The sequence below is a fragment of the Pituophis catenifer genome, unplaced genomic scaffold, assembly GCF_029215685.1.
Source record: "Pituophis catenifer annectens isolate HBS135680 unplaced genomic scaffold, rPitCat1.0.hap2 SCAF_3, whole genome shotgun sequence".
NCBI lineage: Eukaryota > Metazoa > Chordata > Lepidosauria > Squamata > Colubridae > Pituophis > Pituophis catenifer.
In genome coordinates, this window is record NW_027256883.1 from 180505877 (window position 1) to 180645337 (window position 139461).

Genomic DNA, 139461 nt, shown 5'->3' on the forward strand with positions numbered 1-139461 from the left:
CAAGTGGGGGGAGGATTCCCCTTAGATTGTCTCTTTATTTCCTCCTTAGATCTTAGATCTTTTCAATGTCCAGACAGCTGCCATTCCTTTAGTTTCTACTGACTGCAATATAGCACTGACGCTCCTGCATTTCCCTGTCTCAGATCAAGCCACCTGTCTCCTCACCCATCACCTAGCCAAAGCATCCACATCCATTATTAACAACTGATATCCTCACTACTTTTTTTCATGTGAGTGCATTGAGCAAGAACTAAATTGTTTTCTGTGGTGCAGTAGGAAGTGTCAGAGTAATGAAACCCATGCAAGAGTGAAATCCAGCAGGTTCTAATAGGTTCTGGAGAACCAGTAGCGGAAATTTTGAGTAGTTCGGAGAACTGCCAAATACCACCTCTGGCTGGCCCCAGAGTGGGTGGGAATGGAGATTTTGCAATATCCTTCCCCTGTCACGCCCACCAAGCCACGCCCACAGAACCCGTAGGGAAAATTTTTGAATTTCACCCCTGCCCTGAACCCATGGTATATGAAAAATAGTTGAACACAAGTGCATAATATTTAAGCACAAGCGTGTCATTCAAAGGTCTTTGAATGGGGCAATAATGTATTGAGTCATGGGGCAATAATGTATTGTAAGTGAATTTTTTTTCTAATTAAGATGTATTGTGAAGAACAGTTTTTAGCTACCATAATGAACTTTTGAATAGATCATTCAGGTTCTAATACGCTTAGAAAACTGGGCATTATTAATGCATTCAGAATTTTGAATACATTATTTCATGAACCTATTATACCACAATAAATTTGGAGCAATGTTTTTGGACTTTGATTCAGGTAGGTCTCAATAGTTTGCAATTGAGCTTTGACAGCAACCCTCTGTGATTTCTCATGTAAATCACTCTGCCATAGGCTGAGTCAGGTGGGCTGCTTACATGCATGTAAGATCAGTTTTGGGCAATGGATTGCAAAAAGATGAGAAATGGTAGCTCTCCAATCTAGAGTAAGATCTATTTGCCAGTAGGATTCTGGTGGCCATGAATCTTCCCAACTATAGTCTGTTTTCTTTTCCCCTACTTGGGAAAAATAAAGTATATAGCCTAGCCACAGACTGAATACTTGACAAACATGCCTATTCAGAACTTGATGGGAGAAGGAAGGTTTCTGCAATCTCACTACTCTCTTCTGCATAATTATTGTACTTTGATATGCTGGAAATGCTTGAAATATAAAATTTATATAATGTAACTCAGCTTTCCACACCTTGGAATGAATTGATGAATTGGGACTTGCTGCTTCATCCACACTGGCTGGGAATTTTAGGAATTGAAATTTCAACACATCTGAAGGGCATCCTGTTGGGAAAGCCTGCAATATGTTCCACCCCAAACAAATATTGGAGCAACTTCTAAGGGAGGATATTAACTCCTCATCACCCCACAATGGCAGTTTTGCCATGACAATCATGTGAATCATCCCTTGGTCACCAGCCATGGTGTATACATTTCACACTTTCATGTCCACAAGAACTCATAAGCCATAATCCAACACAAAGGTAAGCCTGCTTAAGACCATTGAAATCAATAAGCTTACACATGTTCATCTCTGCACTGAATTCTAGTACCAGTCTCAAACACCAACTAACATTCCATCTCTAAGCAGGCTCTTGACAGCAGGGAGGACAATTCATCACTTTAACCTGACTTTAACCTTTCTGTTCCTAAGACTACAGAAAGATTGTTAGCACCTGCCGTACTGCAAAGAAGAAATGGACGGGTGCCAGATACAAACTAAAATTGTTTGTATACTTTCATTTCTATTGAATTAAGTTAATAGAATTATTCTTCACTGGCATATTTAATTATTTGGGTCATCTATCCCATCAAGAACTGCAGCTAGGTAACAGATGTTAGACATTCTTGTAGAGTGTACCCAAAACTTGGGAGTGGGCAGGGGAGTACATGTAGACTCAGGCCTCCATTTGGACATTTCTATTGTTAAGGGAATAGAATAGAAATTAGAATAGAGTAGAGTAGAGTAGAGTAGAGTAGAGTAGAGTAGAGTAGAGTAGAGTAGAATAGAATAGAATAGAATAGAATAGAATAGAATAGAATAGAATAGAATAGAATAGAATAGAATAGAATAGAATAGAATAGAATAGTTGGAAGGGACTTTAGATGTCTTCTAGTCCAACCCCCTGCTTAGGCAGGAAACCCTACACCACTTCAGACAAATGGTTATGCAATATCTTATTAAAAACTTCCAGTGTTAGAGCATTTACAAGTTCTGGAGGCAAGTTGTTCCACTGATTAATTGTTCTGTCAGGAAATTTCTCTTTGGTTCTAGGTTGCTTCTCTCCTTGATTAGTTTCCATCCATTGCTTCTTGACCTACCCTCAGGTGCTTTGGAGAATAGCTTGACTCCTTCTTTGTGGCAACCCCTGAGATATTCGAACACTGCTATCATGTCACCCCTAGTCCTTCTTTTCATCAGACTAAACATACCCAATTCCTGCAACCGTTCTTTATAACTTTTAGCCTCCAGTCCCCTAATCATCTTTGTTGCTCTTCTCTGCACTCTTTCTAGAATCTCAACATCTTTTTTACATCATGGCGACCAAAACTGAATGCAATATTCCAAGTGTGGCCTTACCAAGGCATTATAAAGTGGTATTAACACTTCACGTGATCTTGATTCTATCCTTCTGTTTATGCAGCCCAGAACTGTGTGGCTTTTTTGGCAGCTGCAGCACACTGCTGGCTCATATTTAAGTGATTGTCCATTAGGATTTCAAGATCCCTGTCACAGTTCTACATTTCTATTGTTAAGGCTCCTTAAAAAGGAACTATTTGCCCTAGATATTTCAATTGCTCAAATCCAGAAAAACCCTGGTGTCTTCTGGGTGCTGCTGTGCAACTTGCCATTACAGTTAAAAGTTTTCCAACCAGGACCACTGGTGTCCAGGGAGAGGTTGCACAACAACGCATATCAGCACAGCATCTGTTCCCTTCAATTCAGGCTGCACTGACTCTCCCCGGAAGGAGGCTGCTTGGAAACTTTGTGTGTCACCAGCGCAGGGAAAAAGACTGTTTCACATTCCACAAGAAGGGATAAGAGAGCGGGTGGAGTCAACCTAGCATCTTAGGGCAGGGTTAGAACAGCTGTTCCAAAATATGTTGCAACTTGTCATTGTCAAAGCAGCAGGGATATATGCTACGTGAATGGAAAGAAGCAGGGATTTGAGTGTTGGTAAGAAAGACAGTAGAGGAAAACCTGGAAAGAAAGTATAGAATTATCCTTTAAGCATCCAAGAAGCAGGAGGAGATACAATTGGGCATCAGTTTGATAGTCAGGAAACAATAGGCCTAGCAGTAAGGAAGAGTGACCTGAAATATTTTGAAAGAATCTCACTGTATTCATTCTAAATGTATCTTTCAATCCTTTGTTTAGTCAGGTCCCTACAAGCTAATAATAGCCACGTTATACATGAGGGAGAAAATGTAAAATGAATTCACTTTAACAGCAAGAATTAATATTTCCCAAACTGCAGATTTTACCAATATTTGTTTTCTGTTATCTTCCCAGCAAACATCATGAGAGGTGTCCTTAAATGAAAATTAGTATCACTTCACATCTGGCAAGAACCCGCTTACATGTCTAAAGGTTGCAATCATTCCATCTAACAATGTAAGTGGTGTAGGCATCATTCCAAAAACAATAAAGATAAGTTTTCCCCACCACCTTTATATTTTTTCTAACCAGCTTATCTGATAAAGTGCTCTTGAAACTCAACGGTTGCAGCAATGTTGTAAAGCCTGAGTTCAGTTGCAACTTTGAATTGTTTAGGCAGGAAAAAGTTAAGTTCAGTTTAATGCTGTAAAAAATACAATATACTACAATACTATTTTGTCTTCGCTGGATATGAGAAGCTGGAGAACAGAAACAGCCATTCCAAGTATGCAATATAGGTTTTCTGCTGTTCAAACTGGGGATGAAGCCTTTGAGGTTAAAAAAGAGGTTAATTTAACATAACTAACTAAAAGCATACAGAGGAAGAGCCAAATGAAAAATCTGCAAAAATCTGTTCCTGGCATGGATTCAGTGCTTCTATTTAAAAGTATCAGGTTGTCATACAAGTATAACAAATGGAAGATGTAATCAGGGTACAAAAACAATGTCAAGATGAAAGGTGACTATTGCCTTCAGTCAGTTCATCATCCTTCCAAAAACCCTTGATTATGCTGTAGTTCCAACCACATTGGATCCCTTTAATTCTCTTTATTTGCTACTTTTGAAGACAATAGTACAGAAGCAGTTGTTACAAAGTTTGTTACTAAGGCTAGGATATGGATGGAGGGTTGATGATGTTGCAAAACTATAGTTCCTGGCATCCTTGCTATATTGATCGTGTTGGCTGAGGCCAATGGAAATGAAATGCAGCAATATCTGTAGGGCTGCAACCTTGGGCTAAGAATGGAACTTATTCTGTCAGCTTTCTCTAATTTATGGCGCTGCCATCTTGGGGCTCATGTTCTTGGCTTTAAGCCTTACATAATCAGGGACTAAACATTTAGGGATCATCCTAAAAAGTCCTTCAGATTCCCTCTACATAGCCAGCATCTCAATTAACAGGTGTGTGGGAAAGCTTCCATCATTTTATCCAGATGGGAAAATGTCCTGGCAATACTTTGTCTGACTCAGAATATGTATTGTTGTTCTTTAATCAAAATATAGGTAACCCTTGCTTAACAACTACAATTGGGACTGGCAACTCTGTCTCTAAGCAATGTGGTTAAACGAGACTTATACCTTCACTTGTGATGTGGTTATAAACCAAATACTCTTTATTAAGTTATTGAACAAGACATCCTGTGACTGCAATTTGCAATTTCAATGCTTTTCAGTGGACTCTGCTTGTTGAAAGCTGGTTGTGAAACATGGAAATAGCAATCACATTATTGTGGGACACTGAATATCATAAATGCCCACAGTGGTGAAGCACCTGAATCTCAATCAGTGATAGTCATAAAGGCCAGCAACAGGTCAGCAAAATTATTTTCTCATCATGCTGTAGTTTTGAACAGCCTATAAACAAGGCAGTTGTTAAGTAAGGACTACCTTTAACACTGTTTTTCATTATTACTTTGCATCTGATGTCTTAGCTTGTTTTGTTATTTAGAGTAGATCTCTGGCAATGTATGGTCAAATGTCTGCCATCTTGACCTATTCCCAGTGATACTGTAGCTAAATCTAGATAATCTATTCATCTTATTTGATGTTCTCTTCCTGCCCTTCCTTCAGTCTTGCCAAGCACATAGTTTTCTGTCCATCATCTGCTCACCTCACATGCTTAAAATGTATGTTTCTGCATGCTAATTATCACCTTAAATGAGCAGTCAATTTTTATTTGGTGGATTTTCTTTGCAATCCATGGAACTTCAGTAACCCCCTCCAATTCCAGAATTTGAAGGTGGTTCTCCTTTTTTCTCTCTCTTTCTTAATGTTCAATTTTCATAGCTTGTCATTGCCCCTGGGAAACAACTGCTTTAACTATTTTGTTTGTGGTTATCATAGGAATATCTTTGAATTTCATGATCTTAACTAAGTTTGTCCTTTAACCTAGGATTAACCTGTCTATTATTAAATCTAAGAAAAGATAACTGATCTGCCATTAGCTGTGATTTATGAGGCATGCTTAGGTATTACCTAAGCCTTTTCCATATTTGCTTTCATAAGCAAATTATTTATTTAAAAATTTATTCTTCATTTTCAGCTAACAAGGTGGTGTCATCTAAATATGTCAGATTGCCAGCAATCTGGTTTTGATCCCAGCTGCTATCTTTTTCAATCTTGCCATTCTTATAATACATTTGCAACCAATATATGGAGTCAATATGCACTCTTATCTCACTCCTTCACTATTCTGCACCAGTCTGTCTTTCCAGACTTGGTTCTTACAATAATATATTGTTCATTGTATAGATTCCTCAAAAGAATCAAGTCTTTTGCCAATGAAATGAGTCTTTATATATTGTACATTCTGGCATATGCAGACTATCAAAGACTACTGTGTAGTCAGTAATGCCCAGATAAACCTCTTCCTTAGATTCTCTGTCTTACTCTGCTCTCATGGCTAATTTTTGAAGTCTCCCTATTTGGCATTATTTTCTCTATGTATACTTCTGTTCTATTCTTTGCTTGCATAAGAAATTAATGCAATGGTTTGATAATTTATGTATTTTTTGCATCTGTTTTGTATTTCCAGTCCCTAGGCTACATACTCATGTTCCAAATTTGTTGATCTAAAGCTGTTGGCAATTTAACATCTTTTCTCCTGCAGCTTGAAACACAGTTCAATGAATTTTCATCTGTGCCTAATGTTTTCTTCTTTAACAGCTGGTCTTTTGCTTCTCTTACCTTCAGGTAAAGTCAAAATCTGAATATATTTCTTCTGTACAAGAATTACTATCATTTTGTACTTCAGTCTTTCCCTAAGTATTTTAACATAATTGGCCTCTATTAGGTATGTTCCATGATTATTCTTGCATATTCTTATCTGACTTTTTAATTTTCTTGTGATTTCTCTGATCTTAAAAACACACTTTGTTTTTAAAAGCATTTCATTTTTTGTTTTTTTATTTGGTTACAGTTTTGATTAAGATGTTTTTCTGTGTCCTTTCTTGCTTCTTACTGAAAATATGCATTTATCTGTTATATTATGTATGCCCTTGAGATTTTTGGATTTCTTTTCCATTGTGATTTAATTCCTCAGGTTTTGTTTTGGATGCATTAAATGTACATATACAATTAAATACAGAAGGTGTATGGACACATCAAACATCATTGGCATACTTACTGTGTTTGATTTGTATGCTATACTTATCCCGTAGATCTGACACCAGTAATTCATGATTTGTTTCACAATCTGAATCTGGAATTGTTTTGGCTTGAATGAATGGTGCTGCTCTCTCTTGTGTTTCCTATTATATAGTCCAATGTTATTCTATTTGGTGTAGAATTTGCATTTATATTACTTGAATATAAGCAGGTGTCAGCAATGAACAGAAAAGATCTTTGCAAAGCTCCATTAATCTGTCTCCTGTATTATTGTGTTTACTCAGTTCAAGTATTCCTCTAATCCCAGATCTCTATATTTCTCTGATTTTTGTCTCCCAGTCACTCAATATAGTATTTATCCAGCATATGGCATATCATACATGGACTAGCAATATATATTAACATTACCCAATATAATACTATGTCTTTTCTTGCATTTAGCATCTCTTGAAATTTACCATAAAATTGCTCAATGTTTTCCACCACTGCTTCTGAACAGACAAGAACAGAAAAACTACTGATTGGCTAGTAGTCTTAAGATATGTGAATTGGCTATTTATTGAGTTAAAGTCAATCATATGCTTTAATGCTTTAATATTGAAAAATCCAAAGAGAAAAAAATTCAGAATGTATTTTTGTGATGTAAACAAGGTTTGGAGCACATATTTAGTAATGTACTTTTTAAGTATCATTCATTCCATCATAAGCCTTATGCCCTAAATCATGCTGGCCACGCCCACACCCAGATGACACGAGTTTGACACCCCTGCCCTAAATAGTTTATCATGTCATGTGATCATCTTATTTAAAGGAGTGTATTCCAGTCCACATATCTTCACTTAGTTCTAAAACTTTCAATTTAATGCACTTCACTTACATTTTGACAATTTCCAGTTTACCTTGGTTCAAGCCTCTCACATTCCATATTCAAACAGTGTGTTTCTGTGTAAAATTATGAATGTTTCTTTCCATATTGGCACTATCAGGGACCTGCCTTTTTTGTGGTATAGAAGCATCACCAGCACCAAATCTACTTGTAAAAGTTTTATGTTCTTCTCCAGTAAATAGAAAATCATCTTCTTTTCTGAAGTTCTCATCATTTGTCAGCCAGTTTATTTAAATGATACAGCCAAGTCCAAACAGTTAGGTGGGAGGGCAATGATACATTAATGGTTTGCCATTATCTTCCTCCACATTTAATTTTGGAGTTTCTTACCTAGGTTGAAGCTTCCTTGTGTTTTCAGAACCTTATTTTTATTTGTCCCATTGTAGCCTTAAGAAGGTGGATCTATACCAGGAATTCTTGCTCCCACTGGCAGGGCTACAAAACATACCAAATCTTTGCACTGGTTGTCAGCGAGGAAGAAAGAGTTATGAGAAAATTTTGTGGAAGTAAGGTGGATGGAATAGTTTTGCTGTGAAATTTCTCTGAGAATTTGATGTCTGACAAGCCTCTCTTGAAGTAAGTCAAATCCTGGTTACATTTCTATACATCTGAATGTCAAGTTTCTTCGGAGATTCTACAGGCATGTATTTTGGATATTTCTTTCCTGAATTCTCCCATAATATACACAAAAGTTGAAAAAAAATCTGAAGCAAATATCTATCTACAGTTGGAGACCCTTGAGGCTTTTAGCAATAGCCATCTTCCCCACCACCACCACTACCACCAAAACTCACAAACTAAAATTGGAAGTTGCAACTCTTGTGAATCATACCATTAATTTTCCCAAGACAACTATTGTGCTAATGCACTACTACAGGGGTGTCAAACTCAATTTCATTGAGGGCCGCATCAGGGTTGTGTTTGACATTGGGGGCTGGGGTGGGTGTGGCCCGGATAGGCGTGGCCAGCTTGATGTCATTTGTGTCAGGGGCGCCTGTGGTGGCCCAAGCGTTCTGCCAGAAAAAATAGGCTCCTGTTTTTGGCTGTGACAGCCTTCTACAACTCTCTGCCAGTGAAAATGGAGCTCGGGAAGGCTGCGTGTGGCCCTCCCAAGCTCCGTTTTCCCTGGCAGAGGCACCATGGGCTGGTCCTTCACTGTTTCCAAGGCAGCCCCACAGGCCAGATCTAAGCACCCCATGGGCCGGATTCAGCCCGCAGACCTTCAGTTTGACACCCCTGCACTACTACATCTTTTAAATTTTACAAATCACTAAAAAAAATAGGCAGGCTATTGTTAGCATTTCACTCTTCCCAGGAGAAAATCCTCTCTAAAATATTTCCTTGAAACCCAACACCAAAATGTTTCTGCTTCACAAACTCAAAAAAAGATCTAATATTTGAAACAGAGAAGTGCAACATCTGCTTGAGAGGCTAATTTCAAAGGTATTCTTAATGTGCTGCCTCCTTTGGAATGCATATTATAGTTTCAAAAGTATAATCTTATACTTTTCAGTTTGGATAAAATATTGACAGAATGACTTGCTATTTCAAGTATTAACAGCAACCCTTTAGAGTTCATGAAGAAAATAGTTCAGCTTGTTAGCATTAGATATCGTGGGGTGGGGGAAATAGATCCTCTTTATGCATTAGGTGGTAAATTTGCATGATAGATTATCTAAAGTTCTTTATCCAAATAAGGCAACCTGGGGGCCTTCACACATTTTCACCTTCACTTTTTATCATTAGTGGCAAAGAATACAGGAGCTGTAGTTCAAAAGATGAACTACAGTACATTTTCTTGCTTTGTTCTTTAGAGATTCTTTTTGCTACTCCAATTTAAATCAGAACATATGCCACTGAAAGACAGGGCGATGAAGTCTAGATCCTACTGGCCACATGCTTGAAATTTCCAGGGGGGCGGGGAAACCTGCAGCATGCAACTTAGGGTCTAAATTTGGTTTTGCTATAATTTATTATAAAAACAACAATATTTCAGTAAAAGTTATGTATTTTCATGTATTTGTGTGTGTGTTAACAACCATCTTTTGAAATTGAGCTTGAAATGAATTATGCTAGATGATACATATTTTAAAACAGATGAGTGAAAAGTTCCTTCTGTCTCATCCACCATAGCTCATAAACCTCTAATTCCATTGCAGTTATAGAATGTTATGTATTCCTACACAATGCAATTCCTCTAATATTTATATATTCCTTGCATATGTATGTGTTTTATATCGGTTTGTTCATTTAATTCACCATGAATTGAAGGTCACATTTTAACTGCATATCCTGATATATACAAATCAAATGTAAACAACACAACTCCATGTGCAAATACTCCCAGCAGTTTAATTTTTCCTGAAAATTTCTCCATGCTACTCAACTTTAACAATGAAACTGATTAAAGTTTGCATCATTGAAAGGAAAGGTACACTTTGGGCTCAGTGGAATGTGTTAAAACTATGGCATGTGATTCCTAGAAGGCTGTGCCAGAAAGGTATTAAGAGCAAAGAGTGAAAGAGCTGGAAGCAAGATCTTCATCAAAAGGAGCAGGTTTAAATTCAGCATCTAGGAAAGAAACATAATGAATACTGCAGATATGTATAACTGATAGGAAACATATGAATCAAGGTAGGTCGAAGGTTTATTTGTGCAGGATGGGCATTTTGGGAGGCACTGTGGCAGCTATTCTCAGAGAACATCCTGAGCACCAGTCAGAATCCAAAGTTTGAAATGAAGGCTCTGCTTCCTCAAAAGTAGCTTTTTTCTTCTTCTTCTTTTGAAACAGGACTCATCTCTGCAACGTAGCTACTTTTTGTCCTCCAGCGTGAGCTGCCCCCACTCTTGGCCCACCAACTATTCTCCTCCTTTTAACACAAAAATGTCAACCCATGACGGATTGGAACACGTTCGCCTCTTATGCGCACAGTATTGCCTTTGTGTTCTTACCATCAGTGGACATCCATCATGTTCTAACCTGACAGCTGGCAGCAGAGCTTTAATCCCTCCAGCCAGTTTGGAATTACGGACCCACAAAAGGACTGTCCCCAGTAGTCTTGTCCTGGCCATATCCAGGAATGGATTGGTTAATTAAACCCTTGCCAAGCACATCAGAAATCCTTCCACACAGACTTTCCCCTATACCAGTGTAACCAAATTTAAGAAAATGTGTCACCCAGCTTCACTAGGCAGTAGTCCATTTTACTCTGGGTTCACCCGTCCCCTGAGTCAGAGGGGAATTGTGGGACTCTTGAAGAAATGTAAAAAGGAACAATTTGAAAACTTTTCCAGCTTTTCATCAACAAATATGGTTTGTTCTATTCCGATGGGATAAGACAGAACCAGCTGTGGAGCAACCAAGTTGCAAATTGATCTCTATTTCTACTTAGTCTGCTGCTGGACAGTTATCCTAGATGGGCAGCTTCAAGGTCCATGTTTGTTCCTCTTATTGCTCTTGATCTTTACATTGAAATTGAACATTAAAGTCCTTCAGACAGACAATTTCCAAAAGAGAATGTCCTCTGTAAAGTAGGCTACATGGTAATAAGTTGCCAGAGATGCATCTTTTAATAAATGACAAATCCAATCTTATAAAGCCTATGAAAAACCCAGTGGGGCTCTAGATTGCCATACATTTATAGCACATTTATCCAGAGTTAATTAAATCTCAGTATATAAAATTATTCCAATTTTATTAGGATTTTAGGATTGCGGAACACAGGGAAACTGTTATTTATAATTTGATTTATATCTCACCTTTCCTTCAGGAGGCCAAGATAAGAAACATAGCGTTCACTTTTCCAAATTTTTCTTATGATGACTCTTCCAGATAAAGTAGGCTGAGGGATGGCTGGCTGAACCATGTTCTCTGAGTTGGTATAATATGAGTCACAAACTAACCAACCAAGTTTGCCTTTAGTCATTTTAGTCTAGTGTCTTGTGCTAACCCAACCTGAATGGACTCTGTATAATACTAGTCCAAACTACCATGTTTCCATGAAAATAAGACCCTGTCTTATATTTTTTTGAACCCTGAAATAAGCGCTTGGCCTTATTGCCATGCGCTCAAAAGCACGATTGGGCTTTTTATCAGGGGATGTCTTATTTTGGGGGAAACAGGGTATGGTTCCCACAACTAGAAAGGACTTAAAACATTCTATATGTCCAATATTAGAATGACATTTGGAGCCAAATGATAGTTGTAACGATTGACATAGGATTCATATATTTGGACTTCAATGAACCATCTTCGTTGAATATCCCATCTCCCTTATTTCAGGAAGGGAGAATTAGATACAGACCTACACAGAAGCTACAGGCTCTGAAATTGAAGATCTACTGTGCCTCAATGACTGGTATTTTGTTGGGACAACTTTGATGGGCTGTTCTTTATGACCAAGTTAAAATGCTATACATCATTTCTTGAACTGTCCAAAAATATACCAAAATAAAATTTTCCACTTCCATTGGCAATCACTACAGGTAGTCCTTGACTTAGTGACCATTCCAAGTTACAATGGCACTGAAAAAAGTGACTTATAACTGGTCCTCACTCTTATAACCATCCCCATGGTCATGTGATTAACATTTCACCCCATGGCAACTGTATTTGGCAGCTGTATTTATGATGGTTGTAGCATCCTGGGGTCATGTGATGGCCATTTGTGACCTTCCCAGTAGCTTCTGACAAGCGAAGTCAATAGGGAAAGCTGGATTTGCTTAATGACTATATAATTCACTTAACAACCACAGCGATTCTCTTAACAATCATGGCAAAAAGGTTTTAAAATTGAGCACAATTCACTTAACCAACTTATTTAATAATGGAAATTATGGTCTCAACTTTAGTCATAAGTCAATGACTACCTGTGTCATTCTCGCCACCAACATGATACCAGCAAATGATACTGTCCTTCCTTATAACATACAGAGCATGCTAGATTGGTGGATTTTGTAGGCTTCATTTCCTCCACTCCCAGCAGATGTTACAGCCTAGGAAACTATTTAGGATGGGGAAAGTGGACATCTTGGATAATTAAATACTATTAAAGTTAATGATTGTTCTCTATCTCAGGAGTAGATTGATCATCATATGAAGGCAATGGATCATGAGGACAGAAGAAAAAAGTGGTTGCCATGGACATGTTTGCTTTACAATTTGATGCAAGTGAGGAAAAAACTCTTCATCAGCAGTGGCTATTATTGTTCTTTATAGGTTCCATTCCTCCTATATACTTTATTTTCCATCCTGATTTGCCTTACCATTGAGATAGGCATGCACACAAGTAGCTGCTATATCAGTGCATTTTTTTCCAATTGCTTTTTCTTGTTCTAGCATCCCAAATCAGTTTTTTTTGTTTATTTTTACCATTCATTGGGAGTTCAAGAGATAAACTGTTGTGCTGTATAGATATGAGTGTGTTTCTACATGTGAAATAGTGTGGGCTTTAAACTTGGTTGGGTATGGTCTTTAAGCTTCTTTTTTAACCCAAGTAGACTTGCTTTTCCATGTTTCAAACACAAGCACGTTCTCTCTTTTTATCCTTATGCAAAAGGGAATTGGGTGAAGGTGTAAAATTTCAGGCCCCTATACACCTGTTATATGATTATCCAATTTATAGTATATGGAAATTTGTGACAGACCTTCTACCAGTTTACAGGTGCTAAAAGGAAAAATAAACAGGACTTAAGTGCTGGATATACTTAGTTTCAGGTACAATAATAATAATAAAAAGGATGAACTTAATACAAATATCAGAAGTATTGCCAGTTTGGGGGAAAGAATGGAGAAAGAATTGAAGGAAAAGATAAGTCAAGCAAGAAATGGAAATGGCCAGGGTTAACTGGGGATGGCAAACAGTATATAGCAGGTTCTATAATGGTAAAATACAGAATAATTAAAGTGCAAACACATCCCATGGATCTGAGAGCAAGAAGTAGACACATAAAAATATATGAACTTTCAGTTGGACTATTGCTGCCACCATCTTGAACTTTTTAGCACAACCTGCATACAGCCCAGTAATTGCAACAACATTTATGTTTTATACAAAAAAAAAAAAAAGGAGAGCAGAAGTACCCAAATGGCCTACATCCAATTTTGGGAAATGTCTGCTTATTCTAATCAAAGGTAATTAAAACAAGCCAGGTTTAAATCATTTAAAAAAAAAAACAATTGGGGTTACAAAAAAAACCCACCACACTGCCAAGAGTTGAGCTGCCTTGAATCACAAAAGTTATGAAGATGTCACTCTTCTTTGTGAGCACATTAATGAAGGAGAATGTGTAAGTACAAGATTCCTCTCGGTTTATTTCTCTCCGCCATTTAATGTTTAGGTGGCTAGCTAGATTTTGAACCATCATTTAGATTATTGTTCAGCCTAGCCCTGCAGTTGTGGTAGTAAAGCAACTCCAAAATTCCAGGTATTGCATGCAATTAGGGCAGACAGGGATGCCCTACTTTTCTTATACTTTAAAGAAAATGTGGCAAGAGAGGATCTTTTTCCAGACGGCTGCTTTTCTCGCCCAACAGCATTGTGACATACTCGATTAGATGAAATTCTCTGCTCTGCATAATAATTAAAATGTACTGATTCTTGAAACTGTATAAACATGCAATATAGAGCAGGCTAAAATAAGGCACATACTTGCAAATAAATGCAAAAGCAAATTTCTTCCGAGTGTGCATGTATGTATTTGCATACATTTTAGGTATGCTACACAGATGCCAAAAATTTGAATATAGCCAAAAATGTGGGTAAGGGAGGAACATTCTCAAAGCAATTATATTTGTGCTCTGTTTAAAATTAAACATCATATTCTGGTCATAAATGAGGCAGCTCAGTTATGAGCATCCCAAAAGTCCTACCCTTCCCTAATGAATCATAGGCTGGTGTGGCTGCTAACTGTGTAGGGCAAATTCAAAACATGCTAGAAATTTGCCTAAAGTCCCTCCCCATTGAGCCTGTGGGCTGAGAAATGTGAATAAAATAGAAAGTCTTTCTGACTGGGTGGGGGGATTTTGAAAGGAAAAATATCACCACTTTTTTTTTCTTTTTTTGCTTACATTCTTTCCATTGACCAGACCCTCAACTGGTATTTGGTCTGGAAGCCATGCTTAGATGAACTGGATGGATGGTCAACTCTCATATCCTAGCATTATGCATGCCAGTCAAATTTAAGCTCTATTGAATGTAGCGTGAATTATTTCTCCAAAAACAATGAAAGAAGAATGTGGATCAAATGAAAAATAAAACTTTACTTAATAAGTAGCTAGAATACAAGATGCCTGGGTGGTGCTAAATAAGGGAATCATTGCAAGGTTTTAAATTTCTCTGTGTTGAATTGAAATAGCCATAGCTGTGCACTTAAATCTAAGAGAGCTACATTCCTGTCAAAGATGATACAAAGTTGATGCTAGATGTGATGGACATTTTAAATGGATTTCTTTTTCGGTGCCTATCCCATACATAGAAAAAAAATCTATTATACAGAGAGAACAATATTTTTGCTATCAATTATCCTAGTTCAAAACACAGCAATACCTCACAATGAAGCATATCTACAAAATGGGTTCTTTATAACTATTTTTTTTTCTTTTTAATCTCACCCAGACCTTTTGAAATCCTCTCCAAAATACTTTCTGTTATTTGCTAGAACAGAGATGGGACATTAGTGGCACCTCAGATATAGATGATATCTTATCATGACTGTGCTAGCTGAGAATCCAACAGCTCCTGGAAGGTCACAGATTCCCAAGACTACAGTAAAACAATTTTAGGAAAAGACTGACTGATCAACTCAACTTTTAAACCAAAGAATCCTTTGGATTATAAAATGGCAATTTTATTAGGACCAATATTTCATGGACTGGAGTCATTTAGTAAGATGCATAAAGTGCTATCTTCAGTTGAAGAAGGGATTGTATGTGCAGCACTTAAGTTTATCCAAGAACAGAACAGAGTAATCCATTTATATTCGGCAAAGAATATACATCCTTCCATTCACCACCATTCAATCAGAACTGAAGAAGGTTCTTGGATGAGAAGCAAAATGTTTTCAAGGAAAAAAAACCAGGCAAGTCCAGTTGTCTTTTGAAAAGCACCTTTGGGATAACCATGATCTGGATGGTTGAGAATCTCCATAGAAAACCATTTATAATAGCAATCCTTCGTGATTATAGGATTATTTACTGGATCCATGACTAGCTGGATGATTTTTCTACTCTCATAATTGTTGGAAGATTGTCATTTAATTGGGGGAGGGGAGCAGACAAAGGGCCTCCAGAGAAGTACCGTGTTTCCCCGAAAATAAGACCCTGTCTTATATATTTTTTTGAACCCTGAAATAAGGGTTCATTTTCGAGGAGGTCTTATTATTTTGGGGCGTGTGGAGTAAGAGAGGGCTCCTCTTGCTATCTTATCTGATTTCCAGCTCTGTCTCCCTAACCCTAACCAGAGGAAATGGAGGGGACCAGCTGCACATGCATTTAAATATTTTTGGGGAGGGCTTATTTTTGGGGAGGGCTTATTTTCAGGAGGGCTTATTTTAGCACATGCACTCAAAAGCCTGATTGGGCTTATTATCCAGGGAGGTCCTATTTTTGGGGAAACAGAGTAGGTACTCCATTACACTGGAGGTACCAGTGTGGACTAGTGTATAATCCAGTGAATCGGTGTGAATATAGCAAGGATATTAAATAACTATCTTCAGCAAATTTGACTCCTAAGCAGCTGCAGTATGTTCCAGTGGACACACCTGGTAACTATTTGGAAACAGAAGTTATGCTTTATTCAATAGTATTGGAAGCAGCCAAAAGTCTAGATTTTTGATTAATTCTAATTTAAAATGAGTCCAACCTAAGGTTCAAATTCCACCAAATGTTATGCCACAGAACATTTATCCATTTAATTAATTTATTAAATAAATCAGAATTGCCTGACCAAACCCATAAACTAAGTAATTCATATAATTTATAAAATATATAGCAAGATACTTACAACTCGCTTTGACAAAACCAAATAGAATACAGTACAATTAAGTATATGTGAGGGCCGTCTAAAAGAAAGTGTTTTGTATAGCCACCCATTAATCTGGCATGGGACCAAACATTTGATACTGTGGCAAGAGGATTGGACAATGGCCGCACAGTGTCATTGCAACTTATAGCCCCCCAAATGCAGTCATCCCCCCTTCCCACCTGCTGCTTGCTGAGATTCTTGCAAAGCATGTTAAATACCCCGGAGTCTGATCTAGCAGCATGCTGCTCTTGGTCTTAAGCAAGGGCCCATTCTCAGAATCACTTAATGGGGATTAGTTATACATTAAGCACTAAGAGATCCTGACTATGAACTTTATGTTCTTCTGGTTGAGTTGGTTCACTTCCAGCACCTTGGGTGAATGACAGAATATGTAAGATGAAGTGTGGAAAGAGATGTAACAGAAGATGGTGCAATGAAGCACACATAATAGGTTTTCTGTTTGTATTTGTTTATTACAGCAGTTTTAATACACCTCCTTTCTCCGAAAAGGTTACAAGGCATCCCTAAAATAAATAAAAGGAGTCCCTGGGATTTCACTCCGCTAGTCGTTGCCAAATATAGGGGGCAGTGCTCATAAATAGGTACCACTTCACTGGGAAGGTAACGCGCTCTGTGACATCATGCTGGCCACATGACCATTGAAAATCTTCAGTGATCGAGTGCTTGTTGAATAGGCTCAAAATGGAGATAAGCAAATAAATAAATATATATATAAAATAAATAAAGCAAAATAAAAAACATCAAAAGTTATTTCCTGCATTCTGGAACAGCAGCTACTTTCCTCTCTGCTCAAAGTGGGCAAGGATTGCCCCCCTCCAAGCCTTAGCTAGAGGTACAGCCTATCTTATCCAGATGCTTTTTATGCCACCAATGCAGCTTAGGCCATGCAAGATACTCCTTTTTTTAGATATGTTAGATGGTAACTTTTAAACTGTTAGCCAGCTTTGCTGATTTGGTGTAAAAGGTGGTTAGTTCAATATATTTGGTGGGTGAAAGGCTAGAGAAGTTCAGTACTATTGAAAGCTGACCATTTAGTGGTCATCTGGATTTTTGCAGCTCAGATTTGGTTGCCCTCATGGTTCCAGATTAGTGATCTTTGAAAATCAAAGCCAGGAAAATTAAGTAAACCAATCTGAGAATAAAGACAGCTGATAAAGGAATAAAATGCCCTGAACTCCTGGCCCTGAAGAAATACAACCATCACTTCTATCCAGGCCCATGGTTTAGCTCATTGTGTGAACTCAACTAGCTCTAAGTTACACAGTAGGTTTCATGGCTAGTGGAGAGTTGGAAGCAAGTCTCCCCAGTGTTAGTCTATGAATGAAGAGCTCCTTACAGTAATCCCATCTCAAGATGGCTAAGGAAAGGATGACAGTTCCTCCATTTTATGGGTAAAGTATGTTTGCACTATTGATTGCATGGGAGTCAATAAATCAACAGTCAAACATCTCCAGCATGGAGCTGCAGTGCTTGTGCAGTTCAGAAGAGTCCAGCCAAATCGTGTCACCTGCTCCAAGAAAGAGGTTGAGGTGAATCTTCCTTTCAGGATATGTTCTGGACTCACCTTTGTGCCTGTCCTGGCACTCTTCTTCCCCCAGACTCTAGGAAGCTTTAGGACTGGCAGGAAGCAATAACTGAAAGGAGCAGATGAGAAAGGAATGTTGCACAGAGCGGCCAGCTCAGCAACTGATCATCAATATCATTGTAGGAGTGCAAGTGAAAATAAATCCACCGGACTGCTGTTGGAGAGGCGGCTGGGCTTCTCTGGAGCACATGCCAGTTCCTTCATCCATTCACCCCCCCAGCCCCCCTTTCAGCCACAACACTGCCCCAAGCAGCCAACTAATCCCCATAGGGAGAGTACATGAAATCAGATGGACAAGTTTTGATGTGAAGCAGCAGCTTAGGGCAAGCTCAGGTTTCCTAGAGATTTGCTATATTTATCTCTGTGATTTAATGCCCACACGGGGTTTAAATGCCACCAAGCAGTTGGTGTGAGGAGCCAGAGTTTCATTCCCCAACACAGACTCTACTTTGCCAGACGCTTGCTATGGAACTCCTAGAGACCAACCCATATATTTTTACAGACCGGTTCTATGATGGGGAAAACTACCTGAGCCCACATTTACACAACTACGAACAGGCCGCCTATCAAGACCGAACGGCCATGACACTTTGTCCTGATGGCCGGGCAGGTATAGAAGAAAAAGTCTCAGTTGTGGCAGACCATAGTCCCGGCCAGTGTCTGCCTTGGGCATGCAAAGTCTGCAAGAGGAAAAGTGTGTCTATCGATAGGCGTCGTGCAGCCACCCTCAGAGAGAAGCGCCGGCTGAAGAAAGTCAATGAAGCCTTTGAAGCTCTGAAACGGAGCACTTTATTAAACCCAAACCAGCGGCTTCCCAAGGTGGAGATCTTGCGCAGTGCCATCCAATACATTGAACGCTTACAAGCTCTGCTCACTACCCTCAATCAACAGGAACGGGACCAATCGGAACTACGCTTCTGTAATGCCATCACCCAGCCAGTGGTAAGTGCCAGGGGTGGGTTCAAACAATTATCTACAGGGACACAGAACTCACAGCAATAAGAGCCCTTCCAGCTATGTGGGCAGGCCACAGTACTGTAGGCAAGTTACAGTATGTTCAAAATTCACACTGATCACAATACTTTAGCACATACCAGTTGATGAGATGATGACTGTCACTTATGTAGCTCTAAAAGTGGAGGAGACAAAGTGATGGAGGCTAGTGATGTAAGTACTCTTGAATGACAGGCAATGTTTCTTTATTGGCAGTTTCTGCTAGTGGCAATGTTTGGCCATCGTATTGAGCAGACTCTGGCACCAGAAGGGCCTTTGGGCTAATCCAAGAGGGCTCTTGTGTTCTTAGCAATGCCAGCTTTAAAATATTAGCATTACCAATACCCAATACTCACTACTGAGTAACTTTACTGAGGTTAAAATGATTCCTGCCTAAATCTATGGAGAACTATACAACATCAACCGTTCTGGGTTAGAAAGATTAATAATCCCTTTTTTTTAAAAAAAAAATATGTGTTTGACTACTTTATTGTTTTTATTTTTTGATTTTTACCACACAAACTCATTTCTTGTGAGATGGGCTGCCATTTAAATGATAAATAATAAATAATCTGATCCAGCATTATTACCTTTCTATGAGCCTATGAACAGAATAGCCTGACTCAAAGCAAAACCAAGCAAGTCCACAGTCTCATTTATTACTTAGTCCTATTCTAAAGGAGTTATTTTCCAAAGGAGCCCACAGCAGTTCACAAGAGAACGCACATTATCTTAAATGATACCATTGTAATAAACCAACATTCCTTAAAACAGACAAGCATATAAATTATAACAAAAATTTTGTTATACATTGTAGGTAATAAGATAACCATGTTCATTAACATATCTGATCCATTAACAAGCATACAGGCAACTCAATGCTGGTTCAGAAAAGTCTGTATAAACTGGAAGATTATATATCCAGAAGAAGAATGAATTTTATTTTAATATAGCTTTGTTAAATGTATGTGTTGTTAAACATACATTATTAGTTACTGTTGGCCAATCATGTGTATTTCTTCACTGTATCCCTGTAAATTAATTTGTAACTTTTCAGGACTTCTCATTTAAATTGCCTGAACCCATAAATTACTGACTCCACTGTAAAAGTGTGGAAGAACTATAGTAAATAAAGCAACCCCACAATGATCAAATACATTTTACAATGATACTTCAGTTGTTTAGAGACAGCATGCTACCACACCTAGTATTTTTCAAGATAAGCACAAAAAAGGGGGCAATGATTAAAACAGAAGATACTGATGGGTAATGTTATATTCAATGGATGACACTTCAGAATCAAGCTCTAGTAGATGTGCCAAAGTAGAGTGATAGGATGAGTGGTGGGAGCTGACATTTGCTAAATTCAAGTGGATTCTTAGACATTTCCATTTAAAAACACCCACGGACATTTGGATACCGACCTGGAGTATCAATCGAAAAGGAAGAAAAATGAAAGAGGAGCAGATGCCTGAATGTCTGGCTCAGTAGCAGAATTTATGATGTGATTTCAGCTTTCCATATTTTTCTAGTGCCCTTTCAATATATGAGCTTGCCAGAAACATAGTTTTTCTAATAATTAGATTAAGAAAATCAGGAATGTTTGTTTGTATATTTGGGAGAATGAGAGAAATGTGTGTTTGAGAGAGATAAAATCTCACAGAGTAGAGTTGTTATCAAAGCTATTGAAATTACATTGGCAGCTGCTTGAAATTACAATAAAATATTCAGAATTTGTAACTTTTTATTTCTATTCACTCTTATCTGTCATCTTCATTTTTTCAAGGATAGAATTAATGGAACTTTAACATCATACATATTTTTTTTCATCCCCTCTTCTCAATATATCCATATCTTTGGAAGAAAAACTACTTTTTTGCAGAAAGAATATTCAGCCGTTAATTGCAGATAATCATGAGGGCAATTCTATTTATTAGCACTAGATGGAGATAATTTGTTTTTTTACTTAGGAAATTCTTCATACAAATAACACATCCACATTTGTTCTAAATAAAAAGACGAATGTGTTAGCAGAAATTTCATAAGCGATGATCACTGCTATATGTCACTTTTGCACCAATAGATCCAATTTTCCTCTTGCATATCTCCATATTTACAAACTACTTGCTGATTCAATTGGCACAGGTTAAGCAGGTTGTCTTGGACAAGTCATCCAACTTTAATAATTGGGTGTATTTATTTAAGTTCAAAATCCAGAATAACTGTGTCTCTTGTCTTTTTCTAAAATATTTTACTTCAGGAAACTTGCTTTTCACTGCATCTTCCCATACTACACGAACCGAAATCTGGGATGTGTGTGTGTGTGTGTGCGTGTGTGTGTACACATATGTATGCATATATACATACATACATTTCCAAAAAAAAACAAGAGGACAGCTGCATGCCAAAACACAGAGACGTAAGAAAAAGCTGTTGTACCACTAACACTTAATACTTTGTCATAACATGTATTTCAAACAATGTAAAGGTTAACAAGTACAATACAAATCATATCCAGAAAATCTCATTGTTCTCTCAGTTGCTGGAATATTGGGTTCATGAAGTAATAATATCTTTGATGAGCTAAAGTATTATCAAATTCATACTTTAAAACAGTTAATTCAATCTGCCCTTTAGCGAACCAATTGCATTTATATACATGTTCAGAATAAATTTAATACTCAGCTCCCTCATTATGTAATCATTTGAATATTGTGCAAATGATACATATGAAAATCATATATAGTTATGTATAATATATAATTATATAATATGTGAATATAATCCTGTAAGTCTCATGTCTTGCTATCAATTTTGAACAATAGCCAGGTTCATCTCTGAAGCTACCAAAAAACAAGAAGTGGGAGGAAATAACTCCAAGATAAAGAAAAAACGATAAGCTATGTTGAAAATTTTTGAGCCCCATTACATTTTAATTTGGGTTCTTCTTTAAGGCCTTTCTACCTTTCATGTTCAACACAGGGGAAAATAGCATGATTATACTGTAACCATTTTTCATTTCTGAAACCTTTGGTCTAGGTGTTCATGAAACTATTGTTGCTGTATTTCTCCTCTATCTTATATTTTGTTATGATAACTGTTTTACTCTGTTTCAATAATATCATCAAGGTAGACTCATCAACTATTTCATTGTGGATTGATATTTTGAACAGGTGCATATATTAAATGTGCATATTTCCTCACAAAATATATTTTGGAAGAACAAAAAGCAATGGTAGAAAAAGCAAGCAATAAAAATAACCTGTTTGATCTAGTACAAAAGAGAATGCAAAGAGGGTACAATCAGTGAAGAACTTTGATTCAATTCCAAACATCTTCATCTTTTTATTGCAGGTGCCAAGTGACCATGGATCTAGTAGCACCTCATGCAGTCCAGAATGGAGCACTCATTTAGAGTTCAGCACTCATCCTACAGGTAGGCTGGGTACAGGTATCCAAATTCAAATCCCAAAATCCTGACCATTCTTATTTGAAAGTAAAGTTCTACCCCATTGTACTGTAACTCTCTGCCAACTTCCGTTCCTGTACATTTTAATATATGCATATTTTTATACTATGTCCATGGAACTACAGACTGGGGGAAATCATGCAATGATAAAACGTTTGTGTTTCTTAAGAAATAGCAATAAATTCTGAATTGTGAAGGAGATTGTAGGCAACTGTGCCTTTTTAGAAGCAAGCATTGTGTGAGACCTGGAGATTCTTCTGAAGATTAGAATTATGTAGAGTTCTCTGAAAAGCAATAGAAATTCCTCAATTTAGATTTTAAAATAAGCTCCTTAAAATAAGGAACTGCTTTATCTGTGATATTTATCCCCAAGGAGTCCTGGTGGCGCAGTGGTTAGAATGCAGTATTGCAGGCTAAATCTGCCAACAGTCTGGAATTCAATCCTGACGGGCTCAAGGTTGACTTAGCCTTCCATCCTTCCAAGGTTGGTAAAATGAGGACCCAGATTATTGGGACAAATATGCTGACATTGTAAACTGCTCAGAGAGTGCTGTAAAGCACTATGGAGTGGCATATAAGCCTAAGTGCTAATGTTATTGCTAAGGAAGTTTATTTAAACTGATCTTTTTGATACAACCTAAATGTTAAGAAATAAGTGAATAAATTGAACCTCTTCAAGTCACGCCAACAAAAAACACAAAACTCCAATAAGCAATATTGTATTTGAAAATTGTTAACGACCAGGCCAGATCTCATCACACTGCCAGTAAAATCTGCAATGTTTATGTTTTATCAGTGGCCCAACATTGTAGCTGTCCTATTTGTTCCTCCAACTGAAACTAAGGAGGAGAAATGATAACTTTTCCATATTTCACTGACAAGGGTGACTGTTTGCCCTACTTTATTAAGCACAGTCCTCCACCTGATTCTGAATGGCTAACAAGATCTAGTTTAAAGTTAAATAATTTTATCACTTATTCTGAAGTTACTATCTGGAAAGCAGAGTGATACTTTTCAATACAGTTCTCCTCCAAGTGGCCATTAATATGTGAATGCATTAGGACCCACTGAACGTGATAATTTTATATACCCACCTATCCATCTTTTAATGATTCTTGGATTCTTCACTTTTTAGATGCAATAAAATACCTTGTAAAAATACATTGAATGACTTTAATAATCAAAATGATAGAAAGTATCTTAGAGACAGACAGATCAAAATTATGACTGAATCCCACCACAAGGTGTCTTCAGATTTTGATTCTCCCATAGCACAGGTGTCAAACTCACAATGTCACGTTGATGTCATGTGACATATCATAGTTTTTTCCTTCATGGAGCTGGGGTGGGCACGGCCTGCATGTGACGCATCTGGCCCGTGGGCTGCCAGTTTGATACCCCCTATAGAGCCATAGGATCTCCCCTCCTTCCTATCTTGTCTAGTAGCAATTGGGTTTTCAGAGAAGGCTCTCTACTTAAAATTACTCCTTTGTTCTCCACAGATCACTTGCTGAGTGATGATTCCTCTGAAGACCGCAATCTTCATTCTCTGTCTTCAATTGTGGATAGTATTGTGGTAGAGGATGTAGCTGTTGCGTTCCAGGAAGAGAGATCTCAGAACTGAAGCAGCAGCCAACAGTAGCCATCTCTTCATTTTAGTCATTACCAGTGCATTGTAAAATAGAAGAAATAGGATACTAGGACTTTATAATTAGGAGATATTTTTATTCTCACTAATACTGAATGATATTCCAAATAGGGAAGAGTTCCCAGCTAACACTGGATGGCATTTCGTTTCCCAATTCTGATTGTTCTAGATAACAAATGAAGCCACTTATCCAATTCCATATGCCTGAAAGTGGTTTTGTTTTTGTTTTGTAACCCCTCAAATCTAGGCAAGCTAGTGAGAGATGCCTAATTGTACTCATTTAAGCTTCTGCCTGGTTTTCAAAAAGAATATTGTGACTTCAATGAAAAATATGGATCTGAATAGCATGTCCAATGTCATTTGATGTGTTACTGCAAACACTAATTAAAGTTGAAAAAAATAGCAGAACAGCATGCTAACGAAGAATGTGTTTCCTTCCCGGTTTTTAGAAATGTTGTTCCTTTGGGGGCCAATTATTTTTTTTATTGTGGGTGTGTGCAAATGTTGTGTGTGTTTTTAAAAAGATGCTATTCGACCAACTTCTTTTGGCAGTTAGTTTGCAATTTCCAGGTGCAAAAGCTATAGAAAATGCTGCCACTAAAGTTTTCTCTCTCTCTCTCTTCTTTTTTTTATTTTTACTGTGTGCAGTTATCATTTTTGTATTTTGCTAATTTATTGTGAGATTTTTAAAAAAATAAAAAATAAAGGTTTTCTTTGGTTAAATTTATTTTGAGACGGCATGGAATGCTCTCTTGGTTTCTTTTTGAAAGTACTAAAATACTCCCTGAAAAAGAAATGTAATTTCATACAAATTATATTCTCTGTACTGTATATCTTTTGAGTCCACCCCTTCCCCTTTCAGTGCTACATTTGATACATCCACTTTTCTTTGCCAATACAAAACTTAGCAGATGGTATGAATCTCCAGGTATACAAGAGACATACTCTAACTAGTAGACCCCCCCCGGCTAATTTGTTCTAATTATTAACATACATATGCGAAAAGAAAACATGGAGGGAGGACAGTTCTATGGAGATGCCATCCTAGCAATAGCACTGAATTTCTTGTTGATTACCTTACAAAATTAATGACAAAATATCTGTCCATTTTTCTCATGAAAATTCACTCTGTGACTTTGGGCCAGGCACTCTTTCCAGTCTCCAACCTACATCACTGGGTTCTTGTGGGGGGGGGGGGGTGGAAATGGAGGAAGACCATATATGCCACCTTGAATTCCTGAAGAGAAAAGTGGGATATAAAACTAACAAATAAATAAATATAGGTGTATAATGACCAGTATAGTCGACTTTAGATTCTTATTTTGAAACCTCTACATTCTGAGGCTATTTGAAAAACATGAGGTCATTTTGTTTTCAGTGCAATCCTCTAAGCCCATATTTCTCTTAAAGAATACTGTATAGAAACAGCCATGGAAATACTATGAATAGCAATTCATTTTTTAATAATGTAATATCGCAGCAACTACCAAAGAGCCTTGGTAGTACAGGGGTTTAAGGCACCCTGTTATTAAGCTGGTTATTAAGACCAGCTGCCTGCAATTACTGCAGGGTTCGAATCTCGCCAAGGCTCAAGGTTGACTCAGCCTTCCATCCTTTCTAAGGTAGGTAAATTGAGGACCCAGTTGTGGGGGCAATAAGCTGACTTTGTATAAATATACAAAAGGATGAAGGCTATTGCTGAGCATATTGCTGAGCACATTGTAAGCCGCCCTGAGTCTTCGGAGAAGGGCGGCATATAAATCAAATTAAAAAAAAAAATGTTGTAGACATATGCTGTTATTTCCCTTATTTCCTTCCCTGAAGCTAAAATTGAGAAATGCTATAGCCAGCATAATTATTAGCCATTAAATCATAAGAAAAAAAGGCAGGACATTGAATATTCTTACTCAACAAACTCAATCAAAAAAGGCAAGCTAGACACTGCAAAATAATGTTGCAAAATGTGCTTTCAACATTAATTCAGAAACATGTGTCAACTATTAGCAGCTAGGATACAATTCCCCTTGTCTGCAGTGTATACTGGTAGAAAAACAACTAAAATAGCACATAGTTGTGAAGTTGACAAAAGAAGTCAGCACATCCACAGAGACAAAATGTTCTGTGCAGGTCACCCAACAAGAGGTGTTTTGCATTTACAGCACTGAGCTCATCTTGCCTGAATAACTCATTGCTAAAGGAAAATGCTCATGTATTAACATGACCAATTTAAAACAGCATAATGAACGGTATCCAGTCATGACACCCAAGTTTATTTTCTCTCTTAGCCAGAGAAATTACAGGAAGCCCCATGTAGCACTTAAGGGACTGTCTGTCCTCAGTCACAATACCCATCCCACCAGGTGCAGCAGAGGGGACATGTTACAGGTATTGTCTGCTAAATCTATCCATCTAACAGGACCCAAAGATTAGCCTTTTCTGCTGTGGAATCCATTCTTTGGAACATGATTCCCCGAGGTGAGATTAACCCTAACTTTATTGTCCTTCCAGAAATCTCTTAACATGTGTGGCAGATTTTTTCCCAACAAGTTTGGGGATCCCATGGTAATAAAGAGCCCGTGACATAGTTATATTATATGTGGGATTTTTGTTTGTGATCTTATTTATATTTTATGTTGTTTTAACAATTAAGATGGTTTTGTTGATTTTATTGTACCCTTACTTGGATTCGAACTTGGGCTGCCTGCATGTTAGGCAGTTGTATTAACCTCTGAGCCACAAGTTCTCCTCCCTTCATCAGCTTGAGCCAAGTCTGAATCCAAGTAAGGGTATGGCTAGCTGATGAGGGCTAAATAGCTTGAAATAGATCTATACTAGTCTCCCTTTATTTCTTTATCAGTGAAATATAAATTTGGTATAAAATGGTTTGTCGTGAATGCAATTGCTTGAGGGCTCCTGGATTGGAGCTGAAAGGCGAAAGGGATGCAGTATGCTCCCTCCCACATTACATGCTGGGGTAGATCAGATGTCTCAATAGAAAAACACTTAATATATAGAGAGAGAGGGAGGAAGGGAAATAATAAATTTTCCAATGAGATAAACCTTCCAGTTCAATTACATTCATGATATGATTCTGAGGAGAGACACTGCATTCATGTAGAAGACAAGTATGAATCAATCAGCCTTGTTTTAAAATCAGATTTATTGGAACACACATACACCCATTCCTGACCTATTTGCAGGGTTTGGAATCCATGCAGTACCAATATAACAAAAGAAAGAGATTATTCATATAAAGGGATCACTTACTCTGTAAATTAAAAAAATATTTAATACTGTATTAGGCAAGTTGTACACCAAAAAAGACATTGCAACTGTACAGTCTCTTGGATATTGCACTTTCAAACAGCACTGTATGAATATATGGCATTCCAGCCACCAAGAAATACCACATCAGTAATAGGGGGGCACACAAGGCAAAAGGCATCATGAAGAGACAAACAGATCCTACCCTAGGAGAGAGAAATAGTAACAGCTAAAATTTTGTGGGGATCACAGGCTACCTGTAGATGCAGAGAGAAGGAAAGGGGATTTTCTGTCTGTCTATGTGGAAAAGATAGAGTATTCCTGGTATAACCAACAGAGATGTCCAAGAACATCTTCTTCTTTCCCAGCATCAGGTTTAATTTTCTTCCATACATGAACATGGGATCTAAGAAAAGCCCATACAAAACTTGCTTGGTAATCAACCTCTCCCTTCTCTCCATCAAGCACCAGTCCATTTTGTTTCTAGCCTGGGTATTTCTTAACTGAGGACCTATGTTGTCCACAGTCTTGTGGTGCGATGAGAAGCTCCAGCAGAAGCCCAATGCACCTGAGGAAGAGTTCAGAGCTGGGCTTTCCCATCTTCATTTGCCTTGTTTCTTGGTGATTGTCTTATTAGGTCCAAACTGTACAGTAGGAACAAGCAGCTTCTGCTGCTCTCAGGCATAATGGCAGAGTGTAGCACAGGCAGACAACGGTGCAGGAACTGCTGCAGAGCAGCATTAAGGTGCACCCACTTCTTACCAAACCTATGTCAAAATCATTGTGTCATACATAGTGCAGACTTAGAGACAGAGAAGCCTGTTCTCTTTCTCAATGAGGGTATCTTTAAAGCCAAGGGAAAAGATTTGATTGGGATTTAAGGATACCAAACAGGAGATCAGAGGGTTGTATACAAGCAGGAGGAAGAAAGTTCTGCTGGCCAAGAGGCCTAAAATGATTGACCAGTAGCTTCAGTTCTTTGGAGCTAAAGGAGCAGGCATAATCTCCTACTCCCGGAAAGCAGCCAGCATATAACCATAAAGATAGTGGGAATGTGCTGCAAAAGATCAGAAAAAAGGAGATAATTAAACTTCAATAAGAACAGACACTGTACTGTGAGAAGTTTGTTCTGCATTTCTTTTCATTCTGAACTGGCAATCTAATTTTGCTTTACAACAGCAATTAAGGTTGTCCTGAAATATGTACTGTTTGTTGACAAAAAAAATGCACTTTCCAGTAGAATTAGGATCAAGATTTTTAAAACTGTGTGCTTTCAGGTTCAGTCCTAATATATTTCAAGGGCACCTGCCTGGAAAGAGCTCACCTATAGTATTTTAAAGGAATATCGAGAAAAACTAATTTAGCTTTATGTTCTCACATGGCACCTCCAATAACTATTCAGTAGGGCCAGCTCTAAAGGGTGACAGGCTAGGCATCCCCAAAGGACTGAATTCAAGTGAATGACCCACACTACTGAGAACATATGGGAGAATCTCCTGGTTGATGCCTCTTTCCTCTGCTAGGTTACATGATTCCATTAAGGTTGCCTCACCTGGAATTGTCAAAACAGTGGAGCTGGCATATTACATCACTAGGCCTTTATTGAAGAGGCAGAATGTATTCTCTACTGATAAACATAGAACTTCCAGAACAAATGGCAGACACAAACAAAGAAATGGGTGATGCATCTAGAATCCCCAATAAACAAGGACAAGTCTGTTTTTGTCTCTGTTATCAATATCAATGTTGATGTTGCCTTGGGGAGGAAGGGATAAAGTTTGCTATCTTTATCCAACAGCTGTCATCTTCACTTCCACAGAGACCTTCCCTGCCTCTATTCAGCACATTCCTAATGCTCCCTCCTCTTTGTTATTATAACCCACTAAGATTTTGTGGACATTTCAGTCATTTGCATCTTGCAAGCTGATCAGTATCCTGCTGTGTGGAGAAAACATCCCTAATAATCTGGAATAGAAGAAGGTGCCTAAAAGCTCTACTGTGGTAATTGATATGTCATAAAATAGATCTTCAGTGCCAATGTTATAATTATTAACATGGTTTTGAATACAGTTTCCTTTTAATAAGTGTTTTGAAAAAATTGCATTTCATTCTAGGATACTGTCACTGTTACTGACATTGTTATAGCCACTTGATAGCTATTCTTTCCTGTATAATTTGAGTTATAATATATAATATATATAAATATAATATTCTCTCATATACTATTAGCATTTTTCTTTATTTTATTTCTTTGTTCTTTATTTATTTTAATTTCTTTATTTTATTTTTCTTTCAAAAAACTCAGGAGAGCATTTGAGGAGACATTCAGAAAGCTTCACAGCCAAGCAGGAATCCATATAAAAACTAATAAATCTCATTTTAAACCATACTTTCTACTGTCCAACATTATTTTATCCATTTAAGGGATAAAGCTGGAATTAAAAAGGTCAATTATTTTTATCATTTCTTTGCTGGCTCATGTCATATAACAAGATTTCTTGGTTGGAGGTGAAGTGCTTTCTTTTTCTTAATATTGTCTCTTGAAAATTAAATGTAGAGAGAACTGGTTTTGTGCCCTGCTTAAACATGAAGACATGGACTAAACAGATTATTAACAGATAAAAGTCGATTAAGCCACGCCCAGTAATAGGTAAAAAAATCTGAGTTTAGCAACATGAAGGTAAAGAACTGCATTTGGTAGAGATAGTCCTCGGCTTACAATCACAATTGAGCCCAAAATTTTTGTTTCTAAGAGGGACAGTTGTTAAGTGAATTTTGTCCCAATTACAACTTTTCTTGCCAATTGTTAAGTGAATCATTGCAATTGTTAAGTTAAGGTTAGTTAAGTGAATCTGGCTTCTCCATTGACTTTGTTTGTCAGAAGGTTGCAAAGACCCAGGACACTGCAACTATCATCAATATGAATCAGTTGCCAAGCATTTGAATTTTGATCATGTCACCAGGAGATGCTGTAACAGTAATAAGTGTGAAAAACAGTCATAAGTCATTTTTTTAGTGCTGTTGTAACTGAATGGTCGCTAAACGAACAGTTGAGGTCGAGGACTACCCGTACATCAAGTAACTTCTAGTTTCATCCATTATTTTCTAGGTCCTTTATGGAATATGAAAACTGTGTTTGTTCTGTCCTAGTTTCTAAACTTACCTGGAGCCTTGGCCAATTCCCACTGGAAATTGCATTTCAGCAGGAATATGTCCGAACTGTGGATGTTTCCAGCCTTTGGGACCCAGGTGCACCAACTGCAAACCATTTAGCACAGCACATAAAAGCATGCAATTAGTGGGGTCAATACGCTCTCATGCAAAGCTAATTAAATTTTGGTTGCCTGCCTACTGACTGCCTATTTTATCTTATTATGGATTTCAGAATTTCTTAGTGGATATATTTTAATAAATTATATCCAACAAGCTTAAAAGCCATGAAACACATAATCCTAGTCCAGTTGTGGGTTTCAAATTTTTTTACTGCCGGTTCTGTGGGTGTGGCTTGGTGGGCATGGCATGGCTTGGTGGGCATGGCTTGGTGGGTGTGGCTTGGTGGGCGTGGCAAGGGAAGGATACTGTAAAATCTCCATTCCCACCCCACTCCAGAGGAAGGATACTGTAAAATCTCCATTCCCTCCCCAATCCAGGGGAAGGTTCCTGCAAAATTCCCATTTCTTCCTGATCAGCTGGGATTTGGGAGGCAGAGAATCGATGGGGGCGGGGCCAGTCAGAATTTTTACTACCAGTTCTCCGAACTATTCAAAATTTCCGCTACCGGTTCTCCAGAACTGGTCAGAGGTGCTGAAACCCACCTCTGTCCTGGTCTCACCAATAAATGGTTTAGGATATGGTAGCAGAACTTTTAAAACCTGAAAAGTAGTGAAGTGAATTTCATAGTTTATGATCCTTGACCATGGAAATTGTTAATTCTAAATTATTTTAGAATTCAAATATTTTTATACTATATTTTAATTATATTTTATTTATATTTTATTTTATATGGGTGGTTTCTATTTTAGCTCTTTCGGCCAAATTATTTAATATTTTTAAATTGTCTTTTAACTTTCATATAGTTGCGGCTTTTATTTTTGGCTGTACACCGCCCTGAGTCCTTCGGGAGAAGGGCGGTATAAAAATTTAATTAATTAATTAATTAATTAAATAAATAAATAAATAACTAAATAAATAAATAAATAAATATTTTGTTTGTTTGTTTGTATCCCGCCTTTATTATTTTTACAAACAACCCAAGGCAGCGAACATATTAGCAACTAATCAGTAATTTATTTATTTTTTGGGTATTAGAAACTTCTCATAAAATAATTTGCTCTTTCCTTAACCCCAACTAAGGCAACTAAGGAAATGCTCTGAATGGAATTCAGATATACCCTGTTTCCCCCCAAATAAGACATCCCCTGATAATACACCCAATCAGGCTTTTGAACGGTTTGGCAATAAGTCCAAGCGCTTATTTCAGTTCAAAAAAATATAAGACAAGGTTTTATTTTCGGGGAAACATGGTATGTTTTTCAGCAAACATTAATTATTCTTCTAATTTTTTGTCTATGTCAAACCTATGTCCAGGAACTCAAAGGCTTGAATGTGTTGGAGGTAAAAATTCAATGCACAATATTCATTTAGTAGTTAGGCTGATGCTTAAAAGAACTTTGCATATCAGCAGAGAATATACCATACACACCATGCAGGATCCAGAGAATCATCTAAGTTTTTAGAATGGTGTAATTCATGTCTCATGAATAACAGTAGAGTTTCACCCTACCTTCTGGTGGCATTTTTTTCGGTGGTGCTGAAGGAGGTGGCAGAGGCACCAAAGAGGTCACTCGAAAACCTGCTGGAAGTGTTTCTGCTGACCCACTAACCATGGTGATACTGTGAAAGTCTCGAGGGCGGAAACGTTTTCGCCAAGAAGGAGTTCGCCGAAAAGTCTTATCTTCACCCTATAAAGAAAAGAATACTCATATATTGCACAGAGTAACCACAGGAGAATACATAAACTCCAGAGGGAGATCAAAGATTAGGACAGCCTGTAAAAACTGGGTTAATTATACATGGGTTTCAAGTAGAACTGGGTTTCTCAGAAGACATTTTTTTTCTTTTTGAGAAAACCTTTGAACTTTTTCTCTCATCATATTAGAAAAAAGGAAGCAGAAATTTCTCCAAATATTATTCACGGTATACAAGTATGTATTAATGGATTAAAGACTATAGTCACATCTAACAACACTATGCTTTGAAATTAGTCCATAATTTTGGAATCATGATGTTGGATGAAAAATTGGAAACAGGCTGTCCCACAGTTTGTCACTACTATCTCCTGCAATGGCAATACAGGCAATCCTAAAGTTATGCCTGCAGTTGGGGTTAGGATTGCCATTGCTAAGTGATGTGGTTGTTACATGACAGCATTGTTTACTGTATGTAAGCAAAGGGAGGAAGGAGGGAGGGATGCAAACAAAGAAAGGATGTGTGTGGGGCGAGAAAATTACTCAAGCAACTTGCAATCTTCCCTGCTGATGTACCACTAACTTTCTATGTGGGAAGCCAGCAGGGGAAGTCACAAATGGCTATTATGTAATGTGGGACACTACAACTGGTCACTAAGTGCCCAAATTTTGTTCATGTGTCCATGGGGGCACTGCAATGGCTGGAACTTTGAGAACCAGCCATAAATTCCTTTGTTCAGTGCCCTCATTAACTTTGAATGCTAGCTGAACAAATGATAGTAACTTGAGGAATACCTGTAATGGAAATAGAAAATGACAAAGAGGTATTCTACTTGCAGCTGAAGATAGTAGTATTTCCAAAGATCTTCAGATCTTTGCCCAGAGGAATTTAGGAACATATATCATTCTTACTACTTTTTAGGAGTTGATTCTATGATACAGAAAATGAAATTTTGTTTACAGAATTTGTTACAATGCTGGCTGGGGAATTCAAGGAACTGAAGTCCACACAGGTTAAAATCGGCAAGGTTGAGAAACACTGTCTTAGATTAGCTCTGTTCATCTGAAAGTGTTTAAATTAATCTAAATTAGATTATCGACACAGGGTTGTTATGTATGCATTTCTTTAAAAACAAGGTTGCTGAAATTGGTTTTGACAAGCAACTGTCGCTCGCAGATCTAAAAGAAGAGAAAATAGCATATGCTCTGCCAATCCTTAGGCTTTCTCTCTCAAGAAATAAGGTGGCTTCCATCTCAATTCTTGCCCTGCCACCTAATTTTATAATATCTCTCTCACCCCATGCATGTTTGCAATGTGGAAATGCTCACTTCTACTTTTCCTCCACATAATTGAACATTATAGTGAAACCTCCCAGAAGATAACTACAATATCAGTTCTATTTCCAGATCTATAGTTGCTTCCTAACTGACAGTATAAGCACAATATTTCTTAAATTCCCATCCTGTTTTAGTAAGTACTTTATGCTCACATCATCAAGTCGTCTGTCAGTACCCAAGGCAAGAAGATTGTTGAATTCTCTCTCCATCACCTGTCGTGCCTGTAAACAATATTGAATAATTAAATAGAAGCAATCTAGGCAAATAAAACTACTAATGCAAATTGTTTATTATCAGAACGAAAGAAGAAGATAAATTGATATTTATACTAGTATATCTCTTCATAGTTTTTGGTAGACCAGCAAGATTTCCCTAGTAACACAGGGGTAGGTTTCTATATATCTATTTGCATAACTCTAGTATTTGGCATAGCAGTTGTGGGAAACTACCAGCTCCAACTAGAGTGTTTTTACTGCATTTGGTTTCACTCATTCATTTTTAGCTTAATTCCTCCTGTTGGTAAACTTACTGCAAATAAATTAGATCTTCCAAACTAGAAGCTTATCACTCCTGGTCAAGGTAAATCAATTGCCTCCATCTAGTTCAGCATTCTGCCTTTCAAAATAACAATACAAAATGATTTTTTGAATGTTAAAAAAAAGATGCATTCATCCATATCCTAAAATTCTGAAAATCGGGACTCTGGTTGGTTCAGTTCTTATAACGGTATAGAGCAGGGGTGAAATCCAGCAGGTTCTGACATGTTCTGGAGAACCGGTAGCAGAAATTTTGAGTAGTTCAAAGAACTGGCAAATGCCACCTCTGGCTGGCCCCAGAGTGGGGTAGGAATGGAGGTTTTGCAATATCCTTCCCCCAGGAGTGGGGAGGGAATGGGGATTTTGCAGTATCCTTCCCCTGAGTGGGGTGGGAATGGAGATTTTGCAGTATCCTTCCCCTGCCACGCCCACCAAGCCACGCCCACAGAACCAGTAGTAAAAAAAAATTGAATTTCACCACTAGAGATACAGAAAAGGGATTTCATAAACAGATTTGCAATGAACAGTAAGATAAACTTTCAGTCTCATAGACTTTGCTTACCCTTAAGAGGAAGAAATATGTAACTGAAATAACTTATAGCACAACAAAGTAACTTTTATTGTATCATTTTTGTTTTAATTTAATAGTGTTAGATTAAAAATTCAAGGAAGATGTTCTTCATAAAGAACAGAAGGTTTATTAATTATGAGAAATAACCATTAACTCTGTTGGTGTAAAACATTTCTTCCTACCTGAGTATTCTGAGTGGGAATTTGTAAAATAAGTGCCAGACTATTATAATCAAAATTTTCATCCAGAGCAATAAGTGCACCATGGACTCCACTTTCAATGATGTTGTTGGCATATTCTCTAAGCCCAATGGATTGAATCCAGTGTATTACTTGATCATTTGTCCAGACCAACACATCTAGAAGACATTGAAATTATATACATAAATGAAATTACCCAGAAGAATGCTCACTTTTTCTGAGCTGTTAATGACATAAAAAGAACAAAATACTGATGTAGTATCTAAAAATAGTCCAACTTGTGTATTCAAGTCATATTCTTCTAGTATTGTTTCAGGGGAAATAAGTCCCACTGTAAAATGTCAAACAAGTATGTGCTAATTTATTTATACACCAAAAATCTATATTTACACCTTTAGCTTGAAGACAATCCAGAAAGAAGATGTAGCAGGCAGAACAGAAGTGTTCCTGACATATGGCTGAGATTAACTACACAGTGAATATAAATGAACACGATGAAAACAAATACAGTAACATGAACAGTTCAAAATGACATAAGCAGCAGCTATAAAATCAGCAAAGCCATGAAAAACAGAAATCAACAAAGCAAAATAAAGAATATTTACAATATGCCATAATATTGCTTAATGCATTGTAAGACGCCCCGAGTCTCCGGAAAAGGGCGGCATATAAATTGAACCAATAAATAAATAAATAAATAATATCTTAAGGATTTTTTTTTTAAAAAAACTTTGCTTAGATGATATTAACTTTGCAAAGATAATATTAAAGTTAGTACCAGACAAGCCTCTCTGGTGAGGCATTCCAGATGTAGAACAGCATGACTGAATTAATCCTTGCCAGGATGATCATCTGGCACCATAAAAAAGCTTTGGAGGACATCTTCTGATGAAGTATGAAGAATTGGAGTGTGTTCTTTTGTATGTATTCCCAGAACAAAGCCTGGCCCGGCCCAGCAGCAAAGCGCAAAAGAATCTCTTGCTCTCCCAAGAAACCCCAGCCGCCTAAGCCCAGTCTCAGCCACCCTGCACCCCTGGCAGTTACTTATACTCCAAGACTACAATCTCCCATCATCCAGAATCCCCTACAAGGACATGTGAGCATGATGTATAAAATAACAGGAAATGTATTGAAATATAATAATATAAGAAACATTAAAGTGATAAATCTGAGACAGATTTCACAGACAACAAATCCTGCTGAAAAGTCAGTAATTGGAAAACCTCTGGAGTATTTCTACTCTCTATAACTTGGAAATTTGATTTTGTAAACAGCATTGACTAAAAAAAGGTCTATATTTCATAAAGAGATTTGACTTTTTTGAAAAATAGAAAGGAAAAAGCAGCTTTAAAAACTATACTTCAAAATCTGAACTACAGTCATGTCCAGAGAACCAGGAACCTTAATTGGACTACTTCTGAATAGTTCTTTTATTGTTGCTCACCTACAAAAAGTATATTACCAAACTAAAGCAATTAACTGAAATAATTATAGGTAAACCTCCAGAAGTTTGCCTCCAGAAGTTGTAGGTGCTCCAACACTGGAGTTTTGAAAGAAAAGATTGGACAACCATTTTGTCTGAAATAGTATAGAGTTAGAAAGACCTCCAACGTCCCTTCCAACTCGGTTATTCTGTTATACTCTGAGAATTGCTAGGAACTGTCTTTCTGCCTCCAGACATTCCAAATTCTACTTCACTTTGTTTTCTGGGAAAGAGCCCCTCCTTCTTGCGACTCCTGACTATATTCCACTACAACTGTATTTTTGCAGCTTGCTTGAATTCATTTCTAAATTGCTACTTGCCTTTGATTTCATGCTGGCTTTCTTCCCGCCTCTTCTCCAGCTCCTTTCTATCGTAGTTCAATCTTTTGAGGCACATAATCCCGTACTGGAGACTTGTTCTGCAACAATGCAATACTTAGAACATACTTAGAATACTTTTACTTTCAAGAGGTGTGCATGTGAATATGTATTTTTTGCCTATGGCATAAATACATAGCTACTTTTGACACTATTTCAAAAATACTGAACTGTCTACACTATTCATCCAATTTTCTGATTTTTGGCTTTAATGTAGTATAACCTTTAATATTTATGGGATAAGCTACTACTCAGCCTATAAAAATCTTACCATGCCTGTTATTATTGCTCTTCATTCAGAGGAAGGACTGATAAAAGCCAGAGTGTACAAGTTGAACTTCTAGGATCACATGCAACTCTCAAAAGCATTGGATGCAGTTTCCAGAGCCTCTCCACAAGCTGTCACTAAACTGTAGCTTTTTTAATGTAACAGAAGCAGAAAGTTATGAAATACATGGGGGATAACTGTATCAAAGTTATTATTTATCCATTAAATTTCAACTTTAAATTAAATCAAGTTTAGGATATTTATTTATTTATTTATTAGTCATATTTCTATGCCGCCCACTCTCCAAGGACTCTGGGCAGCTTACACCAAAGACAATATACTAAATAGCATATTGCCCCAAACAATCTGGGTCCTCATTTTACCCACCTTGGAAGGATGGAAGGCTGAGTCAACCTTGAGCTGGTGAGATTTGATCTGCTGATTTGCTGAACTAGCAGTCAGCTGAAGTAGCTGCAGTATTGCACTCTAACCACTGCGGCACCTCGGCTCACATATGGTCTCAGAGATGTTTAATATTTGTTTTCAAATATTTAATTATATTAATTTTAATATGATCAATTATAACTGTTAAACATATAACTGCAGAGTATTATATTAACTTTGTTTAAATAATTTAAATGTAAAGATACAGTCACTCAGTGCTTCGGATTTAAAGGCAAAAAAGTGCTTGGAGCACATACTCGTGAAGCACTTTTACTCAAGTACTTGAAGCAGCTTCATTTCTTTACCCCATGGTTGCCTTTTGGAGCAGAAGTAGGATCCTGAAAAAGATGTGTTTGATTTAAAGAGTTTCAGACAACTGCTGTATTTGTATCCTGGCATGTTCCCAAACCCTTTCTTGCCTTTGAATCCAAAGCACTGCACAACCCTATTGAATAAAATGAAATCAGATTTGAGGTCTGTCCAGGCTTCACCTCTTTTTGGAGTATAGCCCTATTCTCCAAAGCAAAATACGGACCTCAGCCTGAAAAAAAATTACACACCCTTTGACTATAGGAATTTAAGGCGGCTGCAAGAGTGCTTCAAACATTATCCCAAGAAAACTTGCTCACCGATGGAAACTGTCTACCATCTTCAAGTGTACTCGAAGGTCTTTCTTAGTCAGATGATCCAACATTCGTGCATCCACAAGACATTCCATGAAGTAACTGCGATACTGTGGTAGACCTAGACTAGGAAGCCATTCATTGCCTATCCATTCATGGTTCATGTCCCCATAAGCCAGAGTCTGTGGAAATTTTAAAAAGAAAAAGCAAATAACATACACAGGATATTTAATTGGGTTGTTCCTCTTATTAAACGGTGTCCAACTCTCAAAGACTGGCCAGAAAAGTTCCTACAGTTTTCCTGGAAAGGTTTTTCAGAAGTGGTTTGCCATTTCCTCCTTCCTGGGGCTGTGAGAAAAAGACTGCTGCAACATCACCCAGCTGGCTTTGTGTGTAAGGTGGGACTAGAACTGACAGTCTCTCAGTTTCTAGCTTATTCTCTTAATTACCACACCAAACTGGCTTTCACATATAAATATACCTACTAGCAATACTGAAATAATCCAGAGTGGGAGGCCTACAGATTGGAGTTAGAACATTTTAGTAGAGAAAAACTACCATAGATAACTGAAATCTTTTATCTTAGATCTAAAATTCCTAATGAAATATACTAGTGAGTTGTGTCACAAAAATAAGTGATATAACAGCTTTAAAATGCTTCAGGACCACGTTCAGTAGATCTGAAATAATTCTATTACCTCAACAATTTTTGTTGAGTAACAATTTTCAAACAAAAATTGTAACTTCTAAATAATATACATATATTGAAATACATTTTTCAATATATGACAGTATGACATACTGACGGTTGTAACAAAATCTCAAATCAATTGCCTGAGTATTATTAACCATGCATATTATATGTCATAATGTAAGTATGCCATACTTCAAAAATCTTAAACACAAATAAAGCATTTATATTCTGTTTTCAATACCTTAGGAATAAATACACTACATAGCTTTTTTTAATAGTGCAACTTATCTGAAGGATATTTTTATGTGAATGTTAATTTTATTTGAGTCTGAAGACACAGTTAAATAGAATTTGTTACATGCTAAGCACAGAATTAATAGATAAAGTAAGCAACGGAGTTGCTGGAAAATTTGGCTCAGAAGATCTTATCTTCAAAGGAAGGTCTGTCCTCTTAGCTGTCAAAATTTTCAATGGTAAAGAAGCAAAATCTGAAAATAAAAGATAACTATTCCCTATTAATTCCTGACAGGATTCTTTACTTTCTGCTTGTCAAACAAGAAATATCTGATTTTTTAAAAAGAAAGTTAAAGAACATACTAGAGATATATTAATGGTTTGTATGGGGAAACAGGAAGAATAAAGGAAGTATAGAAAGATTTTCAAATATTCTGCATTTGTTTCCATTATTCTCTAAGAGGATCTTAAATGAATCTAGAGAAACTGCTCAAAAAGACAATTTGATATAATTGTTGATTTTGATACATAACTCCATTTCACTGAAAATTACTGAGTTTTGTATTTCCAGTACAGAGGGGGGAAAACCCACAAAATAATGCAGGAGTCTCACCTGTGCCCAACTGCCTTCCTCAGTATCCTAAATGTGACAGCGCAGCATGTCAATAAAATAAGTAAAATCAGATACCACAGAAAACCGCATTTGTTTCTCCCCTTCCCCAATAAAGCAGAGGCATTGTCTATCATGAACATGATCAAAAAACTGTCACATAAACACGGTTACAAGTTAAGAGGCTCCCATTATTCACCATTTCTAATTTAAAGGATCTCACTGTGGTTGGCATTTGATCTCTCAAGAATGTGCTGAAGTTTTGAAAACAAACAACAAACAAAACTCTCAGTTAATTATTCTTGTTCTTAAGGAGCTATCAAAATGAGGTGCCAAACTGGTAATCTTACAATTGGCTTTGCCCAAATGGTGATTTGGATGTTTGTTGCCACTAAGCACAACTAATGTATTTCTGTTCCCAGAGCTGCAACAGATTTAAGCAAAATGCCACACATTCATCAAAAAGCATGTACTAGATATTTAAAGATATGCTATCCACACAAAGAGTTAAATAGACAAAAAGATCAGATAGGTCAACATGTTTCTCTTGTTCCTATCTAAACACGAAAGTTTTTATTTTATTTTATTTATAACATATTCATTTTTTAATATAATGCACTCATATAATGCACGCCTTGGTGGCACAGCAGACTAAAGTGCTGTTAAATAGCACCAGCTGCCTGCAATTACTGCAAGTTCAAATCTCACCAGGCTCAAGGTTGACTCAGCCTTCCATCCTTTCGAGGTAGGTAAAATGAGGACCTGGATTGTGGGGGCAATAAGCTGACTTTGTATAAAAAAAAACACCGCTGGGGGGGGCGAAAGCCCTACTAAGTAGGTATATACAAAAGTATGAAGGCTATTGCTTAATGCATTGTAAGCTGCCCTGAGTCTCCGGAGAAGGGCGGCATATTAATCGAACCAATAAATAAATAAATAAATTTCCACTTGAATAAGAACAAGTGATCTATCCACTGACTCGCTCTGGCACTAATATACAAATATTAGTGCAGTAAGTAAAATAGCTGTTATAGCCAGCCTAGTGCCAGAATACATCACAAAAGAGCCCCTTACTAGAACAAATCAGTTACTATGCATTTGCATTCAGGTTGGCTTTCTGAACATGAAGTAGATCATTTGTATCCCATAAGAAAAGGCATATTTGGAGTTTTGGCCATTTAGGCCCTGTCTTTCCAACTATTTTCAGAATTCCCAACATGGCTTGGAACAATTGATATTACTCCAATGTTATCTCAATTATTCTTATTATCTAAACCAAAGAATTCAATTGCTTGGTGAAAATTGAGTTTTTTTCTTTTTTTTTTTTTTTAATCAGAAGCAAAATTATTTTCCTGTCGCTTACAATGAGGACAAGATGGCAGAATTCTCTTACACACAAAAAAAAAATTACCATTTTGGTTGAAGGAGCCATGGTTTCCATTTCTTCATGAGTAACCCAGACATTTCCAGATGACTAGGGTGAAAATATGACACACATGAATCAGAAAGCAAGGAATATTCAATAAAACTTTTCAACTCAAAACCACTGCTGTGTCCATAGCTTAGGCCATAGAATCAATAGTTGTGACAATGTCAAAAACAGTTAAAAGCTCCCTTGAGTTGAACTCCTGGAAACAACTTATTTTCTTTTACAAGATGTAGCTAGTATTATTGCACAATATCAATAGCTTATAGCCTTAGAATTTCCTGAAGGTTTTCTATCCAAATATCAGGGGTATCTGCCATCTTGACTTCTTTTGTAACATCCTGCTGACACCCCTGTCAAATATTAATTATGGTTTTGTAACAGATATTTTCTCCCAGCTTGTAAACATGGACTGTTGTAGTATCAAACTGTTATAGACTGAAGGAAGTACCTTTCAGAAATTCCACATTAAAAGACCTACAACTATAGCCTGTTTCTTCAATTTTCAGCATATTACCCGCTCTTCCTATTGGGTGGGCACAGGAAAGAATCTCAATACATATTGTTCCATATATTTCTGCCTATAGTATTAATATTTTTCAGACAGCAAGCAGGGAATACAAAGCAAGTACATCATTACATTTCAGGAAGAAATAGGCATTGTTCACCAAACCCCCAACCCATCTTTCAATAGCCGTCATAGCTGCTAATAATGCACATTTAAATTGGCCAGAAAGTCAACTTACAAATGGGAATAATAACAATAACTCAGCACTTCATATAAAGCTATTGTGAAATTATTTCTGGCAAGTATATAGAGATGAAAAAGGCACAATATCCTTTACTGATCTTACAAACATATATTACAATGGGACAGAAAGGGTACGATACAATTGACTTTCTCTGAGGAATATGGGGATTTCAATTTTCATCAGAATGCTAGTGAGGACCTGCAGTCTTGAGTCTGACTAAAGTGTTTGTTTTACATCTATTCAAATGCAGGTTCTTAGTGTTAAATATGGAAAGAAAGCCCAGATTATACATCCCAAGAAGCCAAGATAGAGTGCTTACTGTTCTGGAGGTGGGTGGAGCAGAAGGGCTTGTGAGAGACACCATTTCCTGGATTGCCAAGCGCAGTTTTAACCTGTGAAGGGCATTACTAATTCCAATTTCCCTCTGGATCTCTGTATCTGACAAGGCAGACATAATAGCACCGCTTTTCACATTAGCTCTGCAAGCTGCAACATACCAGGCAGGCATGCCCACCCAAAGCTACAACATAAAAGGCCAGAGATGAGTCTTCATTTTGAACTGCACAAATTTCACATACTAGGAATTTACAATGAACAAAAGCATTGAAAGATGAGATTTTGACTGACTATTAAATTCTGCTGATTCTTATGACATGCATTCTTATGACAATGCTGTATATTTCTTCTATCATCTCCACATTTCATGGTATAAGATACATTATGCTGAATTATTAACATCTGGGAAGGGTAGTCAAAACAACAATACTCAAAAAAATATCTATGTTCTATATTTACATAATATTTTCAATATTTTTACTTAAATTTGATAGGATCCAAAGAGAAAAGTATTTCTTTTATTAATACAGTTTAAATCAAAGTTTGTGACATTATATATATTTGCATATATTTCAAACTTGAGAAAGGTTGTCAGTTTACCCTTAGGGCAGTGAGTAGCCAAAACCTTCCCTATGTTACCTGCTCACTTTTACTGCTATTACGAACATAGTCACATGCCTCTACTTAAAAAAACGATCCTAGGAAATTAAAAATCAGACTTTGCAACACAGCGCAGAAAGAAGAACTGTGCATGTGATTATATTGCGAAGTCAATTCAAAATGATGATAAAACTCCAGATCCTCACACTATGAATGTGTAAAATGGAAATTCTATGTGCAGATACTTCCCCCAAATGTCTTCATTTGCCTTAAATCTAGATATGCAACACCGGTTTCCAAATATATCAGTCCATTATGAACTCGGGTTACCTGGCCAAACATGATTATTTAAACTGAATAGGTAAAAGAAGCTTACCTCCAGCCAGGAGACCACAGTTGGCCCATCCCACTGAGCAAAGGGAATACCCTTTCTTCTAGCATCTTCCAAAAGTTCATGTCTGGAAAGGGAAGCAGTAATATAACAATTCTTACTAGCTGTGCATTCCTCCAGAAAACAAACAAAGCCCCAAAACTGAAAATTTATCTAAACAGTTGATAACAAATTTAGCAAGCTGTCCCACAGAATGTGGCAACAGGAAAGCATGCAATATACAGTTAATATCATTTGGTATTATTCTACCCTGATCATATATTTTGAGTTCACTGAGCAAAACTGGAAAGCCAGCAACAGCTTTCCCATATGAATACTGATAGACATTTTGGCAGCATGCTTCCTTCACACATCTCAGCTGTTCAACACCACATGTGCTCTGGCATAAGACACAAGAATGAGCAGCTGGCACCATTAAAGAAAAATTGGTTCTATTCCTTGGCGAAAGAGAGTTAACAAGCCTCTTGACTAAGTTTTAGTTGGAAGGTAGCAGCTATAGAGTTACATATGAGTGTGGAAGGGTGGTCTTTAGCATCAGGACCAGAGTCAACTTTCTGTAGGTAAAGAATTATCATATTCTAGGAAGTGAGTGGGTGCCAGATGGGATACCTGGACCATTGGTTATAAAAAATCTGGGGAAAGATTTTTTTTTAGGTTTTTTTTTTAATTAAACCAGGTTTTGTTTTAACTGAATAGGCTCTTAGGAAGTTTCTGAAAGAGATATGTCTTGATCGCTTGCCCAGATAGTGACAGGCAAGTCTATTCTGATAAACTGTGATAATCCTTTTATAACAGTTTCACAATGTAGAGACGAAAGCCTTTGAAAGAAGAGAATCATGAAGTTTCAGATCTCCCTCTTTCTTGTTAAGCTGTCATCCATTAATATCTCCATCTTTCTGTTTATTTAAATTGTTTCTTAAGAAACTTGAAAATGTTATAAAGTATTTCTTTCAGGAGAAGGAAACAGAATAGTTCTCACAAAGCAGTTAATTAAACTTTTTTAACAATTTATTTCAGGAAAAAATGAGCTTATTCTAGGATGATAATTCAGTCCAATCAATGTGAAAACTTGTGCTAAAATATTTCCCAAATATTCTACAGTGACCTGCAATTCATCAAGAGTCTACCCAAATCAAGACATAAATTTTCACTAATTGATACAATATTTATCAAGACAGTAAATATAACTTTCCTCACTTTTTTTTGAGTCGTCGATCTTTTTCTGCTTGTGCTCCTAGCTTGCCAAGACCAAGAGAGTCCTGTATATTCATTTCTGAATCTGTTAGCAAAACTATGAAACACAATAGATGAAGAATTAGATACTTCTTGTGATATATAATAGGTGTGATATATAATATTATAAAAATATAATAACCTTTTTTAAAAAATCAAAAGCAAACTAATTTATGCCTACTCAGGAAATTCAATTTGCTATCAAGAAATTTAAACTCAGTAATTCAATCTGACAAGAGTAGCAAGCTTTACTTAGCTTAATTTAAGCTTGAAGATTTAATCTTTGACAGTATCCATGAGAATCCAACAGTATAGACAAAGAGATTCTTTTTATACTACCACAACAATACACTAGCCTTAAATATATACAATTATAAAATTATCTCTCATCCTCACCCAATGTTTCAATTTTTTCATGTATATTAGCAATCACTGTTTTATTGTGGTGTGATAGACAGGCTTATGAAAAAATTAAGGAAGAAAGGACTTAAGATGGGATGAAACCTATTATTTATTTATTTATTTATTTATTTATTTATTTATTTATTTATTTATTTATTTATTTATTTTCATTTCATTTCATTTCATTTCATTTCATTTCATTTCATTTCATTTGTATACCGCCCTTCTTCCAAAGAACTCAGGGCGGTGAACAGCCAAGATTAAAATACATACAATATAAAAATTAAGATGAATTAAAACAGAATTAAATCAAATTGGCTTCCCAAAATTTAAAACCCTTTGTCCATAAAATAACCCATTAAAATTTTAAGCCAGCCCGGCTTGCTGAAATAGGAAGGTCTTCAAAGCTCAACGGAAAGTACGCCCTGGAGCCAGCCTCGTGTAACCTCCTGGGAAGCCAGTACCAACCAGGAGGGACACGGGTCCAGTAAACATGTGGCCGCACTAAGTCTCCCCAAAATCCTGTCCACATCATCGGGAGTCACAGCATCAAACTCTTCCCAGATAACATTCTCAAGACTGTTCCTCGTCACCCTGCCCTGATCTACCCAGTCAGAGTCCAGATCCCCCCGGATCTGAGCGATTTTGTCATACAGGTTGTATCATATTTTATTGTATTAAAATATTCAACAATTCAAGCAAATGAAAATATAATCCTGGAATTTGTAAAAGACAAATGGTCAGCTTCCACAAAATTTGTGGAATTCCTTTATTTAGAAAAGGTGAACAGAATCAATTACCTTGCCCAGTAGTGCCTTCTCTGCTCAGTTGGATTAAGCGCCCTTTCTCTTTCTTTCCAAACAAGCGTCCAATTGAAGATTTGATGCCTTTCCTCTTGGAGCCTTTATGCAGTGAATCCTGGCTGCTATTACTGCTGCTGGGGTTACTTGCTTGATCCTCTAGAGAACTAAAGGATGGGAAAGAAAGTTATTAAAAATAGTGTCATTAAAAATAGTGAAGTTAAGGTCCTCCTCTTGGGATCAGCCACATTCTCCCCACACCTGTTTTCAAAATGCCCTAATTCTTCTCAGAGACCATATTCAGCTAATCTCTAAAGGATAGCAGTGCAAAACATCTAGAGAAAACACAACTGAGACGTGTATCTGAAATTCTGCGGAATAGTATCAGCTGCATAAATCTTTCATATATGAATAATTATTTCGTTAGAATAGTTAGAACCCAGAAAAGAACCCCAAGATTTTTTGTTACAGACTATCATGCACTGAATGTTATACACTATAATAAGACTTCCATTAACAGATTTTCTATCCATCATCGTTCTATCATCATTAAAGTATCAAAGAAAGGAAACCTCAGTGACTGTAACAACTGGAGGGGCATAACATTGCTATCAGTCCTTGGAAATGGAAAAGTTCTATGCCTTGTGTTGCTCAGGAGATTGGAGCATCAAGTGGATGCACATCTAGGTCAAGAACAAGCAGCATTCAGGAAAAGACGCTCCTGTAACAACCAGTTCCTGACCTTAAGACAGTGTTTCTCAACCTTGGTAGCTTGAAGATGGGTGGACTTCAACTCCCAGAATCCCCCAGCCAGCAATTCTGGGAGTTGAAGTCCACCCATCTTCAAGCTTCCAAGGTTGAGAAACACTGCCTTAAGATATATCACTGAACAGAGTTTAGAATTCCAGAAGCCAATGGTAATTAATTTTATTGACTTCAAAAAAGGCATTTGACTCAATTCATTGAGAATCACAATGGAATATTGTAAAGTCCTATGGTATTCCTCAACATTTTATCAACAGCTTTAAGAACCTGTATTATAACTCTAGCTGCTGTGTACAAATAGAATCTGGCAACACAACCTTCTTTAACATCAATACAGGAGTAAGACAGGGATGTATACTACCACCAATCTTGTTTTTCCTCTCCATGTACTTCGTTATGAATAAAGCGATGGATAACCCTAGCTTTGGAATCCTATGGGCCAGTGGTCCCCAACCTTTTTATCGCCGCGGACCAATCAGCCTTTGATAATTTTACCGTGGCCCGCTGAGCGCGCGCAGGGGTGGGGGCTTTGGGCCACACGTGCGTACCTGCGCGGGGCTCTCTTCCCTGGAGCCTTTGCACACGGCCCAGGAGCTTTTGCGCATGGCCCAGGAGCTTTTGCGCACGGCCCAGGAGCCTTTGCGCTGCAGCGTTCATGTCCCCCGGCCGCTGCGTGGCCCGGTGCCAGGTACTCCACGGCCCGGCACCGGTCCGCGGACCGGGGGTTGGGGACCACTGCTATGGGCAACAGCCCATCTAATAAATTTAGATTTTGCAGATGACAATGCACTGCTTGGTGAAGCAAAGGGGTGTTTGCAAGAAATGACCAGCAGTTTAGCTAATGAGACCAACTAGATCAGCTAATATATAAATTATGAGAAGACTAAGTCATGCAAATCAGAAGTGCTCAGGATAATATGCCTATAATAGTCTGTGGCCAGACTATAGAACAAGTCCAACAATTTACTTATCTCTATCGATGAAGGTAGATAAGGATATTAACTCTCAAATTCGAATGGCAACAGCTGTGTTTCAATGCATGCATCCAATTTGGTCTATGGCAGCCATACATATTATCACAAAGTATTATCAGACTTCTAGGATGTTGTTATACCAACTGCAATATATGTTTGTGAAACATGGAAGTATACAACCAAGATGATTAAACAGTTAGATATTTTCCAATAACCCTGCTTGAGAAGACTCCTCCGTGTCTGATATTCTTCTTCTATTCCTCCATATAGAAGGAAAAAATAGTATTAGGCACGTTCTTCAAGAAGTTTTTATAGATGTAGTATACTGAATAAATAACTTATCTGTCTATCCTAATTCAATACAGCAAAAGTTTGAAAACACTTTTTTATAATTTGCCTTTTCACCTCATATAGTTGAACATAACTGACAGCCTATAAAATGATAGATTGCATCTGTTCTCTTCCCAGACATGTACCTCTTGCCTTCATCTTGACTAAAAGCAGGATGTCCAAGTTTCTCCAGCCTGAGGCTCCTGGGTGAAGAAGGAGGAGAAGTCTCACATTTGATGGTCGTTTTATCTTCTCGACTCTCATCTCGACCAGCTGGTGACTGAACAGATAAGGTAAACTCAGACTTAGATGGGAGATTCCTGTCTAAAAACTTTCCTCCAATCTCTACCACGCTTATCAGAAACTTGCTAATTAATTAAAGGAGAAGACAGAACAGAATCAAATAAATCAAGTATATCATGGGAATTACTGCTCACTGTATGCCCAACAAAAGGACTGAATGGTCAAGTTATAATGATATAGTCATAATATGAGGCAATAGAGCCAACAGCAACAGGAAGGAGGTGGCAGATTGTGACACATTAGCAATATGGAGTCTGTAATATGTAGCAATCAGGGAAGAAGCCTTTGACTTGCCATCATTTAAATAGCAATTCATATATTTCTATTTTAGATTTGTATGAATCATATACAAAGTAGTACTCTATGGGCATAAGGATTATTTTTGAAATAACAATTGCTAATATATTTTGTCAGATGGGAGTAGGCAATTTGCTACCTAAGCCAAGGACCTGGGACCTTCTCATCAGGATTGGAAGAAGTACCCTGCAGAAACTGCCTATTCAAAATCATCGGAAGTACAGTTTAAGGAGCACTGCCTACGTAACTGAAAATAATAGAAAAGTAACCCCAAAAAATGGAAGATATATCAATACACACACTGTTTTCCAAGAATTTGGTCTTGAACAAAGCCACTGTTACTGCCTCATAAAAATACGTTCACAATTCTCACTCATAGAAATTTCTGAACTCTCACTGGCAAATCAGCAAAGAAACCGATTCAGCATATCTTAGAACACAAACCATTCTTCTTAAAATAAACAGAATTTGACACTACAAATAAAGTTATTTAAGCATCCAGAAATAAAGAGCAGTGACCTTTCTAAAAGAGAAATAAATTATAAACCCCTAGCAGAGAAAAACTACTTCTAAAATAGGAATTGGGCACAAATCGATTTATTCTGAACACAGAATGATCAGGCATTCTAGTTTAATGCAAAGATGTATAAAAGGGAGACGCAGGTGAAAGCATGCGAGAAATAGCAGGAATATGGCACGAATAGCACTGTCCTAAAGGAAAATCTGGATTAAATATCAAACCCCAAGTCCCAATTTAAATAAGCAGAAATACAATGAAGAGAAACCTACTTTTCAACTTCTCCACCTCTCACGAAAGATATTCTCTATTTACAACCTAAGACTTGCAATATTCTCTAATCTGTTGTAGTTTATGGGGTGGGATATAGTTATGGGAAATTAGCACCATGTGCCTTTATCTTACAAAATCTTATCCTTTAATTATTTTAATATCTCAAAATACTCGCTTTAAAGCTTCCTGTCTAATTTACTTTTTTAACACACTTCCTACTGTATTACATAGTTAGGTGCATATTGAATGTCTGCATTTGGGACTTTTGGATTTCAATGTTTACCTACTAACTTGTTTAATATATACCCTGCCTTTCTATGCTAGCAAATACTCAAGATAACTTTACTTGAAGCATACATGAACAAATCAAATACATATATCTATTCACTCTTGGAAAAAGTGTGATATTGTAAACATTCTAACAATTTACAAATAAGCACAGCAACATGGATTCTATGTAAGTTGATATAAGTACTAATTATATGAATCCATTATATATAAATAATTACTACTTACAACCTCCCAGCAGCAATCTGTTATGATCGGAATGGCTTGAAACGAACGCATGAGCTCTCAGCAACAAAACTTAATTTGGAAAAGAATACTGCAATACTTATAGCTCTGTATTTATGGTAGACCATTTATATCTATATGTAGGATGAAGGAAACCACCTACAGGACTAGAGCTATACAGTATGGTAACATTTTATCCGCATCTGAGAATGACACATTTTCAAATAATAGCCTGAGTAAACATTGCTTTATTTTTTAAAATATTTTCAGCATAACTTTATTGTTTGGAAGACTACAATTGCAATGTTGTAAATTAGATTGTGCTTGTTTAAGATGACAAAATACAGATACAGAAAAGGAGCATGAACATAAATCTACAAAGAAGAGCAAAGAAAGGGACAGACTCACAAGTAGTTTCCTCCGGTGTTTCCTCAAGTCACTTGGCTGTCAAAAGAGTGACATAAAAACAGTGGAAGTTAGCTCAAAATTACCCTAGGGAGCAGATGGCACACTATTCAATACAACTGGGACTAGAGAGGGCTAAAGAAACTATGAGCAACAGCCATGGTGGAGGACTTGTCAAGAGAAAAAAAATGTGGCATTGTAATATTGGACTAAATAGCTTTAGATTTTAAATAGAAACAAATTAGAAATGCTAAAGGCCATCGTGGTTGGGCAATACAGCTGACCATTATAGAACATAATGGCAGCATAGCATACCACCAAAAATCCCACTTCCCAGTGGAACACACTTTTTATTATTTATTTATTTTTCAACTCTTACCAGGGTCATACTGCATATCCGATCAAGGTCCTGAGCTGTGCTGCGAGAGGTGAGTTTTGGAGTAGAACGTCCACTGACAGGAGGAGATGAGCTTGCCAGAGACAGGGCAGTTAAAGATGTGGGAATGGATGCTCTCTTGCGTAACTGGGTCAGATTTAGGGCTTCCATGCTACCACTGGTGACACGGCTCTCCAACTGTTCAGCCCGCAGCTCAGTTGATTCTTTCTCCTCCTGGATCATTCTAGACCAGATCATAATTTGAATGAATGCTCTATGCGACTCCCTTGTTACAGCCTCAAACCCTCTCAGCTTCAACCTCAAACTGTCTACTGTGGACCTCACCCCATTCCTATCTGTACTTACTTGCTCTGTTTATGTTGCTATCTTGTACATGTTTGACAAACAAAACAGAACAGAACAGAACAGAACAGAACAGAACAAAACAAAACAAAACAAAACAACCAAGACAAGACAAGACAAGACAAGACAAGACAAGACAAGACAAGACAAGACAAGACAAGACAAAATATAAAAATACATAAAATAATTTAATCTCAACTGGGATTTTACTATGTTTCATAAGGAGGGACAGATAGAAGCATTCAAGATTTGTATGTTAAACACAATTCTAGTTCACAGAGCAATTCGGTATAACATGCTTATATACTACACCAAAAGAAACTGGAACCATCTAAGTAGTAGTTGGGTTTATTCAAACAGATACAAGAGCTCATTTTTAAAATAATATTTTGAAATATTTATCCATACAACCTAAAACTGTTCTGATGCACTCCTTATTTATAGTCCACGTTTTCTATGTTCTCAGAATCCAAAATGCTTGAAAAGTCAACTTTTTTTTAATAGCTCAAAACTGTGATGTGGTCAAATGACTCCATATATTGAATCTCCTTGTATTTTAATCTATGGCTATATTTTATTTTCTGGAAAATCATCAGTATAACTTTATTACTACATTAATGTAATGTAATTTCCATTACAAAATTAAGACAATCATATGATTTGTTTCCTGTATGTCATTGCACACATTAGGCAAACCTTTGTTAAATCATATTTGTCATTAGTTTTTTTTTTTTTTTTTAATCTCTTGCAGGCAGCAGAGCCAAAAAATGTTTGTGATGGATTTTCAACTATAAGATTAAGGTTGTGACAGAAATAAAATTGCTCATTAACTTCTACCTGACTTGGTAGTAGATTCATCTGGGATAAGATATACCTATTTAGTACCATGTTGGTTCACCTTATTTATTCATTTATTGTTTTTATGTTTGTATCTCTATACTACACAAGGACTCATGACAATTAACAATTAAAACTAATATTCATTCATGAAACAATCAGTAATTGTGGACCACGCTACATCATGCTCTAACTGTCCTCTTGGAACAACCCATGGGTCTGAGGCAACTGAACTAAGAGCTCATCCAGACAACCATTTTAATTTAATTGATTTGGTATCATTAAACTCTATTACCTTATAACATAAGAAAGAAGATAAAATACAATACAATTCAAAAACACCATCAGCAAAAAACAACGAATAAATAAATACAAGCAAAGAAAACACAAGATGGTAAACCCAGCAAACAGATAGTTGGGGTAAGTTCTATTGTTGTTTAGATTTATCATTTTGTCCAATACCAGATTTTCAAGGACCTCCAAAATGCTATTAAAATGGGAGCCACCCAGAATGCATTTAATATTTTTCCCTACTACCTACTCATATTTAATGTGCTTTCTTCCAATTTCTGGGGTGGCAAAATGTATGCCAGCCTAATTAGCTTTTTTCCAGGAACAAGTCTCCCTTTTCCCTTATAATTACGCTAGCAAGCAATGCTGCCCTTACAGGTTGAATGTGGAACAAGACACTTCCTCCCCCACCAAAATTTCTGTTCCACCTGTTGAATAGGGAAAGCAACCATTAATTGGTCTCCTCAAGACTGTGATGCAATAGAATTGGTCATAGGAACCTACCAAGTAAAGACCAGGCCCACTTCTTTCACCCAAAACTATTATAACCATGAAGACAGTTTAATGGTCATATTTAAAACAAAATAAACATTCTGTACCATTCTTCAAGTTGCCTAAATAATAGGTGCCCAGCAGAAAGATACTCCGTAACAATAGGTTGTTACCAGTGGTGAAATCTGAACCGGTTTGCTAATGGTTCGCTGTCCGTGCATGCGCGGTGTGTGCCAAATGCATGCTGTGTGTGGATGCATAGTACGTGCCAAAAGGAGGCTTTGGAAGGTAAATAGAACAGTGGGGGGGGGGGGGTCAGCTGTGCCACAGGATTTCCTGCTTTCTAGCAAAGCTAAACTGCGTAGCACAGCTGATCGTCGGAAATACCGGTTCAGAGGAACCGGTAGTTTTTTTTAACTACCGGTTCGACCAAACCCATAGCTTTTTTTTACTATTGGTTTGCCCGAACCGGTAGTTTTTATCACTACCGGTGCGCCCAAACCAAAGCTAACTGGTAGCATTTCACCCCTGGTTGTTACCTGGGCTAGATCTAAACAGCTGCCTAGTTCTGGGAGAGTGATGTGTGTAAGTGTATGTATATGTGCATAGGCATGTCAAAGAACCTCAAGAAACCAGCTGACAAGTCAATGGCATGGTGAACAAAAGCAGAATGGAACACCGAAATAGTCTCAACTGAAACCTGTTCTGTTGCACTCATAACAACATATCCTTTTCTTACAGTTAGCTGTGAAGATCACTGTATAACACTGTTCCTAATGCGCTCAAATACACACACACTTACATATATTTTCACCCAAGTACTCGATACGTTTTTGAGCAGGTCTAGCACAATTTTACAGGAATGGTGAATACAGGAATACATGTAAGAGCTGATTTACATTTCAGAAAGCACCAGCCAGGCATGAAAACAGGCAGCTGCCTGTGGAAACCGGTTGTCATGTCAACCAAGCTACACAAACCAACTGGCCATGAAGGGTGATGCTCAGCAAGCATACAGGATAGCATATATACCTGCAGCTAAAAGCATCCAGTAGGAGCTGGGCAGATCTTAATTCCTGGCTAAACATCACCACAGCTATTGCCAATATGCCTGTATAATGAGGCCTGCTGCCAAATACATACACCATTAGATTGGACTTGCAGGTTCTTCTAAGTGGTAGTCTCTCAACCTTCTCTGACAATCTACTATACTCTTTCACACCCCTGATGACAGCCTTTTCACTTTACTGACACTATCCATTTTTCCCCAAAGAAATCTCTCTGGTGCTGAAATACTTGGGTATAGGTGAAATGGAGACCACCTCTCTGCCTGCCTGCCTTCCTTCCTTCCTTCCTTCCTTCCTTCCTTCCTTCCTTCCTCCCTCCCTCCCTCCCTCCCTCCCTCCCTCCCTCCCTCCCTCCCTTCCTTTTCATAGCTTAAGCAAAATGAAGACATATGCTTTTGAGAATGAGTGTGCTGATTTAGAAAAAATGTGTTGCAGGGCTTATGCCTGTGTCCCAGCAGGAATACACAATCTACATAGATAAATATGAACATAGACAGGACAAATTAACAAAGCACAGCAACAACACACACTTCAAACGATTTTCCATAAAATATCTCCTCTTGGTCTGTTCCTCCAGCAGCATTTTTTTTTAGCAATGAAAGAAACTAAAATTACACACTTAATACTCTTCATTTATTACAGAAAGTATAGATTTTGCATTGTGTTACCCAGACCGAGATCTTTGGAGAGATGGTATTAGAGATAAATAAATGTGCTATTTCTGGGGGGCAGTCCAATCAAACTGCTCATATATTTTCTCTCAAACATTTCATTACCGCTCACAGAATTCCTTATCATCTACATGCAAACATTTGGAAGTATCAATCCAGACAATGTCTTCCTAATTTATTTCTTGGAGACAAATCTCACACTTTTGTATCCAGTCCTTGGACACATACAAAATCAGCTAAAATATACAGAATATATACACCTGATGTAGATACCTAATCTCCTCGTTGATGGCATCCAGTTGTTCCTGCAGCATCATGGCAAGAGTCTGGGCATCAGAGTGCCCACTGGGAGACAGCATGTCCATAGAGCTGAAGACTGTCTCTTGGTCATCCTCATCAACATCTGAAATCTCCGGGTCACTATCAAAACTGTGAGCTGAAGTACTCAGGATGCCACTTGTTTGACCATGTTCCCAATCCTGGACACAAAAAATCATAAAGTATCCTACGTAAGGTATGATTCCCACATAATTGCAATACCAATTTCACCATCTTGCTGAAATATCTGTTTGAGATGATGGATTGTTATGTATGTAATTTAAATGATTCCAATGTTTCACCTAAGCAAACAAGAAAATTCTGCTGAGAACAGGGCCTTCAGAAGATAGATTTAGTTCTTTGAGAATCTCCTGCATTTGAAAGGAATGCATAGCATACAGTGCAGGCCTTCATCTTGTTGCAAAGCAAAAGAGCAAGCCTGTGCCAGAGATTTAATTTCCACATTACTCATTCCCTTAAACTCCATTGGGAGTTTATCTCTCCCAAGCCTTATGAACTTGGTTTGACTGCTTGTTAAGAATTTTTGCCTCCAAAAGTTGTGGGTTAAAAACACTGAAGGTTTTTAAGAAGGGACTGGATAACAATTTGTCTGAAATGGCATAGGGTTTCCTGCTTGAACAGGGATTGGACTAGAAGACCTCCAAGGTCCCTTCCAACTCAGTTATTCTGTTAAAGAATGGTCATGTATGCAGACATAAAGCCAGGAAAGAAACAAAAAGCGGGGTGGGGGGGATTTCAATAATTCTTCAATGCTTCAGATATTTGAGTACAGGTTGGGGCACAGATTCTGGCTTAGTAAAACAGCTGCATTTTACTCATAATAAGCTATATTGTGGAACATTAATTTTAGTGGTTTAAGTCATCAGCCCCCAAACCTTTGGGCACCAGGGACCAGTTCTGTGGAGAGAGGTTTTTTTGCGGACTAGAGGGGACGTGGTTTTGCATACTGCCTGCATCCTGCAGATGGGGCTTCGTTTGTTTGTGCTGCCCGGTGCAAACGGACTGGTGCCGGTCCATGGAATAGGGTCTCCTGGCTTAAGTGTTTTATGCAAACACTTTAAAAAGCATAAAATTGTATTTATAATGCTATAGATATACAAACAGCAAAACAATACCCCTCAGCAATTTAGACAAGAAAATATTAAATTATCAGGTTAACAAGCAGATTACTTTGACTTTCAGCTGATTCAACCAAGAATCTCAGTTCTTAAAATAATGAGTTTGGATTCTGGGTGAGCAATTTCATCCACTCCAGATGTTCCAGATTGCTTATCTTACAACCTGAGATGCTAGAGGCCATCTCAGGGCTCTCTTCTCCAGACTTATGGTTTGGGGGGACTTCAATCTACCATCCCTGGGTTCGGCCTCAAAAGCGGCTTAGGAATGTATGACCATTATGAAGGCCATGGGCTTATCCCAGATCATTTCAGGTCTGACTCAGGACAGTGGTAACAGACCAGATTTGATCTTCTTTTTGGAGCAATGGCAACATAATCTGAAGAGATTGCATTGCCACTGCTCCAAAAAGAAGATCAAATCTAATATTATCCCTCCTGCAATGGTCATATCACGCCCTGGTGTCCTTGAGACTTTTTTATGTCGCCCCCTCCACAGGGAGGCCAGGTCCATTTGAGAGGTTCACCTCCAGAGACTGATGGACTCAATTGAGTTTCAGAGGGTACTGTGAAATATCTCAGAGACTTTGCGGCACAGTTCTGCCAAAGCCTTGGTAACATCCTGGAATCAAAGGGCAGCTAGGGACTGGACAAGATTGCGCATCTCCAGATCCATCACACCTGACTTTCCCCATGGTTCACAGGGGAGTGGCAGGTTCTGGAAAGGGTTAAGAGATGCTAGCGCACCACTGCAGTAAAATGAAGGATGACTCTGACTAGACACAACTTAGAGTTGCTATTATAGCCTACCTCGTGACAATAAGTGCTATATGGGGCTAACCTTGAAGAGCATTCAGAATCTACAACTGGCATCATGGGCAATCTTTGGGTCCCCGCAGTGGTCCATGTTTCACCACTCTTCCACAAACTGCACTGGTTGTCAATTTGCTTCCAGGAGCAATTCAAGGTTTGTGGGATCACCTTTAAAGCTTTGCATGGCATGAGGTCCAAATTACCTGAGGAACTATCTCACCCCAATAGGACTGGCCTGCCCCACCAGTGCTGGGAGAGGAGGGATACTGTAAATCCCATTGATCAAGGAATTCTGGCTGATGGGGTCCAGGAGAAGAAAATTCTCTGCCATGCCTCCTGCCTTCTGGAACATTTTGCTCCCTAGGGTGAGATCTGATCCCACCCTCCTGACCTTCAGGCAAAGAGCCTGAAGACCTGGCTCTGCCAGTTGGCTTGGGCCCCCAATGGGGGAGTATCATGCTGAAGGTGGTTGATGGACCATCTCCCCCCCACAATGCATTTTGCTCCCTCCCTTCCTACTTTTAATAATAATTTGTGTTATTAGAAATATATGTTTTTTCATGGTTTATTGCTTTTAACGTTGTAAACCACTCAGAGTTGCCTGTGGCTAAATATGCAGCAAATAAATTTAATAATAAACAAATATCTTACAATACGCTTTATAGGCTGGGAATGATTGAAGTTGATACTCAAAAACCTGGGTGGATACAGTAATGGTTCATAGTAAAGTGATTGTGGAGGAGTATGGAGGTGGACTTATTTATTTATTTATTTATTTATTTATAATTAAATTTATATACCGCCCTACTCCCGAAGGACTCAGGGCAGTGAACAGCCAGAAAGTAAAATATACATAATACAAACGTTAAAAACCCTTTAAAATACATTAAATACATTGGCCAGATTTAAAACACCCCAATTATAAAACCAATTTAAAAACAATTAAAAAAGGAGGTTAGGCCAGACCAGCCTGCTGGAATAAGAATGTTTTGAGGGTGCGGCGGAAAGTGCGCAGATCCGGGATCCTCCATATCTCCGCGGGGAGCTCGTTCCAGATGGCAGGTCCCCCCACAGAGAAGGCTCTCCCCCTGGGGGCCGCCAGTCAACATTGTTTGACCGACGGCACTCTGAGAAGATTCCTTGAAGAAGGAATTCAAACCTTTGTGTAAACATCAGCTTAGCCTGGATAGATAGAACAGAGTAGCGACAAACTCAGAATTTGCCTTGCCTTGATCCTCCTTAGTGTAAGAGAAGAGAGCGAAAACCTCTGTCAGGCTTTCAAGATTCTGTTATTATACTCTATAACAATATTAATTCAGTAATACTGTAATTATTACAGTAATTATTATGTGGCATTTATTTCTTGACCTAGTTTATCTCAAAAAGCAGGTAGTGATCCTTTATTAACTTTACAGCTGTCTGATTTTATATGGGAGTTGCAGGCCCTATACAGAATTTTAATATTTATATTAGAATTTAAGAAGTTTTTTACCCTTTATTCTGCAGCTGATTTGACCCTTTCAACTCTCAAGATTTATGGGAAGCAGTTTGGAAATATATTTATTTAATTTATGTATATATGTATGTATCTATGTATGTATGTATGTATGTACTGGTGTCTTGAGTTCCATGAAAAATATTTTCTTAATAAAAAGAATTGTTAATACATTTGCTATGATACTGAGTGCATTGGATTGAGGAATGACTTAATTACATGATTAAAAAATAGGCAGAAATATAATTAATTTCAAAATTGTAGTTTCAAAGAAGCACACAGAAAAGATATCTATTTATTTCAATATATCATTTTACCCAAAATAAATAATACTTATTTGAGCAGTTCACTGATTCCCGAAATTTTTTAAAAAAATATATACATGGCTAGCTCAAATTTCCAACGTGGGTGGTGAAAATAATTACAAAATAAAATATGAGAAAATAAATAGCAACACCGCATCCCAACCAAGTATTGAAATACAAAAGCTAAGAGCTCTTTCTTTGTTTTCCAGATTTCACAGTATTGCAAAGATCCTTTGAAATTTCATCTTACCACCTTCTTCTGTATAAGCCCATCCCATAAGTATTGTCCTGGCCACCATCCAGTGAAGTAGCCTTTCTGCACAACAGGGAGTCTCTTTCCTTTAGAGGGGTTTAGGTTTGCAGCTGTCACTGCCAAGCGAAAGGCCATTGTGCCCCCCCTCTATTTTAAAAACACAAAACAGCTGTTGCAGCTGTTGCCAATACAAAGATTTTATGGTGCACTCCAAGATGTAACTGGAGCTGCCCCCTAGAGATTGGTTTGCAGCAAGGCAAACATCAGGAGTTTTACCTTGGAGGGTTCTTCCTGCAGAGCTACAAAACGGCTCTTTGGTGCCCGATGAAGACTAGAAGGTGTTGCAAAGGGGTCCGTGGATGGATGGACCATAGTACTCAGGGGATATCTGAGATCAGGAGTACTTCCAACAAGGGACCTATTAAAAATTAAAATGGGAAAAAAATATTTATTTTAAAGAAATAATGGAAATTGTATTGCTTAAAGTTTAGCTTTCTATAGAGATATCCTTAATTTAAATACATCCAATATGGTATTTTTTATCTGCTATCAATATCCTAAAATACAGACATATTGTCAGAGATTATGCATTGAAAATCACAGGATAGGATGGGTCCTTTATTTTTTCTGGCTGGTGTGAAAATTTGGGGCTAATAAACATTTCTAGAGCAGTTGTAACTATGCTATAGATATTCTTACACAAAGATTGCCATGATGAGTATGACCCCCATCGACATACCAAAGGAAAATAAAGAACCAGACTATTTCATTATCTATGGATGTTCTGTTTTAATTCAGAGCAGCATTGACTGGGTCTTTCAGAGGCATAGGTTAGTGGTTTCCAGGATGCTACCTAGCGGAGTACTGAAAAGCATCTGCAAGTAAACAACAAAGCTCAGGAGGCACCAAGAACTCCACAGTAAATTTCTTGAAACAGTAAAGAACTTCTGGAAGCTAGTAGACCATCTTTGTATACCACATCCAGTAGAAAAATTGAACTTTTCAGTGTTGAACTTTTGAAAATTGAACTTTTCCTAGAACATTCTGTCCTGAGAAGGTAAATTTTATCTTGACTTTATGTGTAGATCAAGTCTTTTTGGAAATATAGATTATACTTAAGACTGCTGCTTTGCCTTGCAGCATCCCAGCTTCCCATTGGATAATTTTTAATCAAAAGACTTATTTAAAATAAAATAAGGTAGAACAGGATGCTGGGCAAATACTGAGGAAAATGTCAGCAGATATGTCCTTTGTTTCTCCAAGGCCTTATCAAAGACTAAGCCAACAATAATACCAACATTTTCTAAGAAATAGCCAAAATCCTGAATACATTTATAAGCAAATAAGCAACCTTTGTCGAAAAACTTATCTTATTATCATAATCTAGATATATTGAACAGAGACTTAGATAATGGGGGCTGAACAAATATCTCCAAGACTCTAAGTCTTGAAACAAAAATATAGTCAAAGTGGCTCAGAATAAATAAATAAATAAACAAATAAACAAATAAACAAATAAACAAATAAACAAATAAACAAACAAATAAATAAATAAATAAATAAATAAATAAATAAATAAATAAATAAATAAATACATTTAAGAATAAATTTAAGTAGCAGGTGGGGTAGAGTACTGCTAAATATCAGTGAGGAAACACTTGGTGTCCTGAAGATTAAGACCTTTTTCAGGAATACTTTCTCATCTCCAGGGAACAGAGACACAATTGTTTTTCTCTCCTTCCTCCCTCCCTCCCTCCCTTTTTTACTTTAAAATTTTATTGAACAACAATACAGTATCTAATGTACAGTATGTAGAAATACACTTATTTCCTTCTTGTAAGAAGCTACACAAAAGCGCTCAAAGCTTGCTTCATTTTTTAGACTTATTATTAATCCTTTTTATTTTATTTAAAACAGAGGGGTATTTTCAAAAAAGATATTACCTATGCAGGCACAAATAACTATTGAGGTTAAACAATTACTGCTCAATTAAGCATTAGTAAAAGATACCAAGCAGAGTGTGTTAAGTTGGTTTTATGATATAAAAAATATATAGGTAAGTATTTAATTTCCCCTTTCTATGAGTCCAACCAATTTTGCAATACCTGATGGTTTAAGGTTTAGAATCCATAATCTAGAAACACAAGCTATTTTGGATGAGATAAAAAGAAAAGAATTGAAGAAATTTCCAGAGAAGGTAACTATCAGTATTTCTCAATAAACTAACCTTTTAAAACAACAGTTATCTATGTTAACAGTAAAAGAAATGAAAATGAATTATGTAAAGTAAAAAAAAAATTGCAAATAAATCAGGAAATGGCTGAAATACAAATTATGAAAAGAAAATGATACTGAAATTACAAGAGGGGAATATTGTATTAATAGACAATGTAACCAGACCAAATTTGATCAATACTGTTCCAATTTTTATAAAAGAAGTGATGTCTCTCTAGAGAAAATAGATGAATATCTAAAGAATCAAAATTTACTGAGGATTACAGAGGAACAGAGACAGGTTATGAATGTACTTATAACAATAAAGGAAATTTCTGAAGCTTAAAAAAAATTAAACCAGGAAGAATGCCTAGGCCAGGTGGATTATCAAGTTTTATTATACATGATTTGAGGATTTTACAACCTTTACAAAAGACAATGAACTCTATATTGCAGGAGGAAAGATGTTGGAGTGTTGGAAAGAGGTCAGCAATAGAACTAATATTTAAAGAGGGAGAGTTTTGACTTGAATAAAAAACTATAGGATGATATTAAGACTGAAAACAATTTTGCAAGAATTTATGCATGAGGATCAATGGGGGTTTTTATCTAAAAGACAGTTAAGGGACAATGTTTAGAAATGCATTGAGCATTTTGGAATATTTAGAGCAATATAATGAAAACAAAGCCACCTTGACTTTCTTAGATGCGGGAAAAGACCTTTGATTATTTGAACTGGCTTTCTTGTTCAATATTTTGGAAGATATAAATTTTGAACATTATAAAATGAGTAAAATCAATTTACACTTCACAGAAATCACAAATAATTGTTAATGGAGGTATAACAAAACCATGTAAGATACTAAAAGGAACAAAATACGGTTGCACGCTGTGGTTCTTGAAATATTGAATAGAGATATAACACAAGGTGAGAAGATTGTGGGAATATAGATTTTAAAAGACACTTGTTAAGAGTTTTGGCAGATAACTTGGTTTTTTGTTCTGGAAGATCCTTTAAAGGGAATTGAAACATTAATAGACTATTTTAAAAAATGGTTACATTAACAAGTTTCAAGATTGATAAACAGAAGATAAATATAATAACAAATAGAAGAGCAAATAGAATTGTTGAATAAAATAGGTTTTAAAATTAAGAAGGTAAAATGTCTGAATATCACTATGTCAAATATGAACTGTAAGATTTCAAAATAACTATGGTAAAATATGGAATTGAGTTCAATGGCTAAGTTAAAATAGGAGAAATTGCAACTGTCATTGCTGGAGGAATTTCTGTGATAAAAATGAAAGTTTTGCCTAGAATGATACTTTTGTTTCAGACAATATCTGATTTGACAATTGATGATCCATTTAACAGAAGGCTGAAGGATATATCTATATTTGTGTGCTGGGGGAAAACATGACTTAAATATAAGGTGTTACAAAATGCAAAGGAAAGGAGGATTGAATCTACGTGATTTTAAATTATATTTTGCAGCTTGCTGTTTAGTTTGGATAAAAGAATGGATATTGTTGAGAAAAAGAAGGCTCTTGGAGTTAGAAGGACACAACCTAACATTTTGGTTGCATGAGTGTTTGTGGTATGATAAAGTCCAGGTTAATTTAGATTTTAAAAATGATTATGCTAGGCATGTCCTATGGAGAATATGGAATAGATACAAATCCAGATTGTGCAGGAACACATCTCTATGGATCTCAGCACAAGATTCATTTTATAGATGAGAAATAATAGGGAAAGAGAAATCATGAGATAATAGAATTTTATCAAGGGTAATGTACTGTAAATAAACTCAAGGGAAGAATTAGTGGCAGTAGGATATAGTTGCTAGTGTTTTTTTTATTTATTTGTCATATTTTAAAACTCCTACCAAAATGGAACAGATTCAATTAATTAAGGGCAATTAACTAAATTACAAACTTGGTTAATAGATAGTATAGCCTTTATTGTCATTGTACATCATGTATACAATGAAATTGGTTTTAGCCTCACTGGTGCAATTTATGACAGAGAGAAAGAGAGAAAGAGCATTACATAGATCTCCAGAGGAAGCATATTTTAGAGCGTGGGGGCCACTACCGAGAAGGCCTGGTGCTTAACGTAGGTCCTATGTATGAGACGGGAGAGAAGGAGAGAGAGAGGGAGGGAGAAGGAAAGGGAGAGAAAGAGAGAGGGAGGGAGGGAGGGAGAGAGAGAGATCTAATGGTATGTAAATATAATAAATAAATATGCAAATGTAACAGGAATGTAACATGTAAGTACTTCAAGATAAAAGTGGGTATAAAAAAATAAAATAAAAATAATCAGATTTAAAGAATTTGTACCTGAATATCAAAAGAAATTCAGAAATATTTTGAATATTAAATAATAAGCAGCCATTGGTGATACTTAAAATTCAGCCCAGGCCTAGAAAATCCATAAAGTGTGCCAAAGGATTTCAGTGATTTAAAAACATACTTGAAATGTACTGTCTAAAAATGAAATTTATTTTTAAATAATGTATATGTGCATGTTTAAAATTAATGATTCCCATGATATAACTGAAGTCCTCAGTTCTCTTTTAAATGTTTATCTGTTAAGCTTGTCATATGCCACATTAAGCTCCCTCCCAGGCCAGCAACCACTCTCTCATCGCAAGGCATATTTCTGAGAGCCTCATTTCATTCTGGAGAGAATAAAATCAAAAGGAAAAGCAACAGCTGTGATCTCTACTGGATACAAGACTTTTCAGCCCTACCAACTGGCTTCTTCTTACACGTGACTTCCAACTTCATGCTCTGCCAATACCTGACAAGGAACCTTCTATAACATTCAATAGATAGTAAGTCTCATCACATGAAACACAACAATATTATTTTTTTTAAATGTTCTACTTTATTTTGCATCACATACAAATTTTGTTACATTACTACAAGCAAAATATGAAATCTCAACGCTGAACAGTTGGGGGACTTGTGAGGATGTGTTTAAAGGAGTGCTAAATGTGCAATTTACTCAGCATGGAATTGATGAACACCAAAACTGAGAGTGTTTTTTATGTTTTTATTTCAATTTTATAAAGTTTGTACAGCTATTAAAATAATTTTGGGCATGTCTCCAAAGATAATCATTTGAAGTTAGAAAATTTGGTAAATACTATTCAAACAGCTGTTGGATATGGGACGTTCTAAAATATTAATTCGTTTCTATGTGAAATAGGTTTTAGAAAAGCATCCTGTCTTTTTTGCTGTCCCTTGCTACAAAACTTACTTATTTGTAACTGTGGCTCTTCATAGGATCATCCATCCATTCACAGATATGAGATCTGAATCTACACAGAAGCCTATTAGAATATTCTCTAGCTGAGATTTTTGATGGGAAGTCTATTTCATTGTGCATATCTAACAACATGGTTCCCAATGTTTCTTCGATTTTCCCAAGGTAAACACAACAGTTCTAGAAACAAAGCAGTTACTACAATAAGCATCTATACAGACAAATGGGTTATGTGTATGGGTTATGTGTACGTAAAATGACAATTCAAAGAACACAATCACAGGTGAGCAATCATTTTTTTTCACCATGCTTTCTGTGCAACACATATAAAAGAAAATATCAAGTGTACCTTAGACAGTGTGCAGTACTTCAGGTGAGGTTAAAGACAGCACAATTCTGGCAATTTGCTTATGCTTGGACATCCATCTATAATACAGGTAAGTCCTGTCCTCGACTTACGATCACAATTGAGCCCAAAATTTCTGTTGCTAATTAAGACATTTGTTAAGTGAATTTTGCTCCCTTTTATGACCTTTCTTGTCACAGTAGTTAAGTGAAAAACTGCAGTTGTTAAATTAGTAATATGGTTTTTCAGTGAATCTGGCTTTCCCATAGACTTTGCTTGTCAGAAACGGTTGCGAACCTGGTAGTAAAGATAAATAGAACCCACCCCTGCATATTGATTATGGGTGGCTCTTTTTGGTCTGGTATAAACTGAAGTTGAGAGTTCTGAGATCATAGGAATGGGTTCCAGTTTGAACAATCCTGATCCACACACCTTAGTTTGAATGAAAAAAAGGAAGCAATGGCCAGTCCAGTGCCAGGTCAGTGCAGAAAAAGAGACAGAGAATGAATGCTAGTATTAAATGGCAGGTATCTGTTGGGAGTAGCTACTGGAAAGGGCTATGAGACTGCTTCTATTGGTAAAGTGTAATTTACTCCCCCACCCATTCTGGTAGGGTTTTTGCACAGATGGAGGATCCATATATGGAATGTGATGCACAGAGACCAAAATAAACCAAAAATAATTAAAAAGTGTAGAACCAAAAATAATTATTAACTGGGAAGATTAAAAGAGAAGATCAATTCCTAAGTTCAAAACTGTATATATGCTACCCGCTAATCAACTATACAACCAAGGGACAGCTTAATTGAGAGATATCTGTCTCGCTTTTCCTCCAATTAGAAACAAGGGGGAAAAGTCAATGTTATTTAAACAGGAATTAATCAGACAAAAAGCTTAGGCAGAAATAATATTCTTTAGACCACAGTGACTAAACATACAGAGCTGCATTTCATACATTTTGCTAAGAAACAAATAGCAAGCTTACAAAAATGCTGTACATTTTCTTTTTCAATAAAGCATGAGTGCATATTTTTTCTCAGGCAGAGGGCCTCATAATATACTGTCTCTACAACAGATGAATTGGAGTCTGATTTGGTATGGTAGCATCAACAATGGTTAAAACAATCAGCTACAAAGTGAAATGTACATACAGTAGTTGACAATCCAGATAATAATTTCAACAAATTTTATTACATTGAAGTAATATTCTCATATGAATTGTAAACGACATGAGAAAAAGAGTTCAGTACACTATACAGAGATAATTCCTATTCCTATTTGCAGCAACATTGCAAAATAAAAACTAAACAAAGCAATTGCATTTTATGTGTTTGGCTGCTTTACTTAATGTGTTGGCATGTTATATAAATGCACCCTCTACTGGATCCCAAAATTACAGCAACTATCCAGATTTTAAGATAAGGATAAAAATTTCTCTGAGTAAAGATCATCTTATAATGATTACATGGGAAAATTAATCATTCAATTGATTTTCTTATTTAAAACATGCAAAAAGTTCTCCCTTCTTTCTTGTAGGATTTTTTTTTTTTTAATAACCAGTCTAGCCACTATCCTTGCAATTTCCTGGTGATCTTCCTGTTGAGATATAATGATACCCGGTTCTGCATAGATAGCTGACAAGCCAATTTCACCTTCTTTTAAATTTTATTAGACTTATTTCGCAGCCTGAAAATGCAAAAGAATGTCAAACACCTTCTTTGAACATACAGCAAGATGTAAAGTCATTATTGTAAATCTCCTTTAACAGTCTAATTAATATCCCTCGCTCAAAAGAGATCTTTTTGTACTTCTGTGTCTCTTGAGATTACTCAAACCCTACTGAAACCACCCTACTTGTCAAGTATTATTTAGCTACATAAAGGATATATGCTAAATTTATTTGTTGTTAATATACAAGTTACTTCATAATTTAGTAAAAGTTTCACAGGGTTTTCAAATCTCAAAGTCTGGCTCCCAAATTAGTGGCATCTGTAATATCCTCCTTATATAAAATAATGTTCCCACTAGTAATCAGCTCTGATCAGGCTTACAAAATAATTTTATTGAATGAAAAACAAAAAGAACTATTTATTTTCCTTATCTGATAATGATAACATATCATTCTCCTATCTTGAATGGAATGCTATCTTAAACCAAATCAGACTCCAATTCATTAGAACAACAGCTTTTCCTCCAGGGTTTCAGGCAAGAGCCTCTTCCAGGTGCCAGGAGTCAGTCTGAGTTGCAAAAGGTACATTTTGTCATTGAAAAAAATAGCACTTTTCTGCCAATAAATGAGTCATCATGAGGTTGATCTCCTTGTTGTGTTCCAAAGAGTTTGAGAGGTGCTTAAGAGGAGATGACTAGCTTACTGGCATTGTGTCCTTTGATGTGTTGTCCCTGAACCCAATCCTTCCCCTCTGCCCATAATAATTATTTTGGGAAAAGTGAGCTTTTCTTCCCACCTTGAAACAGAAAAGTACACAAAGAAGTAAAACTATGAATTATTCCTTTGTTCTCTCAAGTATGCAAGATTCTAGTCATGATTTTTTTAAAAAACTTATGAGTTCAGAACTTACCAATAAAATTCAAAAGTACAAGGGACTATCATAAAATGCATGCTGCTGTGAAGCAACCACTAAATAAATGGAAAATACGAATTCGAACTGCCTTATATAAAGACAATTTGTGACTCAGTTGAATCAAAGTAGCCTTTTTACTTCTGAGACATAAAAATAATACAGTATCTATCACAATAACATTGGATTTAATAAAAGGGAACAGTTTCTATTGGATAACAAGGTTTTTTTCCAAGTTTGAATGAACACATTTTTCCCAACAATGGGAAAAATTCAAAAAAGTGCAAGAAACTGCCTACGAATAGGCTTTTCAGCAGACTTAATTATTATTCCAGAAAGAATCATAGATAAAGATGTTCCTCACAGAAGTATTAATTTCTGAAAGTGTTGATAAAATAAAAAAGAAATGACTGTCCTCACCTGGTATGTACACTGTCAAGTAAAGGACCACTTCTTGCCTTTAACTGGTCGATTTCTAGCCTCAACCTGTCAATTTCATCAGACAGCCTCCTCTGTTCAGAATAAAAGCAGAAATTGTTTCTCTACAATCTCTAGGCAATTATAACTAATTTTCAAAATGAATGCATTTGTGAAGCTAAAATGCAGAGCCAAGCCAGAGGTGGGTTTCAGCAGGTTCTGACCAGTTCTGGAGAACTGGTAATTGAAATTTTGAGTAGTTCGGAGAAGCAGTAGTAAAAATTCTGACTGGCCCCACCCCCATCTATTCTCTGCCTCCCAAGTCCCAGCTGATCAGGAGGAAATGGGGATTTTGCAGGATCCTTCCCCTGCCATGCCCACCAAGCCACACCTACCAAGCCATGCCACGCCCACCAAGCAACACCCAGAGAACCAATAGTAAAATTTTTTGAAACCCACCACTGATACAAGCAAATAACAATGAAACAAAGCAGGAAATAGAAAAATACTAGTACAAAGAGACAGAAGGAACATTTCTGAAGTGCTACCCAAAAAAGCTGAGACTGATAGAAAATATTATTTCAGAGAAGAATCTATAACTGTACTACCAAAGAGCCTTGGTAGTACAGTGGACTAAAGCACTATTATTAACATCTGCTGCTTGCAATTACTGCAAGTTCAAATCTCACCAGGATCAAGGTTGACTCAGCCTTCCATCCTTTCAAAGGTAGGTAAAATGAGGACCCAGATTGTGGGGGGCAATAAGCTGACTTTGTATAAATATACAAAAGTATGAAGGCTATTGCTTAACGCATTGTAAGCCGCCCTGAGTCTCCGGAGAAGGGTGGCATATAAATTAAAGCAAAATAATAATAATAATAATAATAATAACTAAATATAGAATAAATCTCACATATGTGACCTGTTTATCTAAATTTTTACTGAATGGAAGGCTCAACAATATATTTTCTAGATTATGACTTTGTACTTAATTTACCTTTGGTTTACTTGCATATGTATAGAGCAGGGGTCTCCAACCTTGGCAACTTTAAGACTTGTGAACTTCAACTTCCAGAATTCCTCAGGCAGCGTTGAAGTCCACAAGTCTTAAAGTTGCCAAGGTTGGAGACCCCTGGTATAGAGGTTGAAATTATGCTTTTCTAATCAGAAAAAGAAGCAGTAGGTGCTTCATTAACAAGTTACATTTACTGTTGGTTATTACTATGTAAACTATCAGTCATGCCAGTATGACTATTCAATATCTTCTGACTATGTTACTTGAATATATTAAAAGTAATTCTGATATATATGTCTGGTACTTCTTACACAAGGTTTAGTAATAGCATTTACCTTGTCATGCTGCTGCTCTTCAATCTGTTTTTGAGTATTTTCCAATTCTTGCAACAATGTGTTCTTAAAAACCAAAAGATGAGTAGTTAGAAACATAAGGGGCCTGAGATAAGATCGTAGAAGGTATACCCATCAAAATAAATTATTTATTTTATCACAATTATTAAAACAAGTAATTAATAAGGAGCAATACTCAAGGGAATAGTGCTAGTTACACTAAAAGGAACAATATCACAGAAAAAAATACACATAACAGACATTGAAGAAAGGATGATTCTTCTTAGATTATCATAGACATGGCCAAAGAGTAAAAATCTCTCTCCTCTCCCTGCCTGATCCTAATTCAATCCCATTGCCATTATTCTACCTAATTACTTCTGAAACTCTTATAGAGAAGATTAACCATAGGACAAATGGAAAAATTGTAAATATTTCATGAAAATGGACCAGAAATCTTTTTCACAGTGCTCTACAGGAATAATATTCACCAGTTATAATAGAGCTGTAGCAATTATACATAATTTATAATGATAATTCTTTGTTTATCTTCATGAATTGAAAATTTATCGGAAAAACTACAATACATGCTTTCAAATATAATTTGAAACTGAAGTATCTTGGGGTCTTTAAGTATATTTAGTAGCATCACTGAAGATATGGGGGCGGGGTGCCAAAATCATTTAATCATTTAAGATCAATATCAGATCTCCAGGAAGAGAAAAACACAAAAATAGAGCTTTATCTTAAGTGTAGCCAGAAGTATTTATTCCGCTACTTTGTATCTTAATGGGAAACGGAAGGACTCTCCCTTTCAGCCCCTTCTCAAGCCTCGGCAGTCGCCATTCCCTGAGCAAAGAAATGTGAAGACAGCCTGGTTCACCAGATCTAACTGGATGGACAGATACTACTACTACTTGTGCAGACACTTTAAGGGTGGCAACTTTCAATTGCATCCAGAAGTCAACTGGAAACCAATGCAGCTTGCACAGTAATAGTGTTATATGGGTGAATCAAGATACATGTGTAATGAGTATTTTGTAATCCTGTGTATATTTATTTAGTAGGACTACCTCATCACAAAAGTCAACCAATTTGCAGTTAATCAAAAGTACCTTTCTCACCCATAAACTCTCAACTGCATCTCAACAAGCCAAATCTGGCTTTTTGATAGTGTATGTGTGTGACTGTGTGTCACACACATACATATACATGCACAGAGGAAGACAGGATAAGTTTCTCAGATATTCAAGATGTGAATGTGGATTGATAAAATAAAGGGATTTCAAAAAAATTTAAAAAGCCAGAATTCTATTCCATACTTATTGCAACAGCTATTTGAATCATACCTTCATAGTTCATAGTTCATGATAAGAACAAAGAGAAAAATCCCAGAAAGAAGGCAAACTCTGGTAAAAACCAAGGCAGCAAAGAATCAACCCCTCTAGCTAACCTATTCCCGTGCTCTAATGCAAGGCAGCACCAATAATTTTCTAATATTCCTTCTACATAAATCATTGGCTTGAATACAGCTGCTACATTTACTACAGGTAGTCCTCGATTTACAACCACAACTGAGCCCAAAATTTCTGTGGTTAAGTGAGACATTTGTTAAGTGAGTTTTGCCCCATTTTGCAATCTGTCTTGCCACAGTTGCTAAGTGAATCACTGCGGTTGATAAATTAGTAACCAAACTGTTAAGTGAATCTGGTTCCCCTACTGATTTTGCTTGTCAGAAGGTTGCAAAAGGTGATCACATAACCTTGGGACACAGCAACAGTCCTAAGTATGAACCAGTTGCCAAACATCTGAATTTTTATCACATGATCATGGAGATGCTGCAAAGATTGTAACTGTGAAAAATGGTCATAATCACATTTTTCAGTGCCGTTGTAACTTGGAATGGTCACTAAATGAACTGTGGTAAGTCAAGGATTACCTGTATTCAAAACATCTATGATATGACCCATCAAATGTCTTAGCTTCTTTTTAAAGATGGATTTTTGAGGTTATGAACATTCCGGTACCATTTTAGTTATCAGCAAAATTAATTTTCCTATTTGAATATAAAATAGTAAAAAGAACTGCACTATACCTTTTCTTCAAGGGCTGCCATTCTTTCTTTAAGATGAAGCTGAAGTCTCTCATTGGATTCACTCAGCAGCCTGTCCACAGTATCAGAGAGCCTCTTGTTATGTTCCTCATTCATTTTCTCCCGTTGACGGGCCTGGGGGACATATCAAGATCAGCCAAATATTCCCAAGCAGTTTGCTCTGAGACTGCATTAAAATTAACCTTAATGATTCAAGAAAACAGAAATTACTATTTCACTATAACTAGCCCATTATAATGTAAGAAGATATTTACAACAATGTCAAGGTCATTTTATTGACTGGAAAATGTTGAGACTTACCCTCTAAACTTTTTTTTAATTTAACACCAGTTGAGAGAACTCTATAAATATTAAATGCACTGAAAATCAGAGGTGAATTGTGCTATAATTTGAGCATATATTTATTCTAGGATATAATAACATTCAAAAATTTATCGCCATTAACTGTTGTTGAAATTTTAATCAGCATATCATAGAATGATAGGGTTGGAAGTGACTATGAAGTCTTCTAGGGCAGAAATCACAGACAAACAAACAGCTGTCCAACTTTTGTTGGAAAACCTCGAGTTAAGGATGGAGTCACCCACAACTCTAGGAGGGAGGCTGTTCCCCTGCTTAATAGCTCTCAGAGTAGGAAAATCCTCCTTATTTCAAGTCTGCATATCTTTATATAAAGCTTCTATCTATTGGTTCTTGTCTTACCCTTGGAAACTATGGTGAATAAATCCACATCCTCTTCTAGTATTCAAGTATTGGAAAATTTATAAAATGCCTTCCTTTTGCCTACTTCTCTAGGCTATACATACCCACTTATTTTAAATTACTCTTCATAGGATTTAGCCCAAAGTCTCTCAATATGATTGTGTTTTTCTTTACTCTCTTTTCAGTTCTTCAGTATCCCTCTTGTATTATGGCAATCAAAACTAGATACAGTATTCCAGATGCAGTCTGAATAGGTCATCATAGACCAGAAGTATCATTTCTCATATCAACATTATTGATTCAGGCCAAGACTGAAACTTCTGCTAGCTCATGCTTAATCTGTGGTGGGATTCAAATTTTTTTACTGCTGGTTCTGTGGGCATGGCTTGGGGGACATGGCGTGGCTTGGTGGGCGTGACTTGGGTGTGGCAAGGGAAGGATACTGTAAAATCTTCATTCCCTCCCCACTCCAGGGGAAGGTTACTACAAAATCCCCATTCCCTCCCAATCAGCTGGGACTCAGAAGGCAGAAAATAGATAGCGGCAGGGTCAGTCAGAGGTGGTATTTACCGGTTCTCTGAAGTACTCAAAATTTCCGCTACCGGTTTCCCAGAACTGGTCAGAACCTGCTGAATACCACCTCTGATCTACACCCTACAGGACAACCAGGTTTTTCTCCTGAGTACTACTACCAACCCAAGTTCAGCCTATCTTGTACCTGTGCATCTGGGTTTTTTCGTCCTAAATGCAGAACCTTACAGTTATTGCCATTGAACAGTGTTTTGCTGGATAAAGCTCAAAGTTTAAATCTATCAAATTCCCTTTGAACCTTTAAGCTATCTTCTGTGTTGTTAGCAGTCCTCCCTAGCTTTGTGTCACCTGAAAATTTGACACGTATTGCCTTTATCTCTTTTTCTAAATTATAAAAATATTGTTCCTTTCTAAGTGCTTGCAAACCCACTGCTTGATTATCTTTTTTTTTAAGGATTTTCTCAGATACCAATGACAAATTGAGTGATCCACTTTTCCCTTTCTTTAAAACAGGGGAACGATGTTAACTCTACTCCAGTCTTCTGACCTGTATTCTATATCAGTGGTCACCAACTGGTGGTCCGTGAAAAAAGTTTGGTGGTCCGCACAAAAATTATTTGCATTTTTTATATTGCACTAAATCAGAGGTCCTCAAACTACGGCCCTTGGGACGGATGCTTGCAATGGATGTTTGTGTTGCTGCAGAGAGTCTCCCCCTTCGAGATCTTCTTGTGTGGATCGGAGGGGGGCAGAAATTCTGACTAGGGGTCTGCTTCAGCTTCCTGGTGTGGGGCTTTGGGCGAAGGCTGGAGGGAAGTGCCAGTGGTGGTGAAGAGCCGGAGGACCTTGTTCCAATGGGACTGCATCAAGGCCTGGAACTGGCTGACCATCTCACCCGCTGAACCTTCAGGCACCAGTACCTGGCCTTGCACTCCCACAGGTCTTCGCTCTGTTTGGAAAGCCTATGTTCATAGTCCTCAGTGAGATGCTTCAGCTAAGCCTCGTTCTCGGTCAGATCCAATTTGAACCAAGTTCTTTTGCCAACTCTTACTTGTGGTGGCTGGTTAGCTCCAACAACTGCTTCCTGTTGGGGCCCAAGGAGCCCAGGTGGGGAGGCGAGGAGTTGGCCACACCCAACCAGTCACATAACCACCTAGCCATGCCCACCCAGCCGGACATTAGGCAGATCATATTAGTGGTCCACAGGATTTAAAATTATGAACTTAGTGGTCCCTGAGGTCTAAAAGGTTGGTGACCCGTTCTATATGAAGGGCCACAACATGACAGGCAGAAACAGGGAAAGGGGAATGTAGAAATAGGGTTCAGAAAGAAAAGTCATCATAGATGGGACCAACTGATATTATAACATTAAATTAATTTAATTAAATCAGGAAGTGAAACTAATTATTTAGATAACTATACCTAACACAACTATACATTTGCATATAATAAACATGGGGTTAAAGTGATTTCTTCTATTGCTTCAGTGCCACAGATTTAACTACATTGTAACAACCTATCGCTTAACCATAACTTAAGAGTGTGGCTGAAGATGTAAAACAACCATGTGGGATCCCAAAGGTGCTTTTTCAAGAGGCAACTGGACTTTCTGGTTTTTCTTTGAAGCTGTCTGCAAAGAGTATAAATCCTTCCATTCCCCACTATTCAGTCAGAGCTGAAGAAGCTTTTTGGATGAGAAGCAAAATGTCTTCAAAGAAAAATCAGAAAGTCCAGTTGCCTCTTGAAAAAGCACCTTTGGAACAACCATGACCTGGATGACTGACAACCTCCACAGACAATCATTTGGGATATTCATTCTCACAACAAGCTATCCATGTGATACCACATTTGTAAAAAAAAAAAAAAAAAAAAAACATTAATATCATAGAAGAAAATATAACAAGTAACACCAAGTTACCATTTTCAATTTGACAATACTCTGACCTGAAATGAAATAAAGCTACATTCTCTAGAAAAAAGAACTTACCCTTCCCAATTCTTGGTTCTTCTCCTCCAACTGAGTTTCCAGTTGCCGCAGTCGTTCTTCGATACTGCCATGCCTTTCCTCAGCCTACATAGAAAAAGACATTCTCTAAAATGGTGGTTGTCAACCTCCTCAAGCAATGAATCTGAATCTGAACCTGAATCCCACCCAAGTAAAAACAAAGCTCTGAGTTTTTAAAGAATATTTCTATATTTATATGTCCTCTGTTATTATTGTAAGTTTTAACAATATGAAAAATTGTTCTTAACAATAATTTGTACGTTTATAATTGTAAAAACAAACAGATAATAAATACTTTCATATTAGCCTGTGGTTATATTTTACTGACTGGCATCTCAGTAAAAAAAAAAATCTAATATTTACTTTCATTGGAGTAAGACATTGTGATTGTATTCTGAGACTCTCTTTATTTTACTCCAGTGCTAGAAGAAATCTTGATTTTCTTCTGAGATATTCAACCAATCAGAATGAAGTTTCTGTTTCAGTCCAGATATAATTTCTGCATAACCCTTAATCTAGCAACTACTGAGATGTAAACCTCACTGATGACTCAAAAGATCAGTCTTTCTCCAATAAACAGCTTCTTTTAGCTCATTTTATTGGCAGCAGCAGCTAGAAGCTGGGAAGACCATAAAGCTAAACTGGAGACAGGTTGCTTGCCCTTCTATCAGTTTCTCTCATCTTCTCCCATGCATTGATTTAAATACAGGTAGCCCTCAATGTACAACCACAATTGAGCCTAAAATTTATGTCGCTAAACAAGACAATTATTTAGTGAGTTTTCTTCCATTTTATGATCTTTGTTGCCACAGTTGTTAAGTGAATCACTGCAGCATTAAGTCAGTAACATGGTTGTTAAATGAATCTGGCTTCCCCATTGATTTTGCTTGTCAGAAGATTGCAAAAGGTTTAAACATGACCTTGAGACACTGCAACTGTCATAAATATGAGTCAGTTGCCAAGCATCTGAATTTTGATCACATGACCTTGGGGAGACTGTAAGTATGAAAAATGGTCATAAATCACTTTTTGCAGTGCCTTTGTAACTTCAAACAGTCTCTAAATGAACTGTTGTAAGTCAAGGACTACCTGTAAATTAATCCTATCCTATCCAGGGGCTACCTGTATATCATCAATGGTATTGCTAAGCACTGCTCTAAGGAATTAACAAATCAGCTATGGAAATATGGGTTGGGAAAAATGGTGAAGACTTGTTCTTATGTAAGATTGCACTTATATACCACATAGATATAACTAAGCATCCAGGATATAACCAATGTGGATTTACTTTTATAAAATATTTGGAAAGGCAGCAAATTATTCTCTGAGAGATTCTAGAAATAGACCCTCTCAACCCTAGGGCACAGACATGAGTTCCTTGTTGAATTCATTATTTGATGGTTGAGAAAGCTATTTGAATCTCAAAGCACATATTTCTTGGATAGTTCTAGTTTATATCAAGCCTTGTAAGTATATATTTCATTCAAGAAGTATACAAAATGCTCCCATCTGATTCCTTAAATGCATCTATGTGAAAATAACAGACTTTATAGCAATACCACAGGCTTGGTAAATGGATCTTAATCCCAAAACTAAAATAAGCACACAAAATATCTGACAATTTAATGGGATAAAATCTGCTTTAAAACATCCTTGGACAGCAGTTACTGCCCTCCAATTCTGTGTGCATTAAACAGTAAAGCCTAGTATAATCCACTGAAAAGTTCAGCACCACCAATCTTACCTAAATACCAGCGTAGGAAGCAGCTATACACAAATTGAATATAAACTGGATTTCTCAATCAGTTCCAAAAGTTTAGCTCAAAATAACCCAGCTATTCAGAGCCCCAGCTTTTCTGATTTGGGTAGCATCAACTATTTGAATCACATTAGAGCTTAACTGTACATCACTAGTAGCTACTTCTTAGGATAATTATAGCCCTAAGAGAACTTTATGCTGGTCCAATTGATAATGCTGAACTTTTCATTTTTTTTTTTTAAAAGTCAATTTTTAGAAAACAAATGAGTAGTTCATGACTTTTACTAACTTGCTTTCCATCGCAAGAAAGTCATATGGCCTGGACAGATGCCAAACCATCTAGTAACCTAGGTTTTATTGAAAGCTCATTACAGTCCTATCTACTTGCCTTGGTAAGAGCTGCTATTCTTTGTGCTAGCTCAGCTTCCACCTCAGGCAGAGTCTCAGCTTTCCTCATTGTCTGCTGCAGTTTCTGCTCTGCCAGCTCCAGAAGCTCCTGAAGATGCCTTGCCTTCTCTTCACACTGTGGAATGATGCAGAATGGCAGTAATGTATACCAGGAGCCAGAAATGCTAAGCATAATTCCAAACTATGCCAGAGCTCTGTATTCTAATGCATATATTCCAACCAGAAACAAAGGAAAAACTTGAATGCCGGTTTTCATTACAAATGCTTTTGATTCTGATTTTTAAAAAGCTGAATATCAACATTTACTGCTATAGGATTGTGGAATATTTACATTATGTTCATTAGATCATGTTTTAAACCTGTATAAAATGTTCTGAATTGAAACACTCTGGCTCCAAAACATCCTGTCTCTATTCTAACTATTTAAAATGTAAAATAGGCTGTTTTGAACATTTTACATGATTCAACCTGAAACAGTGCGTTTTGTATTTGAAACAGAAGTGTTCTCATCTTAAAACATTTCTAAGATGCTCAAAATAGAATGTTTTGACTCAGAATGTTTCAAAATCAAAACATCTTGCACGCCCCTTCTAATTTTATATATTATAAAGTTCCTTCATATATATTTTATTGGATTTATTTGTCACTCATAAAGTTTTCATAATGGAAGTTATTAAATATTTTCCCAAATAAATAAATAAAATGTTAAGCACAGCAGTAAATCCATACAAACATTTTAAAATTATAGTCTTGTGATTTTAACACTCTGAATATTAAACCACTAAGGTAAATGGATTTGAGGCCTGTACAAAAGTTTAATATTAGGTATCGCTTGGAACCTGTACATAAAAATTGCATTCTCCTACATGAATCAACATAATAGGCCATTGCCTAAATGTTCCACAATCAGAAAATAGGACTTTTCAATTGCAATGCCCCATTTGTGAAAAGGTTGCATGGTACCTAATTTAATAGCCAAGGAATCGTTGGCAAAGACAAGGCTTTAAGCATTTTTTACTCAAAGAAAGTTGTCTTTTAATTTTAAACATTATTTAAAAATTCTATAGCTTTATTATAGATTTATGTGCAAGAATAGCCAAGCCCAATCTTTCACTTGAACAGCGGGTACAGTGCTAGTCATGAAGGCAAAGTAGTAGTACTCCTGGGAAAGAATCATCTCAACAAGAATATCTAGGAAGAAAGTTCTGAAAAGGAGGCAAAATGGGCCTTCACAAATAGAGTGCATCATCCATGAAGCTCTCCATCAGATTGACACTGTCATTCCATTTGCCATGGCATTAAACCCCATTACCTGACGATGGAGAGACTCTTTATTGGCAAGCTCATTCTCCAACTTGTCATTAAGGTCATGAATGGAAGTGGCTTCTCTCTGGGCTGCCAGATAGCGTTTCTCTAGGGTGGTTATCCTCTCCTCCATGTCTTCTTTTTGTGCCAAAGCCTGGGAAAGGAAATATTAAAAATGCAGGTTTACTTCTGCAGTAGAGTCTAACATAGTCTAGTTCCATTGTAAATCAGATTCAGCCTGTATCCATTTTTCCACTGTTATAGTTGGAAGTGGGGCAACAAGTGCTGGAAAACTCCATCACAGTTAAATCCTCTGATACCTGGCAGCAAATTATATTCTACACATCATTTGCAGCTGTAGAACGTCTGTCCAGTACTGATTGGTGCCTTTCACTATCTGTCAAAGATATTATCACAGGGGCTGGTAGGAAAAAAATGTAACCTGGATTTTCAAGAACTTGCACTAAATATATAAGGAACCTGCTGGGCTTTTTCAAGAATTTTAACCAAATATTCTAAACTAGATTACCTTTCTGGAAGGGTTTAGAACAGGGGTGAAATGCTCCCGGTTCGGACCAGATCACCCGATCCGGTAGCGATGGTGACGGGTGGTTCAGAGAACCGGTAGCAAAAATCCCTGCCCCCTTCCCATGCCTAGCTGAGCCGCACAATCATCAGAGGCTTTTTTATTATTTTTAAAAGCATTTGTTCTACAACCTCTTCGGCTGAAAAAATGCTTTTAATAGTAAAAAAAAAAAAAAGCCTCTGATGATCCTGAGGCTCAGCTAGGATTGTCAGAGGCTTTTAAAAGCATTTTTTTTCCATTTTTTTCTTCAGCCGAAGAGGTTGTAGAAAAAATGTTTTTAAAAGAAAGAAAAAAAGCCTCTGCTGATCAGGCAACTCAGCTGGGATCATCAGAGGTTTTTTAAAGTATTTTTTTTACAACCTCTTCGGCTGAAGAAAAAAATGGAAAAAAAAATGCTTTTAAAAGCCTCTGACGATCCCTCTGACGATCCCAGCTGAGTTGCCTGATCGGCATAGCCTTTTAAAAGCATTTCTTTACAACCTCTTCAGCTGAAGAGGTTGTAGAAAAAAATGGTTTTAAAAGTAAAAAAAAAAAAAGTTGGCCATGCCCACACAGTCACATTACCCACCACCACCAAGCTACACCCACAGAACCGGTAGTAACGAATTTTACATTTCACCACTGGTTTAGAATAATTTAATAATTCATTACTGCATAGCTAAACCCACTTCTTCAGTTACTTCAATAAACTCAGCATTCATTCTAGCTAGAAAAACTGAATTATTTTAAATTGATTTAGAAGAGGAGTTTTTATATGCCATCATTTTCACAACTGGAATTTAGCACTCTGACCTCTCGTAGGTCTCTCTGGTACTTGCTGCTCATTTCTTCAGATTTGATGAGGTCCCTCCTGGCTGTGCTTAGATCTTCTTCAAGCTCAGCAACACTGGTAGCCAGACCGGCTAACCGTTCTTTAGCTTGTGCTAGTTCAAAATTTTGTTTCTCTAGAAGCTCCTGCAATTCCACAATCTGACTTGCCCCATCATCTGGGTGTATAGAGCCATTAGGGAGTCTCTGTCAAATAATATAGAAAAAGATTCCAACGTTTCATATCAATAGAGAATAGATAAATTAGAATATTGAACTAATATTCAATGAATATTGAACAAGTGTCATTGCATGTTTCTAAAATCTATTCAACAATCATCCTTTTTATTTGCAAACCACATAATAAGGTGGGTTTTTTCTTCCATTCAATTGTGTCAGAGGCTGCCTGGACAAGTTCCTGCAGTTTTTTTGGCAAGATTTTCAACGTTTGCCATTGCCTACTTCCTAGGGCTGCGAGAAAGTGACTAGCCCATTAGGTCACCCAGTGGTTTTGTGCTTAAGATAAAACCAAAACTCAGAGTTTCCTGGTTTGTAGACTGATTCCTTACTCACTATACCAAACGGGGTCTACAAAAGTGCATAGCTCTACACAATGTACCTTTTGAAAATAAGGTGTCTTAAATCAGATGAAATTTTAGAACATGTTCAATCAGCTTATTTCAAAATTTTAGAAACACAGCAAAGAAAACACAAAATTTGTCTACAGGCTGAAGAGTCCCATGGAACATAACTGTCTGACTCACAACTGCAGACATACAGTATTTCAATTGTATCTTGGCTATTTTCCAATTCCCAGAAAGTTGCCTCTTACCTTCCAAAGCATTTTTTGTCCAGATTCTTTGCCCTCAGTCCTTTTTTCATCTTCTCCTACAGGTGCTTCCCTTTGGGAAGATCCTTGCTGAAGAGCATTTACCTGGAAAATACAGATTCAGTAGAACTTACAGTTCTCATAAACATGAAAACATTGCAAAGCAGATCTATAGAACAAGAGATCTGGAACACTTCTGACAGTTAAACTGATATTTTAAAAGCTTTCAAAGGAGGAGGCGCACCTACTTTTCACTTACGACAAATTATTGGAAAGAAAACTCCACATCCAATAAGTTATTTTGTGCAGTTTATACTTCATGATATAATAAATGCATGCATGTACCGTGTTTCCCCGTGACCGGGAGGATTTTTCATCAGGTTCGCCTGATCCGCCAGTTGCGTCCCTTTCTGGATCAGGACTCGTTACGCACGTCACTCATGCCCTCGTCACCTCCTGTCTGGACTATTGTAACGCTCTCTACATGGGGCTCCCCTTGAGGAGCACTCGGAGGCTCCAACTGGCACAGAGTGCAGCCGCGCGGGTGGTGATGGGAGCGACGTGGCGCTCCCATGTAACGCCTCTCCTGCGCAAGCTGCACTGGCTTCCGGTGGTCTTCCGAGTGCGCTTCAAGGTTTTGATTATCACTTTTAGAGCGCTCCATGGCTTAGGACCTGGTTATCTACGGGACCACCTGCTACCACCAATAGCCTCCCACCGACCAGTACGCTCCCATAGAGAGGGGCTCCTCCGGGTGCCGTCGGCCAAACAATGTCGACTGGCGGCCCCCAGGGGGAGAGCCTTCTCTGTGGGGGCACCTACTATCTGGAACGAGCTCTCCCCCGAGATACGGAGGATTCCGGATCTGCGTACCTTCTGTCGCACGCTTAAGACGTTCCTATTCCAGCAAGCCGGCCTAAACTTCTCCTCTTTTAAATGGGAATTTTAAATATGGTTTTAAATTATTGGGGTTTTAAATATGGTTCAGCCAAATTTATTTAATTTGTTTTATCTCTATTTTAAATTTTGTATTTATATGTTTTATTTCATGGCTGTTCACCGCCCTGAGTCCTTCGGGAGTAGGGCGGTATACAAATTTAATAAAATGAAATGAAAATGAAATGAAAATAAGACTCTTGTCTTATATCTTTTTGAACCCTGAAATAAGCGCTTGGCCTTATTGCCATGCGCTCAAAAGCCTGAGTGGGCTTATTATCAGGGGATGTCTTATTTTGAGGGAAACAGGGTATTTAATTAATCTTACTCATTACATTGCTGCCATCTATTCTGTTATTTTCTCTTTTTTTTCCTCTTCCTTAGATATGATATTGTCTAGACATTATTTATTTTATTTGCAGCCCATTTTTATTATTATTACAAATAACTCAAGGTGGCAAACTTATCAAACACATTTTCCTCCTCCTATTTTCCCCACAAGAACCTTGTGAGGTAGCTTGGGCTGAGAGACAGTGACTGGCCCAAAGTCATTCAGCTGGCTTTCATGGCTAAGGCACGACTTAAACACATGGTCTCCTGCTTTCTAGCCTAGTGCTGTAACCATTAGACTAAACTGGCTCTCTATTACAATAAAGACAGACTATTCTGCATGTTTACATTGGGCTTTGTTGCTCTATGTGCTTGTGTAAACAGAACTGACAGATTACTTGAGAAATATTCCTACAAAATCTGGGATAGAAAATGAAATGCATATTTACTTGCTGGTGGGCACTGGATAGCTGTTCTTCTAGTGTTGCTACTCGTTCCAGTGCTGCTCTTAGGCGTTCTCTTACCTGAAAATGTAAAGAAACTGAATTGTTATTTAAAAGAGAAACTGATGAATAGAGAGGTTTCTTGCAATTTATTGGACTAAGGTGCCAGATTTCAGAACACCTAGCATCTGAAACTCCATTTCATAATACAAACAATTTAATGATATCACTCTCCTCTTGAATTATTTGCCAGGAAGGTGCAGAACTGTCAACAATAGGAGCCTGGATCTCATTCAAATAACAGAATGCTCTTGTGGAAGACTATGATCTTTCATATAGTGACTTGGACTGCATGTGGAAAGAGTACTGTCTGTAAGTATAAACAGAAGATGATTTCAGAAAGTTGTCTAAATTAGTACTTTTCAACTTCAGCAACTTTAATGTTTGAACCAACTCCCAGAATCATCTAGTCAACATCCTGTGAATTGAAATACAGAGTTGAATTAGAATGGAAGTGGACTGCTGGAATATCCCTTTAGAGGAGCACTTGTACAAATTCAGTTTTGACAGTAGCTTCCTGGAATGTAAAGCAATAATATTTGAGAATTTTCTTCAAAGGGCAAAACCTTTTAATACGGAAATCATTTAGTGGAAGGATCAAAAGATGCATGAGAGTTCTAAGGAAGTGCTGAGCCAAAGCAATACTAGAGATTAAAAGGCTATGAGTTAAAAACAGATGGCTTTATTAAAGCTAAACTTTCTCCAACAAAACTAACCACTACGTAAGTCTCACCTTCTCATCCAATGCTTTATGATGTTCAAATAAAGACTTCAGGGCCTTCAGAACTTCAACCTCACTGGAGACACCTGATGGAGACTGAGCTTGCCGCTTTACTACTGTCATCCTCAGAGAGCGTTCATGCCTTGAGACCAGGCACTCCAAGTGCTCCAACAAAAGCTGAAAATCAAACAGCAGCTCCAGTTATTCCTTATGTAAGTCACCGTAAGCAAGATAAAGCCTTCAATCCTTGATTTGAATAATTACCAGGTTTAACTGCAAGGGCATTTTCTGCACCAGAAATATAGACATCAGACTAAGACTGAAGTCTTAAAACCTAATAGATAAAATTTTATGTATAAAAATAAATTAATAAACATACATACATCGAGAGATTATTCACAGGAAATGTAGCAGAGGAAAAGATACGTAAACTTTATTAAATTGTCCTTGGATTAATTCAGAAATTATCCCATTTTTTTAAAAAAAATGTATTATAAGATGATTTACTAGATTGGGGTCTCCAGAATGGTGGTTGTAACACCCTAAGATAGTTACAATTTACCAGGAACAGGTATTTTGTTTTAAGTTGATTACATTTATGCAGGCAAAGTGGGAGTAGTGTTAAAATTCACTCATACTTTATCTTGGCAAATTTACTTTGGTCTTGTGTTGCCAAAACTGAGAAAAAAGCCCAGTCTTAAGTTTTGAGAGATCGCTAAACCCCTGAGTGTAGCCATCTGTCAAAACCATTTGCCAATCATAACAGCATTGTGTCTGGCAGATGGTTTCTTGCTAGTGTGGCATGTAGTAGTGCATCCAAACTTTGAAGCATCTCTAAGTATAGAATTAGTCAATTCTTCTATTTCTCACTTTAAATTTCTAGCATTTCAAATGGAAAATGTATTGACGTGTAGTTGAGAAAGATAACCATCTTCCAGTAATGCTGAAAACAGTAAACCTAAGCAAAGAAAGCATGGTGAAAGTTATGTATCTTTTGCCCAAGTTTAACTCTCAAAAGAATCATTAGTTATATTCATGAAGTAATCATATAAATTAGCAATTTTTCTCAACAGAACGGACGTTGCTTACCTGAACGTCCCTTCTCGACGCGCAGCTGGAGAATCCAAAGCTTCGGGTAGTTCAGTAGTTGGGTAGCCTACACTGAGTGTGCTCCTTTAAGAGATTTCTCTTCAGACACGCCCACTTGCTCAACAGAGTCCCAGTTTTGTTCACGAAGTAAGGAGCAGTAGAGCGTAAGGAAGAAAGGTTCAGCAGCCAAGCTGGGTGGGTTGGATTCTCCAGCTGCGCGTGGAGAAGGGACGTTCAGGTAAGCAACGTCCGTTCTCCAACGCGCAGCTTGGAGAATCCAAAGCTTCGGGATTTACCCAAGCAAGTTTATACAGGGAGGGTGACTGGCTGCTGCGAATCGTCTGAAGAGTTGCATACAGCTTGGAGCACCCGACGGCCAAAGGATGCCTCCGCCGAGGCAAAGGAGTCCACCTTGTAGTGCCGGATGAAGGGATTCAAGGAAGACCAGGTGGCCGCTCTGCAGATGTCAGAGATGGAGGCATTAGTGGCCCAGGCGGCCGTTGTGGCGGCGCTCCTGGTAGAGTGTGGAAGAATCCTCTGCGGAATGGGTCTGTTCCGAGCTGAATAAGCCTTGGAGATGCAGGACTTAATCCACCTCCCAATGGTTGTGGAGGATACCTTCCGGCCCATGGAGGAGGGCAGAAAGGAAACGAAGAGCGATTCTGATTTTCGGAAATGCTGTGTTCGTTTAATATATCTGCGCAGGGCCCGTCGGACATCTAAGAGGTGCCAGTCTGCTTCCCGAGGATGTCGAGGATCGGGGCAGAAGTCCGGAAGGATTAATTCCTGGGTTCGATGGAATGTGGAATTTACTTTAGGCAGGAATGAGGGGTCTAGTCTTAGTACCACGCGATTTGTATGGAAGACACAAAGGTCGCTTCTCACAGACAGTGCAGCTAGTTCGGATACACGGCGAGCCGAAGTAATCGCGACCAGAAACGCCACCTTAAGAGTCAGAAAGCGGAGGCTGATGGAGGCGAGAGGCTCAAATGGAGGGTGCATGAGGGCCTGAAGGACCAGAGTCAAATCCCAGGTCGGGTATCGATGTATAACAGGAGGGCGCAGGTTGGATGCCCCTCGCAGAAAGTCACGAATCGTCGGGTCTTGGGAGAGAGGAAGCTTTGCAGAAGTCGAAAGGACCGAACTAAGTGCAGCAACTTGGCGACGAAGAGTGTTAGGCGCAAGGTGCTTGTCCATGCCCCGCTGAAGGAATCCCAGCACTTCGGGGACAGAAGCAGACGTTGGATCCAGGTGGGATTTAGCACACCAGGAGCAGAAGGAGTTCCAGGTTGCGTTATAAATGCGGCATGTTGACGGCCGTCTTGACGCCTGAATCGTGGGGATCGCATTGCTAGGCACGTTGGCTCGCCTTAGCAAGATCCGTTCAAGCGCCAGGCGGTCAACTGCAACCACTGCGGGTCTGGGTGCAGAATGACCCCCTGGCTGAGAATGATCCTGTCCCCTGGAATCCTCCATGGCCGTGCCACCGACAGGTCCACCAGATCCGCAAACCAGGACCTCCGAGGCCAGTGGGGTGCGACCAGAACGACGTCTGCCTTGTCTGCTATTATCCTGCGGATCAGACGAGGAAGGAGCGGTAGAGGGGGAAAGGCATAGAGGAGACCCCTGGGCCAGGGAGAGGCAAGGGCGTCGACTCCCTCCGCCTGAGGGCACTGGTACCGGGTGAAGAACCTGGGTAGGTGAGTGTTGTCGCGGCTGGCAAATAGATCGATTAGAGGCGTGCCGAATCTGCGGACGATCTCGGTGAACAGATCTGGGTGAAGTCGCCACTCGGCGTGGTCCAAGTGTTGCCTGCTGAGCCAGTCCGCTGTGATGTTCGTGGTCCCGGCGATGTGCTCCGCCACAAGGGACGGGACGTGCGTCTCCGCCCAGATCAGCAGTAGGGTCGTTTCCTCCATCAATGGACCCGAGCGAGTCCCCCCCTGGCGGTTCACGTGCGCCTTTGCTGTTACATTGTCCGTGCGTATCAGGACATGGTGCCCCGACACAATCTGCTGGAACCGTTGGAGGGAGAGGCGGATCGCACGGAGTTCCAACCAATTGATCCCGTTGAGGCTCTCCTCTGCTGACCACGTTCCCTGGGCAACGTGGGATAAAAGATGACCTCCCCATCCCGTCAGGCTGGCGTCCGTTGTCACTACCAGGCGCTGTAGATTCTGGAAGTAGCTGCCCTGATGTAAGCTCTGGGAGGACCACCAGAGGAGAGACCTTGAGACCTCTGGCGGGAGGGAAACTTGTGTGGGAGAGTTGCTCCTCCTGGCTCTCTGAAAGGGGAGGAGGAACCATTGGAGCTGGCGTGAATGGAATCTCGCCCAAGGGACGACAGACAGGCAGGAAATCATTTTGCCGAGCAGGCGGGACAGGAGCAGCAAGGTCACCTTCCGAGAGGAGAGGACCTGGGATGTTAATGACTGGAGACTGGAACACCGGTCCGTTGACAGGAACACCTGGCCCCTTACGGAATCTATTATTGTCCCTAGGTGAAGGATGCGAGTAGTTGGCTGCAGCTGGCTCTTCGGAATGTTGAGGGAGAAGCCATGATGACGAAGGCAGCGACACACCACTTCTAGGTCTCGGGATGCCCGGGCCGGAGAAGGGGAGAGCACTAGGATATCGTCCAAGTAGCAGTGGAGCCGGACCAGATGTTGACGTAGATGGGCCGCCACTGCTGCCAGGAGTTTTGTAAAGGTCCTTGGGGCGGAGGAGAGGCCGAAGGGCATTGCTCTGTATTGGTAATGCCTGTTGTTGTAGGCGAAGCGTAGAAAACGACGATGGGACAGCCGTATGGGTACGTGGAGGTACGCTTCTTTCAAATCGATAGAGGTCATCCAGTCTGTTGGTCGAATGGAAGCCAGAATCGAATGGAGGGACTCCATCTTGAACTGATGGTATACTATAAATTTGTTCAGCCTCTTGAGGTCTAGGATGCCCCTGTGACCCCCGGACGATTTGGGGACCAGGAAGAAAATTGAATAGAAGCCGGTCCCGCGATGATGGTGGGGAACCGGTTCGATGGCTTGGATTTGAAGCAGGTGATGGATTTCTGCCTCCATTAGCTGGCGCTTGACTAGGTTGGGAGAAATAGGGCATTGGACAAAGTGTGAGGGAGGTTTGGAGCGGAACTCCAGGGTAAGGCCCAAACGAATTGTCTGGAGCACCCAGGCGTCCGTTGTCGAGATCTCCCACTGGGGAAGGAAATGAGTCAGACGGCCGCCGATGGGAAGATGGATGTAGTCACTTCCCTCTTCTGAAGGTACGGGATCCCGTACCACGAAAAGGCCGTTTGGGTGCTGGGGCCTTCCGACCACGGTCCCTGAAGGAGGGTCTATCGAGGGAACGGTCGAAACCCTGAGAATAGGGCCTTGAGGAGAAGGATCCCGAAGGGCCGGAGTCGTTCCGAAAGGGCTGCCTGGTGAAGTAGGACGATGGTCTACGATCTGCCCTTTTATACGAGGATGGCATCACCTTCCGTTTATCCTTGTCCTCGACAAGGATGGGGTCTAAGGCTTCACCAAAAAGGCGGGAACCCTTATACGGAGTCGAGGCGAGGCGCCACCTAGACTTGGCATCAGCTCTCCAATGTTTAAGCCATAATAGGCGACGAGATGTGACGGACGACGCCAGGGCGCGTGAAGCGAACTTCGCGGCGTTGAGCGAAGCATCTGCCGTATATTCAGTAGCCGCCACCAGCTTGTTGACATCTTGGCGGAGGCGGGAATCCGCTGGGGGAAGGCGCTCGTGAAGTTGGCGGAGCCAGATTAAGCAGGCACGGCTGAAGAAGGAAGCCGAGGTAGCTGCCCTAACCGCCCAGGCGGCCGCATTGTGAGTACGCCTGAAGTTAAACTCGGCTTTCCGGTCTTCGGAGCGCAAACCGTCAGCGACGTCGTTGGAAATTACAGAGGAAGCCGTCAGGTTGGCCACTGGCGCGTCTACAGTTGGTAACTGAAGAAGATCTTGGAGACTAGGCGCCGAACAATAAAGTTTCTTGTCTAGACCCGAAGGGGCGGGCAAGGAGGAAGGCGTGGACCAGGATCGCTGGACCACCTCAGAGAAAAGTTGTGGACACGGAATAAAGTCCGCTTCCGCCTTAGGTGCCGTAAACAAGGCCTCATGTTGTTGAGAGGTACCAGGCTGATCATTCTGAGGGGCTGGGTCTGCCATATTCGTGGCCAACTTGGCCTTGCGCAGGAGCGATTTGAATAACGAGGGTCTAAAGAGCCCAGAGAAGGCTGGCCTTTCGGGCGGCATATCGGCATCATCAGATAAGTCCATATCCGAGGGGTCGCACTCACCCTCCTCCGAAGACGACTCCTCGCGGTGACCATGGTCCAGATAGGGATCGGACCCCTGCGTCATAGCCTGATACTGGACAGGGGCCTGTTGAGAGTCCCGGGACAGAGGAGGAGGAGGAGGAAATCGTGGCTGAGGCCAAGCCCCATATGGTGCAGCATGTTGAGAAGTTGCAGCCAGTGTCCTGGTAACCATGTCAGAGATGATCTGCTGAATATCATACTGACGAGGTGGAGGGGCTGCCTCCGCGGCGCGCAAACCTGCAGCCGTGGGAGTAAAGGTTGCCTCCGGCTGGGACCGCCGAGGAAGAGTGGCATTGCAGGAGAGGTCCACCGGTTCCATGCAGTGTGATGATATTGCCTCAGGGAAGACATCCATGTTTGGCGTCTGATACAACAGTTGCAGAGGTTGTTGAGGAGGCTGATGGACGGGCTGGACAGCAGCTTCGACAACGGGCAAGAGTGGAACTGGTAAGTGTGTGAATGCAGCCTGTGTTGACTGGCTGCGTGCTTTCTCGAACTGACGCTCCAGAGCCTTGTGTCTCCTGGAGGCGTCCTTGTCTGCAGCTGATGAGTGTTTTGTCTTTTTAGAGGATGGAGCAGCTGACGAATACGAATGCGTAGCGCGTTTTCGGGACTTTTTACGCCGCTTGACCTGTTCGTGAAGGCGCTCGGGAGAACTGTTATTGTCCTCCAGATCCGAGGAGAGAGCACGTTCCGCCATTGTTGAAGATTTTTGTTTCCTTTTCTGTCTCTCTCTCTCTCTTTTTTTTTTTTTTTTTTTTTTAGAAAGGAAGAGGGTGAAGGTCAGGTAAGTAATTAATTTGTGTTATGTAGATATATACAAGATATGGTTATTGATCCCTTTTTTTTTTTTTTTTTTTTTTTTAGGAAGTTTTTACAGCTGAGGATCGAAGGATTAAATGTACATAGCCAAAAGGCTAGCAGGTAAGTCCAGGAATAGAGTTGGGGAGGGGGGGGTTGGAGAAAACAGTGAAGAACTAGCCAATTAGCTCCACAGAGGCAGGCTAGTTAGGTCGCCCAAAGCAGTGGAATAGAAGGTTTGCCTCCAGGGGCCAACTGCGCATGCGTGAGGCTGTTGCCAGGCAGAAATTTACAGCCGTTGTAATTCTTCTCCTTTAAGCCCTGAAAAATGGCGCCAAACAGGGCAGCAGATCTAGGGTGACCGTAGGGATTATGAGGGCTGCTCCCCCCTTGAATTGTCCTTGAGCGGGCGATGAATTTGGCCAGGCAAGAGTCCAAGGCCGTCAGGAAGACTCCTTATGGGGGGAAAACAAGGAGCGCGAGCTGCCGCTAAGCGCAGCTCCCAGCGCTGAGGCGGCTAGAAAAAGGGCGCGCACTTTGAAAAAGCAGTTCAAGCGCCGCCGCCTTGAGCCCCTAGCAGTCTATAATGCAGGAGGGGGCAGCCGAAGGCTCAGAAGCGCTCCCCCTGCTGCTTAAATGTCGGAGAAAGCTCCGTCGAATGAGGGGTGGACGAGGGACGCTCCGGCGTTCGAGAAAGGCTTCGACTATGAGAGCGCCCGTGGGGGGAGGCTGCAACACGATCCCTGCGAGAGCGATGGCGTGCGATCACTCACAAGTGATCCAGACGCCAGGAGAGGGAGAGAGAGACGCCGCTGAGCACAGGGCGTCAATCTCAAGCCGCCAGATCAAATGCAGTCCGGTCTGTCAGGGCGTAATGTGGGAAGCCGGGGAAAAACGGCCACACACGCCTGCGGCTGTCAGATAGGGCAGGCAAAAAGGCCAGGCTTTAGTTTTTCGAGCAGAAGTCACTGACAGCGTGCCTGAATCAGCAGGTAGACTCACCCCCGGCAAATTTAGTAAAAAGGAAAGGGACTGGAGTTGAAGAATCCAAAGCTTCAGGAATAGTTTCTAGTAGTTAACCAGAGAAATTTTCAGACAGTGTCACAGGCTCAACTGAGTGAACTAAACTGGGACTCTGTTGAGCAAGTGGGCGTGTCTGAAGAGAAATCTCTTAAAGGAGCACACTCAGTGTAGGCTACCCAACTACTGAACTACCCGAAGCTTTGGATTCTCCAAGCTGCGCGTTGGAGAACTTGACTTTTCTTTAGAGATTGCCTTTTTTCTGTTCAATTGTGTCCAATTCTCAGAGACTGCCTGGGCAAATCCCTGCAGTTTTCTTTCCAAAGCTTCTCAGAAATGGTTTGCCGTTATCTTCTTCCTGGGGCTGAGAGAGAGTAACTACCCCAAGGTCACCCAGGTGACGTTAAGGTGAAATTAGAACTCATGGTCTCCTGGTTTCTAGCCTGTTCCCTTAATCACTGCACCAAACTAACTTTCTGAGAAATTGCCTTTAACAAGTCCCTAATGTTCTTTGCAGTGGTTTACAAATACTTGAAGGACTGTCACAGACAGAAGGGTACAAATTTATTCTCCGTAACTAGATACGGTCTTAAACTGCCTCTGCAGGTATGAAAACCAAGCTGCATTCTAAGAAATATAAAAAACAAGGACAACATTCTATAGAAATTACACTGAATTTAACAGAGATTATGTTAAATCCTATCATAATCAAAAGAACAAGAGAACAGTAATATTAAATACTACTGATGATGGCAAATTCTACAAAAAGCTTTCAATCCTCTTAAAACCTAGGGCTGGGGAAAACTGCAAATTTTCTGAATAATTGTCTATTAGATAAAATTGGGGGAATCTTAGCAAAAGGCAGACCATGCTGCATCTCAATTAACCTAGGTAGTTAATTCTAGGTTCATAAAGGAAACCATATTGATTTCTTTCCTTTTGGCCTAGAATGATACACAAATCAGGCCATTATGGCATATTCAACAACTTATGATTAAAGCATTGCTGAATGTTATCTGCAAATATAAATGTTGCTTTTGGATTAAGCTAAGAACAGAACTGTGTCCAGCATAAAACTCATTTATTACTCACCCGCGTATTATTGCGTTCTGCTTTCAGCTCAGAGATTTCCTCTTCCCTTTCCAACAGCTGTTCTCGACATGCATTGAGTTCCCTGGTCAGTGTTGCAAATTCCTGCAAGACAATCATAAGCTCCACAATTGAGTTAGGTTCCTATAGATTTTGCCTAAATAAAAGTAATGCCATAAAAATGATAATTGCATCCCTATCCTTCCCAGCCTCCCTATCCTACCCAAGAAGATCACAAAATATTTCAATTACCCAAACTGGATTTATGTTGCCCATCTGATTATGAATTATAAAATCAGCTAAATAAAATGCATAGTCATTTTTCAGCAAACAAAAATTTTAAAAAATGTTTTTTATTCTGACACTTATCAGCAGGTTTTTATACTTCACAAGGTATTCAAGTGTTCCAAAGTTACATTTATTACTTTGGTGTAATCTGAAATGACAGTAAGATTCCACTACCACCAGTACCTCTGCCCTCAGTTCCTTTCCTATGTGAATTCAAGAAAATAAGAAACAGCAAGTAAAGTGTTTCAGTCTGTTCATATAAGACAGTTACTAGTAAGTGCATTTTTAGTATATAAAATATCTTGAGACTTATATGCCAGCTCAAATTGCCATCTAATTTTTTATAGCAGAACAAAACATAGTTTTGCTTGTTTGTTTTCCCACCAAGCAAGATTTGGATCAGCTTTCTGAGTTTTTGTGCATGGCTTACACTGGGGCCTCCTTTAATTTTATTCGCACAGTAAACCCAAGAGGTTTTTTGGGCTGAGAATGGCTGCCTAACATTATTCAATGAGTTCTGAGCTTGAATCTGGGCACGTTAAGACCTTAAGATGACTATAATCATTATGCTACATGGATTCTGTGAAGTTAGAATGGTGTAAGCATTTTTTTCATTATCAAAGGGTAATATCACCTGAAAAGGAGGGGACAGCCCTGGTATGAAAGGTTGTACTTACAGTCCTGGTGTGATAGAAGGTTCTTCCACTCACATGCACAGAGACATGGTTGACTGGTCTTCCTTGCTCCCATGTAGGATATCCAGATCTCCCACCCTCAACTGTCTTGCACCCTCCTACAATTTCTGGGCAAGAATCTACTCAGTAAATATCACCATTATCCTCTTCATTCCAGAGAAAGTGCTTCTCTGCACTGACTTACATTTGGAGAGGGCAGAAGTAGCATACTGCTTTCTTTCCTTCATTCTGGCTTAGACAAGCAACCAGGCAAATGATAAAAGTTAAATTCTCTATTAGAACAATTCAATAAGAAATGCAATACTTTCTAATGAGTAGCAAAGTTAAGGTACTTAAGATAAAGATAAAGCCAGAAAGAGAAAGGGAAATAGGAGAAAATAACAATTGAGTCTGTAGGATGTTTCTCAGTAGCTGCTCCTCTCGACAAGAAATGCATATACAGAACACATAAAACAAGGTACAGCTCAGATCATTTCCCATTAAACAAATTAAGGTTATAATTTGCATCAAGCTTTTACTAGTTCTTAGACTGCTGTTGCATTCCCAATTTCCAGCTTCTGTGGAACTGGAGTGCTGCTTTTCTAGTTGTGAGCCAGCTGGGAGAGATACTTTGTCTTCTCATGGGAGGAAATCACAAAACCAAGACAAAATTGATTTTGCCACCATCATGCACACTCTGAAGGAAATCTCTTCACTACTGATTGTTTTTTAACTCTAGACTGACAGGTTAGATGTTGGTTCTTCTCTTACAGGATGAGATTTTTTTCACACTAGCATTCCATGGTGGCCTCCCATTCAAATAGCAATAGCACTTAGACTTATATATTGCTTCACAGTGCTTTACAGCCCTCTGTGAACTGTTTACAGAGTCAGTGTATTGCCTCCAACAATCTGGGTCCTCATTTTACCAACCTCGGAAGGATGGAAGGCTGAGTCACCCTTGAACCGATGAGAATCGAACTGCTGGCAGTCAGCAGTATTAGTCTGCAATATTGAATTCTAACCACTGCGCCACCATGGCTCTGTCAAAAAATAAACTCTAAAACAGTTCTCAATTTTTAGCTTACAATTCATCTATACATTGTATATCACTCCAGTCTGAGTACTCTCCATGTCAATATTTTTCTCCCGTGGACCACAACATAAGAAAGTCTAGCACTGGTTAGAAATACTAACACTGATTAGCTTCTAAACCCAGACAAGATCAAACAGGTGCTGTCACCTGCCAAAGTGAAAGTACTAAACCACAGTTCATAATTTATCATTTGCCACTGAATGTTGGTGGCATTGTCCTGGGGGAGAAGCAAGAGAATCAACAAAAAGGTACTGATTGCGGCTGCCCTCTCTGACATACAATATTGTCTCTGACAGTGCAAAGCTACAGCTGCCCTTCAATGAACCTTTCACTGCTATGAGACACTATATATTTTCAAGAAAACTCCGATAACTTGGTTTTTTTTGCCTTTTCATTAGGATGGTGTTGCCATGTGTTTATCAATTAGAGAACCTGCTGTGATGATGACTCTGTTAGAGATGTAAAACATTCCTGATGATAGGGAGAAAGAAGAAAGCTAAAAAAACCAATAGCCATCTCTCACTTACTCTCTCTCAAATATCCCTTCTATAATTCCAGAGGACTTTAAAAAGTAAATGACAATTGGAGAAATTTCTACAGATACAGTTTACCTCAAAAAGGGCAGAAATAAAGCAGTGTACGAAAACAGGGAAATACAATAGGAACTATTTTGGGAGATACTTCATTCTCTTTGGCGAGAAGGTGAAGGTATTAATAAATTGTATTTTCATAATATAGAGCCGTGATGACGAACCTATGGCACGCGTGTCACAGGTGGCACACGGAGCCATATCAGTGGGCATGCGAGCGTTGCCCTAGCTCAGCTCAGTGGGACCGGAAGTTGGCAAACGGGCCGTTTCCGGAGGGCCTTCAGGGGGGATGGGGAAGGCTGTTTTAACCCTCCCCAGGCTCCTAGATAGGCTCTGGAGCCTGGGAAGGGCGAAAAACGGGCCTATCGGGCCCACAGTGCCATCGCATGCCAAAAGGGGGGGAAGCGCTGGGGGGGGTCATGCATGCATGTGCGGGGAGTCACATGTGCATGTGGGGGGGGGCAAGGCACATTGAATTATGGGTGTGGGCACGCACGCGCGTGACTCCCCATGCTCCCCCTGCTTTTGGCACGTGACGGCAAAAAGGTTAGCCATTACTGATATAAGCATATGAAATAGCTCAGAGTGCTCTTAATGGGCTATCTTTCCCAAATATTAGAATGCAGACAAGAGAACGGCATTCAGATAATCAGCTTGAATTTTCTCTGGCTTGATATTTTGGTAATATAACTGTAGTGTAGCATAAGAGAGGGACATGGTGGCTCAGTGGCTAAGACACTGAGCTTGTTGATCAAAAGGTCGGCAGTTCAGCGGTTCGAATCCCTAGTGCCGCGTAACGGGGTGAGCTCCCATTACTCGTCCCAGCTTCTGCTAGCAGTTCGAAAGCATGTAAAAAATTCAAGTAGAAAAATAGGGACCACCTTTGGTGGGAAGGTAACAGCATTCCATGCATCTTTGGTGTTTAGTCATGCCGGCCACATGACCACTGAGACGTCTTCAAACAGCATTGGCTCTTCAGCTTTGAAACGGAGATAAGCACCGCCCTCTAGAGTCGGGAACGACTAGCACATATGTGCAAGGAGAATCTTTACCTTTACCTTTAGCATAAAAGATGAGAAGGGAGAAATCCTCCTGTGTGTGTCTTTCACTGAGGCAAAATCCAAGTACATGTATACCACAAGTAGTAGTGGGTAAGAAAAATTAGGAAAGTCAATGCAAAAGATAATTATCTGATTTATTATACTGTAATGTAAGTAACAGCAGGTTGACTTGCAAGGTAACCTTTGAACCAGAGATCCTTGCTTGCATATTGTAATGTGAATATGCCTGGGGTGAAACTACATTTCATTTGTGCTTGAGGCACAGTAACTAATATGTGCTCAACTGATTGGTGTTATGTCCTTAGTGTTAAAAGGGAATGCTGCATGTGACATGGTTATACTGTAACTAGGACTGGTAACCTACTTCTTGATGAGTGATGGAGGTCAATATTCATGAGCCCATTGGTTGGCGAAGATGGTTTATGGAAGATTGCAACTTGGACTTTAACAGAAGTAAATGATAAAGCATATGAATTAATGAATGAAATGAATGAAAGAAAAAATAGGTACTGTATATTTTTGTGACTGTGAAACAAATGAAAGGGGAATGATGAAATAGATCTGATTGACAATGACCTGATTTAAAGTAATAGAATTGATGAATACACACAGGGAAGTGAAGGTGTAGGTTTAATTATGAACAAAAGCACTAAAATATATCTCAGAAAGTATGATTTGGTATCATCTAAGTTATTGTGCATGTGCGTAGGAATTCATTAGGTAGTAAAATTGATTGATTGACTGACTGACTGACTGACTGACTGACTGACTGACTGACTGGGGGATAGTGAGAGAATTAGTGAAGGATATTAAGATGAAGAGAGATTGTACCATTATTTGGTAGAGTCAAAAATCAATTTTGGGAGAAAATGGACATTCAAAGAACTAAATTATGTCAGAATGAAGGAAGAATGACTACAGGAAGAAAAAGGTTGACAAATTAACAAAATTAACAAAAATGATTGACAAATAGCTGTAAAGAAAGGCAAGATGAAATTGCTTGGAACAAATAAAAATAATCATGTTACAAAGTACTAGAGAAGCACATGGAGTTATGTTAATAGGAAGTATGAAAAAGGTTGCTTGATGGAATGATGAAGGGAAAGGGGTGTGGGTGGGAAGAAATCCATATATAAGAGAATAACCGCTGCAAAAAAATGAAGGGAGGAAGACAGAAGATCTGTGGTGGAACTACCAGCTAAAGGAAAGGCAAGCACTTCTAGGAGGAGTAAAAAGACATTCCAGCTTGGAGTCAGTTCAGGGGACAAAACATCAGAGGTCTGCCATTTTCCAAGGGAAGTCTGATGAGATGTTTGTAATATAAGGTAAGCAATGATAAAGTATCTACTTTGGTTTGTTCATGGATTAGTTCTGTTTGTTTGCACCTGGCCAATCAGGTGTTTAATAAGAAAATGGTCATAGCAAAATATATATCAAAAGGAGTAAGGAATTAGTTAAGGTACAGTTTTGATGGAAATAAAACATTGTTTGGAAATCTGTGATAAAGGCTATGCAAGAAGACTTCAGCAGAGTAAATAGAATTAAAATTAAAAGTGGTTGTAGATGACCAGGCTGAGCACAAGGGGTCAAACGTGTCATCAGTTTGAGTCCCTCATCAGTGTTGAGTCCCTTCCCACCAATAAGAGATAAAAGTCCAGCCCATCTTGAATTCCATTGATTCTTATCTATCACCAATTTGCTTTGACCATTAATAGTTCAGATTCTTGTACAGTGCATAAGATTGCAATAAACCTTTATATTCATTTGAACTGCTTGGACTTCTGGTTTTCCTGTACTTGACAGTGGTAATAAAATTTGGAATGCAACTGAAGTTAGGGAATGTTGGAAAGAGTGTTTCTATCAGAATTTATAGAGTTGTAGTAGAATTGAAATAATTACCATAAATTGTGAACCTCAAAAATGCTGTGAGAAAGTTGAATAATGTCAGGTTGCAAGAATAGATGATATAACATGGAGAAATACTTGATATTTGATATGATTTGCTTATGGTGAGGCTAGGTAATTAACTGTTCCACCTTATTGTAAGTACTACATCTATGTCTGATGGTTAGAAATATACTATTATTATTCCCTTATATAAAAGGAAGAGTAGCAAGAGTATATGCAAAAACTACAGAGATTTTTTTTCTTATGAATGTCAGGAAAGATTTTAGCAGAATTTCAGGTCACAAGAAAGTTGCTTAAAAGGGAATAGTGTGATTGGTATACGGCAGTGGTGGGTTGCTACCGGTTCTACCCGGATCTGCAAACCGGTAGTGGCGGCAGCAGGAGGCTACACCCACCCATGCCAGATGCTTCTGCACATGTGCAGAAGCTTCATGCGCGCGCACAAGCGCACATGCATGCACGAGCAAACCAGTAGCAATGGGTTTTGCAACCCACTACTAGTATACAGTACAATATGTAAAGTTTTTTTAAAGAAACATTTAAGTATTTTTGCATGGGACTCAAGATTCCTTTGTAAGTTTGTAAGTTCCTTTGTAACAGCAAAATTCTGTTAATGTAAGTTAACAGTTAGTATTCATGGTTGTGCTTCTTATCTGGACTATCTCAAAGGGTTAACATAAATCTTGCAAGACTGAAAGTACTTTTCCCCTCTTTTCTCTTTCCCCTCCAAAACACTAGAGAGGGCCACTTCTGAAACTCTTGGGGTTTCTCCACCTGTAGAATGAGATAACTTTTACATGCCTGTTTGTCTAGTCTGCAGCTCTTCCTCCTGCCTATCAAGATAATTCTCACATGGCATTATAGATACAGATTTGTGAGATTTCCTTAATGTTTAAGCTAAACAGCAATTTAAAACTGTTACCTTTTGGAACCCAATATTACCTTGTCTCATTGGTATCATGGTTCTTGTAGATACATTTAACAAGTTTTTCCTCCTTTTATTAATGCAATTCTTTATAAGCTGATATTATGTTGAATGATAAAATGTACAGTCATAAACTTGGCAAGACACCAAGATCAGCTTTAGTTATGGCACCGGCCCAGGACACCAAAGCTTAAGGGGCTCCATTACCATCCTCCTTCCAAATTATTCTAAAAATACATTTTCACATCAGCAGGAAGTGGCACCATCATTCAACATGGCCTAGGGTGCCATATACTCTTAAGTTGACTATATGAATTGTTGTTGTTGTTGTTAGTTGAGAAGTCGTGTCCGACCCATCGCGACCCCATGGATAGTCTTCCTACATCTCACCCTATACAGCAAGAATGATAACACTTGTTGCTTTTAAATTTAAATATTTAATAATTATTAGTTTATGGTTTTTTCAGAAACAAAATCCAGTAATATATGAGGTTGTCAAACTCTTTTATATTTCCTATCAATTTGTTTAATTTTTTTAAAAAAACCTTTTAAAGTATCTTAATAAGATCCATACATCATAATATCCAGAATAAGTATATCCACTAAAATCAATGGAATTTTAACATGACTGACTAGAATGCCATCTATTTGAATAGATCAATTCTAAGCATAACTATGTCTGGATGGGATCCATAATAAACCATTCTTTATTTATTTTTATTTTTTCTAAATAGAAGGAAGAAAAAAATAATTCTGGAGTACTGGTCTCATTTGAGGCCTCTAATTGGAATAATGGTTTCTGCCAAACTTATTTTGTGAGTCAAAACAGATGCCAAAGCAATCAGTACTATTGACTAAGCATCACACAAATAATTAGCCCAATGGGTAGCCAGAAAAACCCTTCAAAACCCCTCAAAAAAAGGGGGAGGGGGCAGAAAATAATGTCCCAATCAATCAGCACAGTGGTTTCAAACTTCTCATAATTGTCAATATGCCTCTTTAGTTTGCAGAAACAAATATTAGCTGAAATGTTAGAAAATAAAATAGCAGTAGTGATAGCTGTAATAATAATAAAACAACAAAATTTTCTTAGCCATCTTTCATGTCTGGTGGCTTTGCCCAAAAATTAAGAAATATTGGATAAAAATAAAAATTTGGATATCAGAAATAATTGCGGAGGATATTGAGTTAGAACCAGAAATCTTTTTGTTAGGAATGCTTAAACAAAATATTCGAAAAGAAAAAAGTACCTAATATTACATATAATTACGGCAGCTAGGTTAGCCCTAGCACAAGTCTGGAAAACAGATCAATTGCCAACGGAGCAGCAAATAATTCAAAAAATTTATACATGTGCAGAAATGGATAGACTTATGTTGAAATTGAAAGATAAGGAAGACTCACAGTATTTTAAGATATGGGACAGTTGGTATGAGTGGATAAACCAATGGAAAAGAAGGTAAAGTCAAATTTAGTAAGAAATTAAAAGTAATAATTATACACCGTCATTAAGGAAAAAAAGGAAATAAGTCACTGTGTATATTTGTACTTATATACATTATATATAGTTAGTTTGTTTGTTGTTTGTTGATACTGTTGATACTGTTGATTGTATTTTAAGGTTGTGAATGTTTTATATAATTTTATTTTTTAAAAATCTAATAAAGTTTGTTTTTTAAAACTAAATAATAATAATAATAAAACAGCAAAATTTTCTTAGCCATCAGAGTTCAAGCTCAGTTTCTCTGAGATTGCATATGAGCACAGCTGAATACTTTCAGAACTGTCTCTGCAGCCATTATTTCAAACATAAAAATCTCTGTTGGATTATCTAAAAAAAACCCCCACTAGTTCACCATCCTATTTCTCACATGGTAAAGTGGGAAGCTTTTAGGAAGCCCACAACAAATATGACAGCCCCTTTCTCCTGTTCTTCCCCATTCAAAGTATTCAGAATGGGGTATTCAAAGCGTGCTGCCTCTGATTTTGGCCTTGGCATAAAAGCATCTTCAAAAAGAAGAGGGTGAACAGTCACTGTCAGTTGAACCCCTGTTATCAGTAGAACTTAATTTTGTAGCTATTTAAACATACAGACTGAAGTGTGTGAAACAAGAAAGATAAAAACTAACAGGAACTCATAATTAAGATGAAAGAAAGAGAGAACAAGGCCAAAAGTGCAGGAAGAAAAGAAAGAAAAAAGGAATATAAAGAAATGGGTTCTGATTTTCTTTTATAACAGTTATAAGCAGGGGTGGGTTCTAAATTTTTTTACTACCGGTTCTGTGGGCGTGGCTTATTTTGTGGGTGTGGCTTGATGGTCATGTGACAATTCTTTAGAATTTAGCAGAGGTACTGGTCTACCAGGCTTTTAACTGCTTGCAGAGCTGTATCGGTCTAGTCATTTGTTTTTGGAGACACTGGTCTACCCATTTATTTTTGCAGGCACCGGTCTACTCATTTGTTTTTGGAGGCACTGGTCTACCACCACACTGCCTTTTAACACTGATCAGCTGTAGGGCGGCCCTTTGAAGTCCCACGGCAAGAGTTTAAACAGTTTTTTTCCTTCTAGACGATCAGCTGGGACTCAGGAGGCAGCAATAGATTGGGAGTGGGGCCAAATAAAAGGTAAGAATAACGTGGAGGGGCACAGAACTGGTTCGGTGACAATATACCGGCTCGGCGGAACAGGGCGGAACCCACCACTGGTTATAAGTATAAATTTAGATTGACTTCTTTAAAATTACAATATTAATTTCATTAGAGGGAAATATTAAAATTGTCAAAGTACAATATACAAAGAAGCAATCATGTCTCTGGAGCTAACTTATCTAAAAGTACAGCTTAAAGCACAATCAAATCGTGCAAGCTTATTTGACCAGAAAAGACTATAAAAGAACTGGGGGAGGGGGGGGGGTGGAGAAATTAATTTCAGAAATTTTTTTAAATATCCTAATTTTAACATATCATTTCTACATAAGATTTCTACAACTCTTGGTAAACGCACTCTGGGAACATAGGCGTATAGAACAAAGTATAAATGTCTGCCCTTTTAATCAACAAACACAGCATGCAGTTTGAAACAGCAGGGGGGATTTAATAAACTGCAAATTCATACTCACTCAGCTATTACTCACTTCCAGAACCCTATACACAATTTTCTGTGATTGTTCAAGTAACCTAAAGCAAAGAACAAACATTTCTAAATGAGTAGTTTCCAAAAGTCAAGGGCCCCATTTCTTACATACAATTGCCAATCATACCAGGACACCTTTGAGGGGCATATTTGTTTCCAGGAAGCAGCCCTAGAACTATTAGCTCTTAATGTTGGTGGTATAACCAGCAGCACTAACACTGCCCAAGTCCTCTTGCCCTCACAAAGACTTTTGGCGCTACCAATTGCAACTTGGTTTCCATTCCTTAACACAAAGAAAAAAAAGCAGGATGTCATGCCCACAAACAACTTCTGAAAGAAGATGCAAATCTGTCTGAAAGCATAGACAGGCCTGAAAAACTAATAACCCTGGAGTATTTCTATCTAGAAAAAGGAAATGCTAGGATGGATAGGTATTGCAAGCAATACCCTGCTTACCTGAAACATGAACATGCTGAAATTAATGCCATTGGGAAGATGGATGTTTATGAATTGGTGCCCTGTATTCATGCAGGAAAATCATAGCCACCTTGATCAGTAAATCCATAGCTCTACAGACTGAAGGGAGAGTAGCAACTAAGTCCAGGAAAGAAGGTTAGAAGCAGCACAGATTCTAGATGCCACTGCACACCTTGGTTTGAGATTCAAATCAGTAGGAAATCACTTCCTATTGTACCTAGAAGGATGAGGCGGATTGGGCACTGTAACAGTGTCACCAAAGCTTGCAGAAATTCCCCATCTGCTGCCTGTGTTAATCACATCGCTTTTCAAGATACAGAGAAGGCAGATGTATAATTTGGTAAGAGAGGCACAGGAGCTACAAGCAGGAGCTGGGAGCCAGAAGAGCCAGCAGCCTCCCCCAGAGGATCTCGCAGATACACAAATGACCTAGTTTGCTTTGCATTGCTTGCATGTTCCCTACCCTGAATGTTAGAGGCAGAGGAATTGAAGCAGGAGCAGAAAGTAAATCACTGGATAGCCCCTTAATCCAAGCGGCTGCAGAGCCCAGGAGGCATAACCCTCCCTTGGTGACCTGGCATGCTCTCTGTCCAGCTGCTCAGCATGAACAGATACCATTACTAGGGCTCTCACTCCAAAAGATGAGCGCTTAGCAGGAAGGTAGCAAATTGAAGGCAGGAAGGGGAGAGTTACGCAAAAGTTAGTTGGAACCTTCAGCATGGACCGTAGCATATATATTGATAGAACTGGGTGACCCAGCTAGAGAACGGCCAAAGGGCAGATGGTTCAGTGAGGAAGGAGCAAGACCATAACATGAGAGGGCCAGCTCAAGTATTTAGCTTTTCCCATCCTTGTCAAGTTCTTATAGGATAACTGTGGCAGCTTAGCAGTAGAAGAGGGTTGGCACCACCATAAAACAGCAAGTGGTGAAGTCAAACTCTTTAGTTCAGCAGACAATTTATTAAGGAATTTCATCAAAATACAGACACATGTTAATTCAAACCCCAATCACTATGATGCTAACAACAGACACTTGCACTGCTTTCAAACAACTCCCTTACCCTTAGTTTAATTTTATGTTTCTGAAGAAAAACTCCCCATCCCCACAACAATAGTATTAAGTAGATAAAACAATGAAATGCTGACAATTATATTTCAATATACTGCTATCTCTATGACACTTTGTCAAGTCAAGTGGTACAGTAATGAGGCCAGGTGCTTAGACCAAGAATTGGTTAGTTAAAGTATCCATGTTTAAAATAAAATATTTTTTATTTAAGAAAATTTATATAGCCGCCCAACTCAGTCTGTGACTCCGGCAGGCTTACAAGAATAAAATATCAATTAAAATATTGGAGGGGAGCCCTGCTTCCCACATGTAGCTTTCACTAAACGCCTTCCGTTCCTAAGAACAACAGAGTGAAATAAAAGAAACAGTAAAGTCATTATCACTATACTTGTTATTTATTATATTTGTAAGCCATATACTTCCAATACAACCAACCAAGTCATCTAAGATTAATTCAAGTTAGCAGACTGGGTTGTGTTTATTCACAGATGACCACTCAAAGAACTGTACTTTTAGTTCAATAACCTTTTTTTCCTTTCATTGTGGATTTTCATGAGTCACAAACTGTCACTAGCCAGTTTACCAGAAGAAGAAATTTGTTATCATACGGCAACTGAAAATGTCAGCTCTTCCAAAAATTGCATCTGTCTTAGAATGATGTCCAATCTACAGCCCTTAATAAATAATTGAGCATATATGGCCATCAGATATGACTGAAGAGAAAAAATTGTCTATGGAGATACTCAATTAACCAGATCACCCATCCCCAGTCATCTTTCCTGGTTTCTTAGAGAAGCAATAAAAATGCTTACAAGGCAAAAGGATTCTAATAACAAGGAAAAAGCATACTTGATGGCAAGGAAAGCTATGACAAGTAAAAGGAGACAACACTTAGACATGATTCACTAAACAATCTTTATTCTAAAACACAGAACCTTTCTTTTCTCAATAAACCATTGTTTATTGTCATTACCTCACTACCTCTGGCCTCATAGATATATGCATGCTTAGAGCTACAAAAATGCATTTATAGGGTTACATCCCTGCCTTTTTAGGTTTGTTATTGTAGTTTCCAATTTCAAAATAAATGCAATTTTTGCTTTTACCAGTTGATAGGTATTGTGGTCTCTGTTATTAACAAACCCATAAAAGAGAAATTTCTTCTACAGTACTACTACTGCTCTTGTGGAGTCAGTGCAAAGCATAAGAGGCTATACATATTTAGTCAGTCTGTAGAAAAACTTGATAGTTGTCATTATTCATCTGGAGAAATGCCTTGCTGAAAAAAACCATGCCCTTTAGATAGAATGTAGAAGGCTAGGAATAAATTTGGTTTTATAAAATTATAACAGTTAAAAAGGAAGAACATAACAAACATCCAAAATTAATGAAATGAAATGAAATGAAATGAAATGAAATGAAATGAAATGAAATGAAATGAAGAATGAAGAATGAAATGTTTCAAATGATGTTGAGAAGTTGGGTGAATTGGAAGACAATATTATGTCTTCAAAAAAATGAAAGAACTTTAAAAGAATGAATTTACAAAAAATAAAAGTATGTTGTAAAGGATTGGTTTTTTGAAAAAGGAAGGAAGGCAAGATTTTTTTCACAAGGCACAAAATTCTCCAGCTCAATAAACCCAACATAATGGGCACTTAAAAAGCTACTTTCAATGAGTAAATGTGATTCAAGGAGGTAAAAAATAGGGTGTTTTTAGATTTAAACAGTTCCAAAATGGCATTGTGAAGAAAAAACCCATCTATGTGGTTTTTAGAGGCCATTTAGAAACAATGAAGAATACATCAATCAATCTGAAGTCAGTCTTTGAAAGACTCTGCTTATCAAGTTTTACTAATTATATAAATATAAAGAGGATACACTCACATTTCTTTGTAAATCAGATACTATACTATCTACCAGGTTCACGAAAGTAACTTAATGTGATTCAACTTTGTAAAAACATTTTAGAACAGTAATTTCCAACTGCAGAACCAGATGTAAAAATAAAGAGTTAATATTTGCCCCTTCTTAATATAGTTTGTATATTTTATTTCTTTCTTTGAATCCCAGATTTATTGAGCTGAAAGAACTCCATATTAATGTCACAAATGAAGGAATGTGCGGGAAAGGAAAAATGAACAGATAACCAATCCTTGAGGTGGGAAATATCATAACCCATATTCATTTGTCAATAGATTACATTAGCTGCTTATACATTTTTATGGAGTCTTCCATATATACTTTGTTATATATTAATCCTGCACATTCCACACTTTTCTATTTGACTGGCAGAATGAAAGCAAAATTCAAGCAGAAACTTTATTTAATCATATATAGACAAAGATATTACCATTTTGCTGAAAACTAGTTTGTTGCAGTGATTAAAATGCTGACCTAGAAGCCAGGAAATGGTCAGAACTAGGCCTCCTCAGGCATGAAAGCCAGCTGGCCAGTCACTCTGTCAGCCCAACCTATTTCATAGTTATTGTGGAAAAAATAGGATGCAGGAACATTATATATGTTTAGATATGTTTGCTACCTTGAATTATTTATTTTAAAAAGTAGAATGAAATAATAATTATTGTGGTTCATCACACAGTCATTCTGGTGTTTAAATTGGTTTGGCATTTTAATCGACCAAGGTATTGCACAGGATGTAAACTGCTCTAAGTAAAGCTGCCTTTTGCAATTGACTGATGGTGATTTCAATGGTGTTCAAATGGTGCTCCAGATGTTCTGGGATTGCACCCAAGGACTCCATTACTATTGGTACTATTTTTGCTTTCTTTTGCCACAATCATTCTACTTCTATTTTCAGGTCTCTGTATTTTGGGATTTTTCTCCAGTTCTTACTTTTATTCTGCCATCTCCAGATAGTGCAACGACCACTATCCAGTGTTTTTGTTTTTCTTATTGACAATTGTAAAGTCTGGGGTGTTATGTGACAGAAGCTTGTCTGTTTGAATTTCTAAAGTCCTAGAGTAATTTAGCTTCTTCATTTTCTTTGACTTTCTCTCTTTTATGGTCCCACCAGTTCTTGCTTGCAAGCAAATGGTATTTCTTGCAGCTCTTCTAATGCACCATTGTTCCTACTTTGTCATGCAGTTGTTTGTAATCAGTCTGTGTGATCTTCTTGCACAGAATGTAGCAACTCGCCATGGCCAACTCACTGCAGGACAACTTGCCACAAGAAAATTCAATGATGTAGGACAGCCATAACCTGATTTATTCAGTATTGTTGACAGAGGAATTAATGCAATAACAAACAGGAATAGTGATAGGGAGTCTCCTTGAAAGATCATTCTCTTAATATTAACCTCTCTCAGTCTGGCACCATTGACCAACAATTGTGTCTTCCACAAAGCTGCCGATGTTTCTACTGACTCCTGTTACTTCTAGGCACTTGATTATCCAATCATGTGGCAAGGAGTTGACTGTCTTCTTGTGATCAGACCAGGGGTGAAATCCAGCAGGTTCTGGAGAACCCGTAGCGGAAATTTTGAGTAGTTTGGAGAACCAGTAGCGGAAATTTTGAGTAGTTCAGAGAACCAGCGAATACCACCTCTGGCTGGCCCCAGAGTGGAGTGGGGATGGAGATTTTGCAATATCTTTCCCTCAGGAGTCGGGAGGGAATGGGGATTTTGCAGTATCCTTCCCCTGGAGTGGGATGGAAATGGAGATTTTGTAATATCCTTCCCCTGCCATGCTCACCAAGCCACACCCACCAAGCCACGCCCACAGAATCAGAAGTTTAAAAAAATTTCACCACTGGATCAGACCAAACTATATTCAAGTCGATCTTCCTTCTCTTGCAGTTTTCCAAAGTCACTATGTCAATTAGGAGTTGATCTTTTGTTCCTCTGCTTTTAGAACTTTCCTTTCAGCTCAGGTGGAAAGAACTTGTTTTCAACTAGATGCTGTTGGACTGCATCAGCTACAAACCAGTGAGCAATTTAAAAGTTGTTGGTAATCAGGTAATTGGTTTGTAGTTGCCTGGTGCTGTCCCTTTTGCTGAATCATTCCTTATCAAGTAGGTTTTGCCAAATGTTAGCACTCTTTAATTTCACCTCCTTGCAGTATGTTGTTAAACTGCTTGGTAATGAATGAGTGTAGACCAGTTAGATCAGAGGTGGGTTTCAGCAGGTTCTGACCAGTTCGGAAGAACCAGTAGCAGAAATTTTGAGTAGTTCGGAGAAACGGTAGTAAAAATTCTGACTGGCCCTACCCCCATCTATTCTCGGCCTCCCAAGTCCCAGCTGATCTGGAGGAAATGGGGATTTTGCAGTAACCTTCCCCTGGATTGGGGTGGGAATGGAGATTTTACAGTAACCTTCCCCTGGATTGGGGTGGGAATGGAGATTTTACAGTATCCTTCCCCTGCCACGCCTACCAAGCCACGCCCACCAAGCCATGCCATGCCCACCAAGCTACATCCACAGAACTGGTAGTAAAAAATTTTGAAACCCACTACTGAGCCAGATGTTTCAACCAAAAATCTGCAGTTCATCTTCACCTGGTGCTGACCAATTCTTGATCTTCCTTGCTCTTTTCTCTACAATTTCTGCTGTTATTACAAGTTGTTTCATCTCATCTTCTTTTTTATTCTCATCCGCCTCCTTTAACCAAGCTGAATCCTTGTATTTCTTTGGGTTATCACATATCTGCGCCCAGAACTGCACTGTTTCTTCCTTTTCAGGTATTAACTATAGTTTATTGCAGTTTCTCCATGGGTGGATTGATGAAATGTTTCTGATTTTATTTAAATTGGAGATTTTATCTATAGTATGCAATTCAAATTTCATAGATGATGATCTTTTGTTATTTGCTGATTTTTTATTTCCAGGGCTTCTTTAACCTTCCTTGTTTCTAGATGATACTTCTTGATGAAGTATTCTATAGTCTTCTAGTTTCTCAGCTTCTTTTCTTTAAATTGCTTAAACTTATTTGCATCTGATTTTAGCATGTTGATTTTATTTTCGAGTCTGATCTTCCATTTTAGTGGTGCAATGTTTAGCTTTCTTTTTCTTTGATTCTGCATCCTGGGTATTCAATTATAACTGCAGCCATACTGTACAGTATTCAGTTTGTTTCTTGAAGTGAGCTAGTGTCTATATTTAATATTACAGACTGGCATCTCTTAATATTTGTACTCGCTGTTTCTTTGGAACAATCTTCAATGAAGGCAACCTTATTTCATTGTTTTATGCTGTTCTTTTCTTTGTTTCAATTCTTCATTTTCAGTTAGAAGGCTTTTGTTCTTTCTGAAACGAAGGCAGAGGAGAGAGTGACTGGTTTGGGAATGAAAATGAGTCAGTAGAAATGCTGGCTGCCTCTACTGCTGGTTTCCTCTGGTTTGCCTCTATAGTCTGAGCTACTTTTGGCAAGGTTTTGATTTCTTTACCCTGGGTAGACCTTTGCAGTTCTCCCAATTCTGCTCCTGTGAATACTTTACTTTGTGTTATAAATTGCTGTTGATCTGCTATTCCCTGTTCTGTTACTTTCTGATTCTGGATGTTGCTCTTTCCAGACTAGCTATATTCTTTCTGATATCCTTTTCTTGCTGGACTTGATTTGTAATAACATATCATTATTTCTTTGTTTTCAATCTTTGTATATTTGTGACTGATAAACAACTTTTCTTCCAATAGTCCTGCTCCTGCTGGCCTTGGTTGCTCAGCCAACAGTCCTGAGACCTGTAGCCCATTTGTCACCAGAGGTCCAGGAATTCCAACACCTAGCATGGTCCTTGTTGACCTAGATGATTATCAATCTGGTATGGGTTACTGCAAATTACTGTGTACCTCATCATTTTATTTACTGGGGAAACATTCTTTGTCTGGGTCTTCTGATAAGATTTGCAAATACAAGTAGAATGACTGTTGAAAAGGTCAGGGAAAAATGTGCTACCATAACTAACTGTTCCTTGAGGGAAGAAATCTTGCAGTTGTGGCAAAACAGACAATGAGCTAGACGTTTTGGAATATTTAAACACCCATATTGTTGCGGCATAATTTTTAGAGCAAAAATCCAGGCCCATAATGCTATGAGATTTAATTCTCACACAATCAGTGAAAAATTATATAAAAGCAAATGTATCATGATAGCAAAACATGATAATGTGACAATGACAAAAACAAAGACTGCAAAGAGGCAAGCTAATCTGCTCAAAAGAGAGAGGATGTATTTCTAGATACAGTGGGAAGGAAAATGAAATGTAAGAGTGTTAGGTTATACTGAACTTCATATGGAACAGTGCAGTTGCTGAAATACTTTTGTTACGACTTCCTACTTCCTTTAATATACATTTCAATACAATATCCAACAAAATGGATCCACATGGAACTTTATCAAAAAAAAAAAAAAAACGGACTGCTGAACTCACTATAGCACAAACCAACACAAACTATGAAAAGGATAAAACCACTACATTAAAAACATCTCAGAAACAATAAACAGACTGCCATTTGACATTATTGTAGCATACAAACCAACTAAAGCTCTCCAAAATCTACATCTACATCTACAACACAAGAGTTTAAGGCCACTTATGTAGGACAGGTAGGCAGAAGACTAGCAGACTGCATCCATGAACACCAACTAGCTATCAGAAGACACAATGAAAACTCTTTAATTTCATAACATATGGATAAATGTAATCTGAGAAAGCTTCCTAGATCAAGCTACCGGTAAATCAAAAATGGTAGGGAATTCCTGGAAGCTTGGAAGTCAAGCAAATCGGCCATCAAAAGGCAACTAGAGATAAATAACACACACCATTCCAAGACAATAAAAAAGCTAAAAAGGGAACTAAAAGACCAGAACACCTCCTTGAAAGTAATCAACACTCAGTTAAGCATGAAGTAACACCAGGATTATCACCAGACAAACAATCAAGCAGTAAATAATACCCTAATAATGGAACCACCAACTCAGGCAAACAATCAAGCAGTAAACAGCTTAATTAAAGAATTACCAAAGAGAAAACAATGCCTCCACCAACACTGACAAGGCAAGCAATGGTATATAAACACAGCAAATCCCACTTGCTTCTAGTACTGAAGATGTTATCTAGTCTGGTAATAAAATGTTTGCAAGCAAATAACTAAGCTCATAGAACATCAAAAACTCCATAGTTGAACCCTGAGCTACATACCTTCTCTTCTATTAGTATATCTTTATTACTTGTCATTCTTGCAATTTTTGCTAAAGGTTTATTCTTGAATATGATAATTCCTTCTTGTCACTGTATCCAAATCTTATTTATTTATTTAAATTTATTATAGCCACTCAACACTTATGGATTCTGGGTGGTGGTACAAAACTAAACCAAATAAACAAGCACACTCCAAATCCATAAAAACAAGCAAAACCTAAAACCACAAAGTCGCCCCAGACTAAAATGATCTAATACAAAGCAAAGCAAAAGACTACTACTTCAAAACAATATTAACCCCAGGCCTGGGTCCAAAGTCAGGCTTTCCAGAATCATAGGAGACAAGGTGCTATCCCTTTCATTAAATTGTAAATCAATTTGTAAAACCCTTTGGAATCCAACCTAGTAAAAATACATGCTTTTTGTAATTATTATAATAGTTCATACATGAGGGAGACAGTGTAATATTTGCTGTCAAGCCCTTACAGAAGGACACAGAGACTTTAATATGGAGTTTAAAAACATGAATCGAGGAAAAGATATAAAGACTTGGAAATGGAGTTCCCATTGATTAGATAAGCCATTAAGGAATCTTGCCATCAATTAATTGTTTATTGCTCCTCCTGTTTCTCTCCAAACTCCTGACAATTCTTACAGAGTTCAGAAACCTATAATAAGGAACCAACCTTCTTTTTAACAACAGTAACAACAAAATAAATGTTGGCTAAAGTTGCAGAAAAAAATGAAGCTTTTTAAACAGTTGTCTTTATCTGGTTCTTTCAGTTTTGATATGGGTTAGCAATATTTTGCAGGAATCTGAGGCCTAAGAATAAGGTCACAAAACTGATGGGGAGGTACAATCTGTGATTCCAATTCTCACACGTATGACTAAAGCCAGAATACTTAGGCTAAAATATGGGGAAATTCCTTCTGTACCGTGCTGTGCTGAGCAAAGGTAAGGGGCATGAAGCCATGGAGGTAATGAGTGTTGTATGCATGGGAACTCAGTGTAATGCTTTCCCAAATGGATTATGAGCTTGATGACAATCTATTTCCTGCAACTATCAGAAATTGTAATAAGAAAACCAAATAAAATTAAGTGACTCTTCAGATTTCATGAGATTTCAGCTGAACCACAAACATTGGAATCAATAATTTCCATTTTCACAAGGCTGAATGTGCAAGATATACACATTACATGCGACTGAAGATTTTATGAAGTTGCCCATGGCACCAGAATAAAATAAGTTCTGGCGCTTTACAGTTGAGCAGTCTAGGCCTTAAAGGTTACACAAATGATTAAATGTCAATGGGTAGTCTCACATATCTGACCTTTACTTAATTTTCAGATGTTATCACATCTGATATTGGGATTGATTTGTTTCTGAAGAAGCCAGATCTGGTTGTTTGTTTATTGCAAAATGTACAATATTTTATGGACATTTCAGAAGGGGGTGGTCTCTTAGAAGGGCACTCTTCTGAAACATAACTAGGTTCTTCAAATAATACACATAGATCTTGTGTGTATTGACCTAGCCCTTCTCAGAGAGAAGAGCCGTCCAGTCTCCTAGCTGCGTGAGTTCAATATTCAAAACCACTGATGAAAGAGAGGAGGTGGGAATGATGGAACCAAAGAAAATAATGTAGGGAACTCAAAGAATATTTCTTCTCTTGACAATAGAGTGCCATAATTCTTCAAATATTTTATTGATCCCCAAGTAGAATTGTATTAATGCATACAAAATCTTTGCAGTAATAGATACATTTCTCCTATACTTTTCCTGGCAGACCCTTTAAAATTGGGATTTAAGCCTCATTAATTCCAACCCACATCTGAGTTAACAATTGAAAATCAACAAAATATTATCTCACTGAGCATTTATCTTGTCTTAGGTTATAGCTTTTGTGACTGGCAGTCATCTGTTTGAAACATTCATCAAAAAAGCCCTGAACAGTGTCACAAAACTGACATAGTTATTCACATCTGGGCTGCCTCTCTCTCTATCAGAACACTAATTATAAATCCCACATTAATTCAGTCCAAGAGGTCTTAGAAAGATGTACAACTCATTGAGAAAGGAAAGTACTAAATCTGCCCTGATTTCATTGTACATCAACCAAAAAAGCAACAGCTCAGCGATTGAGAACTGATGCAACTCCCACTACCGCTGATGGACCCTGGATTGCATGTGAGTTGTCACTGGGAATGAATTCCATCCACCATATTTGTGGCACTGGTTTATTACTCATTAGCCAATCATTCTCAGTTGCCACACGATTATGACACTAAAAAGATGCTAGCAATTTTTTCCACATACAGTTCAAGAGATTTACAAGTATAAGCATAGTTTATTTCTGGCGTATTGGTGCTTTTTCTCATTCTTCATGGATGAGATGAGTAGCTGTCAGAGCTTCATTCAGGCCACATTTAACAATGGAAGAGTTAAGGATAAAGCTGAGGTAGATATGTTGTTTTTACTACAGATACAAGAAGACCTAATAATAAACATCATACACCACAGAATCCAAACTACATTCCACAGAATCCAGCCTCTATTTTTTGTTTCTCTTTCTCCCATCCTTATGTTGTGACAGACTTCTTGCTATTTGTTTCTCAGCCTTGGATCATAATGGCACCTGCATTGTCTTTTGATAAAAGTCCTGTCTTGTTTGCAAGCTACCCACTCATAGTCTAAAAGCTTGTAAGATAAATCATAGATAGATCCAAAAGCTTAGATAAATTCACACATAATTCTTACACCGAATATTATGTAGAAACTTGTGTATAAGTAAGCACTGCAGCTTGCTGCAAAACTAGCTTATGTAACTTCAAGAACACATGGCACCACACAGTTTAAGAATGCTGATGAGGAATAAACCATAATTTAAATAATTACAGATGTTAGAAATTTACTATGATAATCATACTCTATATTTCAAAATTGCTGTAATTAAATATGAATAATTAAGACTAAAGAGCTCTTTTCTTTAGCCTGAGGCATTTAAAACTACCTGGCGAAAGGAGCAATTACAAAATAAACTAATTCCATATGTAAAATCAGAGAAATTTTCAAGATTTAAGATTTAATGTTCATCACATAATCTTTATAAAACATGTTGCCAGAAGTAGAGTGGATAATGTCATCTATAACAGATATGCAGTCCAGGCCATTTATGATTTATACTACTACAGTACTTGTGATCTTTGAATGCTACTTGAAAAAGCCAATATTATAACAGATGGGTGAAGTTACCAATGGATGTCAAAATGACTTAAGTTTATATTTTGCAAGAATCAGCTGATCAAAGCATTTATACTGCTATTGTAAAAATGCTAACTGTCCCTTCAGGGAGAATAGTGATGCCTTTCACCACAATCCTAAATTGAGTACCTCAGTCGTTTTAGCTAGATTAAATTTATATTTATTAGGGCTGGACAAGTTTGGTTTCAATTCAAAAGAGGTGCTTTGGAGAGCTTAGGAGTGTGAATAAAACACCTGCCTGTAACTCATTAAAGCAACTTTTCCAGCTGCAGCTGCACAATCCTGAAAACCGAAACAGGTACTTTAATTTCTCACAGTTAACAGTATTCGCTCTAGCATTTTTTTTTCAAAGAATCTCTTCCTAAATGAATCCAAAGCATTACACATCCCTAAAATTATTCTCTCTCCATTAAATTGAAAATGAGTCTGTAACTTTTCAAAGAATCTAATGGACATTCAGCTGTTGAGGTGGTTTTTCATTTTCATGGTCTTCATCTTGCATAGCTAGACAGACTATCTTTTCTAAATAGTGATGGTAGAGAATTGTTCTAAATGACAAATCCAACACTACTTTAGAAGCATTACCTCTGTCAAACATTGGTGACAAATAAGAAAGCAATGAATACAGTATCATCATTATGTCTTAATGCTTTAGTTTAGAGATTACAGTGTAAAAGCTATTTTCTCTGTGGTAAATCACACAAGATCAATACTTGCGCCTAACTATACCTGCTGCTTGTTTATATTTCAGCTAACAAAAATCTGGTCTATTTATCTTCTTACCTGAGGTAGAGCAGAGTTTAACTGTCTCTGCAATTGGTCTCGTTCATGCAAAGTCTCTTGGAGCCGGCCCTGACTCACAGATAGTGTCTCACGTGTTTCCCGAAGAGTCTCTAGCAGTTTGTCTCTCTCATCAAGCATATTCACCATCAGCTGTTCAAAGTTGGCATCAGAATCAGAGCCTGGCTGTGGCCCTAAGGGGTCACCCTCACTAATGGTAGGCATTACCTCACACATCATGGCAATATTTTGCAAATTGCCTGTGCTAGAGGAAGAGCTTGAATTGCCAAGGAAATCTCCCTAGAATGCCACTTAAGGCAGTAGAAACAGCAAGTTAAGGTCACATGGTTACTGTAGGCCACTGCAGATTGTGGCAACTATCAAATGTAGATGATAAAGTCCATAAAATCTCCATTTCCTTTTGCAAATAACTGAAACTAACATTACATATCTAGAAAAATCAAAAAAAGTCATCACATCGTTAGGCTCAATGTATATATAAAGTAATTAAGATCAGCAAGGCCCCTAGATTGAACTGACAATGTAATCTTGTGAGAGTCATTCCCATAATCTTCGACAGATATTCCTTTGATCTCTCAGATGATGACCATCAACCAGGGCAAAGAATTCTTTGTTGTTAAAAATGTTCATTGTTTCCATTCAGCACCAAAATCCTTACTGTTTTAAGATCTAGAAAGGATTAGAAAGCCTACAAAACATTTCACTTGTCTTGATATGATCAATAAAAATCAATTTAGGTAGCTCAAGTAATAGTTTATGAAATCCAAAGGGAAAGTAGACTGATCATTCTTGAAGCAAGATTAAACTTTTGCCAAAGATTCATCTTTCATTCTTCATTTAGAATCTGTTGGAAAAGAAAATATTTAGAGATTAGAATTGTCAATTGTGTTTAATTTCTAAATTTAGATCAAAAGTTTTTCATTTCAAGCGAAAATTCAGAAGGGGAACAATTTATGGAGAATTCTGGAAATTATGGAGATTAATACAGTTTACCATTTGTTCCCTATAGCCATTCTTAATTTAACAATTAGGTTTTTAAATGTAGATACCATAGAGCATTTGTTCTAATTTCAGAGCTTTAATGTTTATTGAACATTGTGTCTTTTGCAGACCACTTTACTGTAATGTATCTTGAAATTAAGTATATTTTGCCTAGATCCTTTTAACCTAAATTCTATTGCAGAATATTTGCTTATTTTTATCAGAATACTAGATGACCCATGACTCCTTGGATCATAGTTTCAGAGATATTTCCTTACTAGATTCGTCAATGTCTTCAACAATGACAGAGTTTCTACTGTCCTGCCTTCCCCAAACCAGCTGGAATACATTCGGAGATGTATCTGTTTGAAAATAGCCCAGTCAAACATCCACACAGGAAATATTTTATGACATTCTATATTATCATAAACTGTTTTATGATCATTTTATGTCATAAAATGATTTATAAAATTTACCAAATTTCAAAACCCATTTGAAGTACCTTGGTTCAAAAGATTTTGCCTTATGGCCGTGATGACGAACCTATGGCACACAGAGCCCTTTTCTGGCACGCGCACCGTCGCCCCAGGTCAGATCTCTGTGGCGTTTCTTTTGGGAGCTACTGTTTCCCTGCAAATGACGAAACAGAAGCTCACGAAAGAAAAAGATCTTACCTCTTGCCACACTGCCGGTGTTGGGATGCCCCGCCTCCCGCCAGCCAGCTAGTGTTCGGGTCAGCATGTCCGCACATGCACACATTTGTGCATGCCTGCACATGTCTGCACATGCGTGTGTTTGCACACATGCACACCTTTCAGTTTGGGCATGCACGCACATGCATTTTGGGCATTCGGTGCCTAAAAGGTTCACCATCACTACCAATAGTGGGTTTCAAATCCCATTGCTACCAGTTCGCTCATGGGCGGGCGCATGTGCAGCACTTCTGCGCATGCGCAGAAGCGTCCAGGTGGGTGGGCAGAGCCTCCTGCTGCCGCTGCTACCAGTTTGCCCAATCCGGGGTGAACCGGTAGCAACCCACCATTGATCACTGCCCTATGGTGTGTGGGAAAACCCCTCTCCCTTCCTACAACAATGAAATATTTTGGGGAATATTAAAAGAGGCAGAATATTATATTTCCCCAAATGAAAAATGGAGAAAAATCTTAACAAAGGCAGAAAGCAGCCACCAGCAGATGCCTGAAGTCTTCAGAGATGGAGATTTTCTGCCCATTTAGAAATCCGAGCCAATCTATTCATAAACAAAACACCTTCAGGTCCAGGTGATGGGATTAAGAAGGACAGGACATGACCTTCAAAACATAATAGGATTAACCCACCACCACTGAAATAGCAAGAGACACAAAAGCCCCTTTATTGCACAATCCCAAGAACAGTTGAAACTTCAAAGTCACAGAAACCAATAAAGCTCCATCCACTCATTCAACCAATTTATCAGATGTCCCAGAACTACATGCTGTTGGTGGTTCAGCTCATCAATAAACAAGAGTCCTTCTTTCCAATCAACCTCCATTTTATTTCCAGGGCCTTTCCCCCAGCTTGGAACTGGACCAGATTTTTCTTCCTACAGGTGTACAATTTCACCCAATTAAAGGTTACAGGAATTAGAGTTGTATTACTATATAAATTTTTCATATTCTTGTACTGCCTCTTGCTTTAGAGTAATGATTTGGTTGTTCCTGCTGCTACCATCCAACTTTACTAAAGTATATCACTTCCAATGTGTGAAAAAGAGAGATCACAACCAGTAGTATTTTTCTTGCAAAAGAAAAGATAAAAAGATAAAATCAACATTAAAATTATTTCTCTAGCACCACCTCCTGATCATATAGTACCAAGCCACATGACTACAGCACTGAATTATTTAATCTCATTCTTTTTAAAATATGACTAATATGATTTATTGAACAAATATTTTGAGTTTATATTCTATGGGAGATGGGCAGTCTAGAAATATGAAATATAAACAAATAAATATTGTGTGAAATAAAACAATACAAGTAGAAGAATCAGAACAAAAAACAATTTAAAACAAGAATAAGTGAAAAAAGAGGGTGCATTTGAATGTTAGTGGCAAAATAGAATGAATTTTTCTCCCACCAAAATTAAGAGTAAATATGGGAGTAGAATATCTCAGAGAGTTCTGACACCAAATACTATTTGAAATCCCTAATAGTCCTAAACCTACAATTTTACAGGCTGATTGCAACTCAATGTTTTTGCTTTGTTCAGATTTTTAAGAGTTTAAGTGGAAGTGAGAAATATCTGCAAGGCAAATCCTCCCACCTATCTTTCAACCCTCTTCTCCAAACCTAAAATTGGCCTAAAATGGCTGCTGGGGAAAAGTTGTTTTAAGAGTGCGCTTTGTCCTTCCCAGAGGTGTCTTGTTCCTATCACCGCCCTCAAAACACTGGAAATACACCCACACACAAACACAAGGAGAAAAATATCAGCCTTATTCCTTTCAGTGGCATAAACACATCAGCAACTTCTGCAGTCTTATAGATTCAGAATAGGAATTATCCACGCCTATATATAAAAGCACTAGCAATAGCTAGATCAAATAAATATATGGCAGGTTGGGGATTGATTTGCAGGTGAAATCATCTTGAAAATTGAACCTGGCCTGGAATGTCATCAAAAAGAGAGTTTAAAATATGGCATTCCAAACCTGGAAATGTTTTTAAAAAAACGTATTATGCATTTACCAAAAAATGACATATTAATTTCAATACCGAACATGCATTCTCAAGACACATGGTACACATGGTAGCACTATTTTTTGTATTGTTGCCAATTCAATATGGCAACAATAATATATTTTGAATTCAATCAAATAATGCACTGAAGCCAGAATTCACAAAACCGTTATCCAGTAGGCCCGTGATGGTAAACCTATGGCATGCGTGCCAGAGATGGCACGCAGCGCCCTCTCTGTGGGCACACAAGCCGTCACCCCAGTTCAGCTCTGCCATGCATGCATGCGCGCCTCCCGTCAGACAGCTGGTCTTTGGATCTCTGCTGCGCATGCACAGGGGTGGGGCATGTGCGGGGGGGCACACGTGCATGCACAGGGAACGGGGCATGTGCAGGGGGCACACGCACATGCGTGGGGGCAGGGAAAATGAAGTGGGCCGTGCACGCATGCTCAGGAGTGGGCGCAAGGGCTGTGCATGCATTGCATTTTGGGGGTTCGAGGGGCACGTGCATTTGCGCATGTGCATGCGCACTTTGGGCACTCAGTCTGGAAAAGGTTAGCCATCACTGCAGTAGGCTAATGTTCTCCATAAGTCTGGAAGTACCATCTGTATGTATATTCATAGACTAAGTAGATTTTAGTCTTTCCACTACTATGACAGCCTTCCGCTGAAGAAGTTCACTAAGATATATTATCTACCAAAAAAAATGCCAGGAAAAGCTATCCATAAGTCTCATGAAAACACACTCAAGGGGAAAATTTATCATACTATAAGATTAATGGAAGCTGAAATAGTTCTACCGCTAATACAAGTCAACGTATTGCCAAGTATTTCTGAGAAAAGACTCTTGAGTACCACTCTTCCTAAACAAAAAATACCAGATGCCACCAGCAAAACACAATATGCACTCGAACTATTCTACAATTAATTAACATGTAAATATAGTTTTAAAAGCTCAGCTGTACTGAAGGGGCTGCTACTGAGTGCTAGAATTGGAACAATGCCCTGTTCAAATTAAGCTTTTCTGGTCAAGGCCATATATACATTTTAATATAGAAGCATTATTACCACACATTCCCATAAATTCCTTCCATTATAACAAGCTAAAACCAGCTTGTTATAATGATAAACGATGATCTTCGCAGAGATGAAATACTTTTACTGATGAAAAAGAATCAATAATATCAAGCAAAGAAATTAACACATAGAAACAATCACTGTATGATCAGCAGCCCAGAAACCATATTTCTTAAAAAATAAGACAAATATGAAGAACCAAATGAAAATATGTAAATGAATGCACTGAATTTAACAAAATTCAACATGCTCTTACAACATATAATCCAGCACTTACGCACATGATCCAACTTTATTCTACTTTTTCCATTTTTTGCTTAAGTTTAGTACAGTTGGAAAATAATCAGAATAAACTATTTCCAATCTTGTGTTCAACAGATGGTAACATATAAATATCAGTAGCAGTTTTCACTTAATAAGGAGATATGAGATCAAAACACATGCATTATTAGATTCAAGATGAGTAACGCTATTTTCCTCTGACTTCATTTTATCTTATTTCTACACCACATCCAGAGAGTAGAAATCTAACCATAAGAGGCCAAGAATGCAAATGTTGTCCTGAAATCCTATTCTAAAATATCAGCTACAGCTAACTTGCATTTTTAGGTGCATATGTATATCAAACTGTCATTTTCCATGGCAGGCTAGAACCCATCTGAATCTTACCTGTACAGATAATCCTTGACATATGACAGAAATGGAGCCTGCCCATTACAGTCATGTCATAACAGGCATAAAAAGAGTGAGTTGTGTGACTGATCCAATTTTATGACCTTTTTGTCGTGGTTGTTAAGCAAACACTTTGGTCGTTAAGTGAACCAATAGTTTGCTATGGGCGCAGTTTTCAATTTTTGGCAAAACCATCATAAAATGTTATTGCATGATGCTGCAAATGGCCATAAATGTGTCTGTGTTGCCAAGCATCAAAAGTTTGGTCATGTAACCCCAAAGAGGGCCTGACAATGTCCACCCTCTATTTCAATACCTACAATGGTTGCCAGTTTGCTTCCTGTTGCAATTCAAAGTGCTGATTATTGCCTATAAACCCCTGCATGGCATGGGGCCTGGTTACTTGAGACACTAGCTGTCTCTATATATTTCTCCCCTTCTAGGGAGATCACCTAGAGTGGATAATTCCCATTAATTAAGTAGTATCATCTTATAGGATCTAGAAAGCATGCCTTCTTGGAGATGGCTTCTATACTGTGGAACAATTTTCCTCTAGAGATCAGTACTGCTGACACTCTTTTGATCTTATGTAACCTGCTAAAGACCCAGTTCTTCTAGGCCTAGGATTAAGATGATGGTTAGATCTCAATGGTTTGATTTCTTTGGTCTTTCTGGTTCTGTCTTCCAGTGAGTTATCTTCTTTGACGGGGTGTCTTTTTTTTTTTTTTTATTTGTAAGCCTCCAAAAGTCACTGCAGAGTCAAGCAATCTATTTTATTCAGTTTTTTTATGAGAGTACTATTTTAACTATTTTATCAGAATTTTAGTCATGTTTGTCCATTCAACTTGAAGAAAGAGAAGATAGGATTTCCTTCACCCACAATCCCACATCACTAACTTTTTCCCAAAATCTGAGTAGCACATAACTGTAAACTTTGTTTTATCTCAAATCACTACAAAACTGTATAAAATAACATTTGTGCATTTTATTTATTTTATTTTGGAAATGTTTTTGCCGCCCATCTCATATCCAATGACTCTGGGCGGTATAACAGAATAAAAACTTTAAAGCATTAAAAAATATTAAAATCAACAATCATAGAACACAGCAGACAAAAATAATTAACAAATACAAATCATTAACATCAGATGGGAAAGGAAGGAGCCAGACACACTGGGGTGGGGGAGATTATGTTTTACTTAGTCAACCACCTCCAGTATGAAGCTCCCCGATTGGGTCCCCAAACCATCTAGCAGACCCAGATCTTGGGGCATTTCAAAATGCCAAGAGGGTGGGAGCCAATCTCACCTCAGGTGGTAAAATGTTCCAGAGATCAAGAGCCATGGCAGAGAAGGCTCTTCTGCTAGATCCCACCAGTTGAAATTCATTCGCTGACAGGATTTGCAGTTTGACCCCTCTGCTCCGCAATATGCCCCCTCTGATATCGTGAGATGAGGAGGTTCTCACATATTGTCTTGAATTAGGATACTATTTGGAGAAGAGTAGACAACCTGTGTCCAACTGGGTGTTCATTTCAGAGGTATTTCCTTACCTAAACAGAGAAACAGAATGATTATGGGAGGAAGAAAAAGAAATGGAAGCAGGAAAGTCCACTGAGTTTCTTTATAGGAAGCTGGCAGGAAGCATCCAAAATCTTCCTTCCCTTCCTTTCCCTCCCTTCCTCCCTCCCTCCCTCCCTCCCTTCCTTCCTTCCTTCCTTCCTTCCTTCCACAGAGCTTCAGAACTGGTCCATAACCCCTTCATGTTACAAAGAGTGGGGACTCTGAACACAAATTCAGATAGAAAGCCAGAAGCTGCAGCTCATTCTAGAAGGTAAGTGCACCAGCATAAACTATAGTTAAAAATGGGCATCTGTTTGAATACCTTCCTTGTTCTACAAATGCAAGGAAATACCAATATAGCTTTAATATTCACTTTAAAATATCAGGATAGGAAAAACACTTAATGACATTCAAGTATCAATATCTTAACTAGCAATTATTAGTATCTAAATGATGCAGCTATGCAGCTGCAACAAACTCTGATTTCTGAGCACAAACACGTACAATTCCTCCTCTGCATTAAATCACAATAAGTGCTAATTTATTCAGAGGTACCAGCACTAAACAGTACTGCCGAAGTCTACACTGTAACACACTAAAGCTTTGACAAGACAAATAATTACGCATTGGTCCACATCCGTTGAAACCTTTAATATATCATGTCGCTTGCCTTAGCACCAAGTTACAATAGGAAATTATTTGATTTCATCCTCTAGAAAACAGACAAGAAAACTATATTATTATATTACAAGATCCAATCTGGATTGGTCACCAGGACCAGAAGTTTACTCTTCCAAGCTTTCACACTATTGCTGTAACCCATCTTCACGGAATCTCTCTTTATTGGAATAAAACTATATTAGTTGAGAAGGAAAGGCCTGGTTGCCCATGCAGTTTGCAAAATGAACAAAATGAACATTATCAAAAGAATATATATATTCCATCAGTTGCTCTTCTGGGCATCAACAGAATACTTTGCTCTGCATTTACTGGAAAATACTCACAGCATTTAACCTGTGAAGTTAACATGAAAAAAGATGAGCCCATTTTCCACCAAACTCATAAAGGGCTGATTTAAAACAAGCCAAAGAGACCTAATAGAAGAATGTAGTCTTAAAGAGCACATTCTAAAACTTGGATAATATGTATCAACCAAAGTCATTGCAAGGCCAGATACAGGTAGTCTTTGACTTACAACCATTTGCTTAGTGACTGTTCAAAGTTACAACAGTACTGAAAAAAGTGACTTATGACCATTTTTCACACTTACAACTATTGCAGTATCCCCATGATCAAAATTCGGATGCCTGGCAACTGGCATTATCTATAACAGTTGTAGTTTCCCAGGGCCATGTGATCAACTTTTACACCTTCTGACAAACAAAGTCAATGGAGAAGCCAGATTCACTTAACAACTGTGTTACTAATTTAACAACTGCAGTGATTCACTTAACAACTATGGCAAAAAAAACATAAAATGGGGCAAAACTCACGTAACAACTGTCTTGCTTAGCAATGGAAATTTTGGCCTCAATTGTGTTTTTAAGTTGAGAACTACTGTAGATCTCTTATTTCCATCAAGTTTTACTAATCTGCAGTAACAATTACCGGTAGTTATATATTTTTGTCAAAAATATATGCAAAGAAACACAAGGACTGTAATTTTGAGTGTGTGCTTTAAGAGCCACAGAGGAAGAAACATGGTTGAGATTTAGCTCTGATTAAGGGTTTGACAAAGAAAAAACTATAAAAAGAGAAAATATATATAAAAAAAGAAAGGAAGGTAACATATGCACAAGTTTTCATACTGCCAGTAAAGTGATAGTTTCTCTTTTAGGAAGACAATTAAAAATTAAAATCAAACTAAAGAGCCAAGAAAAATGCAAATTGCTAAAAATATAGGTTGTCAGCAGAGAGAGACATATTCTATACTCCCTCTACTTCTAAAATCTGTGCTTGTTTTCAAAAAACAAAACATCTGAATAATAATAAAATAATACATACAGAGAAGTTTATAAAATGCAGCTAATGGGTAAAAGGCAAAAGACAGTAGGCTGGTTGGAAGATTGTATTGTTTTCCAGACATCTTGGTTAAAAAAAACCCTCAGAAGGCAATGACCCTCTGTATACATGCAGAGATGAAATGCTCCCGGTTCGGACTGGATCGCCTGATCCGGTAGCGATGGCAGCGGGTGGTTCGGAGAACCGGTAGCAAAAATCCCTGCCCCCCCCATGCCCAGCTGAGCCACGCGATCATCAGAACCTTTTTTTTTTTAGTTTTTCGGCCAAAAAAATGCTTTTAAAAGTAAAAAAAAAGAAGTTGGCCACACCCACCCAGTCATATTACCCCACCACCACCAAGCCAAGCCCACAGAACCGTAGTAACAAATTTTACATTTCATCACTGTGCCTCAGTGCCTCAGATGCTATGTTATTCATGAGCATACCTAGATCTAAATCCATATAAATCTAGAAGTACGGGTAATACCTTGATTGATAAAAAGATGTGAAATATAGCATGTTTCTTTTCTCAATTCTCAATTGCTACTGTTGATGCTTTAGAAAAATGGAATAAGCCTCTGATTCTTATAAATGAAGAGTGTGTGATCTAAAATTTGCAGGGAAGGGAAGAATTACCTTGTAAAGTTTAGTAAAAAAAAAAAAAAAAGCTTTCCAAAACATTTTGAAAAATACTGTGCCAGAAACTGGCAACGTATTATATATGACAACCCAAGGAACAAATTGAAAAAACTAGCAACACAGCAAAATGCAAGAAGGATTACTGCACAGTTTGATCATTATTTCCAGCTCTAAAAAGTTTGGACCTCATGGATGCTTCTGTCACTTGGGCTTTTTGGAAAGCTGAATAGAAGACACCCAAAAAAATCTCAAATGTAACACTATAGCATTGAATTGCTGAGTGCACAAGTATTTGGGGGGTGGGATCTCTTTCTTTTTTGGAACACATGAGTCAGATTCTCTATTACTACAGCTCCAAGCATTATTTCAGTTCAATTCCCATTAAGTATTTTCTGAAAATGTCAAATACAACAGTCTCAGTTAATTTGGTGACCTCTTGCATATTCCATCACATTCTTTGAATGATACTGTAGTGTTATTGAGCAATTTCTTTTCAAATTCCTCCATCTTCTACACTTGCATCTCTGAAATTTATTTTGTAGGAAATTTTCCCCACTTTCTTGTCATCTCTGATTCTAGTCCAGGATCTCCCCATTGACTCAGATTTTCATCTCAGTCTCTGACATTAGTCATGTCATCTTATTTTTCAACATTGTTTTCTTATTCCTTTTAGTTTTAATGATCTTCTTAATATTCGGCATTGCTATATTTTGCTCCTTCAGTGAGCTCTACTTATTTTAAAGCACTATCTATTCCATTTTGACTTTTCATTTTTATTATTATAATTTGAAAATAATTATCCAGTGATATCAATTTTATTTATTTATATAAAGAATTTATAGCCGCCCATCTCGCAGCCTTGATACTAACACTTCATGTGAACTTGAATCTACCTTCAAAGAATTTCATGTAACAATATTGCTTGAAATTTTCTGGAATTCTTAAATTCAGTTGTCATATTTATTCAGATATATTCTCAGTTATGTAGAAAAACTTTTTCTACTGATGTATATCTCCGTCTATCTCTTTTGATATTATATGTTCAGAGTCATGTTTTTTTTTAATTTATAATGGAAAATAGTGTCAGTATATAAATCAAAAGGGATGATTCATTTGCATTTAAACCTCTTATGTGAATCCAGTCTATTCACCAATTCAGTGGTTCTCATACAACTGTATGCATTGTGTCTCTATGCCTTCATGTTAAACAGATCAAAATGTTCAACAGGATTTATAAGATTCTAATGATTATTTTGAAAAGATTCTAATTATTTTCACTACCTAATTATTTCAGGCTAAAATGACCAACATGGTAGCAAGGCAGTTTATATGCAATGTCAAAGCAGATCAGAGCAGCCAATTAATGTTTTATGGCTAGGCTATGACACTGTCAGACAATTATGAAATTGCCTCCAACAAATTCTGACTATGCTTCAGTCCCCTCAGGTCTCCATTTCTCCAGTCCACCCAGGACTTTTTGCTTCAGAAAGAAAATGATTTGATAATTTAGGGTTTTGATGATTAGAAAGGTTATAGAAAGAAGGGAATTAGGATGAAATTGGAGAAAACAGTTTGATTAGAACTGTATATATAATTGCTGAGAGGATATCAGAAGTCTGTTCTTTATATACGTAATTTTTTTCATGCCTTCTTTTTTCTATGTTCTCCCTGTTTTTTTCTTTTCTTTTTCACATTTACTTTGATTTAGTTTTCTTTCTTTCTTCTTTCAATTGTATTACTTGTTATCTAAGAAGAGTCAATTCCCACTGTCTCTGTAGGTAGAACCACCAAACTCTTTCAGATGATGGCAATGCGTAGTCAAAAGCCAAATACAAAAATGTCTAATTTCAAAGAAGTTCACTCTCCACCACCACCACCACCCAATCCATGACAGTAGAAATTATCTTTTGTTTTCCAGTAGCTTTGGCCTGGCCTTAATTTATGGCTGATTATCATCAGCTGGATTTTGAGTTTCATATATAAAAATTCTGCCTGAGAACAGTTACCTGAATAATGTTTATGATCTTGAGATGTCATCATTTTAAAACACCAATTCTGCCACTGATCTCCAGTACCATTTGATCTTGCTGTTGCCTTAACTATGTTTTACTACTAAGTTTTTGCAGCACACTAGTAATGTTCACTGTAGTAGCACTAATTTGACTTTCAATTGCTCTTCAACTACTACGTTTGCTTGATTCTTATACCATGAATCAAATCCCTATACTGGACTAAACTTTGACTATAATGTAATTTGTCCATAAACTGTTATACATGCATCTGACACCAAACGGATTGACCTTACCCACCATGGTAACCACTTTGTCTATGAGCAAACTTTTCCATTCTAGCTGTTTTGTGAGAATATACACAACATGCTCATAAAATTCTAGATGTCTGTTCAGAGAAGTTTGTGTACCTATATTGTAGAGTTTCATTCATTAAGAACCTAACTTTCAAACTGGAGTAACAACAGTGGGGTATAACGTCTTTGATCAGCTGTTAATTTTGATCGATTCTTAATTATATATTTCTTAGCCTACGGCTAAGGAAAACAGATACTTATTATAAGTAATGAGATTCTTTATTATAATTCTCACTGATTACAAGTGCTTTAATTTGTGTCCTGTGCTGTCAGATCCCTAAAGCTATAAAGTGAGACTATTATGGAGACAAAAAAAATATTATACTCAGAATATCTAATTCCAAGACTCCCACATCATTTCTATTTCAGACAGAAAAAAAAATGTTTTGGGATTAATTCTATATCATAACCAGAAGCAACAACAGCATACCCACACAGTATCTTGTTCAAATATGTTAGAAATGTTCATAATATAATAATTGCCTGCAGTAAAATTATAAACTATATGAGGAAATTATATGAGTAAGACATTTAAAGATGCATACTAATAGCACAATTTGAAGTGTACAAACAGAAAATAATATTTAAGGGATTTATATTCTGCCTTTTCATCAATCAAGATGTAATGGCCATAAACTCTCACATTTAAAATATTACCAATATGTCCTAAAGCTGAATATATGGCACAACATTTATTATAGCTAAACAGAGACTACAAATCTTTTTTGTATTTCAAAGCAACTGGGGAAAATAATTTCTGCCTATTCCCTGAAAATGGAAGTATCTTCCACAAAGTTGTAGAATTGGAACAGGTCATTTTGGTCAAGACGTTAAATCCCCTGCACCACTCAAAAATTCAATTAAAGCATCCCCAACAAAAGATTCTCTACTTAAACAATTCTAGCGAAGAGGAACTCAACATCTCAAATGTATATTGAACAAATATTATAAGGAGCCTTGGTGGCGCAGCGGACTAAAGTGCTGTTAAGTAGCACTTAGCTGCCAGCTGCCTGCAATTACTGCAAGTTCTAATCTCACCAGGCTCAAGGTTGACTCAGCCTTCCATCCTTCCGAGATAGGTAAAATGAGGACCCAGATTGTGGGGGCAATAAGCTGACTTTGTATAAAAAAGAACACCACTTGAGGGAGGCGAAAGCCCTACTAAGCAGGTATATACAAAAGTATGAAGGCTATTACTTAACGCATTGTAAGCCGCCCTGAGTCTCTGGAGAAGGGTGGCATATAAATCGAACCAATAAATAAATAAATATTGACTCAAAAGAGTTCACTATCATCCACTATCAAATATAATAATAATAATAATAGTAACAGTGTTGGGAGGGACCTTGATGGTCATCTAGTCCAACACCCTGCTCATGCAGGAGACCTATACTAGGGATTCGAACTGCCGAACTGCCAACCTTTCTAATCGACAAGCTCAGCATCTTAGCCACTTAGCCATGCTATAATCAGGTCGTCTACAAATGATTTAGCACCAGGTTCCCTGCAAACTTGTGCTTTGCCACGGGTGAGAGGAGGCCCCCTTCCGGCCGTGTTCCGCTCCTGTAATGGATGGCTCTCCACACTGGGTCGGATGGTGCGGCTATCTGAGGCCCACCGAGGCTCCTCAGCACTGCTGAGGTGGTCAGTCAAAATCCCACCAATGGTAGCTTCGCCCCATTGGCTCCTCAGCCAAGCGCGTACACCAAACGTCTGAACCTGCAGTTCCTCTTGTACTGAGCAGGATTACTAGCGCAGCAACACATCATCAGTAGGGTAAAACTAACCTGTCTCACAACGGTCTAAATATAAGAAAAGCTTTCCTAAGATTCAACTAGAATATATCCTTTTGGTAATATATTTTGGTTTTATCACAGATTATACTGTCGGGACTGTCAGAGAACCAGTAGACTGTGTGGCACACTCTTTTCACATCTTGCTTAATTATCTTTTCTTAAAGCTCAACATTTTAGACTTAGTTTTCAGTCTCCTAACCACTGTCTAGATCAGGGGTGTCCAACTCCCGGTCAATGGACTGGCACTGGGCCTTGGCATGCCAGAAACCGGGCTGCACAAATAACTGAAGCTCCATCTGCAGAATGCAGGTAGCATGCAAAACCACGTCCCCTCCACTCCACGGAAAAACCTCTCATCACAGAAACGGTCCCCAGTGGCCAAAAGGTTGGGGGCCACTGGTCTTGATGACAATGATCAGATCTTTGCATCTATGTCAGTTTGTCTGAATCTTTCTTCAAAAGTGGTTTCCAGAAGCAGACACTATACTGAAGACAGAGTCTGAACAATGTAGAATACAGTAGAACTAGGGTTCAGATCAAATTATCCATCCAAGGATATGACCTTAGATTTGGGTGGCATGGATATTTGTGATAGAATAAAGTCAAGGTTAATACAGATTTCAAAAATCATTATGTTAGATATGCCATATTGAGAATATGAGATAGAAACAAATCCAGCTGGTACACAAAAACATCTTTGCAGCTGTCAGTCCAAGAAGCACTCTGTGGAATAGATGAATTTATCCCAACTAGTGAGCAGCAGTTTCTCTATGTCCTTGAACCTTGAGTAAGATAAATTTAAATTTACCAACAAAGAAATAAAGGGAGATTAGTATAGCTATTTCAAGCTGTTTAGCTCTCAAACAGAAGCAGTATGCTCCGCCCCATATTTGGGTAGACCAGGTTGCCCTGATAAACCGGTCTCACTGGAAAAACACTTGAGTAAGATACTTGATTTGGAGAACTAAAACTTCCAAAACTGTAATTTAGCCTTCATTAAGAAAATATCACGATGAAGTTGCGACTTTGAGTTCAATTAACAATTAATCAGTGGAATAACTTGCCTGAAGAAGTTGTGGGTGCCCTACACTGGAGGTTTTTAAGAAGAGACTGGACAGCCATTTGTCTGAAATGGTAGGGTCCCCTGCTTCAGACTTGAAGACCTCCAAGGTCCCTTCCAACTCCTGTTATTCTGTTATTCTTTAATAAGATTGCATGGCTTCCAGGTTTCAGCCTACAAAAGATGCTTCAAAGCATGTGGGAGCATAAATATAACACATATCTGCAACACCCAAAAGATGTTGCTCCGTTTCCCAGGATATCAAGTGGCAAACTCAAAAGAGGCACTAATGGGGTACTGAAGATGCTTTGAAGCAGGCATGGACACAACTTTAATAAGTTGTTAACTCAAGTACCTATTTTTCTGGGAGTCAGGGAAAAGATATTACTTTTTTCCAGAGATACTCTGCCTATTACAGCATGAACACCCAGTTTGACTTCAGAAACTTTTCATCTCCAAAGCAGAGCACATCCCTAATTTCATGCTATACAATTCTGAAAACAGGAAGCACAAAGCTACAAATAACTAGTAAGTGTACAATATTTAAGATAAATTCAAGTATGAGAGTAGATAGAGGCTAAGTCAAAGGAAAATACAATGTACTAGACTAGAGGACACAATAGAAATTAAATTTCAAGAGGATATGTTTGACTACATAATATACTTACTGTATATTACTGCGTAGAACCTGATCTGGAATATGTATATTCCTCCAGTATATTAAGAATCATGACAAAATATAATCTCTATAATTTGGAAACAAAATCTTTATTTGACTAATAAATATCAATACATTATCAATACATTCACTTCTTTGTGTGGGTCCAATTAATTTAACTCTGTTTTTTCAAGCTATGAAAAAATTAACAAATACTCTAAATGATATTAAAAGAGGCATAATTATGTGGGCGCTCAAGAAAAATGCCAAACAAATACTTGATTTTATATTAAGCATACAGTACAATGGATTCTTTGTACTTTTTCATATTCAGTTAAATTCCAGCTTGTGACCCTAAATATGATGCATGTGGCTTGAAATTGATTTTTGCTTTGGTTGCTAAGTGACTGCTTTGATTTAGAAATCTTACTGTTCATTGACACTGATTACTGAGTAGCAGAACTCCTAGAATTAGAATTCAAGTGACATATATACTGAGGAATAGTTTATGCAAATTTAATAACAGGGAATGCCTTTCTGGAGGGCTTTGACTATCATTCCATCCAGAAAATATTATGATTAAGGAATCTGAGCCCCTATATTTTGTCACAGAACAATTTAGTGACATCCTCTAGATTATTTAAATAGCAAATATATTGAAGATCAGGAGTGCAATATCAGTTCAAAAATATAATTAGGACATGTTCACTTTCACTCTACAAAAACAATTTCAGAGACGATCACACTCACTTATTACTCAGTTATTAAGCAAATAAAGTACCTATAACCACAAAGCAATTATTCTGCAAGGCAACATTTAATTACTTAAATGCCAAACACAATTTTTAAAAGCAAGCTTACAATCTTAGCCTCTACCATGACAATCAATATATCACTTTCTGTATTTATATTTCCTACTACTATTATATAGTTATTGTACAATTTACAAAAATATTGTGAAATATCAAATAATTAGAGGGTAATCCAGTTGATATATTATAGTTGTTCAGGTAGATCTTCAGTATGCAACAGTAATAGATTTAGTTTTAATACTGAGTTTTAATATATATTGCATTTTTAAAATGTTTAGGCTTACAGGCTGCCTTGAGCATGTAAGTAGGTGGCATGCAAATAATTGTACTGTAAACAAAAAAATGGATAGGGTGTTCTTTTCAAGAGTATATTTAACAGGTAACACATGTTGTTCTTTAACTACTACAAACTTTACACAACATAGGGACAATAATACAAATTGCTTGTTAAGCATCCTATATGTCTTAAATGTAATACAGGTAGTCCTCAATTTACGATCACAACTGAGTCCAACATTTCTGTTGCTAAGTGGGACATTTGTTAAGTGAGTTTTGCCCCATTTTACATTTTTCTTGCCACAGTTGTTAAGTGAGTCACTGCTTTTGTTAAATTAGTAACATAGTTGTTAAGTGAATCTGGCTTCCCCATTGATTTTGCTTCTCAGAAGATGGCAAAAAGTGATCACATGACCCTGGTACACTGCAACCGTCTTAAAAATGAGTCAGTTTTGCGAAGCATTTGAATTATGATCACATAACCATAAGGGATGCTGTAACAATTGTAAGTGTGAAAAATGGTCATGTCACTTTTTCAGTATTATTGTAACTTTGAACGGTCACTAAACAAACGGTTGTAAATCGAGGACCACCTGTACAGATTTCTGTTTCCTTTCTCAGTAGACATTTAAAAATACTAAGGAAAATTATTTACTTAAAAAATAGAGACAGCTTGAAATTAATATCCTTTTGCTGATACCGTAGAAGTCATTCATCAGCAAAATAGAACGATTTTCAATAATTCTGCCTCCTACCAAATAAAATATCTTTGGATCGGTATGGTATGTGAATTGTTCTTCTTCCTATTCCACCAGCAAATGCTTTCATCAGCAGAAGGATATCAACTGGATATTACTATCATGCTGTACCCATATTGATTCCTATTTGCAAAGCCCTATAGATCAAACAATTTACTTCTGAACAATTAACAACAGGATCAGATTGCAGTGCTGGTAACTAAACTGTTTCCTTTAAGAAAAAAAATGGTGCAAATTTTAAAGTCACTGACATACATTTAGCATTTCTGAAATTCCATAAACAAATTTCAACAGTGGTCAGAACAGTTCATGATCATGCAAATGGACAATAACAATAGGTAATTTTCTAATTTTCAGCTGCATATCTTCCTTGCCCTGGTGCCAGGATGGCCTAGTTAAAGTTTGGGAGACATGAATGCAAAATATCATCATCAATTGACTCCGAACTCATCTCAACAACCATCCATCTCTTCTACTTCAAAGGATAACAAGAAAAGTGATATGTCCCAAACCCTGTAACGGACTGGTGAAATGCCCATCCTGAGCAAGCAATTCCTGTGCTGAATTGGATATTGAATTAAATAACTTTGGACGTGGCATTCTAATTGTATAGGTCTATGATTCTATGACTATTGGATGCTTTTCACTTATACAGATAGAAACTGTATGTTTACAAATAGCAATGATTGGTGTTTGCTTTCCCAGCAAGAATGGGTGAAGGAGGGAAATTTATCAATGGGAGTCTGTGGTAACTGCTGTCCTGACAGGACATCTAGCCAAACTTCGACATCTGGAGAGTGATTTCCCAAGTCAATTTCATTTCTAGCTGATATCAGCATGGAAGACAGACAGCTTAAGGCCACTGTAGAATTGCTCTCAGTCTTTTCAGTAGCATTATCCAATAGCATTCTTTAAAAATAGGGATCTTTTCAAAGAAAAGCATCAGTGGTCATTAATTGTAAAAGTATACTGTATTGTCCCATGGGGGAACACCAAGGTTAATATCATATAACCACACAAAGAGATATACAGTGCTTCTGTTCTCTAAACTCAAATAACTTTAGTGGAAAATTTAACTGAGGGGGCAAATCTGGTATAAATATTGCAATGCAATATATATATGACTCAATGCTTCATTAACACTTCTGTCAGAAACATTGAAAACAAGAAGTGGGAACTGTTCACTAAAGATAGTATTAAAGAAAATCTTCACAACACAACACCCTGGGGAAATCAAATAGCGACAAAATATTCAACATCAGCATAGCATACCTTTCCATAAAAAGAACTAGAAAAGTAGTGCCCATTCCTTCCTTATTTAACCTGCTTAAATGAGGGTATGATGAAGGATAATAGCTTCATGTAAGCTGTCTATGGAGATTCTCAGTCATACAGGTATTGTTCTAGAACTGAAGAAGCTTCAATTGAAAGCTTTTTCAGGATGAAAAGCAAAATGTTTTCAAGGGAAAAAAACCCTAAGAAAGTCCAGTTGTCTTTTGAATAGCACCTTTGGGACTTCATGTAAGCTCTTTTAAGTACATCAGAGCAACACCTTTCAAATACTGTCAAGTGAAGAAATGAGTGCAATTAAACATGTTTTAACACACAAAGAGCATTAATAGTTGACAAGGTGAGTATTGCTTTGGGGCAAGTATTAATATAACGATTATATATTTAATCTGCACCATAAGCTTTTACAACACATTGATTAATACAATTTGTTCAAAAAGAACAGAAAGTATTAAAATAAAAGTCATTTATTCACTGTTACTCTAGTGTTGGCTTTATACCAGCCCGACACATTCCAAAACTTCTTGAGTCTAGAAATCCTAATTAAAAGTGAAAACTAGAACCATTTGAGAGCTTACTTTTGGGAACAGGAAAATCTCCTATATTGAGCCTATCCAGATTCAAGGAATGAAAAGGTGGGGGGGACTCCCCTCTTCAAACCAGGTGATGGCAGCTTACTTAATGTCTCTGAGTAGAACTTTTTTACTTGAGAAAACAGCTATAGCCAAATGTTCCACAATTCAGGTAAAATCTTAGGAAGGTAAAGATCCCAGGAGTGCATTCAGTAGGCTTGTATTAAATTGTGTTTAACACCAAGATTTTGCTCCACTGCTCAACTAAAGAGAAGATACAGATGATGCAAACTGCAGATTGTAAACTACTGATTGCAATAAATAAATAAATAAATAAATAAATAAAGTAACTCAAGTAATACTGGCAGGAAACTTTAATTGCCCCAATATCTGTTGAGAAACAAACATATTTCTTTCAGAAATTCCTGAATTGTGTTGCTGACAACCTTGTCCATCACAGAGTGCAGGAAAGTACAATATTGTCAATATTGATATTGACCAGTAGGAAAAACTATATTGAGGAAATGGAATATACAAAAACACTAAGAAATCATGCAATTCTGAAGTTCTTAATTTCAGGGGAAAGTAAGATTGTGTATAGTTAAATGTATAGCCTGGACTATAATGAAATAAAATTTAATAATCCTAGAGCAATTATAAGCAGGGTCTCGTTAAAGGAGATGTAATGGGGGGGGGACTCTAAGAGTTCCCAAAAAGAAGATAGATACAAAAAACAAACCTCCAAATAATTCCAAGGAAGGAAAAATAAGGAGGACAGCAGAAAAAACCAATTTAGTTACCTAAAAGGCTAGGGTGGGATAGAAACATATATAGATGTTGTAAAGAGGACAGATCCCAGATCTCTTCTAAGCTTACAGACAAGTAGCCAGAAGTATAGAAAGAGAAGATAAAGCTCCAAATGGTCTAACATTGAGGAAGGATGCGACCAACAATTAAAAAGTCCTTGTGATTTTTAGGACTTGATGGGTGGATAAAAATGCCAAACCCAGTCTAAATATTGGCTGATTATGCAATGAACTTTAATAATAATAATATGACATTCTTGTTTTTTGGTTAAAAACTTGATGTGTGTGAAGGCCAACACCAGAATAAGAAAATAATAGTTTCCAGCCAAAAAAAATCCACCCCAAACTGCTGCAAACAATCATAAATGCAGGCTGGTTGCCAAGTGCCCAAAATGCAAAAATGTGATCATGTTGGAATTTTGAAACCGGGTCATAAGTAGCTCTGGGGAGGTCGATCATCACTTCAAAAGGTCGCTAAGTAACCCATTGTAAGCCGAGGACTACCTATATTTAATTTTTGTCCCATTTTCTCACTGTGCTCCATCATGTTTATTACTAGTCTTTGCAGATCTTTTGTATTTGGTTAAGAGAGTAGTGTCAATAGGACAGATTATTGATGTTTCTTCCTCCAATTCCAAAACATGGTAATCCTCTTCCAATTTAGCTTCCTTTAATATGAATTCAGCATATAGGGTGAATATATAAGAGGAACATAGTTTTGTCTTATTTCTTTGTCAACTTGGAGCCAGTCTTTCACAATATTCTGTATATAGTGTTTTCTCATGAAAACAATGAGATGTTTTGGGATTCCCATTATTCTCAGTATATTCCACAGCTGGTCATGATTCACAATAACTGAAGGAATTTCTACAATGAATGGAGCATGAAATGACTTCTTTTTTGTACTCTTGGCCTTGTCAATTATCCTGTATGCCTTGTGCTTCTCAGCTTTCTCTAGAGTCAACTTGAGGGAGTGTAGTGGCTCACGAGGTTAGGACGCGGGACTGACAAATAGCAGGTATGTGTTTGAGACCTAGTTGCTGCCTTGGGATGGGGTAAGGTCCCTGTCACATATTCTAGCTCCTGCTGACCCAGCAGTTCAAATTGCCTGCTTTCGTGAGTAGGTAGATGAGTACCACTTCGGAGAGCAACTTAATGGGGATATGAAAGGAGCCCCAAACTAGGTGGTCCCCGGGCAACGGTGATGTCACTGTTCAGTCCTTTCAACCTGAAAGTGCTTCAGTGTTCCTGACACAACTGTAGGAATAGTAACTTGATCAGCTGCATACGAAATTATACATATTGTATGATAGTTTGTATACTCTGTTGAACTTCCTTCTTTGGTAATGGAATGTAGACTGGCAATTTGATGGCCATAGTGTCAGTCTCCAAATGTTCTGGCTTAGCTTGGTTAGAATCTTTACTGGTTTCTTTTCTAGTGCTTGCCAAATTTCAAGGGAAATATTTGTAGCATATTTAACTACCCAAGGATTATGGATCAAAGGCCAAATAAATCCATTTTTAATCCACCTATTACTATTACTCCTGGATTATCACCCTTTAAAAACTGACAACATAGACAGATTCTGTATGGGAGTGTATGAAATCCAGTTGAATTTCATTGAGAGATTAGTCTGAACATGCTTACTAACTATTAGTTAGATTTGCATCCTGACTTTAAGGAGTTCTACATCTGTTTTAAGTATACTTTTTAATTTTTTTTTTTTGTTATTTTGATTACTAGTTTTTAAAGGTCATTATTTTACAGGTTCTTAGATACTAATGAACATTATTGTAAATATTATAAAAAATACTATCTTATTCTAATTAAGATTAGTGTAGGTTTAATTAATTCTATGGTGCTTAATGTGTCTTAAGTTTCATTGGGTTTAATTTTATAAATTTTAGCTTAGTAGCCTCTCTATAGTGTACATGTTGTCATTATCATTTAATATTATAAATCTATTAATTTAATGGTGTTTTTAGTCAACACTTGATAATTTTGTCATTGATATTTATTTTACACTTTTATTATTCAAAAACAGAAATGACAATTTATATTATAATGATGAATCAGAAAAAGCTAAATATTGCATCAATGTTTCTAGGACATGTCTCAAAACAAAAGCTTTTATAAAAAAATGAAGCAAAAAGTCAAATTAAGATTTATATATTTTTAAATGACAAAAGACATTTAACCTCTAAAAGTGTAAACATTTCAATTAAAAATTTGTGTTTTTTCAGGAGGATTTTTTTAAAATGGATTAGACCAGTGGTTCTCAACCTGTGGTCCACAGACCGTTGGGTGGGACTACAATGTCATCACAGGGGGTCTGCAAAGGCTTGAAGAAATTTTATGATCTTGTGAAGAAATCTTGTTTTGGGAGTCTGTGGCCATGGCCCATGACCACAAAAAGTATTTAAAGGGTGTCCATGGTGAAGAAAAGTTTGAAAACCATTGGATTAGACAAATGCATCAGAAATTATGATGAATGTTACAAAATACGATTCAAGATGAAATAGGAAGATTTTTACTATTATGATTTCAGTTTATCAATTTATTGATTTCAGTTTGTTTCAATTTATATTCCATTCACTTCTTGAAATCGTGGAAGGAGATCTTTTGTTAGAGATCTGAATGGAACTCTTTCCCCAAATCTTGACAAATCTGTTCATATAAAAGTAACTCAGCTAAACTCCCCAAAACGTTTTAAACTCTACTGTACACCAGTGCTTTCCCTTTCAGACTTATGGCTATAAACACATCTTTTGGACATTTTTGCCTTTTTTGTCTTTCGCCCTTGTCCAGTTCATTTTTAACCACATTTCACCTCTCTCTAGAGAAACACGTAGGACTGTAAGTTTTCATTTTTGTCTGCTGTTGTATAACTGTGCTAGTCATTAATTATTGATCATTGTAATTATATGATATTCTTCTCTTCTGTATATCTATGTATAAAAAAGAACAGAACTTGGATTAGAAACAGTAAAGTTTTTGCCTCTTGATTTCTTTCCTATTCCACTTGGAGCAGCTTCAAATATCTTGGGATGTATTACATGAAAACCTTCAATGAGTAGATCAGCTATCAACTCAATAATCAAAAACATGGCAAATAAATAAACATTATAGAAATTTATACATCAAAATACCTTGAGGGTACTATGTACTCTTTTGGTAATACGAACTGGACTTCCAGAGTCTAACATACATACAAATAAGCCAAAAGAATTGCTTTGTCATTATTATTTAATAATAGATTGTATTAATTAGGCAATATAATAAATCAAACAGACAAATTTTTCTTGAAGTTAAATTTAAAGCGTACACAAATGAAGAGTTTGAAAGACACAGCAAGAAAGCTGGAAACAGGTATTACAAACTTTCTGACACCTGTTTATTCTCTGTCTGATGCTAGGGCCTTGAAATTATTTTCCTTCTTGCATGTTTGTCCTAAAAGGCAAAAATTGCAACCTCCCATTGACTCTTACTTTGTAACAACCACTGCAAAATCTTTCCTGATACCTCAGACAATCTTTCTAAGCTAATTCTATACAAAGCCACAACACTGTGAATAGGAATGACTGGCCTACTTCACACTGTGTGCAGGTATTAAAAACACAGAAACAGGCAACCTGGCTCTTCAAACAAGTCTTGGAGCTTCTGCCTTCAAGTGGAACAAGAGGATGCATATGTTTAAATCTAAGGTACAATCAGATAACAAAGGAGAAATAGTTTTGTAAAATCTAATTCAGAACACTGAGAATATTTTAATCTTATAGTGGGATCTGTGTTTATACATAGTTCTAAAATCTGATGCTTGGAGAACACACAAAAATGGTTCAGCAGCTGCTATGCTATGGCAGCTGTTTCTCTTGTTCTGTACTGTCATGCTGTCCCTGTTTATTTCAACCATTTGTCAATCCATCTGTTATTTCAAACCAGATTTCAAAAGCTTCTGGATGGAGAGAGGCTATTTCAAGTTACAAACTACCTTTGGAAATGCATCTGTCCCATGTGAGCATTATGATAATCAAATTAAGGTTATCTTTGCATCTCATCCCCTCAAGTAAGCCATTCATCCATGATACAGTTTTACTTTTTCACAATACATCCAGGGATTAAGATATATTATTCATTTCTAGGAAGAAACATCATCACATAATACTACCGGTACCTGGTTTCACATAGGCTTCTGATAACACCTAAGGCTGTTAGCCTTAAAAAAAAAAAACCCAGAACCTTCAATAAGGCGGCATTCAGTGAAAACCGAGCTACTGCGATAGATGCGAACTGCAAAACTGCCTTAAACCTTGGCGAAAAAATCGATACGACCCAGTCTACGTTATTCAGAGACCTTTCAAAAAAATAGATCTCAGCCCATTTTTCAAGAATTAAATACAACCGCTTTTGAGGGACGCCAAAATCAGTTGGCTTTGAATACTATTCAAGACATCATGGTAGGAGCCGTCTCTCTAGGGCTGAAAGAGCAACAGGCTAGGGCTTTTTTCATTTATTTATTTTTTACAGTAGTTTTCCCAGCTAAGAGCCACAAGCCAGCCTCGTACCGTCGGGGTACAAAGGACGCACGTTCCCCCTCCGTCTCTCTCAGCAGCGTTAATGTTCCGGGCGGAGCTGGCCATCTCCAGCTTACCACATCTCTTTCCCTGAGCTCAGCATCGCGGCGGCCGTCTGTCTACGCCCATCGCCTCTACCGCCTTTGCTCGGAGCCAGGCTGCCGGCTCACTCCTTGGAGCAGCTGCCCCGAAGCGATGGGTGGCGGGGACCACCACGCTGGAAGGCAGGGAACCCGCCGCTCACCCCTCCAGAGAGCTGCACGGGAAGCCCACCGTTTAAGCTCCCGAGGGGCGGCATCCTCCGTGGCAGAAAAGCCCAAGGCATCCAGAGACCCTGGCGCTCGCCGCCTCGCTTGCTCTTCCACTCCCGCGGCAGTATCAGGGGAGGGGGCTGACGTGATGCGGCAAGGATGGATAGGCGGAGGCCTCTGGAGCGGGCGGCGCACTTGTCTCACGCGCTCAGGCCATGAAAGCACCGGCTCGCCGAACCGTCCGGGCTCCGGTATCCCGCTACCGACCGACCGCAGCACCTCACGCCGGCGCCATCGCCACGACCAGCCCAGATTCCCTCAAAGCAACAGAGAAGCTTAGTTCTTTGCCCATCCGCGCACGTCTCGCCTAGTGGGAAAGGGATGAACGAAGGATGAAAGCCGGCAGGGGGACGCCACCGCGTTCGGCCCCTCCGGATACAAACCGCTACTCACCGCTTGGACAGCAGCTTCGCCTCGCAGCGGGTACAACAGCGTCCCGGCTCGGGAGAAGCCACGCCCCCAAACCCGTCCCTATCCCACGTCTCGCCACGCCCCCTTTTCCATTCCAACCACTTCTCCTGAATATTACTCAGCGCTGTTTCGATTGGTAGAAGCGACGCTCTGCTTCTGCTCCGCCGGGAAGATGTTTTCTTGGCCCCGCCTCTCCCCATGCGGATAAAGGAATGACAGCACAGGGGCGGGCTTCTTACGTTTATGCTGTGGACGACCCTAAATGAAGAACGCTGATAATTCAGTTGAACAGGTTCCCATGTGTGCATGTGTATGTCATGTGTGTCTGTGTGTAATGTATGCTTGTGTCATATATGACACATGCATACACATACAGATACCCATATATATATATATATATATGCATATTAAAAGAATATCCCAGTCAGGTACACTTCCTCCTCTCTTCCTTGTTGAGCAAGAAATCAAAAAATGGAAACACACACTGTAGTAGATTTAATACATTTCCATTTATTTCCATTTATCAACTTGGTTTGAGACTTGTTTTGTTAAGCTACATCTATTATTTAGCAACTGCTGCTTTAAAAACTTGCTTTGAATAAATAGGCACAGATCAAGTTGTATTTATTGTACTTATAAATCACACAGTGTATCACTAAGGATCCAGTCTTACTCCAATTTCGGCAATGCCGAAACTGTTATTCACTCAGATAACTCTAAGACATGTACAAGAAAAACATCCAGAGGCAATGCAACAATAAAATGACAAATTATATAAAATATAACACAATGTACAATTAATCATAATATAATAGTTCCATTTCTGGCACAGGGAGCTCCACA

General features: G+C 38.0%; 2 protein-coding genes across 2 annotated transcripts; one reads left to right on the top strand and one right to left on the bottom strand.

Moving 5' to 3' along the window:
* The first annotated feature begins 18733 nt into the window (after window positions 1-18733).
* MYOG (myogenin) lies at window positions 18734-24664 on the top strand. Its single transcript, XM_070939906.1, has 3 exons — window positions 18734-19285; window positions 22691-22772; window positions 24308-24664. Exons 1-3 carry the CDS (start codon window positions 18734-18736, stop codon window positions 24427-24429), a joined length of 756 nt encoding a protein of 251 aa, XP_070796007.1. The 3' UTR covers window positions 24430-24664.
* Window positions 24665-28381: 3717 nt separating this feature from the next.
* On the bottom strand, window positions 28382-113498 carry PPFIA4 (PTPRF interacting protein alpha 4). The gene is made up of 29 exons (XM_070941114.1): window positions 113262-113498; window positions 90842-90943; window positions 82518-82682; window positions 81731-81805; window positions 80019-80120; window positions 79172-79393; window positions 77801-77947; window positions 76469-76603; window positions 74304-74387; window positions 71066-71197; window positions 68974-69036; window positions 67627-67718; window positions 59060-59214; window positions 54750-54963; window positions 50759-50999; window positions 50383-50418; window positions 48218-48351; window positions 46003-46169; window positions 44765-44858; window positions 43553-43634; window positions 42560-42760; window positions 41474-41536; window positions 40066-40092; window positions 38531-38706; window positions 37133-37230; window positions 35312-35487; window positions 34175-34243; window positions 32501-32678; window positions 28382-28774 (listed from the first exon to the last, which is right to left on the bottom strand). Exons 1-29 carry the CDS (start codon window positions 113496-113498, stop codon window positions 28725-28727), a joined length of 3717 nt encoding a protein of 1238 aa, XP_070797215.1. The 3' UTR covers window positions 28382-28724.
* Between the last annotated feature and the right edge of the window lie 25963 nt (window positions 113499-139461).

Bases quoted from the DNA above. Each gene is read 5' to 3' on its own strand.
- PPFIA4 (XM_070941114.1), bottom strand. From the start codon at position 113,498: ATGATGTGTGAGGTAATGCCTACCATTAGTGAGGGTGACCCCTTAGGG. The intron at 67,719-68,973 runs GTAAATGCTATT...TATTCTGAACAG, and splicing joins AAGAGCAGCAGCATGACAAG to AGGAGGCTGTCTGATGAAAT. The intron at 54,964-59,059 runs TGTTTGCCTTGC...TTATGATTTTTT, and splicing joins CTCCAAGGTAAAACTCCTGA to GTGTCCAGGATTGGGAACAT.
- MYOG (XM_070939906.1), top strand. From the start codon at position 18,734: ATGCCACCAAGCAGTTGGTGTGAGGAGCCAGAGTTTCATTCCCCAACA. The intron at 19,286-22,690 runs GTAAGTGCCAGG...TTTTTATTGCAG, and splicing joins ATGCCATCACCCAGCCAGTG to GTGCCAAGTGACCATGGATC. The intron at 22,773-24,307 runs GTAGGCTGGGTA...TGTTCTCCACAG, and splicing joins GTTCAGCACTCATCCTACAG to ATCACTTGCTGAGTGATGAT.